This window comes from Populus nigra, chromosome 17 (assembly GCF_951802175.1).
Source record: "Populus nigra chromosome 17, ddPopNigr1.1, whole genome shotgun sequence".
Lineage (NCBI taxonomy): Eukaryota > Viridiplantae > Streptophyta > Magnoliopsida > Malpighiales > Salicaceae > Populus > Populus nigra.
In genome coordinates, this window is record NC_084868.1 from 9,620,798 (window position 1) to 9,738,325 (window position 117,528).

At 33.3% G+C, this 117,528-nt stretch overlaps 13 protein-coding genes across 26 annotated transcripts; 5 read left to right on the forward strand and 8 right to left on the reverse strand.

Moving 5' to 3' along the window:
* Positions 1–2,643: 2,643 nt before the first annotated feature.
* LOC133676694 (probable mannitol dehydrogenase) lies at positions 2,644–5,140 on the reverse strand. The gene is made up of 5 exons (XM_062098415.1): positions 4,793–5,140; positions 4,543–4,656; positions 3,373–3,886; positions 3,104–3,257; positions 2,644–3,008 (listed from the first exon to the last, which is right to left on the reverse strand). Exons 1-5 carry the CDS (start codon positions 4,891–4,893, stop codon positions 2,803–2,805), a joined length of 1,089 nt encoding a protein of 362 aa, XP_061954399.1. The 5' UTR covers positions 4,894–5,140; the 3' UTR covers positions 2,644–2,802.
* A 5,595-nt stretch (positions 5,141–10,735) lies between these two features.
* On the reverse strand, positions 10,736–14,532 carry LOC133677312 (myosin-binding protein 7). The gene is made up of 4 exons (XM_062099261.1): positions 14,148–14,532; positions 12,261–13,868; positions 11,658–11,704; positions 10,736–11,184 (listed from the first exon to the last, which is right to left on the reverse strand). The coding sequence occupies exons 2-4, from the start codon at positions 13,695–13,697 to the stop codon at positions 11,061–11,063; spliced, it is 1,608 nt and encodes a 535-aa protein (XP_061955245.1). The 5' UTR covers positions 13,698–13,868; positions 14,148–14,532; the 3' UTR covers positions 10,736–11,060.
* Positions 14,533–25,848: 11,316 nt separating this feature from the next.
* On the reverse strand, positions 25,849–29,880 carry LOC133676481 (carboxylesterase 15). The gene is made up of 2 exons (XM_062098149.1): positions 29,003–29,880; positions 25,849–26,316 (listed from the first exon to the last, which is right to left on the reverse strand). The coding sequence occupies exons 1-2, from the start codon at positions 29,671–29,673 to the stop codon at positions 26,010–26,012; spliced, it is 978 nt and encodes a 325-aa protein (XP_061954133.1). The 5' UTR covers positions 29,674–29,880; the 3' UTR covers positions 25,849–26,009.
* An 8,892-nt stretch (positions 29,881–38,772) lies between these two features.
* On the reverse strand, positions 38,773–48,942 carry LOC133677325 (D-lactate dehydrogenase [cytochrome], mitochondrial). Of its 2 annotated transcripts, XM_062099298.1 has the most exons (18): positions 48,610–48,941; positions 48,385–48,487; positions 48,189–48,289; positions 47,652–47,700; positions 47,353–47,445; positions 44,917–45,031; positions 44,600–44,660; positions 43,724–43,760; positions 43,588–43,649; positions 43,136–43,232; positions 42,688–42,762; positions 42,512–42,620; positions 41,491–41,600; positions 41,219–41,281; positions 40,531–40,610; positions 40,272–40,402; positions 39,958–40,001; positions 38,773–39,278 (listed from the first exon to the last, which is right to left on the reverse strand). In XM_062099298.1, the coding sequence occupies exons 1-18, from the start codon at positions 48,861–48,863 to the stop codon at positions 39,159–39,161; spliced, it is 1,704 nt and encodes a 567-aa protein (XP_061955282.1). In that variant the 5' UTR covers positions 48,864–48,941; the 3' UTR covers positions 38,773–39,158. The 2 variants fall into 2 exon arrangements, with proteins under 2 accessions (XP_061955282.1, XP_061955283.1); XM_062099299.1 differs by lacking the exon at positions 47,353–47,445 and having other exon boundaries at positions 48,610–48,942.
* Positions 48,943–50,789: 1,847 nt separating this feature from the next.
* Positions 50,790–55,628, reverse strand: LOC133676499 (probable E3 ubiquitin-protein ligase BAH1-like). Of its 3 annotated transcripts, XR_009835620.1 has the most exons (7): positions 55,138–55,628; positions 54,186–54,430; positions 53,846–54,094; positions 53,608–53,745; positions 51,571–52,219; positions 51,417–51,475; positions 51,268–51,349 (listed from the first exon to the last, which is right to left on the reverse strand). XR_009835620.1 is itself a non-coding variant. In XM_062098169.1 (6 exons), exons 1-6 carry the CDS (start codon positions 55,355–55,357, stop codon positions 51,244–51,246), a joined length of 1,017 nt encoding a protein of 338 aa, XP_061954153.1. In that variant the 5' UTR covers positions 55,358–55,615; the 3' UTR covers positions 50,790–51,243. The 3 variants fall into 3 exon arrangements, 2 of the variants coding, with proteins under 2 accessions (XP_061954153.1, XP_061954154.1); XM_062098169.1 differs by lacking the exon at positions 51,571–52,219 and having other exon boundaries at positions 50,790–51,349; positions 55,138–55,615; XM_062098170.1 differs by lacking the exons at positions 51,268–51,349; positions 51,417–51,475 and having other exon boundaries at positions 52,077–52,288; positions 55,138–55,627.
* A 4,301-nt stretch (positions 55,629–59,929) lies between these two features.
* LOC133677624 (amino acid transporter ANT1) lies at positions 59,930–62,964 on the forward strand. 2 transcript variants are annotated; one of them, XM_062099734.1, is made up of 4 exons: positions 59,930–60,473; positions 61,096–61,743; positions 62,337–62,454; positions 62,614–62,964. In XM_062099734.1, the coding sequence occupies exons 1-4, from the start codon at positions 60,258–60,260 to the stop codon at positions 62,739–62,741; spliced, it is 1,110 nt and encodes a 369-aa protein (XP_061955718.1). In that variant the 5' UTR covers positions 59,930–60,257; the 3' UTR covers positions 62,742–62,964. The 2 variants fall into 2 exon arrangements, with proteins under 2 accessions (XP_061955718.1, XP_061955717.1); XM_062099733.1 differs by having other exon boundaries at positions 59,935–60,473; positions 62,337–62,964.
* Positions 62,965–65,310: 2,346 nt separating this feature from the next.
* On the forward strand, positions 65,311–73,455 carry LOC133676601 (probable glutamate carboxypeptidase AMP1). Its single transcript, XM_062098299.1, has 10 exons — positions 65,311–66,641; positions 67,938–68,184; positions 68,965–69,113; positions 69,239–69,307; positions 70,231–70,318; positions 71,683–71,766; positions 71,867–71,955; positions 72,603–72,716; positions 72,844–72,978; positions 73,092–73,455. Exons 1-10 carry the CDS (start codon positions 65,685–65,687, stop codon positions 73,272–73,274), a joined length of 2,115 nt encoding a protein of 704 aa, XP_061954283.1. The 5' UTR covers positions 65,311–65,684; the 3' UTR covers positions 73,275–73,455.
* A 3,821-nt stretch (positions 73,456–77,276) lies between these two features.
* On the forward strand, positions 77,277–80,141 carry LOC133677646 (uncharacterized). 2 transcript variants are annotated; one of them, XM_062099762.1, is made up of 9 exons: positions 77,277–77,437; positions 77,523–77,726; positions 78,094–78,238; positions 78,453–78,523; positions 78,743–78,791; positions 78,874–78,944; positions 79,065–79,165; positions 79,593–79,698; positions 79,914–80,141. In XM_062099762.1, the coding sequence occupies exons 1-9, from the start codon at positions 77,326–77,328 to the stop codon at positions 80,006–80,008; spliced, it is 954 nt and encodes a 317-aa protein (XP_061955746.1). In that variant the 5' UTR covers positions 77,277–77,325; the 3' UTR covers positions 80,009–80,141. The 2 variants fall into 2 exon arrangements, with proteins under 2 accessions (XP_061955746.1, XP_061955747.1); XM_062099763.1 differs by having other exon boundaries at positions 78,097–78,238.
* A 1,456-nt stretch (positions 80,142–81,597) lies between these two features.
* LOC133677166 (ubiquitin C-terminal hydrolase 12-like) lies at positions 81,598–93,295 on the reverse strand. 8 transcript variants are annotated; one of them, XM_062099025.1, is made up of 32 exons: positions 93,056–93,286; positions 92,842–92,905; positions 92,539–92,689; positions 92,272–92,429; positions 91,222–91,487; positions 90,909–91,127; positions 90,727–90,835; positions 90,531–90,646; positions 89,829–89,927; positions 89,552–89,661; positions 88,640–88,714; positions 88,336–88,414; positions 88,099–88,245; positions 87,901–87,981; positions 87,669–87,788; positions 87,454–87,576; positions 86,970–87,047; positions 86,788–86,891; positions 86,577–86,685; positions 86,139–86,207; positions 85,961–86,068; positions 85,687–85,742; positions 85,413–85,590; positions 85,217–85,318; positions 85,056–85,127; positions 84,680–84,745; positions 84,373–84,438; positions 83,199–83,285; positions 82,954–83,061; positions 82,703–82,777; positions 82,479–82,565; positions 81,598–82,256 (listed from the first exon to the last, which is right to left on the reverse strand). In XM_062099025.1, exons 1-32 carry the CDS (start codon positions 93,083–93,085, stop codon positions 82,215–82,217), a joined length of 3,354 nt encoding a protein of 1,117 aa, XP_061955009.1. In that variant the 5' UTR covers positions 93,086–93,286; the 3' UTR covers positions 81,598–82,214. The 8 variants fall into 8 exon arrangements, 7 of the variants coding, with proteins under 7 accessions (XP_061955009.1, XP_061955007.1, XP_061955008.1 ...); XM_062099023.1 differs by having other exon boundaries at positions 82,954–83,070; positions 93,056–93,282; XM_062099024.1 differs by having other exon boundaries at positions 82,954–83,070; positions 92,539–92,686; positions 93,056–93,281.
* Positions 93,296–100,989: 7,694 nt separating this feature from the next.
* LOC133676537 (universal stress protein A-like protein) lies at positions 100,990–102,717 on the forward strand. 2 transcript variants are annotated; one of them, XM_062098214.1, is made up of 4 exons: positions 100,990–101,530; positions 101,647–101,753; positions 101,992–102,110; positions 102,292–102,717. In XM_062098214.1, the coding sequence occupies exons 1-4, from the start codon at positions 101,242–101,244 to the stop codon at positions 102,419–102,421; spliced, it is 645 nt and encodes a 214-aa protein (XP_061954198.1). In that variant the 5' UTR covers positions 100,990–101,241; the 3' UTR covers positions 102,422–102,717. The 2 variants fall into 2 exon arrangements, with proteins under 2 accessions (XP_061954198.1, XP_061954200.1); XM_062098216.1 differs by having other exon boundaries at positions 101,650–101,753.
* A 152-nt stretch (positions 102,718–102,869) lies between these two features.
* Positions 102,870–105,238, reverse strand: LOC133677564 (glycerol-3-phosphate acyltransferase RAM2-like). The gene is made up of 3 exons (XM_062099642.1): positions 105,178–105,238; positions 104,333–104,946; positions 102,870–104,226 (listed from the first exon to the last, which is right to left on the reverse strand). Exons 1-3 carry the CDS (start codon positions 105,236–105,238, stop codon positions 103,327–103,329), a joined length of 1,575 nt encoding a protein of 524 aa, XP_061955626.1. The 3' UTR covers positions 102,870–103,326.
* A 1,747-nt stretch (positions 105,239–106,985) lies between these two features.
* On the reverse strand, positions 106,986–107,756 carry LOC133677565 (uncharacterized). The gene is made up of 4 exons (XM_062099643.1): positions 107,553–107,756; positions 107,369–107,443; positions 107,162–107,257; positions 106,986–107,025 (listed from the first exon to the last, which is right to left on the reverse strand). The coding sequence occupies exons 1-4, from the start codon at positions 107,754–107,756 to the stop codon at positions 106,993–106,995; spliced, it is 408 nt and encodes a 135-aa protein (XP_061955627.1). The 3' UTR covers positions 106,986–106,992.
* A 5,103-nt stretch (positions 107,757–112,859) lies between these two features.
* LOC133677566 (exocyst complex component EXO84A) lies at positions 112,860–116,089 on the forward strand. Its single transcript, XM_062099645.1, has 7 exons — positions 112,860–113,000; positions 113,117–113,214; positions 113,325–114,372; positions 114,577–115,086; positions 115,325–115,513; positions 115,615–115,751; positions 115,915–116,089. Exons 1-7 carry the CDS (start codon positions 112,860–112,862, stop codon positions 116,087–116,089), a joined length of 2,298 nt encoding a protein of 765 aa, XP_061955629.1.
* The last annotated feature ends 1,439 nt before the right edge of the window (positions 116,090–117,528 follow it).

Below are 117,528 nucleotides of genomic sequence, written 5' to 3' on the forward strand. Positions count from 1 at the left end.
AAAATAAATTGTAAAAAATAATAAAAATAATTTGTATTTAAATAAAAAATATTTTTAAAATTATCGTCACCACAAAGTAACCGATGGCCGGTGACACAGACAACACAAGCGTGGGTATGGAATATGAATCTCTCTTCGAGATTAGATATTGAGGCCTCGCTGTTGTCATTGTCACCAAATTAAAGAGAGAAGGGAGGGAACATAGGAAGTGGCTGCAAATTTAAATCATATAAAATGTGTGGTAATAAGATAAATGGCTTTAAGGCATGGTTTGGGAACGAGTTTTTACTCTTTTTTTTTTATTTTGTCAAAACTTAAATTTGTTTTTACTTTAAATTAAGTTTTTTAGTGTTTTTAAATTGTTTTAATGTGTTGATATTAAAAATAAATTTTAAAAAATAAAAAAATATTATTTTGATGTTTTTCCAAGTGAAAAATATTTTGAAAAATAACCGCTATCATACTATTAAACACTATCTTAATGTGTTTGGTAATGTGGTTTAATATATTTTCTTAAAATGTTTTTTAATTTAAAATACTAAAAAATGGATTTTTTAAATATTAACACATAAAAAATATAGAATAATATAAAAAAAATCAATTATATATTTTTTTAAATAAAAAATAATTTTAAAAACTACATTTTATAGTATATTTTTCACCACTTGCTTATAATATTATTCTTTTGGGTCCAAATCCGTAAGTTGTCAATTGAACTGCTCCATAATGAGATTGGTTCATCCCGTGATGATTATGGGGTGAACTAGGATAAATTACTCTCTGAAAATTATCTGTTTGAAAATTCATATTAATTCAAATAAAAAAAAATTATTATTTAATTAAAATAAAATATATAATTTTAGTAAGATATTAAACCTAATTTTTTTTTAATTCAGTTTTATAATAAGTCCAAAAACATATAAATTTGACAAGGTGCTAGATTTAGAATGTGTTTGGGAACGCAGTGCAAACCGCGTTTCCAAAAAAATCATTTTTTTTGCTAAAATTTAATATGATTTATACGTTTTGGATCGTTTTAATGTGCTGCTATCAAAAATAATTTTTAAAAAATAAAAAAACATCATTGATATATATTTCAGCATAAAAAGTTATTTAAAAAGCAACCAGTGCCAAACATATTTTTTTAAGATGCTAAATATAGTTGGAATTATAACCATTCCAGGTCCAGTGAAGTATAATGCTGACATGTCTGAGCTGCTTGTGAGCATGGATGATCAAATCACAAAAGCCGAAGAGCAAGCTCTTTGTCGGAAGGATATATTGGACAAAGTAGAGAAATGGAAATTTGCATCTGAGGAAGAGCAGTGGCTTGATGACTATGAAAAGGTAATTTCCATCAAGTTAAATTATAATTTGACTTCGACGGATTGGGGATATGAGGTTTTTTCTTTTGTTGTCATTCTACTGCCCAGCACAGTATAGCAAACATTAATACACTACTTTGGGTCACATGCTAGGTTTCGTTTGTTTTCATGGTCCACCACTAGAGTTACAATTTTAAAAAGATTAATTTAAGTTTAAAAGATTTACCTGAGTTTATCTTGTTTTTAATATTATTAAATTAGTGTTATTTTTTATATTATTAAATCAATCAAACTTATTAAATTTACTTCCGAGTCTTGAATTTCTTTTACTTTTTTGTAAGTCCTAGCATCGTCTTAACTCTGTTCTTTTTATGTCTGAAAAAATTTAACCTGACTTGCGGCATTGCATTGACCTTTCTAATACTTTTTTTTAACCTAACAGAATATAATTTAATTTTAAGGCCCTGTTTGTTTGCTAGAAAGTAGTTTTTTTTTTGGAAAGTGAATTATTTTTTGATATTTGGTAGGGTAGTGAAAAATAAATTGGAAAACAATTTCCCGTATTTGGTTATGTCATGAAAAATGAGCTAAAAAATAACTTATTAATTTTTTATTTTTTTCAAGTTTATTAAAATAACGAGAAACAAATCTTACAAATTAAAAAGTTAAAAGAGAATGAAATTAAAAAAAAAAAATTATAAATTATGTCAAATAAAATAAATAATAAATAAATTAATAGAGATCAAATCTAACAAATAAAAAAATTAAAAGATGAAGAAATTAAAATAATAATAATTACCATTTATAACTAACAATTAAAAGAATGAGAATCAAATTTGATAGATAAAAAATTTCAATTAAAAAATAATAAGAGAAAAGCAAATAACAATTATAAAAATGAGAATTAAAGTTAATATAAAAATTAAATTCTAAGGGATAAAAAAAATATATTCAAATGTATATATATCACTCAAAAGTTTGAGAATCAAATTTGATATAATCAGTAAATAATATGATATTTTTAAATTTTTCACAACTTACAGAAAATATTTTCCGCCCAAAATAAAAGGAAAACACTTTTCTAAAAATCAAGTCAAATTTTTTTTGACTGGAAAGTGTTTTCCGTTGACTAATTTTTTTAATGGCAAACTAACGAGGCCTAAATATCATTAATATAGTTATGCATGTATTATAATAGATATTATTTTGTATATGAAAAAAATAATAAAGTTGTCGTACAACTTTATTATAAATATGAAAAACCATTTTGGAAAATTATTCACTTATTATATTGTATTTTGTTTTAATGGATGAAACATGATGCCGAAGTTTATTTTTATTATATTTCAAATATTTTTTATGCACAATCTTATTTGAAAAATATAATTTTCAGCAATTGTGCAGGCATATCCAATCGGCTTCATGTGCGAGTACACTGACAACAAAATCCAGAGAATACCCAAGTAGGTACGATGATTCAAACGGCAGGCTTCAGTGTCTTCCCAACGTCGATGACAAATCGGTATCTAACATCTGCTTTTAGCACGCGCTCCATGGCAGTGTTCACGTAGTCCATCGGAATAACCTCAATATCTGCTGTTATATTATGTTTGGCGGCGAAATCAATCATCTCTTGTGTCTCCTTGATTCCTCCAAAGCAACTACCTCCCACTGTCTTCCTCCCTGTTATTAATCCACAAAGGTAATAAATATATGCAGTCAGTTTCCTTGTTCCGATTGGCAAGATGAATTATTCCGGGAGACACGCATACACATACCGGTGATCAAAGGAAAGACGGGCAGTTCAAGAGGCTTCTCCGGAGCACCTACCAAAACTAGCTTTCCATGAGACTTCAATAGAGCAACTAAAGGCAACAGAGGGTGAACTGCGGACACTGTATCAATGATACCATCCAATGTTCCCATTGCAGCCTACACAAGAAAATAAAAAACCCTATGATCAGAAAAACTAGCACAGTATACAAAAACCCAGGTGATTATTAGTTGAGCTCACACTTGTAAATACTTGATCAGAAAACAATTGTACCTGCATCTGATCTTGGTCACGACTGACCAAAAACGAGTCAGCTCCAAGATTTTCTAGAGCCTCCTGCTTTTTATTAGGAGAGGTACTAATCACCGTCACCTTGACGCCCATAGCTCTTGCAAATTTCACTGCTACATGACCTAGACCACCGAGGCCAACAATGCCCACATGCATACCAGGTTTGTCAAGTCCAAAATATCTCAAGGGGCTATAGACTGTGATTCCAGCACACAAGAGAGGAGCACCAGCATCGAGAGGTAGGTTATTTGGAATACGAACGATGAAGTGTTCATCAGCAACCATACTATCTGAGTAGCCTCCATATGTGACGGTTCCGTCATAGTACCTGGCACCGTAAGTAAGTATCATTTTTGGACAGTAATTCTCGAGATTGTTCTGACAGCTATCGCAAGAGCGGCATGATCCAACCATGCACCCTACACCCACTTTGTCTCCAACCTTGAATTTTTCTACTTTGCTCCCCACCTCTGTCACTACTCCGACAATCTCATGCCTGCATTCAGACAGTTAATTAACTCGTTATTCTTAGATTTTCAATATTTATAGATTCTAAGAGCTATAGCGCTTTAACTTCATTGATGAATGAGCAGAAGGAGTTGATCTGATTCTAGAATCTTATGGAAATTCATTGGAATCATTAAATTTAGTAAGCATCTTCAACATATATTCTGTTAAATGCTTCTCTGTTTTCCTTCCTAGAAATCTAGCTTCTGGCTAATTGAACTTTTATGTTGTCTTGCTCGTTGTTTAACTGATTTAGCCACAGTTGTTGGCTTCTTGTTATATTTTAATATCATCAATAACAGTTTCTGATCTTAATCATTCACAAAAAGGAGACAAAAATTCATGACAGGAAATTCAAAGAGCCATTTTACAGTTGAAAAGGGTTGCTATAGCTAGATCCTGACAATTTATATGGGAACACAGCATTTTGGGAAGAACTAGACCTTGTTTTCTCTTTTTCCCCCCTTATCTCCAAACAATTACTCGCTTTCCAGATTAAATCTCTTCGAATATAATCAAATGAAATTAATTGTGTTCTTAAGGCTAAATCCCATCCTCTTCCATTCCAAATTAAGAACTACTAAGACATAGCAATCAATTCAAATGAAAACAAACACACAAGCTACTCAATATGGATATACGTACCCAGGGATAAGAGGGTATTGAGTAACGCCCCATTCATTCTTGACCATGTGAAGATCGGAGTGGCATATCCCACAATACAACACCTTGAATGCCACGTCCTTTTCCCCTGTTGCTCTGCAAGAAATTAGAAATAGCCCTTTTGTTTAAATTAATATATAAACCGATTTAAGGAACATGTAGAATGTACAAAGGAGATTAAAAAGCAAATAATACGAGACTAAAAGTAAGGTGATGGGGAATGAGGAAGAACCTCCTGGAGAATTTGAAGGGAGAGAGGACCCCAGACTGGTCTCTCGCTGCCCATCCAAATGCCGGTTTTGGATGCTCTTCCTCTGGCAATTTGTCTACCATTTTTCTCTATAGTATGTAAAACTGTAAGCCAAGATTTGCCCTCCTGATGCAGCGAACACCAATACAATTTTACAAGCTTGCATGCGTCTGTGTGTATCTATCTATCTATATATACAGTGAGGTGAGTGGTGTAACTCCGGGAGTTTTCTAGCATGATGTATCGGCTGACGTATAGGTGAACTCACCATGAGGGGGTTTCTCGAATGGTCGGTAGTTTGAAAGGTTTGAGGTGTAAGACTGTAGCAGATTTTGCTTCAAGGAGTCAAAATATTCAGAGTCACAGCACTGTAGTCCACATATTTTTCCTTCATCATTATGAATTTTTTTTTTTTTTTGCGGTTGACAATTTCTATTCGTAAATGGGTCTTTCAATCTCTCTCTCGACTCTCGGCCCTCAACCAATTATCCATTGTTAATTTTGTTTATCTTTTTTTCATTTTTTTTTGTTTACCCGAAAAATATATCTCTTTATATATATAGACCTTAAAAGAGAAAAATAGTTCCTCGTTTTTCAATGTTGGACAAAGGAAACTTCTATTTTTTCAATGTGGGAACAATTTTATGGTTGGATTTTGGTGTCTTATTTATTTATAATTAATTTTAGATATTTTAATATTTAATATTATATTATTTTTATTGAAGAATATTTTTCAACAAAGTTTTAATAAAAAAAAAGTATTTCATTTTTAATTAGATCTCAAATATGTCTAAAAACAAGTTTCCCAATAAAAAATATGTTTCTCTTTAGATTTTACCATGTCAATTAGTTTCGGCATTGCTTTCTTTTTTCTTTTGTTTTAATTGATTTCTTTAATACTCTTGAAGCAAGTTTTTTTAGTTATTAATGGGATATGCACGTAAGAATAGCAGAAGGAATGTCTTTTTTTTTTTTTTTTTTTATGAAAACGGTCTTAAAAAAATTATATGATCACTAAAAGCATTCCCGCGACTATATATTGTGTTCGCGGGTATGTTTGGCGCGGTGAAGATTGAATTGTTGTTTTATTAATTTTTTTATTTTAAATTTTTTTAATATATTAGTATTAAAAATAAATTTTAAAAAATAAAAAATATATATTATTTTAATATATTTTTAAATAAAAAATAATTCAATGAAAAGTTGTTATATGTAACATTACAGGACCTGCGCCAATCAGTCTCGATCCTTTTTTTCTTTAGCAATTGCAGGGAGCTATTCGTTGGTAACAGAGTGCCGAAAGCCTATTTATAAAAGAAAAAAAATATTGGCTAAGCTTTGTTGTAATATGTTCTTTGGGACTTTTTATTGGCTCTTTCCAATTTTTTTATTTTTTTTATTTTTTTTTCAATTCTATCATGTAAAGCTTTTATTTAATTTTAGTAATAGTATTGGGTTGATGATAAATTAATTTTTATATTTTTTATTATATAATAAAATAAAATAAAATCAATTCGATACAATAAAGTCCATAACTTAGATCATAAGTTTGGCATGTTGACTAAAATGAACTCGTCATTTTTTTTTGATTTTTTTTGGATTTTTTTAAACAATAAAATCACATAAAAACAACTCTCACGTAATTTAATTTAAAACTCAAACTAAATAAAAAGTCAAGTTGAGAGTTTTGAAGTTTAAATTATTATATTAAATTTAACAACAATGTCAAAAAAATATTTTCTATAATCTAGATATTATTTTTTGTATATTTTTTAAAAAATTAATCCAATCTATCACGATTACACAAGAAATAAACTAGGGCTGAGCATTTTCGGTCTGGTCTGGTTTTGGACCAAAATAAATAACCAAACCAATTTTATTTTTTTTAGTTTTGAAACCGAACTGAAAACCGGTTCAAACTGATTAATTTCGGTTCGGTTCGGTTTTTTTCCCTTCCAAACCGGTTCAAACCGAAATTATTCCGGTTGAGTATTTCTGGGCTTTTTATTAACCATATTTTTCAGCACTTTTGTTTCTGTACTTGCTTCTAAATCAGTAACATGTAATTTACAATCCTAATCCCAAAAAACAATAATGTGGACAGTCTGAAAATGGAAGGAACATTGAGCTAGAACTGGAAGTGTTGCAAAATTAAATCATAGACCAAAGAAAAGCAAATCTTCCCTGTAAAATGGCAGACAGTGACAAACATCTGTGCCATAACTGAGCATCGCAAGTATTGCAGGTTGTTCAACTGAATGTAACAGGTTCCATGTAACTGCATATTGTACCACTTTATCAAGAACACAACTCAACCCAGACAGAGCTCGAATATCATATTCCTTCAGTTGGATCTGTGATACCCAAAAACAGATTTGAGAGATGAGAGATGAGAGGCAGAGAGAATGGAGGAGAAGGCAGAGAGAATAGAGGAGAAGGCAGATTTAAGAGATAAAAGGCAGAGAGCATGGAGGAGAAGGCAGATTTGAGAGATGAGAGGCAGGGAGATGAGGCGGCTGAGAAAGTGAGAATACTTAGATAAGTTTAGGGTTAGAAAATATGCTATTTATACTTCTTTTTTTTTTTTTTCAAGAGATAGCTTAGTTGAACCGGGCCGGTTCGGTTTGGTTCAATCGGTTTCAGACTTTGAAAACCAAAACCGAACCGAACCGGAAATATTTTGTGATTTTCTAATCGGTTTAATCGGTTTTTTTTACGGTTCAATTTTTTCAATTATTTTTTTTTCAGTTTTTTTGATTTAATCAATTTTTCAGTTTTTTTACTCACCCCTAAAATAAACTAGTGTTGCGCTAAATTAAGACATCAAAAACTTTTATTGTAACAAATGTTATGACATGGATTGCACTATTCCACAAACAGTTTAACAGTTCAATCTAATATATAAGTTTTTTGAAATATATATGTTTTATCCTTGTAGTTTTAGATGTTTATATTTCGGTCCTTAATTTTTTTTCACGTTTTAGTCCTTAAATATTGAGATACATTTAATTTAGTTCTTCAAGTTTATGCAAAACTTCAGTTTAATTCATATTTTTTTTTAAAAAATTATTCCTTTCCGTTTAAGGAGTTCACTTTCCGCTCCTATAGCTTTATTTTCAATTTGATCCCTGGAGTTTTTAAATTTTCAAATTGGTCCCTAATTGTTTTAGCATTTTTTGTCCAAATAGTTTTATATATTAGTGTTTTGGTTTAAAAAAATCATTTTCCTCATGTGTAGTCCCTGGATATTTAGAAGATTTCAATTTAGTTCTTGTAGCTATCATAAAAGTTCAATTTGGTCCTCTAAAGTTTTTGGGTTTTACATTTTTGTCATTGTGGTTTTAGGTGTTTGCATTTTGTTCCTAAAACTTCATTTTCCTGGTGTGTTCAATCATTAAGTGATGACAATTAGGAAGAAAATCAATGGAAAAAAAAAAGATTTGGGCTTGCTATATTATAACTATACAAATATTGATTTGAGTATAACTACAGTCGTTTTAAAAAAAAAAGTTCATCAAATATGATTTTTATTTTTAATCATGTTAAAAAAATTAAATTAGATTTCATAAACCAACTTATAAAACGAACTAGAAAATTACTCAAATTTATCCCACAACATCAACAAATTATAGAAAATTATGGAGTGTGCTTCTATATATATTTCTAGTCGTTAGTCATAGTTCGATGATCTTATTGATTTACATTTTCAGTGATTAGCATGTAATCAGAATAGGAAAAACATCGATCAAGTGCCTGAATCATTATAGAGAAAAGTTAGAGAGTTTTTTTTTTCTTCCAGTTTCCAAAGATGTTCATCTTGACAGTTTTTTCTTCGTAGATTTATTGAGTTTTTTTTTTTCAATTGTTGTTGATTTTTTCTAAGAGTTTTTCTTCTATTCATTAATTATAGGAATTCATCTTTGTAAAAAGAGAATCGAGAGTTGAGAATCGAGCCCATGCCTGTTTTAGTGTGGTTACGGTTGTTTTTTAAAATATTTTTTATTTAAAAATACATCAAAATAATATATTTTTTTATTTTTTAAAAAATATTTTTGACATGAGTATATCAAAATGATTTGAAAATACAAAAAAAATATTTATTTAAAGCAAAAAAATTTTAATTTTTTTAAAAAGTGAATTTAAAATACAAAAACAAATAGAGTTAAAAATAAATACATGTTTTTAAGATGGTGTTGTTCAATTCCATAGAAGCAATTGCACTAAAACTGTTTGCACCAAATAATAGAAAATTATGTTTTAATAAAAGAGAATTCATTCCCTGACAACAATATTAAGTTTATTATTTTTATTTTATTTTTTATTGTCTTCAACAAGCAACTTTCCTGAATTTTTATTACGAGCATGTTTTTCAATTCAATAATTCATTTGATTGAGAAATTATTATGTTGCATTTTATTTATTTATTGATCATATAAATTATATATTTAATTATTTAAAGTTATATGCATGTTTATTTTTATATAAATAATTTTTCGTGTACCAAAGATTTACAAATTTACAAAACAATAATAGTTTCCAACACTTCGAAACCTTTCAGTACAAACTAGTGGGCCATTTCAATAGCCCATCTCCAGAACTCACCATAAATCCACAAGCCCATCCCGAACTCATGATGATGTTTCCCTTGAACTGTGACACGTGCCGGGGCCCATCAAAGAGGACATAGCAAGTGTCATGTCGAGCACGTAGACGACAGGTCGGGTATGGGTGGCCACGGTCCCATCACGTGTATCCTCCATTGGAAGGTAGCTTTTGCTGTTGCTATCTCTTGCTTTTTATCAGTCAATGAGGGTCGTTCATTTTATTATGAATATTCTATAAAATCTTTTCAAATAAAAAATTATTTTATTTCTTTTTCATATTGTCGCGTAAAAAATATTTAAACCGATAATTTTTTATTTAAAGACCTCGCTACCATTAAAAAAAAACAAGTTTTAGTCGAGAAAAAAGAAGTACATGAATAAAAATATATTTTTGAAATCATTAAGAATATTTATTTTAACTACCATAAAACACAACAAAAATAAATCTCGAACATGGCTTCACAGCATCTGGTGTGCGACTAGTTTGCTTTGGAGACATGCTTTATACCAACCAAAGGAGAAAATGACTGTGAACCAGTACTTTGCAGTGGAAGTTTCATCTCCTCTTTCGTTGCTCTTGGCTGGCATGGGCGAGGAAAGATCCCGGAATCCGACAAATCATCTACAATGTTATCTAAAAAGACAGTGGATGCGTGCGCAGGGCTGCTCTGCCCAGAGACCCATAACACCATTAAACTAATAAAAGTAATCTGAAGACTCTTCAAAGCAACTGAGTGCAAAAGGATGAGATTTGCATCGTGCGCTGGGCGATTACTCTATTATTATTATTATTATTATTTATTATTATTCAGTTAGAGAACAAAGCATTAGGTACAAAGAAGCAGTCATTACTGAACTGCCCGAAGTAGACTCTGACCTAGCTTCTCTAAGGAAAACGCCATCAAAGGAGAGCTTCCTAGTCTACTCCTCAAGTTCAGGCACACAGGAATTGAACAGGTCGTAGAAGGGAGGAGCCAAACACTTTTTCTTTTTTTTTTGGCAAGGCAAAGGACCGGACAATGAGAGGAAAAAAATAAAAAAAGGTCGCTTGCCGAAATAACAGGCTGAACAGCGTTTCCTGATTTTAGAGTATCCTATTTTCTGCATTCCATGACCGAGCAGTTGCTGGATTGGCAATCTTAAGGGATAAACCAGAGCTTACAGCTTAATAATGTCCGCGTAGCTGTCTAGCTTGTAATTATGCGAAAATAATCTGTCAGGAAACAAATTTTACAAACAGATAGCCCGCTATTTACAGCAATCAACCATGATTAAACAGCGTTTAAAATTAAAGAAGGAAATCATCAGAGTGCAGCTCAAATGAAAAAAAGAATAGCCATTGCGTATTTAAATGGGAAATCGTACAGGAATCTGTATTCTGAAATATACAGTAGAGGGCTGGCTGTCAGAAGACAGATACCTCAATTCAAGCTAAATTTCAACTACACAGGCAGGCATGCCCATTCTAAATCCATGCTTCCCTAATCACCCAGAAAAGAATATATTCAATCCAGATAATATGAAATCAAAAAACACTGCACAAAACACTGAATTTTGCAGAAGCAACGAATCCATGAAAAGAACATAACAAATCAGGGCAACAACATGACTGCGTGTTCACAATACGAGCATTGGCTTCAAATGGGTTAAGGAATTTTGACTGATGGTTTCACACTTGTGTTCATGAGACATCTCCATTGCCTTGTGCTGGGGCCTTTGTCTAGAAGCATTAGCAAACCGACATTGGTGGCGGAAAGCCCAAACATATACCTGCCATTACAAGATTTGATGAGATCAAACATCAATGCCAGATTTAGACCACAAATAATCCCACCAATGATAAAAATACGAATCTTAACCATTATTTCTCAAACTGAATTAACTGAGAAACTTAGAGTTCAAGAATACTGTAAACATGTGCATTTGCTTCTGTAAAAGAGTTGGTGAATCACAAATTCTGAAACTGGGAATGCCAGAACTATTACCCCTTGGATTCATTCCCCTCTCTTTCTCCAATTTCCATGCAATTCCTTTAAGAAATTACAAGGATTTTACCTTCAAATTTGGAAAAAAATTTCTACCCCTGGTTTATTTTTTATCTTGAAAAAAAACACAGCGAATAAACCCGGTGGAATTTTTCATTTCTGATTTGCATGTACTTAAAATAATTCTGCATATACAATTAAATGGGAGCCCTAAAAGAGAAACTATATTATGTCAATAGTTTATAGCAATACACTTACTTGCTTCGTTGAGCTTTCTTTCTCCAGAAAACAAAGGACACAACCCACTGAACAAACAAAATGAAGGAGTTATCTCCAGGTAGTCATTAATGCATACGAGAATTTAAAAGAGTAAGCAGCTAAGAGCTTTTGACATGTGGAAGTCAGGAGAATTTAGGACAGAGAAAATGACAATCCAAGAAAATAAAGAAAACATCAGAAACGCCCTTCAATAATTTTATCTTCTATGTGTTCAAGTACACAATTTACATCATACCTCAGATTTCAATAGACAGTCTTCTACAATGCAGTTCAGTTTATTCAAATTCAAAGTTATTATCCAAGTCTAGTTCAGCCATACCCACTATAACGAAGAATATAAGCTTTAAGTGAAAAACAAGGTCAGGGGGAGGAAGTGCAGGTCAAGGAGAGTTTGTAGTTAAGTATAGGACAAAAGAATAACGGATACAAATACTATAATGATTATGGAGCAGCATATTTGATGATATATTTTGAATACCAAAAAAGGCTGGGTCTCGGGATCGAAAGGCCTGACACTCAACTGAATGGAAATCTCTAATATACAGGAAAGCATATTCATTTACACAAAGCATAACGAACTACCTTAAAGATTGACATGAAGGAAAAGCTTCCAAGAAGAGATGGCTTCTTCACAGGCAATTTTCTTTCTGGAGACATTTCCTTGCACAGATGTTGAGCTATCTCTTTCAACAATACCATTTGCGCTTTATCAGTCCGCATTGAAATAATTGCTTGCCTCATAGATTCCCTGTCAGCCTCGAGTGCCTGAAGTCTCACGTAGAGCTTTTTTATGTCAGGATCACTAACATCAGGTCCATCCAATGCTTCTCTGGGAGTTGAAAGATACTCTTCATAAATCCCAATTCCAGCTTTTGGTTCCGTAACACCATTCTGTGAGGCCCCGTTATGGATAGAATCGATGGTATAAACTCTGTCAGTCGTGTCATCTCCAAATTCTGATGAATTATCCATCTTTCTTGAATCCGTGTAATCTTCCACTTGCAAAGCATAATCCGTCTTCTTAAAGCTATTGCTTAACTTGCATCTTGGAGATTCAGTGACAAAATCTGGACCAACTTCTCTAGACATCCCCATCAATGAACTTGAACTATCTGCAGAGAACCTCCTGCTGTGCCTTGATCGCCTAGGAGAGTGGCCAACTACCACCTTCTCAAGAATATTCTTCGTACCAGAAAAATCACCATCCTGCTGAATGTTACGTGGGCTTCTCTCCATCTGATAGATCCTATATTCCAAGTTCTTCAACTGCTCCCGACCATGTGGCGTCTCACTGAATGCATATTTCTCAACATCCACAATATCATCTTCACCCTCCGTGGGATTTGGATTTTCATTCATATTGCATTTCAGGGGTGGGTATTCATAAGCTGGAAACTCTAATTGAGCCGCATCCAAACTTTCATTCATGCTTGTGTTGCGGCTAAACCCACCCCTCTCACCCTTATCACCCTCTGCCTCTGCCTCTGTAAGGCCATAACTCATCATCCTATACTTATAAGCCTGAATTTCACAAGTAAGTGATTGAATAGCCTGCTCTCTCTTGTACAAAAGATCTTCCAGAGCCAAAATCTCCTGCTGATCATGCCCCATCTTTTCCTCAGCAAACCGCTTAAATTGTCTTGCCTCCATTTGGATCTCTGCCTTCTCCCTCTGCAACCTCAATATCATTGACATAGCTTCATTTGCGGCTGAAGAAGCAGCATTCCTTTCCTCTTCCAATTCCGTGTACAAATCCTGCACCGTCTGCTGTTGGCTAGAAACCATCTCACGCAAAGCAGCACATTCATTCTCAATCTGTACTCGTGGGTTCGAGAAGGAATCAAAGCCAGGTATATAAAACCGATTTCCCTCCTCAAACTCATCATGTTTTCTTTTAACAGACCTGATCCAAGACCCTGAAGATGAACCGGTTATTAAAGAACAACTGCAGTCACAATTACAACACTTCACCAAATCCCTCGACGGTGAAGCCTGGGTAGAAAGTACTTCCAAATCCATAGACCAGTTATCATTCAAAACTAAATACTTTCAACAAAAAACGATCCCAATTCACATAACAATCAAAGAGAGCCTTTTTCCCTTGAAGCTCTCAATTTCTCTTCTCTCAATTGAATCTACAGATCTTTTCAGTTAGCAAATCCTTTCCTTCCTCAATCACTCCTAAGACTCCTACAAATAACAAAAATTACACGAAAATTACAAAAAAGCACAAACGCTAACAATAAAAAACAATCACAAAATCACTTTCTTTTCTGCAATGTAAACATTTTGCAGCTTGAAATATGATCGAAAAAAACACAAATTAACACTCCTTTTGGTATTATTAATTAAAAAAAAAAGAGCATTGAAGGACACATTTTTATTTCCTAGACAGGTTGGAAAAACAATAATTCCAATCAAACCAAACAGAAGCTCACGCGCGATAGAGAGAGGGGGGTTGTGTGTTACCTGGGCTTTGAAAAACCGATGCGGGTAAATTTGAGGCGAAGTTTCCCGAGAGAAAAAACAAAAAAAAAACAATTTAACGAGAAAGTGAAGAGATCACCGGAGGCGGCAAAGAATGAGAATCCTAATCAAATTTTCCCGGGAAAAGAGTAAAAAACAGAAAACGGAGAAATAGCGTTTGGAGGGAAAGAAATTGGAAGAGAGAGAGAGAGAGAGAGGGAGAGACGGAGGGGGAGAGAGAATTGGAAACCCTAGATTGTTTTTTCGTTTTTCTGCTTATACAACCCGTTATTGACTGAGTAGTTTGTTTTATGCTTCTCGATTTCCGTGTCAGAGAGAAAGAGAGAGAGATTGATTTTTGGGGAGCAGAAAAGTGTACGGGGGGAAGAGAGATTTATGATAATTAAATAATGATTAAATAAAAAAGATTAGGTGGAACCATAGTTAGCAATTCTTTTTTTACTTTTTACAACTCATAACTATTTTTTATTTTATTTTGGTTTTTACTATTTTTTTAATTTTATCTGTGGTTTTGGGTAACAGAAACAGACAGGAAATGATGATTGATTAAAATATGTACTGGAATTAGGAAATTTCTACAGCTAATTCTGTAGACCAATTCTATTTATAAGATTGTATGATGGAGAAATTAATTAGATAAGACATCAATCAATCCCGAAATTCATTGACTGCCCAGCACGCATGATTACGCTAATTGTGTATTTGTTTTTGAAAATATAATTTAAAAAAATTTAAAAGATTTAAAATTATATTTTTTATGTTTTTTTATCGTTTTAATACGATATATTATACATTAAGTAATAACATTATAGTATACATTAATTAATAACATTATAGTATTGATAATAGATTTATGTTAACGACATTGTTATAGACTTTATGATAAAATCATATTAATATATCAATTTTTATATGTTGTTATGGTAATGGTCTTCTTTACCTTGTAATGTTTTATAAATGAGCATAGCTTAAACAGTTTCTAAGGATTCGTTTGGAAAAGTTGTGGTTGTAACTGTGATGATATTTATTGAAAAACTATAAATTATAATGTTTGAAAATAATACATGAAAAATGCTGTAATTACTAAATACTTAAAAGCAAGATCACAACTAAAAATCATAACCACAACTAAATTGATAGTTTCTAAAGAGGTAATAAGCTTATCTCATTAAGGCTAGGGCCTGTTTGGGAATGTAGTTGCAGTTGTTTTTTAAAGTGTTTTTCATTCTGAAATGTATCAAAATATTTTTTTTTATTTTTAAAAAATTATTTCTGAGATCAGCATATAAAAACGATTCAAAACATAAAAATAATAATTAATTTTTAACAAAAAAAATTTCAACGTACATTTTCAAACACTTTTTTAAAAGTGGCTAGTGAGATAGGCCCAAAGCTTTTTATTTTAAAAGTTACAAGTTAGCTTGGTTTATGAAAAATTAACAAGAAGAAACAACTTGCTTAGAGTTTCTAAAATAAGCTAATTTCATGTGAAATTAATATCATTCTTCTTATGAAATAACATTTAGAGATGAAATTAACAATTATGCATGTGTATAATATGAATGGCTAAAACAATGTAATTATAATTTGTTAAGAAATTCATGAGATATACAAACTTTATAAATCTTTTTATGACATCTTCACTAAACATTATTGTCTTATTAGTTTTATGCATGGTTTTAATGGACAACACTCCCTTTACCTACTTATAAGAGCAGGTTAAACATATATTTAACATACATGAAACAAACTTATTTGAGATTATAATTAATTGAGTTTCAGATTTTTAATACTACGTTTCTAAACATTCTCTTATAATTAGTCTAAAATATAATTACTTAAAGATTATTATTATTATTATTATTTTGTTAACTATAATGTTCGAGCCAGTTTACACGTATCTCAACTAATTACCGAAGGTTCTAAAATTAACAATCATATAAACCTCTAGTATCCCTGAGGTTTATGACACTCAAACTGATAATTTCTGGGGAGCAAATTCAGAATCTGATTAGTTAAACTACATTCTTTATATTTATATATTATTATTATTATTATTATTATTATTAGTTGCAACAATATTGAATTTTTGAGGATCTCATATTTTCAATGTCAAAAGGCATGAGGAATTTAAACGAGAATCAACTATAAGGCCACGGGTTGTGCATTTCTTCGCTTAGACACGGGTCCAAGCGAAGAAATGCAATGGAGAGGTCAAAATACAAGATAATATATATATATATATATATATATATATATATATATATATGGTTGGAAGTTGGAACCTCGACCATGAACTTTCTCTCTCTCTCTATCCAATAAAAAAACTAGTAAAATCTTGGGATTATATAACAATATTCAAGTCAGGATTTTAAATTTATATAACATGGAGAAATGATTAAAAGACTATAAATTTATATAATAGTGTTTCATTAATTTTTTTATATTTTCAGATTATTTTGATTTGTTGTTAAAAATTATTTTTTAAAAAAATTATTTTGATATATTTCTAAGCAAATTGTATTTTGAAAAGTAACCACTACCATGGTTGGATACAATGAATCATGTAATGTAATAGTTCATTACATTATTATATTTAATTGCATACTTTTTAAAAATTATAATATACATACTAGATTATTATAATTGTAATTACTAATTACATTACAAGTATTACATAAAAAACCTATATAATGAACTATTGCATGATTAATAGTGATCATGCAAGTATCTAATTGCAAAAAGTTTTTAATTATAAGAATCAAACCATAGTTTTTTTATAAAATAAAAGGATAAAAGATTCAAATAAGAACCAATTTGTAAATAAAAATAACATGTAGGAATTGCAATATGAATATTAATTGAGTTTATTTTTTCTAATTAATATTTGATATGACCTAATTTCATTTTATGATACAATTTGTAGAGTGTTTAATGCCATTGATTTCACCTCTCCAATAATTATGGGGTGTTATTTTACTCGCATAATTAATTTATTTATAATTAATACCTTACACTTTTATCTAGTTTATTGGCTTAACCTTCCTCGATCGCCTTCTAAAAATCTCAAATCTCTCTCTTACTGTTCAAGCAAGAAGATAGCAATGGAAAGCCATTCTATGTGTTTGATGTTATGATCGTGCAATTCCTTCTTTTATTTCTGATTTGTTTTAGTTGACGGAGCGCTCATTTTTGCTAGGGTTTTCTTTTTGGGGTTGATGGAGGTCGAAATAATCCGCTCGCCTCAGTCGTTTTCTAGATACAAAGAAGTAGTCTTGCATTGGTAGCTGAAAATAATCAACAGTAATTCTAGGTAATTGAAAAATGATTTTTTTTTTAATTTTGAGCTGAATTGATAAGTTTTTATAAAGTTAAAACTCTTAAAAATAAGAATATCATAGCTACAGATACTCTTAAAATACTTAATTTAATTTGTTCATGTTTTTACTTGTCAAAAGAATTTTATAACTTTTTATATAAAAAAAAACTAGAAAAACCTAGTAATAATGAATATAAAAAATAAATTAAAAAAACTAGAAAGTATAATAATACATTATGAGGACATAATAATAGGAAAACATAAAATTAACTACGAAAAATACATATTTTTCTAAAAAAAACTTATGCTTCAATCTTTTTGGGTTGGAAAGAACTCATCTTGAGTTCAGTTTTCAGGTATAAATTCAATTAAGAATATTCTTTTATGTGTGGGGGCCAACCCACAGTTGATCAATAATATTTTTGTTCGGATCACCTTATTATGAGTTCTTAACATTATATCTTTGTGCAGATTGTTTCATTATGAATTCTTAACACATCTTTATGCGCTTCGCTTAATCGTGAGTTCCACCACCAAGATTTTCAATAACAACAACTGACGCCAACGAAACCAACAAATTAAGTCATGAACATCTCTTTCTTGATAAGAAACCTCTGCATTCTCTCATACACGAGCATGTCATGTTCTCCAACCTTTTTCAGTTATGGTTGTTTTGCAGCACACAATAAGCTAGTAACCTGAGATTATTAGGCTCTAATACTAATAGACACAGACAAAAGCAAAAGATAATAAGTAATGGGGACATCAGTCCCAAGACATGATTCACATATTTGTATGATTTATGATGATGGAGGATAGTTCAGCCGTTATATTATTGAATTCTATTTAAGGTTAATATTTATTGGGTTTAAAATATTTATTGTTGGATATATTATTTAATGGACTATAAGTCTTGTTTGTTCTAATTAGAATTTTAATATTTATATGTTATTTTTCTAAATATTAAATAGTTTTTGATGAATTAAATAAAATTTATAGAGTTCCATTCCCTTTTCTTTCTTTTCTTCAACCTTTTCTTTTCTTTCTTTTGATTTGTTCTTCTTGGCTTTTTTTTTTGTAGCTTTAAATGTTTTCCCCCCGCATCACTTTTGATATCGTAGCATGATTTTTTTCTTGTTGTTGTTTAGATTATCTTCGAGAGCTTTTATCAACATGTGATTAAAAAAAGTGCATCGAGGTCAGCAGTCACGTGACCTGAAAAAAAACTAGCCTAGTCTTCTTCTCCACACCAACCAGCCACCACTAGTCGACCCTTTACGGAGCCAACAACCAACAGTCCAATAACCACACCAGCACCAGCCAACCCTCTTCCACTAGCCACCACGCATAGCCACTGCCTCACAACCATCAACCACCTTCCAGCCACCAAAACCAGCAACAACCGCCAGATCAACCACCCCAGGAACCAACCAGACAGCCTACGCCCCTCTGCCACTACGTCACCGACCAATCTCAGCCACCAAGCTGATGACCACAGCCCTCAAAATCGAACACCGAGCCACCCTACCACTGTCCAAAAAAACAGCCCAACACTCCACATCCATCCTCAACCACCATAGCCACCCTGCCCAAACACCACCGCAGACATAACCATTGCCCAAAACAACGACAGCACACCCACGCCATTGAACCCATCCGCCATTACAGCTACCACGCAGCCCATCTCAGCCGCTTAACATAGAAAATCATATTAATCAGTATAGAAAGACTCGGTTCAATCTCAGTCGAAAAAGCCACATCACTCGGCCAGCTACTCCAGATCACGGCAGCTCTAGTAACAGCAAATCAGACGTCAGAGATCAGCATCATGCTCCAGTCAATGAAATCCCTCACATAAGTCAGTCAAGGCAGCTCCATCATGCATGGGATTAGAAATCTTTTTTTTCTTTAGTTGCAACGACAACAACTAATTCACAGTAGCTTTTGTTTTTATTTTTGTTCTCATTTTTTTAATTTAATTTAATTTTTATATTTATTTATTAAAGAGAAAAAAAGTAAAAAAAAAAAAAAACAGTGACAGAAAATAAAAGTGACAGGTATAAAACTACGAGGTCCATTAATTTGCGATAGAATTTGATTAGAATCTTCATCAATAAATTACTCGCCTTTGAATTCTTTCAATTTTACTTTTCTAGTTTTTACACTTGCAATTAATATTATTTTTATGTCTAATATATATATATATATATATATATATATATATATTAATTTTGCTTAACAATCACTTTTTTCATTTATATTGAATCTCTAGTTCTGTTTGTTAATGGCAAAAATTGTAAAAAATAGTGAAATATTATAACTATTATTTGATTAATTGTTTACATTTAAAAGATCTAACATTATATACTTATAATTTTTTTGTTATACTCTATTTTTTTTATTTCCACATCAAGAAAAAATGAGATTCGTTTTATTTTTGTATCTTAATTTTACTTGTAAGAATAGTTTGTAATCACCATCAATATAACTATTATTTAGACTACTTTAGACATGATAAGACAATCATGACCCTAATAAAATAAAAGTCCTTATTTTTTATGGTCGTTATGATCCTTGGATCTTTGATAGGTGAATTAATTATATGAATAACTTCTTTGATTGATACAACTTGTATGATAATAAAAAGTTAGGTTTGCTAATATACAACTCATTGGTGAAGCCCAATTTTATTGAAAAGATGTTAAGGATTATCTAGAAATGAAAGGTAAACCTCTCATCACTTATTGTACTAAAATGAAAAAAAAAACTACAAGAGATGTACCTATCCCGGTCTTATAGGAATAAACTCTTAGACTAATGAAATAATTTTAGGCAAGTAAACATATCGGTCAATGATTATATAATATAATTTAATGATGACATGATGTGTTATAAGAGAAAATAAAGTCATGGCTTTGCCTAAGTTTTGTAAAGGTTTGAATGATAATTTTAGAAAGAAAGTCATGCTTCTAGGTGTTTTCACTCTTGATCAAGCATATAATATAGTGCATGACTATATATTTTTTTTATAAAGAGTCAATAAACAAAACATCAAGACCATCCTAGTACCACTTTTAAGTCTCAATTTAGGAATAATATTTATTTTTTGGTGCTCCACCTTATGACCTAATCTTATTAATGTCTAAATTTATAAAGAAGACAAGGGCAAACGAGTTGTTAATGAAATATGTAGGTTGAGTTTTAATGTTCAGTATGCTAAATGTCAAGGTTTCGGTCGTATGTTCTTCAACTGTATCTCTAAGCCCTTGATCATCCAAGAGTACAAGGATATAGGTGAAAAGGAAAAATTATTGTGTGTAAGTGTATGAACTTAATCTTAAGGATTTTTGTGACTTAGATAAAGAGAATGTGCAAGAACAACATGATACGTCCAAATGAGTCTGAGATGAAGATTAATAAAGAACATGATGAGTCTGCTTTAGTGGTAGAGAAAATTTTATGAGACTCTTTAATGAAACCCCTTAAAGAGATAGACGTAATGTTAGAAGATTTTCTAGATATTTCTCCACCTGAACTGCCTAATACTTATGTCCTATACTTGAGAATCAAAATGTAATAAATTTTGAAAGATATATTAAGCTCCCTGATCTTTTACCCCATACATGTGATAAGAAAAGATGAAGATAATCCTAATTTATTAAGTTGTGTTCAAACCATATCTACACAAGTTTTGAATATTGTTTGTTTCATTCCATACTCCTAATTATATAGTGTTCATAGTTACAAACCTAAAAACCTGTAGATGTTTTCGCCATATATCCTGATGCTACGATGTTTGAGTTAGCTGAGTCATTTTCATATAGAGTTCATAATTTGCATGTTGAGAGCATAAAATAAATTTAAACAAGTAATGAACAATATAAATTCTGAACTGATTTGCATAAGTATCATGTTATACTTAATGTTAAAGATTATTTCATGATACAAATTAGGCTTGACTGATATCCTTTGGAAACTATTCGTAAAATACTTTACTTTCCCTAATTTTTTTTTATAAAACTTAGGCAAAACAAATGTTCCTAAAAGTCAAATGACATATCTCTAATTTATCCATGTATTGCCTTTACACCTTGTTTGGAACCAAATCACATGTGAAACTAAATTCAATTGATAATCTATTACAATTATTATGTTTGGAATGAAATAGCAAACCATATAATTGAAATCAATTATACAATTTGGAATACATGTAGAAATGAACTAAATTATCAATCTTGACTACTTTGCTTTTAATTTAGGAATCATTTCTTTTTGTTGTGAAAAAGAAAAATCCTTTTGTTATAAGGACCCTTATATATATTTATTTAAAATGATCCTAATTTTCAAGCATCATTAATTATTTAATTAAGCTATTAACAAACAACCAATTGATTAAATGAATTTACGAATGAAGTAATAAAAAGAGTAGTAATGGGTGTTTTTTTCAGTAATTTTTACCTCTTGGACATGATAATACAAGTTTTTCTCTCGTGTTTAAGTTTGAGATTTCGCTCGTGCTCTCTCAACTTATTAAGAAGATGTTTCACTCTAATTTGCAAGAAGGTGTTAAAAAAGATAGTGTGGATTAGAAGAAGAGAAGGAAAGGGACAATAGAGATTTTAAAAAGTAGGGTTTATGCTCTTAAGGGTATTTTTGAAACATTGTTTTTAATATCATTTCCAAAGGAATTACTGTAGCAAATGAGCAAAAGGTCTATCATCTAATTTGATTTTACATATTTTTTTAGAAATTAAATTCCATTTAGAATCCAAATCTTTACCTTAAAAAAATAAAAATCAAAGCACAAGAATTAACTTAAACATGTGAATTGAATTGAATTCATATGTTTAAACGCCTTGTTAGTCTTCAAGTCCAAAACTAAAAACCTGTAGATCTTTTCCCCGTGTATTCTAATGCTAAGATGTTTGAGTTAGCTGAGTCATTTTCATATAGAGTTCATAATTTGCATATTGAGATTATAAAACAAATTCAAACAAGTAATGAACAATATAAATTTTGAACTGATTTGTATAAGTATTATGTTGTACTTAATATTGAAAATTATTTCATAATACAGATTAGACCCGAATGATGTTCTTTTGAAACTAGTCATAAAATATTTCATATTCTCTAATTTTTCTATAAAACTTGGGCAAAACAAACGTGTTTAAAAGTCAAATGACATACCTCTAATTTATTCATATATTGCCTTTACACCTTGTTTGTAACCAAATCACATGTGAAATTGAATTCAATTAATAACCTATTACAATTATTATGTTTGGAATAAAATATTAATCCATATAATTGAATTCAATTATACTATTTGGAAAACATGTAGAAATGAACTAAATTATCAATCTTCACTACTTTGCTTTTAATTCAGAAATCATTTCTTTTTATTGCAAAAAACATTTCTTTTTGTTACAAGAACCTTATATTTATTTAAAATGACCCTAATTTTCAAGCATAATTAATATTTAATTAAGCTATTAACAAATAACCAATTGATTAAATGAATTTATGAATGAAGTAATAAAAAAGGCAACAATGAGTGAATTTTTCAGTATTTTTCACCTCTTAGACACAACAATACAAGTTTTCCTCTCGTGGTTAAGTTTGAGATTTCACTCGTGCTCTCTCCATTTATCAAGAAGATGTTTCACTCTAATTTGCAAGAAGGTGTTAGAAGAGATAATGTGGGTTAGAAGAGGAGAAGAAAAGAGACAATGAGAATTGTAGAAATAGGGTTTGTGTTCTAAATAGTATTTTTAAAACATTGTTTTTAATGTCATTTCTAAAAGAAATTACTATAACAAATAAAAGGATTTATCATCTTATTTGCTTTTAAATATTTTTTATAAAAATTGAATTTTATTTAAAATCAAAGTCAACCATGTGAATTGAATTCACTTGTGTTCTAAATGCCCTGTTAGCCTTCAAGTCCGAAACTACTCCCAAGTAGAAAGCATAGTTATCATACCCGGTTTGGGGGTTAACCCGGCCAAGAGACTGGGTCCCGGGTTACACGAGTTGACCAGGGTACTCGAAAAAATTAAAAAAAAATATTTGTGGTTTTAATATTTCATATAAAAAAAATTAAAATGTAACAATGTGAATATAAGCTATACATGTTGTAAATAATAAAGTTTAAAAGAATATTTTAAAATTTTTTTTTATCTCATATTGGAAAGATACTATTTTATTCTTTTAAGTTGAAGTATTTAAACCAAAAATATTTTTTTTTATCCCACATTTAAAAGACATAACTTTTTTCTTGTGAACTTAGAGTATATATACTATAGGATTTCAAATCCTATTTTGAAAAAATAAAATATTCTTCTAATATTTATATAGTGAACTTTGAAATGGGTTAGTAATCAATTGAAAAAAAAAATAGGTCTCTGTCTAGAAGAAAAAATACATTTGAAAAAAAAAATCTCTACCGGGCTTTGCCGGGTCACCCGTGTTCCGGATTAACCCGGCAGGTCGACCGGTTTTCTCCGGACTATTTGCAATCCCAGATTTTTAATAAAACAGACCCGTTTAAGGCCCCGGGTCACCCGGATCCCGGGTTGACTGCCGGGCCGGGCCAAGTATGATATGATAGAGAGGCTTAATTTGATGACGTCATTGGTTTAATAGCTTTAAGGTTGTTAACGATTGAAGGGCCAGTGTGTGTCCGCGTAAGGCCCAAATCATTTTCAGTTCTCCCCGAGCTGTTGGATTATTAACTCGGGCCCTCAAAGGGGTCTTAACTATCCTATCCTAGGCTTAAGTGACGGGCAGGTGTGGCTATATACAGCCTAGCGTATACTATTTGATGGGACGAGGGCTCGTTTCTCTTTGACCTGGAAATGGACGAAGCAGCAGCATCTCCTTTTATTCTTTCATGACCAATCGACTCTTAACGTAAGAAATTTCATTAACTTGTTGGCAACAGTATCTGTGATAAAGCCACCATACAAGGGGTTCGAGGCCGGCGAGAAGAGAAAATCAAATCACTAAATTGTATTGTCTTGAAGAGACTCACCTTTTCTCCAAGCTTTAAAGAATCAATTAAGATGCCATTATAATTTGGTTTTAACTGTTGTTCAATAGAGGATAAGGATCACATCACTCGATTATCTGATCAATTACTACTAGTTCTACCACCTATAATGGATCTTGATAGGTCCACAGCCGATTTCGGACCCACCAGATCTCGTGGAAAGTTTAATCCAGAAAAACAAGAAAAGGGAAATCTTGTGGAAAGGTTTTGCATCATGTGGCGGCACTGCACAAACTTCTCAGATTTTATACGAAGAAGATTTTTGCCTCGAGAGGTCCAAAGCTGGAGATAAAGGGATCGAGTCCTAATTCATTTGCTCTAAAGTCGTCTGCTTGCGCCGGAGGCAACCAAGCACATGAATGTGTTGCCATATTGCTGATAGAGCAAAAACTGCTTTGTAAAGCTTCACATTAAGGAAATCATCATGCATGACCAGCCAGACTCTGTGGATAAATTAGAGGAAACATGCTAATCACTGCGTCATTCACTTGTCCGATATGATACAGTCACCTGATTAGTTAATTAGTGAGCAAATTAAGACTCTGTGGATTTTCTTGTATGATATTGTAGAGAAATCATCATGCATGACCAGCCAGACGTGCTATTCCTTCCCAGTTTAATTTTATGGCCTCTATCGCTTATAGTATAGTTTATTAATTAACAAGGGATAAATCACGTTTATTTGGGACTGCTACTGATCCTACTTGACTAGACAAGGTATTAACTAGCATGATGATGCAGCAATATATACATATCAATAATTGATTCGGGTCACGAGTGCATAGAGCCGATCTTGGACCCATCAAATCTTGTGAAAGGAAGTGAATCTGTATAATACGTGATGTTTAGCTGGCAATACATGTCAAAGTATGATTAATTAGGTAGCTAATTATAGTGAGAAAAAACGAACATGTGCGATCACATTTTGATTCATTTTTCTGCAAATATGATGGACTTGGCTTGTGGTTTCCAAATATCATGATTGGTGCCTTTTACTATATATCAGCATGGTGATCATGATAATGACTCCCCACAAGTCCCTTAAACCATGATTAGCTCAAGAATTTGCATTAATTTGGCATTGGTTTATTCGAAATTGAAATTAAGAAGATAATGATGCAAGTCCAAGAAAATGGATTATATAGAGCCCTAGGCGAAATATTACCCTAAATGTTTTGGTCACAAATTAAGGCACGCATTCTCTATATATAACTACAGAATTAGAATCATCAACCACTGTTTAAAATTGTAGAGGTCCCCTTTTCTCCTATCCACGAGAATTAATCACACAAAAGAAATCAAAGGGAAGAAGATTTACGAGCAAGCTTCTTATGCTATAATCCCATACATGAGTAATAAGTTTAATTAGAGGCCCATGCGATTATGAAAAAAGTAATTATTACCAATATCAAGCTAGCTAGCTAGATAGCTAGGCAGTAATGACTAGATCATGAAGACTTGAGGTATTATTCTTTTAACAAGAGTTCTGTATCATAAACCTCTTCATGCCTTGAATAACCTCTTCTGAAGCTTCTGAGTAAGGATCATTGGTGAAGAAACCGTGCTGCTTCCCCTCAAATTCAACATACTCAATTTTCTTCCCCATCTCTTTCAACCTCCTTGCATAATCCTCACCTCTATCTCTCAACAATTCACAGCTACCTACAATCACCAAGATTGGATCAAGAGCCACCAGTTCGATATTCAAGCTACCTGGTCCAAATGGGTTAGCCAAGGGGTGGTCCCTACTTGCTCCAGCAGGCATAGATAGCCTCCAAAAGCTGTACTCGTTTAGCTCAAATTAATTAGTCAAAAAACAAAAAGGAAGAAGCGGGAACATACATGCATATATACATACATAAAACTATATATATATATATATGTGAAATGGATTAATTTCTCTAAGAATTAGGGTTAAGTCTAACGAATTGCTATATATATATATAAAACAGACGAAAAGGAAAGAAATTAAGTGATGACATGAGAAACCAAAAGTTTTGCTTAGCACGTCACATGCTAGCTATGAGATACATAGTCGTAGTAGTGCCTAATCCAATATCAACAGAATCGCCTCCATATGTATTAGATAGTGCCTCCTCCAATATCTCTCTCTGATATCCTTATCTTGTGAAAAGCTCTCCACTAGACTTGAAGTTCCTTACATCAAATTAATATTGTATTTATTCTAATATTCCCTCGTTTATATATATATATATATATAAAGTCACTTCCCTTTCTTCTTATGTATATAGACAGGGAGATTCCAATTTAAAAAACGCTACTATAAAGGCGGCTATGTATATATAGACTCTTGGTACGTAGACCTCTTAAAATACTTCCATAAAATCTATCAATAATATTAAAAAATTAGAGTAGATTTACCACAAGAAACAGGAGATATGTAGAGCTACTAGCGACGAACATATAGCTAGGGCATCGAACTATATATATGGGACCAGGGTCCAAGTGAAATATCAGGTGGCGCGCGGGACTTGATAAAAGAAGCTGTGGAAACTTTTTGGCACCATGAAGATGAGACTGCACCGAGGACAATCTACCCCAAATGGTGTGTTTTACGATTGGAAAGAAAGCCAAGTGGTGTGTTTTAATTCCTTGAGCTTGACCTCTCTCATGCGCTCTAGTTCATTTTGGCCTTTGAAACAATAATTGTGGTTTTGAATTTGGTAACGTTTGACCTTCAAAAAGATTGAAATTAATTTGATTATTTGCGAATAAGACAATTTGATATTAATTTTGGCTGACCCATAATTCAAATTTCAAACAGAACTAGTGCACGTACGTCAAAGAAGAGAGACTGGCCATGACTCAACCGAAGCACACTCAAATAAATAACAGTAAAGCGGAGACATGGCTCTATCATGAACTTTTCAAAGAAGGAATTTTCCATAAAAGCTGGCCCTAATGTTCCCTTGTATTTGCCACGTAAAAATCAGTATCCAGCTGCTCAGTTAGATTTGATTGAAAGAATGTCTGTGAGTGTGGTAAAAATTGATTTTTAAAATATATTTTTGATATTAATATATTAAAATAATAAACAAAACACTAAAAAATAATTATTTTAACAAAAAAAAATGAAACACATGTTCCATACATGAATTGAACACCACCATCTGCTGCATAAGGTAGGTACTAAAAATATATATTAACATCGATCCTCATCCAGAAAGCCTGCCCACCTTTTCATTTGATCATGGCAGATATCCTAGCTTTTGATTTTTGTTGTGTGGAATATTTTAGATTATCCCACTTTTGCATCATCTATAGCTATCACTTTTAGATCTTCGGAATCATCGTCAAGCAATCAGATTCAAGGTAACAATTAGGAGAGCAGGAAATCAAGCAAGCAAGCAATTAATATTAATATTCTTCACCTATACACACTAGACATGTTAAGCTAGTGAACCTAGACAAATGATATGTTTCCAAATTGATATATTACTTAACTGCTCACCGTTTACCCCAGTTATATCTTACATTATTGCATGGGGTTTTCAGGTGGAAAAAGTACGATGAAATATGCTTTAGAAGGCACGATCGATGGAATAAAGGATCAATTTGAGGAAACTACTGCCACAAGAAGTGAGACGAGAAGAAAAGAATTGACCACAATAATTAACATCGCCAAGCCCCTCAGTACTTATTCCATATGGGTCACAGAGCCAGAGAGAGATGGGTGTGTGCCTTGCGTTTTCCTTTTCTTTGGTGTGGATCTTCGGGAGGGCAAGCACGTATATATATACACCATGCATCAATAGAAACCCTTTGTGAAATTGATGGTGTGGTCCAATTCTTACATGGGACTTTAATGATTTATATATATGGTAAGAAATGATGAGAATTGTGTAAAGCGCGTGTGTGTGTCTTCCTTTTACTCTTGCGGTTCAATTAATTTCAAACAATACTTATTACTTCATCTCTACAAAGACTAGTTGGCAGGCAAAAACAAGGTTGTCATTTGTGAAGAATATTAATGAAAAAGCCGTATCTTTTTGACTCCGACCTATGATATTACATTACTTTCCACAAATTTGATTCTATTGCCGTCCTTTTTCGTTCTATTTTCTCTTTTCAAATCAATTAGATATCACATTAAGGTTGACCAATTTCGTTTAGTCTAGTCTGGCATCACTCTGAAGGAGAAATTCAGGATGGAAGGCCCTAAGCAGAGAAAATACAGCACTTGTGTGTACACTACTTCTCATATTAACTGTAAGTGTGGCAATTAACTGTATAAGTGAAAGTAGATATAATTAAAATGAATTGCAGCCCAAAGATCCATCGATCATATGTTTGTAAATATGATAAATCAAGTATATATCATGTAATGTAAGGTACAAGAAATTGTTTTCTGCATCACATCAAAATAGTTTGATCTACGTACGTATACCATTAGAATTAACTGTGACAAGAGAGAGAGAGATTAATTGGAGTAGTATGTTAACGTACCGATCCAGTATTTCCAAGTTCAACAAGTGTTCACTGGGCCCTTCCTCTGATTTTGTCCTGGCAACCCCTCCAAAAAATGGTGCCATTAGGATATATCCTCTTACCCGAACTGGAGCCAACCCAGTCGAACCAGCCCCGATCTGAACGGCTAAGTGGTGTGCAATATTGCCACCAGACGAGTCACCCAAGATAAAAACCTGGTCATAGTCAACCTCACCACCATTGACCCATGCATCACCTTTGTCGCTCAAAACCTGAGCTTGGAGCCACTGCAAGGCACTATATCCATCCTCCATGGCCGCCGGGAGCCTATGTTCTGGGGCCAAACGATAGTCCGGGGCCACAACGAGGGCGTTGAGCCCAGAAGCTAGTTTAAGGCAGCAGTTGTGAAAGTTGGGCCAGTCACGCGTGCCTACACAAAAGCCACCTCCATGAAGGAAAAGAATGACAGGAAACTTGTTTGCAGGGGATGACGGTGACATTGAAGTGGGTTTGTAGAGACGGAGGTGGAGGTTGTTTATTTTGTCGAAGAGACAGTCCTTGAAGACGACGGACTGGTCATTGATGATTGGGATGGGGAACCCTATGTCTTTGGACCTATAAATGGTGCCATCACTGAAGAGTTGGACAACACCCCCGCAATCTTCTACTACATGAGGGAGGGAACCCATTTCTGCTATGGTTTCTCTTCTCTATAGGAGACGATGATGGTTGGCAATGGAGGTAATGGCCTAATATGGGAGGCATATATAGGCAGAATTAGAAAGGGGAAAAGGGAGGGGGGAGGATGGGTGAGTTGGAGTGGAGAAGGCAGAAGGTTTTTTCGAAATGTGAAGGGTGATTGTGTCATTTCAAGAGGGATATTATGGTGGAGGATGATTGCATATGCATTCACGGCCATTGGTTTATCTTATTGTTTTGAAGAAGGACCATATATAGATGAGGTTGGTGGCTGTGGAAATGTGCTTCCCCGTTTATGGTAAAATCCTCCCTCCCTTTAAGACTTGGAATTCTCTTTTTAAAATTAAATTAAAGTTGATGTTCTAAGAAAGATAGGTTGGGGGATTTTACGTATAAAGGCCGATCGAAACGTTTCCTTTATATAGTGAAAGACCAATGAATTATATTAAAAATAAATAAATAAATAAAATTCTTGTTCTTATATATATGTTGTTGAAGATAACACTCCTCCTCTCTCCCTCACATAACTTCTTGCTAAAATAATTGTTTTGTGTTAATATAACCTGAAAATAAAAATGGAACCATGCTTTAATTTAACCTGATCATGAAAATGTTTACTTTACTTCCCAAGATATATATATATATATATATATATATATATATATATATATATATATATATATATATATATATATGCTATATAAACCACTTGAAGATTTGTAATATTTTAATGTAAGATTAAAGTCTTGGGTTTAAAAATATTTTTGTTAACAATTTCTCATTCACCACAATTAGTTTTGGACTTATTAATAATATTCTAGGTTGAAATATTTATGTTGAAAACTACTTTTTAATAAAATCTTAATAAAAAAAATTGAGGTAGGGGTCAAAATTTCTTATAATTTGTATGTAATTTTCAAATGAAAGTAAAAGTAAAATTAAGTTTAATTTGATAAAATAATTATGTTATTAGAAAACCATTCTAAGTTTTAAGAAATTCTAAATTCTTTTTTTAATAAACTATAAATGAATATAAATTAGAATTCTATTCAAATAAAATGGAATAAAAAATTAAATGTATAAATATATTATATAAATTAAATGTATAAAATAATTCTAAATGTATTAAATGTAATCTATTAATTAAATATAATAGGAGTATATTAAATAAGTAACAAAAATATAATAGGAATGGTTTTGAAAAGAATATCTGATATATCTATGTATAAATAGAATCAAAGTATTGCGTGTCAATATCAAGAAAAAAAAATATAGATATAGCCGAACGGTAAAACTTCTCTTTGCGAAGGAGAAAACATGGGTTCAATTCCCGCTATCCGCTCAAGTTGATTTATTTAATGTATAAATGATTTCTGATAGTTGGGTCTAATAGTTTTGTTTTTTTACCCTTACCCTCTTTTCTTTCCACCCTCTAAAAAAATGGTAATTAATTATATACAGATTACCAAGGACAATCCTCTCTTTTTTTGTTAAGAAAATGTTGTGAGACAGGATTTGAACCCGTGACCTCTCTACCCCGTGTGATGAAGAAAACAAATGGGACCTAATGGACAAACAAGGATTGAATGCACTCCTCTATTCCCCCCCCCCAACAAACACACACACACACACACACATGTTAAAGAGGCTCCTCTATGATCAATGATCGTAGAAATGATTAGAAAAATAAAGAAAAAATTAGAATCTTTACCAACTTGATCTTATTGTCCTCGACAACAAACATGCATGAACCTTTGCATGAAGTATATGAACTGATAACCTAAAAGTATTGATAATTAGCTATTGTTCTTCCAATAAAAAAACAACATTAATGAAGATATATTGGTTTAACGATGGGGATTATAACTTTTCATTAATTTCTCATTTATCACTCGATGAAGGAACTTTGTTTTTTCTTTTGGTGATTGATGAATCAAATAATATTTTTGTTTCAACAATATTTATATATTCAATTAAATTATTTATATATTTTATGAATATATGGATTGTGTTAAAGATTCAAAACTCATTTTCATCTTCTTTATATTTAGAATAGATTTGGAAATAAAGAAATAAATCTATTGGATTTAAAATTTTTCTTTGGTAAATTAATTGTGACATGCTTTTCTATTTTTAGAATATCAAATGTATGTTTTATATCTTCTATGCAAAAATGTTTAATTTCCATAAGAACTTCTTGACTGTTCTCCAAAAGACCCCACAATGTATGTATATTCAACCTGTTTAGGCAATTATAAATCTTAGGAGTCAATCTGAATTGGTCAATAAGAATATATTTCAATGCTATTTTTTTTTATTTTTCTTTAATTTAGTTAATCTATCATGAAAAGCAAAAAAGGATAAAGTAATCTTGTGTTGGTTTTTTTCCTTAGTTTTCTTGTTCTGCATGTAGAAAAAGAATAAATAAATCAATCAATCAAATTTCAAGAGACTTCATGAAGTGCTATTTTAGGAGCTAAACATCTATTTGTCCATATTTCGAGAAAATGTATTTTTTACTTTTCATTTTCATTTCCATAAAAATAAACATTATAATTCGCATTTCAAATAGGCATGAATACATCATCTATGGAATAACTTCCATCTTTAAAGTATTTTGGCAGTTTCATACAATAGCCATGATCCCTCTAGATTTGTAATCCAATATGCAAATCAACTACTTCCCTTCAGCTATATGTTGTGTATTATCAATTATTTCCATAGACAATGGTAAAATGATGTCTTGAGCAGTTATACTTGTAGGATCCTTGACACAAATAGATGTGTCACAAGTTCCATATAAATTGCTTCTCTATATAATTTTTATCAAATTAAGTAAAATTTCATGTATTGGCTCTTGAATACCCATTATAGTAGAAAATTCATGTGGTATTTTCTTAGACTTTGCATGTGTGATACACATCTCTTCTATTTCTCCAAGCAAAGCTCTTCGCATCGCAATACCTATTGTGTCAGCTTGACCATTCATAAGTGGAGAAGGAATAAGTGAACCCTCATTTTAATTTGATATTAAATAAATTCATTAACCATGTCAATAATCTGTCTCTAACAAAAACTTATCTAAAAAAAAAGGAATGTGAAAGGTATAATTTCCTTTATATCAATGAAAACATAAACCAATTAATCATCAAACTCCATTATATGCACCCATATATAATGCATCATATAAATATACATTCCCTTAAACAAATATAACATTTATTAATTCCAAACTTACACTACAAGCAAAATATAAAACAGAGATGTAAATTTTGGTGGTAAATTATATTAATTCATTAGCTAAAAAAATTAAAATTTAATATTTGTGTTTCATGATATCATGTGTTATATATAAAATTATGATTAAAATCAATAATAAAAATGTATTTTTACATTTTAGTAATTTTATATTTTTAATAGCAAAACATGTATGCATTGTTTGGGTGTTTGAGCCTAAAAAAGTGTAAAAAAAATAATTTAAAAGACTAGGCGCTTAGGCCAAGTTGCCCTAGAGTGTTTGAGCCTAAAAAAAACCTAGGTGCGTTGATCTAAGGCAGTTGACAAGCCCGAGTTTGTTATATATATATATATATATATATATATATATATATATATATATATGTTTTAGAAGCAGATGATAAGTTGTCCACTCCATCTCATTTAAAAAAAAAAGAGGAGGCATGTTGCTTGTTGTCACGGATTCCAACCACCACATGTGGCCAAAAAGTCGAGCAATCGCTCTCTAAGGATAAAAACCCATTTTGATCAATTTTTTAGCGAAAGAAACCTAAGAAATACCATAGGGATCTCAAAAAACCTATTTTTAATATTAAATCATGATTTAATTGATTAAAAAATGAAAATTAAATTAAATTAAAAAAAATCTTGTATCTCAATTAACTTTTTTTGGGCAAGATAAATGAAAATGAAGACCTAAATAGAACTCCTTTAAGCAAATTTAACTCATTAATACCAAGAACAACGAGTTTTGTTATCAAAAAGTAAGTGTTTGTTAACTTTCTCTCTTCTTTCTATAATCCAGTGACTCTCTCTCTCTTAAACTCAGGGACTCAAATGGAGAAAAGTAAAGTTTTGGACTTAACTGTGTAATTTTCAAACTAAAGGGACTAAACATAATTTTTGACAAAACACAACGGCAATATTGTGAAAAAAACACATATACTTCAAAATAGGACCTTCAAATATTTCACTAATATAATTTAAGTCCTATCATTTTCAATCTTTCTCAAACAATCAAATTGGATTGTTTTTTTGTGAATCCAAGCTTGAAAAAAATGATGAGACAGGTTTGTAATCAAAATAATAATATAAAAAGTAAATCAAAATAAATTATTATTTTCAAGTCTCAATCAAACACAATATTAAAGGATTCAATTGAAAATTAAAAAAAAAACATTGATTAAAGGCTGCAAAAAGGAAAAAGGGCTAAAATTGAGACCTTCTTTCATAAGAAATAAAAGGCATGTTATTTTTCATTTCCTTCATTTTTTGTCCGCTTCCTTTTAAATTCTTGTAAGCAATTAAATCAAATCTTGTGAAACAAAGTGCCAATCTGATATCAAGTTGTTTTTCAAAGACCTCGATAACTATATAAAAGGAAAATAAAAATAATTTATCAATCTTAAATTTCAATTAAAACAACATTAAAAAATAAAATTGAAAATAAAAAAAAATCTATAACAAAAAGGACCAAAATAAAAAAAAAACATATAGAACACTCTTGTAATCTACCTCACATTACATAGTACTGAGCTCTTTTACTCTCTTTTTTTTTAAAAAAAAATAATAATTCAATTTTAATACTTATAGGAGGTTATCCGAAATCTTAGGAGTAATTAAATGCCAAAAAAATAAATCAGAATTCAGTGGTTTATCTTCATTTCAATGATCGAGTTTCAAATTTCGATAGTTGATGGTTCAGCAACTTGTGACTTGCTTCCATTTTCCATTAATTAAGTCGATAATCTGTTTCCCCATTTGCATATTTTAGTTTTTCCTTACTGTTGCAGCATACGTGAAGAATAAATCATTTGGAAAGACTGAAGTTTCTTTTCCTCCTACGTACTTTATCATGTAAAGAGGATGTATTTTTCTGATGTATCAATGAAATCTTTTATCCATCGTCGTCGTTGACGAAAGACAAAAAAAATGTTCTTAAAAAATATATATAAAAATATAAATCTAAAAAGGATTTTTTTAATGAAAATCTCCCCAGAAATCCACGGCGGAGCCGGCTTCCGTTGAGAAAATACAACACACAACAGATCATAATACGTTAAAAAGAAATGGCAAGAAGAACTAAGAAAATGAATAGAAAACATAATGTATGTCGTCCACAAAGTCAACTCTACAATTCATTAATGGACAAATGACCGGTCCATGCTACGCTATTGCCATATTTAGTCTAATGTAGAGCCTCCCGGAGGATGAAGAAGTCCTTATGCAAATAAATTTATCTTTTTCTTTGAGAATGCAGACGTTTGGATGTTGAGGTTTTACAAAAGTTATTGTGTCGGCAGCCATGTGAGTTTCAATTATAAAACACCAATTTTTTTTTTTATGTTATATATGGATATATGTGACTTAACTTGATCTTGCACAGAGGTGGACCTTTCACTGTCTTCCTTTCAACTTGTTGGTGGAGGAAAATAACCAGTAAAATCAGGGGAGGTATTAGTTTATATGTCTTGTTTTGGAACAAGGACCATAGATGAAGTTGGACGTGGAGATGTGTGCTTGTTTTTAGGGTTTTGTAATGGATGAGCGTCTGTCCTTGCTATGGCCATGTTTCTTGTCTCAAAATTACAGTTGCATTTAAATATCTGTCAAAGCAATAAACAATTGTTGTTCGCCAAATTAATGGTCTCATAATGCATGAGAAAACTTGTGATTAGCAGAGAATTGGATCTTGAGTCTACTGATCATTTGAAGAGGAGTTTACTAGACGTTCGTGCACTTTAAGGAGACATAAAAAATGCTGGCCAGAAATCCATGGGGTCCTTGGCCATGTGAGCTTCAGTTCTGAAACATACCTCCTCATTGTATATTATGAACAGACTTTGACTGTGCCTGCCCGTTGGACGCTATATTAAACTTGTTGGTAATTGAGGAAGCCAACAAGGGAAATAAGGGGAAATTTGGACTGCTATGAAGTGTGTATTTGCAGCCTCTTTGTACATAAATTATGCAGGGAAAAGAGGAGTTATCTGGGATAGAGTGTATCGTTCATATACGTGGATGATGATGGCATGATCCCCAATGCAGGTGATTGCCTCAAGTTTTGGCAGTTGTGACGAGGTAATTGGTTGTCGTGTCGGTGGTTGTAACAAGCTATTTCTGTAATTGTATATTACGGGTAGGGCTTGACTAGCTAGTTGCAGGTCTAACCCTATCTCGATTTTCAACAAGGGCAGGTAACTGGTGGTGAGAAGAGGAAGGATCCAAATCCAGGAATCATATGATGCATGGATCATCGAAAACAATCTTGAAGACATTAGCTTGGCCTGGGAAAAAACAAGAAACTTTATAAAAGCCTATTCATTCGAATCTTGAGTTGTAGCTTGTCCTGCTCTTATTTTGTCCTCCCACAACCATTGACTCGTCTCCATATTCCATGGAGATTTATCAATCAATTGGAAGCACTGGAGCCGACTTCCTTTCTTCCTTTCTTTCTTTTGTCCTTCAGCACAAGCCTCGGTACTGTCCTTATCTTCACTTCGCACAAGCCTCGTTACTGTCCTTATCTTCACTTCCATCATGCTCCACTCTTTTCATCTTTGAACCCATAGCTTAACGCGTACGATGTTTGAAACAGTGGGTGATGTCAAATAATGCTTGCACATGACATGCTTCCTGGTGATTTCTGTGCTAGCCCTGATGATTCATATCTGCAATGACTATGTATGTCTAGCTAGTTTCTAATCATAAATGCTTCCTGGTGATTTTGAGGACAACGGCTGATAGAGAGATCATCAGGGTCTTACAAACTGAACTGTGATGGATTTAACACCAACTAATTTCTGCTTTTGGCGATGTTTGCAGAGGAAGCAGAAGGTTTTAATGAAGCAGGCAAGTGCAAGCTGCAAGCTGCAAGCCCCATCCTTTTCACTTCTGTCTGGCTCTTGCACGATACTGATTCCTAACTTTAGCACCACCATTACCAATCGGATTCCTTCACCTTACGAAAGAATAAAGTTTCGATTGTTAAAACACTCCTGATGAAAGTAATTTAATCAAATATCCAGTAATTGTATAATTAAGACCTTTTCTTATTGTTAAAATAATTATTTTATTTTTTATTCGTTATTAAATTTGCCTAATTTAAACGTGCTTTTTGGAGGTTCCATGGCGAAGCTTAATTTTATCTCGTCTTTCAGACTGCCACAGAATACAACAGCTAACCTGATATAAAACTTGCCTAAATGCGAACTCCAATGATTCGCAGCCCCATAGATACATCAAAAACCTGGGTGACACTGAAAGGCAAGTTCTGCTGGGACAGGATGTAGAATAAACTAGTTGCTGCCTGTTAGATCTTTTTTTTTAACCTTATAAAAAATGTAAAAATAATAGGAAGTTAAAAGTTTGATGTATAATGGATGAAGGATTTTTAAAATATTAAGATTGTAACTCATTGGATAACATTTGTTTTGAAAAAAAAAATTATTGAGATGCTAACAGTCTAACAAATTAATTGGATTGATTAAAACCAACCATATTTATATTTAACTTGTGAAATTCTTGATTTAGGACATAAATCCGTAACAACACCATGAAATTCAAATTAAAATGAATAAGAAACATCAACTCAAATTAATCAAATATTAAAGGCTTGAAATGAAAAAAAAATTAATAAAAAAATTAAAAAATTAACTTGAGCAAACCTAGAACAGTGTTTTTTTTAAAATAAAAATTATAGACTCGAATAGTTTACCTGACTTATTAAGTCAAGTTAATTTAATAATATAATTAAAAAAAATAACAATAAACTATAAATAAAAATATTCAAGACAACTTATATCATTTTTAAAATTAGTAAAAATTCATATATATAGAAACCAAAAAACAAAAAAGGAGCTCAATCTTCGAATAAATAAAAAGCTGAAGGATAAAACCGCAAAAACATGAGCTTAAAAAGAAAAAAAATAATTTAATACCTTACACTAAGTTACAGGTTAATTCAAAAAAGATTATTTCAAAAGAAGCTAGTGTGTGTGTGTAAAGAGATTATTTTAAAAAGCTATGAAAAATCCTATACAAAGAACAAAAATACGAAACTCAATATCCGATTAAATCAAATGCTAAATGATAAAACTTTAAAACATAAGTTTTTTTTAAAAAAAACAAACAAGTCCTAGACGGGGTCAATAAAAAAACTCAATTTATGGTTGAAGGATCAAATGAAAAAAAAATCAATTTTAAAAACTTGTCAAGGTTAAAAAATTAAAAAAATAAAAATAAAATCTGATTTGTAAATATAATGAAGGGTAATAAAATTATAAAAAAAAATATAAATTCCAAAAATCATTCAAAATAAAAAAAAAATAAGGATTAAATCTGAAATGAAAAAAATCAATGAAGTATGAAATTGAAAAACAAATTCAATTCATTATACTAATTCAAATGAAAAAAATGGCAGTTAAAAAAGCAGGAACCAAATCTTATGGAAAACACTTGAAAGGTTGATGTGAAATATTATAAGGGTATGCACGAGAACTCAGAAAGAAAGAGAAAATAAAAAAATATCAATCACCACCAAACTATTAGGAATTAAGTTATACACGTTGAGGTTGCTCTTGCTGTTGTGAATCAAGAAACATCGAGGAAGCTAGTTTTTAAGAAACTTAACAAACTTAACAAAAAATACTATTTTACCCTTAAAAACCAATCTCCAATTCACTATTATAATCCAATTCGAGGTCATACACAGTGAATTAAGGACAATGCTCAGTAGCTTTCCCACATGAAATAGATTATGTTAATATTAAAAGAACAAAAAGAAAAGAACTACGTATTCAACCTCTAATCAACATTGCCAATCTTTGGTAAGCAATAGAAACTAAAAACTATGTTTCCAAATTACAAATTATTCATTTCTCATGATCATCTCTTGTCGGCACAAACATAATTATTACAGTCTAAGGTTCCCTAGAATAGTTTACATACGAGAATGGAAAGGAACAAACAAAACAAAACGAGCATGAAACGAATATTCGTGTCTCGCATGTGAGGCGGACGAAAAAGACATCAAATATAGGCAATTTGAGAACCTATTAACCCCAGCACGCTGCCTATTTAAACCTTCTGTATATAAAAAGATTCTAATATGCGCAGGACCAGATACTCTAAGATGGTCCAGATGGGCACATAAATAAGAAACTGTCTTTTTGATAGGCAAAACAGCTCCTATAGAGAATGACAGCATGGGACAGCCCTAATCTCCGCATGAGCGGTCCTAAAAGCAAACATGGGGTGGAATAAGCTTTCCTGGGTTCATTATATTGTTGGGATCTAAAGCATTTTTAATTCTTTTCATTGTCTTCAGGGCCTCCACTCCAAGTTCTTTCTCGAGATACTGGAAACACAAGGAATTCCACGGTATTGATTACGGTACATATAAAAGTGAATCCCATAGTAGAAATTAGTACATTTCAACAAACTTGAATAAGTTCCATTGTGCTAATGTGCTCCAGCTCAGTTTTGGGAAACTAATATGCCAAATGAAAAGTTCCATTGTGCTAATGTGCTCCAGCTCAGTTATGGGAAACTAATATGCCAAATGAAACTAGTGGTACATTGAATTTGATGGTGCAGCGGCCCTATATTGTGCTATTTTTTATCCAAACAATGATGATAGATAAAGGCATCTCTAACAATGAGGTCACCCCATGAGTCACCATGTGGTAATCTATGCGCGTTGCAGTGCCAAATGAAATGTCCTTTTGGTTTTCAGGAACTCTATCATAAGTATCTCATGAAACGAATCATGCAAGAATGAAGAAATGGCATGGCTGTAATTACACGCTACTGTTTTGGTTAATCTGTCGTGTGTGTGCTCATGATGTCACAATTTCATGTCATATGTCCTTTCCTTTGAATTTATATGCTGCATACTGTTGGACAGGCATTGTGCATGATGACATTAAGTTCCAAAATGGTTGATGAAAATCCTTTGTTACAATAGTCAAAGCACCAAATGAGTACGTGTCAAACTTCATGAAATGCATTGCAGGTTCAAACAATGGATAAGATACCTTCATTTTCCCTGTTCCTACTCCATGTTCTCCGGTACATGTTCCTGCTCGGAAAGAAACAGGGAAATGTTTTAGCACCAGAAATTTTTCAGCATTTTGTTAGAATGTGTCCAAATGGTCAAAGATCTGCAACCCTAAGACAGGGGGGCTTTTATCCTTAGAAGTCAGCATCTTACACGCGGATGAAAAGTAGATAAACATATAGGAGAAAGAATTGACTATGTGAAGCATGACTAACTAAAAAGCATCCTAAGAATTCCATAATATTTTTCCAACTAAAACAGAAATAGCAGACACCAGAAAGGAGCGTGCACCTTCCATAGACAAAGCACTATGGACCATAAAATGATTCAATCTTTCTGCCTCCCGCCGGTGATCTTCTTGGTTCGGGTCAAAAAGAATTACAGTGTGAAAGTTACCATCACCAGCATGAGCAATAACTGTGCTGTTATTTGACAAGACAAGAAAATAATTTTCATCACTAGCCTAATTCAATTGAGCGCATATACAGGAAAAGAAAACAATATGCCTTTTGCATACTGTCTCTAGTAGATGTCCTTCAGAAATAAATACCAAATCAATGGCGATGCATCCAGCTCTTTCTTGGACCTCGATATCAATTCTGCAAGATGTGATAGAGGAACACATACGTCCTGCATGAAATAAGTGGGGAAGGTGACATTAGCAAGAAGCAGGGATAAACATCGTCACAAAAGAACAAGAAAAACCTTCTATGCTTGTCTCAGCAGAAGAAAAAAATATGATGAAGTCATTCATATAATAATGTGGTTCGTTGAAAAGAAGATGATCTCTTCATTCATCAATTTTCACTTTGCATTTGCTTATCCTTTCTTTCATTCTTTCTGGAAACTAACAAGTTCTTTCCATTAAAAAGGGATGGGATTACATTTTAAAAAGTCTAGTTAAAGGTAGCAAGCAAGGGTTGGTATGGACTTACCATTGAATAATGTGGATGTCATAAGATACAATGCAAGTGCATCAATGCAAAAAAAAAGACAGCAATTATACGAGCAATGTATAAGAGAACTCAACAAAGATGAAAAATGTCCCAGAGCACATGGAAAATAAGTCATATAATGATCTCCATTAGTCAGTTACTGCATTACCTACATGTGTTTTTCAAAATAATCAGAGAAAGTGAGCATAAAGCTGAAATAAAATGTTCCATCAAGCATGTCTCCACTAAAACAGAAGACGTGTGAAACTTGGGTATATATACAAGCTTGGCAAAGTGACTCACTGAAATCATCGCCTCATATTTTGGTTCCATTGCAAAGCAAGCCCATAGAGCCTCCTTCCTTATCTGCAACACACCAAAAATTTAAAATATTATGCATATAAGCTAATCATTTGACAAATAACTGATTTCAAAACAAAATAATTTTCCATGCTAACATTAGGAATCAGGGGGATAGCATCCCCAGAAAAGGAAAAGGTTGCAAAACTAAATCCAAGCACTACCCACAACTAGTATGGGAAAGAGCAGGAGCGCAACAATCCATATGACTTTACCTTCCAAAGTTCTTTTTTAGCTTCAGGGTCTTCTGCAAAAACAAAATCTGAACCCCTGTGCTCAGAAATGATCTTCTGAACAATTAGTGTTTGTTCACGTGCATATGCCTCTAATAACAATAAGCAGGAGATGAGTGGGGTAACAATGAATAAAGTAAGAAGACAAGGCTTAAGAAATCTTTTTTAATAGGAAAAGCGATGCAATCATTTAGATGAATTGGCATCCAAACAACAATTCAGCCTGGTTGATATGGAAGTCCCTGAAATATTAATCGCATTTGCTTATGAAAAGTGTGGTAATATACTTCAAAATATCAATATTGCTTTTTTACTATAGATAGTATTGAAAGCAGCTCATAAGATATAAAAGTGTCCGTAGTTCATAAAAAACTAAGAGAAACACGCACTACCAGATATTTGAACCTCAAACAACAAATCTAGCCAGATATTTAAATTCAACCAGACAGGAACAGATAGATGAACCATGTTGGAATTATTATCTTTTTTTTTTTTTAACTCCAATTTGAGCATCGTTTATCAGGACCTCATGATATCATGATGCTGCCTAAGTCAGCCATTAATTAGACAATGACTGAAATATAAGCCATAATCTGTCTGGAAAAAGAAAAACAAAATTGCACAGACAATTGATTGTACAAGATAATTCAATTGTTGACTATGTTTTACCCAGTAAAATCTCAATCAACCAGTAGCTGTCCGTGTGTTGGTAGTTTTCATGAGGAACAACATTGATACATTGAGATTCAAAGAAATACCAATTAAACTCAAAATAGATCAAGTAACATGGAGCTCGTTTTTTTTTTTTGCATTGCCAGCAGAACTGAATCATTCACATAAAGAATATCCGTAATTCCATCAGATATTACAAAAATTTCAAATAACTATTAGCAATTACCATGATACCGAATGGGTTCAATTACTAAATCTCATCCATTAAAATCCTGGATTTTATCCAATACACATAAATAAGCAAGTCACTTGAAAAGACATCCTGCCTTACCTGTGCCTATGAATTCAAACATCAAAGTTGGAAATTCAGGTAAATTCTTGTCATTAGCAATATTGATAGCTCTCACTTGAACCTCGTCCATTAGCTCCACTCTTGACACCTAATGATAGAGAATGGATAATCCATAAAACGGTGAACGCAAGAACACAATTTGCATTAAGTCCTACCTGTATACCAGACAGCATAGTGGCAATGGCAACATCAGCTGCATCCTTAATTGTAGGGAAATTGCACATTGCAACCTGTAATGTTGTGAAACTCAATTAACGAACGCAACTAAATTTGACATCTGATAGAAACATGTAGTTGAGAATTAATACAGAGAGCAAGACTCTATCAATTGCCAAAAGAAAATAATAGAGACTTTAAAAGGTGGTTAAAGTAAGATTTTGATGTTTCATTGAACAAAACTTCTCATATTTTCAGATGAATAATGGATGTCAGAGAATTCAGCAAGATGAACTTCAGGCACCTAAAATAACAAGAAACCACCAGAACTGTCACTCTCGCTTGTCTACTGCCATCATTAATCTATGTTTTTAATATTCACCCAAAAAAAAATGAAAGGAAAAGGCTGGGTTGGTGGGCCTCAAAACAGAGAGAGGGCGAAGGTACCACTGAATGCTGAGGAATTTTCTGAAGTCGTAAAGTGACCTCTGTTATTACACCGAGGGTCCCTTCACTTCCGATCACCAGGCGAGTCAAATCATACCTAAGGTAATAGATCCAATATGATTAAGAGTTGACTCATCCAAAAATGCAATAAAACAGAAATCCTCTAAAGCAATTGAAATCAGAAAGAGTTGAAGGCATCCTCTGCAAATGCACGATGGCCAACCATTTTGAAAGCTTCAGAAACATGAGTCTAGTATAACAAAGCACCATTTAACAAACAAAATCTGTAAGCTAACTCCACCAGCAATTATTTGGTCTGTGATTTTCCAGAACACTCCCCTTAATACGAGGATCAAAAATTTCAGAGATTTATCTTCCCAGGTTATTCTAAAAAAAAAAAAAAAAACAGAGATAAAAATGACCAGTAAATATAGAAAAGGACAATAACACACCCTGCAGCACTCTTTCGAGCACGAGAAGCTGTTTTGACCACATCTCCATTGGGAAGAACTACCTGGAGCACAAATAGTATAAGAATTACATTGTCACAAAAATGAACTCGATGCATCCAGAGGTCAGAGAGCAAACCTTGAGACTAATGACATTATCTCGCATGGTTCCATACCTACACGCTAAAAACCAGATCATTAAGTCAAATAAGAAATAAGACCATTGATTCTTGAACAAGTTTCTTACTTTTGAGGATTAAAAGAATTTCAGGAACAGGAAGATAAGTGCTAAAGGCAATAGCTTCAATGTCAAAGCAAGCAATTGAAGGCAAACATAGAATTTAATAAAGATAAACCTTTGGGGGCTTCTAGTCTAATCATTTGGGTGTTGCAAAATTGTCCATCTCCATACTATATGGATGAGTTGAAGTGGTAGCATTTTCATGTTTCAAGAATTCAAGAATAATGGTGCAAATCATCCGAACTTTTAAGCATTAAAAATGTCTCATTGCCAAAGCATAAGCAATTTGAATTTTAAACATAAGCCCTAGTATAGGGAAAAGTAATGCAATATTTTAACATTTCCACAAAAAAGTAATGCAACGTTAATCCTTGTTCTAGTGCAGAAGATCGCTTCTCAAAGTAGCTAAATCAGCATATGTTTATTATGGTGTGTTTCTAGTGTTATGAGCAATCCCAGTGACAGAAGACGAACCGGTTGCCTACACCACTCTATAATCAAGTAGTCAATGGAAATGCAGACAGAAACTTACAGCCACTTGTCAAATTCAAATGGGATTAATATGGATAAGAAAACTGATAAAATATAGAGGGAGGAAAGCGTATAAAAGAATGGGAGGAAATTCACCTTTATCTTGATTTAGCTGAAGCAGTTCAATCAAAACATGAAACTTGAGTTTTATTACTTGTTTTGACTTTCGAGCAACTAATTTATATCATGAGTACTATAACCATCAGAAAGAAACAAAGGCAACTGATAAAGCAGCGCAAATACCTCACAGCTAAAGATCCCGAGCAACGTGTAGCACACATTCCCCCTATTGTTGCACCAGGCCCTGAATGTCAACATAATGCAAAGATGCTAATCTCAATTGCCAAATGGACCAACAAATAATTGCCAAAACTGCAACAAACATAAGTAATGACCAAGATCATGCATCATGCAAGCCAGTATATACACAATCGAAGTAATTTCAGCCTTACATTAAAACACACAAAAATTGAAACTTCATAGTTCATGTATGAAGGAACCAAAATATAACACATCCCAAGAACATGTTTCATCACTGGGAGAACTTGTAACAAATTTACCTGGGTCAAGAGGAAAGAATAGACCATGAGGCTCTAGATATTCATTAAGCTCCATCCACCCAATTCCAGGCTCCACAACCACATCCATGTCCTCAACATGTAATGCTTTTACATTCTAAAAATTGAAGAAGCAGTTACAAACATGAAACATGAGTTTGAAACATGAGTTTTCAAGTGTTGAAAAGATGAGAGAACTGGCAATAGGCTTCAAATTTTGGGTTATCTAAGAAAATTGCTCACAGACTTCTGGCTAAAATCAAGTGCAACATCTACTTTTCGTAAGTTTTTCAGTAACTGAAAAAATACTTCGTTTACTTCTTCTCTTCGTCTCGAGTACTTTAAACAGGAATATAAAAAGCAAAAAATCAAAAGAAGATACTGGCAGTTTTCATCCTTTTAATAGCCAAAATAAAAAAGATAAGATACCTCTATCTTAGTTCCCCATCACAATTTTTGGACAGGTTGCTTGCACAATATCGAAACTAGAGATTTGAAAGTTAATACAAATGACAGAAAACATTTGTTTCAACACAACAAATATACTAAAAAAGAAGGTGATTTTCTTGTAGCTATCAACACACTTCACTATTCACTATAATAGTGGAGTGATGTCTATGGCCTTGGCTAAAAAAATTGATTGCCTTCGAACTAGGGGTGTTTTGGTATTTTCACATGGTTTATTTGTCATTATTGATTTGTTTAGGATGTTTCCGTCTATTCATCATTTTAATGAATAGTAAAATAACTAAAATATCCCCAAGAATAAAAAAAATCAATTGTTCCGAATAGAGGTATTTAGGTTTTTTTTTTTTTTAATACACAATGCAATGATACATGTACCCTTAAATCAAAGAGATTTAATTCATAGGGGTCGGGGTCAAGGGTATTAGAGTCTTTTGGTCTCCGGTTTTTTGTTAAGTGTTGGTTTAGTTGAGGGCAATTTTGTAATTTAACATTAAAATAATATTTTTTTTAATTGGAAAAAAGTTGATGGCGCGTTCACATCACGCGCAAGCATATGGGAGCCGCTGTGCATTTTGAGCGGCGTGTGCGACGGCTCTCGGTGGTAAAAAAAAAGCTTTCGCAATATCATTTTATTCCTCGTCGTCTCCTCTTCCATAATAGGTGGCGCGTGTAGTCAAAATGTGGTCGGTTTATCGCCGGTGACCCTTTTTTTTCCATTTATTTCTCTCTCCTACCACCAGAAAAGCACTATGGTCCTCATTTTTATTGATATTTCAAATTCAGTCCTTTTAGTTTTGATTTTAGTATTTTTATCATTTTTTTCTTTTGTTAAAGTTTTATTTGTTTTCAATTTAACCCTTGGTTTCTAATTTGTATATACAATATGTTTCAATTCGTTCCTTTTACTTTGAATTTCTTTTTCTTAGTACTTTTGTCAAAGTTTTCATTGCTTTCAATTTTATCCTTCAAATCAAGTTTATGATTTTTTTTTTCAATGAGAATAATAATGATTTCAATTTGATCCATCATCTTTTAATTTCTTATTGTTTTCCTTGGTTTTTTTGTCAAAGTTTTTATAGTTTTCAATTATATCCTTCAATGAAGATGATGATATTATTGATAGTAATAATAATAATAATAATAATAATAAAGAATTAGTAATGATAATAATGATGATGATATCATTAATGATAGTAGTAATAATAATAATAATTAAGTTACTAATGATAATAATAATAATAGTAATGGTGATAGTGGTAGTAACAATGATGATACTACTACTACTACTACTACTACTACTACTACTACTACTAATAATAATAATAATAATGGTGATAATGATAATGATAATATTTATGATATTAATAGCTGTGATGATAGTAAGAATTGTCGTAATAATAGTAACAATATTAATAATAATAGTTATAGCAATAACAATAATAGCAATAATAAAAGTATTAATTTTAATAATAATAGAAATAATATTAATGATATTAATGATAGTAGTAGTAATGATTTTGATCATCATTTTTCGGATTGCTATTTTTTTTCAATCTTTTTGTATGATTAAAAAGAAAATTCAATTTCATCTTTTAATATTTATTTTTTTGGAAATTAGATTTCATGATTTTTCTAGATTGAGGTCTGATGACTTTGATTATAAATTTAAAAAGCTAACATTTTTTTTTAAAAAAAAAAGAGCTTTATGATTCCCTTTATGTTTTTATCAGGTTGTTTCAGTCACATAATATGGGTTGTATGTTTGATAGGATATCCTGTGTTGACTTAGTTTTAATTAGCATTGATATACATTTGTCATGACAATTTTTCATGTTATTTTTTAACCTCATTTCCATACCTAAACATTATCTTTTTTGCAAAAAAATAGTTCAACCTCGTGGCGAAGCCTAGTCACCAAAAATATTATGAACTAAAGCTCGTGTTTCAAAGTTTGTGAAAGCATTGGTATACCTGCATTAGTGACATGTCAATGCAAACACCACCATGAGGTGATAAGGTGTGCCCCTCTATTGATGTAGCTCCACCATATGGTACAATTGGAACCTGCTTAAATAAAACTAATCCAGCTTAGGACCACTTAAATGGTTACACGAGCGGAGTAGAGCAAGAAAATGTAAAAGGCACCAAACTTGAGAAGTAAACATGAAGCAAAACCAATTATAATAGAAATACAAGTTCTTGATAGCAAAAACGTTCCAAAAATCTAAAAGGATACAAAAAACACACACACACACAAAATGAGCTCAGACCTTATGTTTGTCGCAAGATTTCATAATGTTGGAAACTTCCTCTTCTGACCTGCATGCGTGAAATATGAATTGCAGAGCATTTTGAGTTTCAGTAGAAGGTGATGTAATAAAGCAAGTCATCCAGATGATCTCAAAGAATAAGTGCAAACAAGGACTTTACACACAACTCCATGATCTATCAACTCTCTTTTCTTGTATATGATATGCTTATTCAGATCAATGTTATGCATCTTACGCACTCAAACAGACGAAGCATATGCACTTGTTTACTTAAAAAGTCACACAAAGGGAGGCATTCTCTCCACTGAATACTTCATAGATTCTCCAACTATACCATTTTGTTGCGACTGGATGCAGACCTAACTTAACAGGGGTGTATTTCAGAGCTCATTTATAACATTATCGACATTCTACTCTCTTTAATCCTCATCCTTTTGGACTAAATCATAATTTCACGAGGCACGTTACCGCGAGCATGAATGACCAAAATTATCAAGAACACAACACGGCGAACATAAGATCAATAATCAAGCTCACCTTGGGAAAACAACGACGTCCGGAATATTTACAGCTTTATGAAAACTGTGTTGCGGTTTTCCATGGAAATACCTCTCATCATAATCCATACTCATGTTATCCTACAAGATATTAATTACAAAGCTCAAATTATCTATTTAATGACACCTATGTCATTGCATCTCTAAAGTAAAATTGAAAAATAAAAATAAAATACTTGACAAATAGCTTTTAATTCTTCAATAAGCTCTTGTGGTAAATGCTTGTGCGATCCTTTTACCACAAACTCCGTGCTTCCTTTTCCTCCAATTCCTTTGCTTCTTAAAAACAGCAGGAAAAGGAAAAAAAAAAAAACATTACTCTTAATATTTAAAATTGAAGAGGTAATGATTATCCACTAAATTACAAAAGAAAAAAAAGAGAGAGAGAGAAATGAACTGACGGGGAATCGAGAGAAGCATCGCAGAGAGGAGGCGGAGATTGGAAGTGAATAGCGAGCGATCCAGCGAGAGTGATAGGGAGGAGAGAGTTTGAGCAGGTGAAACGGAACGGATTCTGTTTAGAGAAATGATATGGAGGGGTGATTGCTGTAGTGTTTGCTCCTCGAGTTCGGAGATGTTGGAAGAATGAGGTGCGGAGGTTGGTGATGGTTTTTGAATAGGAGCGTAGGCGAGAAAGCCAGCAAGTGAAAGCCATTTGATTTCAGTGAGAGACACTGGATACTGGAAAGAGAGATGGATCTTGTAAATAGGAGGAGGATATTTTTTGAAAATAATGTAAATGGCGTGATGCTTCTTTTTTTTTTCATTTTTTCACTTACTTGGAATTTAATTATATACCAGTCACTGTATTTTATCAAAACTAATTAATTAATCTATTTAATATCAACAACAATTAACATAATTTTTCATCTTATTTTTATATTTTTAAAAAAAAAATTTCCATATTATTATTTTTTAGTATTTTTAAATTATTTTAATGTGTTGAGATTAAAAATAATTTTAAAAAATAAAAAAAATTTAGTATATTTTCAAATAAAAATATTTCAAAAAACAATCTTAATTATAAAAAAATATTTTAAAAAACAACTAAAATTGCATTCCAAACACTATTAATATTGATCATCTTCGATTTAATAGTTTTTTTATTCTGAAATTGCCACGCTTCCTATCAAACTTTCCCATCTTATCTACTCTTCTTTTTCTTTTTCAAGATAAACAAATGGGAAAAAAAATACAGAATTAACAAAAAGGCTAAGTTAATAAATAGAAGAAAACAAATAATTGACTATATGGTTTTTACTTCTTATAATAATAATAATAATAATAATAATAATAATTATTATTATTATTATGGACCCTACATCCAATAAATAGTGTTTAACTAATTAAAGAATTATATTGTGATTAAATATTAGACACGAAAGCTTTCCCTTTATAACCACGTCTAGATACATGGACAAGTCCCATCGCACTTCCTTGTCGAAAAGGACTCCAGAGTGGGCATCCATTATCCAAGCTTGTGGAAAATGGCCATATGGATGGAGAAACGTTTTTGTTTAATAGTGCTCTGTATTTTATTATCTATCATCTTTTTTGTCTTTTTTTTTTTCTCACTTAATTTCTTTCTTCTTCGCACTTGCTCTCTCTCCCAATGTTATTCCATCCCTCTCTCTCTCTCTCTCTCTCTTCACATGTCTATCTAGTTTAATGATGCTATGCTACCAAAAATCTACTACTAAATATTTTAATGATATTTAATTTATTTTAATGATATTTAAATTTGATTTTTAACTTCTATTGCTATTTTTAAAATATTTTTTAATACATAAATAGTATTTTTTATTGTTTAAAATATTAATTTTAACACTAATATATTAAAATAATTTAAAAATATTAAAATAATACTTTTTTCAAAAAAATTAAAACAAAGGATATTCATTTGGAACTTGGCAGCTGATTATACTAGCAATTTTTCTATGTATTTTAAAGTTTTTTATTTAAAAATATATTAAAATAATATTTTTTTATTTTTTAAATATTATTTTTAATATCAACATATTAAAAATATCTGAAAATTAAAAAAATATTAATTTAAAATTAAAATATAAATATTTAAAACACAAAAACAAACCACCTCGAAACTTTTCACTGTCTTTTATGAGTAGGTTTATGTAACATCACTTGTCCAAGGATACTAAAACATATTATGAGCTTGTTTGGGAACGCCAGTTGTGACTGTGTTTTCAAAAAATTAAATTTTTTTAAAAAAAAAATTAATATGATTTATATGTTTTGGATCGTTTTGATGTACTGATGTTAAAAATAATTTTTAAAAAATAAATAAATATCATTAACATGTATTTTAACATGAAAAGTTATTTGAAAAACACCTACTACCACACTGTCAAACAGAAACATGTTGTTTTGAAACATGCGAGGACAAGGATGTGTAATGGCTACATTATCGGCATTGCTGTGTTTCTAAAAACAAATTTAATTTTTTTACTATTTTTGTTTTGTTTTAATTGCAAAAATAAATTTTAAAATATAAAAAAATAATATTTTAAAATATTCATAAGATAAAAAATATTATAAAAAAGCAAACACCACCACATAAAAATAATAAAAAGAGAAATACGAAAACATTAACAAGATGAAACAACAGGGGAAAGTGAAAAGCTGTTCAGACTGAGACATGGAAGGAGTTAAGCGGGGGATCTTCAAAATTCATAAAAAGAAATCCCAAGTAATTCGATAGAAATTACTTGGTGCTGACCAAATCGAGGTTCTCTGGCAAAAATTACTTGGTGCTGATAAATATTCACTGTCTTATTTTCTAGTATTCCTTTCCTTTTCTCCATTGTAATCTCGAATTACAATGGAGGTAGCTAAACAGGCTGCTCTCTTGGAAACATTCCAAAATGATCTTTAATTGGGTCTAGCTCAAAACCACCAAGAAATCCACAACCTGCACTTAGTAATGCTTGAATTATGATTTTCATCTCATGCAACTCTGAGCTCAACCACTTGAAGTATACTTCCAGAATTCCCTCCTCCATTCAAGCCTTCCACAATCAATAGCCAATCGCATATTTGGTCTGTAAATCCCAATACTCCCTGGTTTGCTTTACGGTCTCAGCACGTTCAGCAACCATCCTCTCCTTCCAGTGCTCTTTGCACCTGAAAGAGTTTGACAATCAGAAATTGTAAAATCTTAAACAAGGGAGTGGAATATTAGTTTCTTCACCTTCTTTTCACAAGCAGATCAAGTTCCAACATGTGCACTGCGTTAGCGTATACCCCAGCCTGCATAGGATGGTAAGCAAACTTGAGATCAATTCGTGCAGAAAATTCATTTTCTTTAGAAACAAAACAACCTGGACAGCAAACAAGCATGCTACCTATATTAAGCAGTGTTCACTCCAACAAAGTAAAATAGCAGATCTCTTCAGGTTGATTAGTTAATCTTATGAGACAGAAACATAAATGTTAGAAAGAAAAGAAGGATAATTTTTTCAGACTCAATCCACTCCCTGAAAGGTAAGGTCTTTCATTACTGCACTAGTTAGAACAATCCATGCTTCCAAGGAAGATTCACCACCTGCAAACCTCTCATGGCAAACAAGAAAGACAACTAGCAACATTGAAGATCCCAAGATAGTTGAACTTACTGAAACCTTTTTTCTTTGTACACACCAAGATATTATAACCATTGCACCCAATGTAAGAAACCAACCATGCATGGTGTATGACTACTTCCTTTCTGCCGTTGAAACAAAAGAGGCCCTAGAAGAGCACAAGATACCTCTAGTAATGCACATTGTCTCAGGTGATACAACAAAAGCACCTTCAGAGTAAGTAGCTGCTTCAAGTTCCTACTTAGAATATGCCTTGAACAATCTTATACACCAGGGAATCAATCTGCGTGGGGCATAACTTTGCCGTTGAAAAAAAAGAGGGCCTTGAAGAGCACAGGGTAGCTCTAGTAATATACAGTGTCTCGGGTGATACACCAAAAGCACCTTCAGAGTAGGTAGTTGCCTCAAGTTCCTACTTAGCATATACATCAGGGAATCAATCTGAGTGGGGCATAATTGTTTTTATCCAAATAATAATTATCTGCAACCAGGGATTAGAAGGTGGGACGGTCACCATTATACTATCTCCTAAAGTATCAAAAAATTACAATTTTTACACACGATCAGAACAACAGTATTGTAATCTATTGAGAGAGGACAACGAATTTATAATGATTTCATCATCCTGTACCTAGTTTAGCACCAAGGAGTCTAGATAAATTGTTTTATCAGCCAGGAGTGATAGGCTATATTACTGTTCTACGGTATTCAAATCCTGAAACATCATGTATCATGAAATTGTCTAATCAGTGGGGAAACGATTAACAACAATTGTTAGTATACGAGTATGGCATGACTTCTGAAATCGTGTATCCTGCTGCCTGAGACGTTGTAGGAAGTTATGAACATAAAAGCAGCTCGGTAAGGGAATGGCATAAGAGTATTCATATCCAGATCAGTATGAGAACAAAAACAGGAATAAGATAGACCATAAGAATGGAGTCATCTCTCAATGATCTAATCCTTGGATGTGGCTGTACTCCACTTAAGAAATGAAAAAGGAGAAACATTAAATGGTATTGGTAGGTGGTCCAAGGAGTGAGCTGGCAGTGACATTCATGGCAACCCACGACCCAATACAGCCTTGAGCAACCGCACATCTCAAAAGGGTACCGACTCAATAAGAAACAATGCATCTTTCCATATTCCGATAGGAGAGACTATCATGCAAAACATCAGATGTCAAAAGTGGAGATCCCAAGACAAGTGTTTTAAAAACTCTCAAGTAACAACATACCTGTGACTTAATTTCCATCTAATGAAAAGAACACATTGTTTCGGACTCAAAGATGAGAAAAAAGAATGACTCTCTCTCTAAGGCTCTGACGGGATTAAGAAAGTTGCTGTGCTGCTGTTGCAGAAGTTTGGTGTTTAAGTGTATTGAGGTTTCAAAATTAGGTTTTGAGAAGATCATAAACCAGCTTTATCACTCATGATCTACTTTTGTAAAGTCAACCAGAAAGTCAAACACACACTTAATGCAAAAGACATGATTTCCATATTCCATTTAGATAGATTCTCATTTCCCCTAGGCATGTAAGGACCAAATATGAATTCTGAATCACTCACAATCGAGGTGACTTGTTAATATAAATCCTGTGTAAGTCAGGCAGAATCTTGGATGGTATTTCCTTTCCTGACTAAATGAAAGTTCATTTCTCTGGGGGCACAAAAATTCAAAACATATAAATATGCATAGACAAGTTTTCACATACACACAAGCAACTATACTACATATATACATAAGGTGGTCTAGTGGAGCATATTATAAACATCAGTTTGCTTTAAAGACGTACAAACCTCTCTACAGACAGGGCACTTTGCATTTGAACTTGCAGATTTAAGGCCTTCAACCATCAGCACAGAAGCAGCTAAGCAAGCACACAACTTGCAGAAAAGATGACCACAACTCAAAGCATATGGATTAAAAACCATCTCCTGAGAGATAACGATTAAAAAAACAAAATAAGAAAAGACCAGCAGAAAAAATGTTACTTTATTTTTTGTACCTTGGATTGCACCAGAACTGATATCTTACCAAGCAAATGGCACAAGTCAGGCCGTATTCTAATTTTGTATAATTTGGAAGCATCAGTGTCATAACAGGTTCTGTAGCACTGAGATCACAGGAAAACCGACTGCAAAACTCACTAAACTCCCCTCCATCTATTCCATCAAAATTCAAATAAAAGGCTCCCAACTCTATTAGCCAAGGTGATTGCAAAAGCTCTATATGTTCAGACCGCATCTTGGATTTGAAATTCTTCCCGTTTATAGAGCAATGTACCTAAAATTGAAAAAAGATGCCTTTAATGTAAAGATAACATAAACCTACTCAGAAAGATCAAATGATGAAAATGGACTAAATTGCTGCATACTTTATCATATTTCTTTAGAATTTTACGGATAGCAATTGCATTCATGGTAACATATTCAATCAGCATGCGCCCTTCTTCAACCATGATCTGCTGATCATTTATGAAACATTGACGTAGACGAAGTTTATATCTTTGCATTCCCCTGGCAACATGAAGATGGAGGAGATGTCTAACTCTGGAACTAAAGCACCCAGCTATATCTGAAGCTTCCCTCATCAATTCGGAAAAGAACATCTGATCACACACTACAAAATAAAAAAGCTATTGTGATTATAACACTGATACCAATTACAAACATTCAGCTGTCAAATTATTCTGTTTTAAGTCGAACCTGTAAAAGTAAGTTAAATTTAGTGACCTATATAGTGAATTGTAGCGAACATTAAAACCAAAAGAAATTGAACATACAAGACCTTGCCGGAACCCATGCGGCTCATCACATTTATTATAAATCAGAAGACATGAATGATTAATCGCAAGAACATCAAGTAAAGCTAAATTGTCTCGAGAAGGCAATCAACTAAGATCTTAAATTGACATAGCAATTTTGAAAATACATCAAAACAGAACAAGAAAGCATACGAAATCTCTTTCAAATATTTTCAAACACGAAATCAATGAATAAACTAAAACCCTGGTTAGAACTGAATATAAGCAGTATGGTTGTGGCGAAGAGACACAACTAATTACTCCACTCTTCTTTTTATTGCCTTAATTTCTTTTATTTTTTTTCACCAACCCGTCTGATAACTCCTCCTATCCTTTCCTGACTTCCAACTCTTTCAATTCAGAGACTAAATCAAATGTTTTTACAAACTAAACTAGGTATCAAGAAACATAATCAGCCAAAAGCGTAACTGACAACTATCAGCCAGAAGTTTTCAAATTTGACAGAAATCCCATATCAAGATTCCATCTTTCCAACAAAAACATGAAAGGAAAGAGAACTTACAAGCGCAAGATTGGCAATGGCAGAATTGAGACAAGCTGTGATTCTGTTCACTGTCTCTTTCTTGTTGCTGCTCGTCGTTGCAAGAAGTGGATGGTGGACCTTGGCTTCTGCATTTCTTTAACACTTTTTTGAGTCGTTTGTACTCAACATGAGCACATTTGTCCAAACACCCTTCTTGTTCTCCGTGTAAATACTCCATGAATGTCTCTCCAAACTTCATCTTCTTCTTTGTTTCGATGAAGAGAAACGAAGGATTAAATAATATTTATTTTAAGGTTAACTAATTGGGATTTGGAAACGAGTTTCTTTTCTATAGAAAGACACAAGCAAGAGGATGTTGCGTGCAATTTGTTTCGATAAAAAACGAAACCCGCGCTTCTCTTGGACTTTGCACCATTAACGTTAAATAAATAGGAAGTACAGTTTGACCTGAACAAGCAAAGTAAAAAACAATCCAGATGCATTTATGAGAAAATTGGACTCCACCCACACAGCCCACTAACGTAATGATGGGATGTGATATGATATGATCCTCCTCTGGTCGTGGGGATTCCTGTTGCCGTATTAAGGACCATTGAAAGTGTTTTTTCAAATAAAAACATTAATTATTTTTTGTAATAATTTTTTTATATTTTTAAGTATTTTTAGATGCATTTTATCTTAAGAAATATTAAATTTATTTGTTTTTAATATTATTTAAATTTTTTAATGAAATAATATTAAAAAACATCTAAAAAATTATTTTAATATATTTTTAGACAAAATATGTTTTTAAAAAACAACATAAGTCACACTTCATTTATTTTAAAAATAGATTTAACTTGAAAAAATATGAAAGTAATTTATTTTTAATGTTCTTTGATGATTATAATATACTAATATAAAAAAATATTTTAATATATTTTTAAATAAATTTAGAACAAAAATAAAAATACATTATAGAAGACAATATCAAATCACTCACGTCACTTATTTACAAATTTAATTTTAGACCTCTGATGTATCAAATTCTCATCATTGAATATCTGCTTTAAATAATATTAAAAATTTAATATTTCTTAAGATAAAATCTATTTCTTAAGATAAAATTTTAAATAATATTAAAAACAAATAAATTTAATATTTCTTAAGATAAAATGCATCTAAAAATACTTAAAAATATAAAAAACATCTAAAAAATTATTTTAATATATTTTTAGACAAAATATGTTTTTAAAAAACAACATAAGTCACACTTCATTTATTTTAAAAATAGATTTAACTTGAAAAAATATGAAAGTAATTTATTTTTAATGTTCTTTGATGATTATAATATACTAATATAAAAAAATATTTTAATATATTTTTAAATAAATTTAGAACAAAAATAAAAATACATTATAGAAGACAATATCAAATCACTCACGTCACTTATTTACAAATTTAATTTTAGACCTCTGATGTATCAAATTCTCATCATTGAATATCTGCTTTAAAAAATCATAAATTTTTCAAACAAAGCAATGATCCCATATGGGAAAGGCTATCGCCGCCCTTCTTCCATTATTTTTATTTTCCTTGCTAAACCATGATGACACCGTGACACTTCATCTTCACAAAACCACGTTAATGAGCTCATTAGTCCCTTTATTTTCATAATATTATTAACGTGGTCCGACATTAATTAATTTTCTTAAAGTAGACCTTCTATTTATCCTTTATTGTTTAAATAAGTCCTTCCATCAAATTTAAATGTTAAATAATGAGTTGACTTGAAAGTATAATTCATTAGATTCTTGACTTATAATGAGTTGGAATGTTGGATCAATACTTTCTAATATAAAAGAAGACATTTAAGCATTAATAATTTTTTCTAGTAGAAAACAAAAATTAAACTATGTTGGAGTTGACTCAATCTACTCGATGAGTTTATAGATAATTTAAACTATCTATAAAAATATAGTTTGATTCACAAAAATTAAAGACGATATTAAAAAAATATTGAGACGGTAATATATTAAATTGACTACGTTTAACTTATCAAACCCACACCCCAAGGTATGCGAATATGATAATCTTATATAAAGCAAATCGAAATAAATTATGAAACTAAAATCACAATCAACCCAATATTAAATGAATGATTTAAAAAATAATTAAAAAAAGATCAAAAAAATTAACCAAATTAACCTGCTAAACCTACAACTCGAATCATGAGATCAGGATAACCTCATGGAAAGTAAATTAAAACAAATTATGAAACATAATTTTTAATCAACCAAATATTGAAAGGTAAAATTTATAAAAAGAAAATAAACTAAAAAAAAGATTAAAAAAAAACAACTCAAGTTAACTTTAGATTAACCCTCAAACCCCTAAATCATGAGATTAAAATAACCTCATATAAAGAAAACCAAAAAATTACTCAAGTTAACATGCCAAACTCACAATTCATATGATGAAACTGAGATAATTTCGTATAAAGAAAATTAAAATAAATTTCAAAGCTCATTTCCCAATAAACTGATTATCAAATGATGAATTCATAAAAAAAAATCAATTTAAAAAAAAAAGATAATAAAATGATCTGAGTCCATCAAGTTTAACTAGCAAAACTTGTGACCTAGCTTATGAAACCAGAATAGCTTCATAGAAAGCAAATCAAAATGAACCATGAAACTTAATTCATAATCAATCCAATGTTAAAGGTTAAAACTGAAAAAAATTAAGTCAATCAGGTTAACATGTCAAACTCACGACATGAGTTGTGATATCAAAATAACCACATAAAAAGTAAAATGCAATAAATCATGAAGCTCAATCTCCAACAAATCAAATATTATACAATAAAATTTGAAAAAGAAATATAATTTTTTTAAAAAAAATAAGAGCAAAAAACATATGACTGCAATGAATATTGTTTTGTGAGTACACCGTCTCTTTAAATTTTTTTGTTAATTAACTGTTCACTCAATAAAGTTGCATTAGTTTATCATAATCCATGTTTATAATTATTTTATATTTGAGCAGTAGCATGGATAATTGAGATGGATAGAACATTTTAATCAAATTAATATTAAATTAAAACACATAAATAGATGAAATATAGATCCCCACTTATTATGCCAACTTAACATGTATTGTTTTGGTTTAGAAGATAAGTAGGAGGGATATTCGATCATATTAACCTTAATGTCAGCCACAAAATCAGAATTTGTTTTTTTTTCTCTATCTTTTATTATATTTTATTTTTATTAAAGTTTCAGTTTAATTCTTTACACTTTTAATTCTTTAAACGCACATCAGTAAAAAAGAAAAAGTCATAGAATTCTATTTAAATTTTACAAAAAAAAATTGTATTTATAAAAAACATTTGTTTATGTTAAAGTCACATTAAAATGTAGCACTTTGTATGTTTAAAAGAAGCCCTTTGACAATATGTATAAAAAGTAGATATTGATACACTATGATATATAGTTTATGATACAAGTTGGGTTTTTTTTTAATATAACAAAAAGTATATCAATTGTAGAGAATTATTTGATATTTTTATTAAATTTGACCCTCTAAATTAATGTTGAAACCTTTAAATTTGATTTCTTATCTAAATAACTTGAGTTTAAATCAAATTGCTACATTATAATATATAGTTTTAACTAGTTTAAATCAAACCTTTATTAAGAGAATATTTTGTTTTATTATTATTAAATTCTTGTGTTTCCACCAATCAATTAGTACAGGGCCGGCAAATTACAACACCTCTCCGGTATGCTAATTTTTATTTGTGAAAGCTTCTTGAATGATGCTTATAATTTTAATGATACCTTAGAAAATAATACACTCAATATTGACGTTTCATCAATTAAATTAAAACTTGTAATTATTGAACAAAATGATGATTGGTTAAAAGCATGAAATATATTTATTTTGTTGTGAAATTGTCACATGACACGCTGTGTTATTGAATCTGAGAAACTTTTATAATACTGAAGAAGTAATATGTGACTTATTATAGCTAGTTTATAGTTTCTATTTTGAAGAAAAACATAGACATAAAAGGCAGAAAATATAAAATTCATGGTCCATCAAGAATGATAAAAAATATCCACACCTAAATAATTTTTTTTTCTCGGTTATATTTCTTTATATTTTTTTAAAGTAGGTTATAGAAAATAACTACTAAAAATCACTAATTATTCTCCAAACATCATAAAATACTCATTAAACACAATGCGAATAAGGAGTCAATCCGGTGACTCGATAACTTGGTTTTTAACTCCAGTTAAATTTCAAAGAAATAAATTGAAGTTGATTAAATTTGACCCAATTGACTCGATGAGTCAACCGTAATCTAGTCAAACTCTTATTTAACTTATTTTTTTCTTTAAAATAATATCATTTTTAATTTTTTTTAAAATAATATAATTTTAAATTGACCTGACTTAACGCATTCAACTCATAGCCCGATCCTTAGCCTATGTCACGAGTCGAGATGACATTATACCATATTTAGCATGACGGTCTAATTATGCTTTTGAAAAATCTTGATTATTTTAGCTTTAAATTAAATTTTTTATATATTTTTAAATTATTTTGATATACTAATGTTAAAATTAAAATTTTAAAAATAAAAAATATTAATTTAATATATTTCTAAATAAAAATATTTTTTTAAAAATAATTTATATTTCACTCTTAAATATTACTTAATAAGTATGATGATGTTCACCTTCATCTGGTGCCAACCAATAGAAACAGACAGGAATGCCATAACTAGCAAGCACATGGTATGACCTATTTGGTTAATAACTATTTAACTTTCTTTACAATTCTTGAACATGTGAATTTCTAGATCTCCAAAACAAAAATAGGAACACCACAGCAAGTTTTACAGATAGGATTCATAGCACATAACAGCCGTTTCCAAAAAAAAATAAAAAAAATACAGAAAATCCTGAATTTAGCAGTCACAATCCAAGACATAGATTCACCTCCACAACTTACCCAAGTTGCTGGCAGAAAGACATCCACCACCATCGTAACTCCTAAACCCTCCGAACCTTTTGTCTCTGAACAAAAAGAGTAAAAGTCCAGAGAAATATAGAAGACGTTCAGGCAATCAAGAAAAAGGAAAAAAAGAAATGGGAGATGAATTGAAGATTTCTACAATTCCTCTACTTGAATCTTCATCAACAGGAACAGCTTCTAAAATTCAAACACTAGGGAATATAATTGTTTCCGTGGTTGGCACTGGTATTTTAGGCCTGCCTTTCGCTTTTCGAATTGCTGGCTGGCTCGCTGGCTCTCTCGGTGTCCTCGCCGCTGGAGTTGCCACTTATTATTGCATGCTTCTCCTTGTCAGTCAGTTTTCTCTTCTCCTTTTCTTTTCTTAATCCTCATCCATATAGTTCTTGTTGCCCAGATGCAGTTTTTATACCAGCAACATATATCTAATCCAGGGATAAAATTTATTATTTGTTTCTTTAGAGGAATTAACAATATTTGTTTTTGGGGTTTAATATTCGCTACAATTTTCAAAATTTCCTTTTTTAAAACTTTGTTTCTTTTTTGGTTCCTTGCTTTTCTTGTTTTCATTTATCTTTAATTTTGGGATCTGCTGTACTTATTTTATGTGGCCCAAAAATTCATTAACAGCAAGTACTTCAGAAAATTCTTTAAGGAACTTGAAATGGTCACAATAATAAGATCAGCAGAGTCTGACTTGGGTTACTAACTCAATTAATCGCATCTATCAATCTTTTGTGCCATTTTTTTTTCCTGTTGTTTAATTTGTCATTAGTCATCACTTACTGATTTGATTATATATATATATATATGTATAAAATTCAAGCTCACGATCCTAAAGATGTAAGATCGAGTCTCGAAGTCAGTTGTTTTATTTGTGGTAAAAATGTTAGAAGAATTCCGTTTCCCTCAATGACAGATTTATACTATTCTTTTCTTGGCCCACTGCTGCAGGTTCAATGCAAAGAAAAGCTAGCATCACAAGAATTAACACCAGAAACAGAAACATATGGTGACTTGGGTTACAAATGTATGGGCAACACAGGACGTTACCTGACAGAATTTCTCATTTTCATATCCCAGTGTGGAGGAGCAGTGGCATACCTAGTCTTTATTGGCCAAAATCTATCATCCGTATTCAAGGGCCATGGACTTTCTCTCTCATCCTTCATATTCTTGTTAGTCCCTATCGAGATCGCACTATCCTGGATCCATTCGTTATCTTCTTTAGCACCTTTTAGCATTTTTGCCGACATATGCAATGTGTTAGCGATGGCAGTCGTGGTGAAAGAGGATTTAGATAAGGTAATAAGCGGTGAATTCAGGTTTGGTGATAGAAAGGCAATTACATCTAGTATAGGAGGATTGCCATTTGCTGCAGGGATGGCAGTGTTCTGTTTTGAAGGGTTTGGGATGACATTGTCGTTGGAGGCTTCAATGAAAGAGAGGGGCGGTTTTGCTAGCTTGCTGGCAAAGGCATTCTCTGGGATTACTCTTTTGTATGTTCTGTTTGGTTTTTCTGGTTATATGGCTTATGGTGATGAAACTAAAGATATTATAACTCTCAATTTGCCCAACAATTGGTCCACAATTGCTGTTCAGGTAATGTGCTCCAGCTTTTTGCAATATCAATATGTCACTTATAACGTGTAACATCCTTCTTTTCATCTTTACATACCGCACTAGTACTTGCTCAAGGATTCCCTTTCCTTTCTTTGTTGGTATTAAATTTAGAAATGAATAACTTCAGTTGTTTATTACAAGAAATCTTAATTTATCCCAACACAGCTTTTGGAATTAATAAAATAAAGGTTAGCTTTAGAACTTGGAACCAGTTCTTTATATCCATTGCCTTGGATGCATTAACAGATGCCTTGCCTGCCTGTCTACTCTGTCGTTGTCTAGTATTATTGTTATTCACTGTCATCCTCCATTTGGAACTGATTGTCTTTTTGCATATAATTTTTATCTAAAAGCATAAAAAACCAGATGCGTAGGCACTTATTTTTATACTGCATGTAAGACTTTTGTAATTTTCTTGCATGTATGCCTACCATAAGACTTTAATAATTGCAAAGGTAATAGTGGAATTGGCATGGTAATCTTATCACTGCAATATTGCAAATCCTACTATACTATATTATTACTATATTATGCAGCAGGATGATGCTAATCTTTGTGCTAATTGGCAACAGGTTGGATTGTGCTTGGGACTAGCATTCACGTTTCCCATCATGGCACACCCAATCCACGAGATTGTGGAGGGGAAGCTGAGAAACAGTGAATGGCTTCGAAAGGTCTGCTATAAAGATGGTGAGAATCCAACATTAGTTGGAAAGTTTGGAACATATCTGAGTCGTGCTATATTGATTGTTGTTTTGGCACTCTTGGCATCATTTGTGCCTGGTTTTGGTGAATTTGCATCGCTTGTGGGGAGTACTGTATGTGCACTAATCTCATTTGTTTTGCCAGCCGCATTTCACCTAAAATTATTTGGTTCATCGTTACGATTCTGGGAGAAAGCCTTGGATTATATCTTCTTGATAGGTGGACTGCTCTTTGCTGCTCATGGTACTTACAATTCCATCATTGGTTTCTGAAGGAATTTTGGCTTGAATTATGTTTTTATTCTTTCCTTTTCAGTAGCCTAGATTGTCACATAGAGAAATGTAGTTTCATGTAAGTGACATTATTAGCAACAGGTAGAAGGGGATGTATCTCTAGAGATCATGTACTTGGGGACTGAAGATACAGCAACTTGCTTTGTATACTGCTGCTGGCCCTGCCTTTATCCAATCGAATGGAAAGTTCAACTTTCATGAATTTAGATTGCCTCATTCACCCAATTGACTCTTGATGTCTGTAAGGAAACAAATTGGCTCTCTTTTGGTTGCATTAATGTGCTCCTGCATCTTTTCGAACATGCGGCTTCCACGCTGGTAATAGAAAATTTTGAAACTAATTAAAACTACATATTTTTGCCAAGGTTTTAAACAGCTTCATGCACTGCCTCCATCGCAAATACCAGAATTATGTTGGGTACACTATACAAGTACGGTACACCCAACTTCATGCTTTAACAATCGCACCACAATTCTGTTAGGTAGGCCTAATTTCACAGATTAGAAATCTAACTCCAGTCTGGTAAGCCTAAACCCTGTCATCTTTTGCTGCTTGCAACTTTGCATACCACTTAAAAGGTATCTTTTCTGCTTCCCAAGAAAAGGAATGCAGATAGCTCTGATGTGAAATTCTGGAAGAGGCTTAAAGCCAGGTGCTGACATTGGACAAGACTTGGGGCCAGGATGTCAGAGAATGAGCAAAGATGGCAACAGAGATTCTAATTTTTTGTTGGGAAAACATTGCGAATGACCTGTAACAAAATGCAACCCATGAACAGATTGGAATATGTAATAATATATCAGAAATTTAAATATCTACTACATGTGGAATATTACAGTACTGGACCTTCAAAATCTTTCCGGGGCCTGCTGTCTTCCCAGTAGTGTTTTCTCCTTTAGAATAAAGCATCTTTGATGATTTGCATTATTTGTTGGTATATATGTCATCCTTTTCAGGTGAGGGACATTTTAGATGCATCAAAGCTAATGATATCCCCACTCAGTCCAGCATTAGCAGTGAGCATCCACTCCATTTGTAGAGAGAGGGCCAGCTTTTGGCGAAGATGACGAAGTGAGAGTGAAAATGAAACGGGGGCAAAAAGACATGGATTCTCATTGCTCCAGAACAACATATTAAAAGATGAAAGAAGATCATGAAAAAGCTTCACGTCCTTTTCCAAAATAAAATCCATGACAACTCCTTTTGTTTTCATTTGTAGCCACAATTTTGGTATTCTTAGTATCCATTAAAGATATGTCACTCAGAATAAAGATATTCATGTGGGGAGAGCAGTACTTGCTGATAGAGATGGGAATGGCTTCTCTTATAATGACACCCTCACTGCTTAGCGTGGATACCCAATTCCCATGTGGCCTCCCATCACATCCTTTTCTTCCCAATCCCAATTAGAAGATTTGTAATCAAACTTTGTTTTCGTAAGAAAGAAGAGATCAGACTTTGATAAAATTTTCAGGCAATGATTTCAAGGATGCATCTCATGATGATCACAGCAATTGATCAACTTGTAACCATGCTAAAGCAACCATAAAGCTACTTTGAACCAGTCACATAGAAGGGGCTCGACTTTCTCCTTAGGCATAACCCTTACCTAAGTACTTTAGCAAGTGTTCCAAGTGTTAGGACAACTTGTCGGCCATTTTGATCTTTCGCGGGTGTTATAGATATTAAATTTGGTGCAGTTAAACAAGTTCGCTCGGTGATTCATTGATTTAAAATTTATTATAGCAGTTCAATTTGAAGATTTATCGCTTTGAAATTTAGTCTAAATCAAGTTTTATTTTGAATTATTTTGGTTGAATCACTGATTTGCTAATTATTTTATTTTATTTTATTTTTATTTTTTAATGTTTTTAAATTATTTATATACTAGTATTAAAAATAAAAGAATATTTATATTTTAAAAAATAATTTTTACTACGGTACAAACACCTAGTTATTCAAAACCAAATACTTGGAGAAATAGTAGTTAGTTGTAATCCAATGAATTTATATCTAAAATCTGATAATTAATTTTGAACATTTTGCCCACTTTATGATGCAAATTTTAAAATTACAAATTACATTATGGAGATTGCCAAAAAAATGAAAATTTAAAGAAAGAGATCTCTTCAATTTGAGACCAGAATTCACAATGTTTTAATGAAATCCTTAAAGCTCTTGATACTATTAGACGAATAAGAGCCAATTACTCTGTCCCTGTGCAAAAGTTATCAACATTAAAAGTTAAAAAAAGAAAAAAGAAAAAAGATGAACTTGGCCTCGTACAGAGAATTTGATGAGAAAAAAAACATAAAAGAAGGAGAATTTGATACAATAATCCACAAAACAACAGCTGGGAGACTTGATTATTAACAGGAACGAAGCCAGCTTCCATGTAGGACCCTCCTTCCACTTAAGAAACATGGACCCAGTTTGAGGTTGTACTGTGCTTACTGTGCACCAACATTCTCTCCCCCACCCCTTCTCTGCCCTTCTCCTTGAGTATATATATTTGTCTGCACAAATAAATCCCACGGGACCACTCCCCACCCACTTCCTCCCCTCAGAAAATGACAGTTTCAGGGCCTTTTTCCACGGACACTCTCTTTTTCTTCAGTTCCCAGGTCCTGAAGACTTCTTCGTCCTCACCTCCCATGCATCATTACATTATAGTACAACACCACATCCCATGTTAATGTTACCATCCCTACAAGTAGCATTAATAAATCAAATAAAATAACAGTTTCCTGTTCCACCAATCATAACTTCTCTTGCTAGTATATAAAACAACTCTGTAACCAGTCACAGCAAACTACTAAAGCACACCAAAGAAACCCAACACCGCCACCGCCACCGCCACCATCAACAACAACAGCAACCCTGAAAAAGGAAAACAAGAAACCCTTTCTTGGTTTCTAACAATGTCTCCACCGCTCACAAAACCAACAACAACAAGCTCGATCTTTTTTCCATCAAAACCGCCACCGCCACTCTGCACTTTCCTTCTCTTGACAGCCCTTTGCTTTATTGGTTTCTTTTACACTCTCCACCACTCTCAAAATCCCAAGACTACCCTCCAGCACACCGCCACCCTCTTCCTCTCTTACTCCTCTAACTCCACCATCTCCTCCTACCTTCACTCCCTCACTCTCCACCCTCACCTCGCTGGCACCAAACCTTCTCTTGACACCGTCAACTATGTCTTCTCCCATTTCAAGAACCTCAAGTTAGAAACACACAAGAAAGAATACCAAGTTTTGCTCTCTTACCCTATAAAATCTTCACTCTCCGCGCATTTTAGCAACGGGAGTGTTGTGGATTTTAATATGAGTGAGTTTGTTGATCTTGCTGAATCAGATAAAATTGTTTCCCCGTACCATGCGTATTCGCCGTCTGGTACGGTGCACGCTAAGGTTGTCTTTGTGAATTATGGCCGTGAAGTGGACTATAATGCGCTTGGGGCTTTAGGGGTGAACGTTAGTGGATGTGTTGTTTTGGTAAGGAAAGGTGAGGGTTTAAGTAGGGGTGGAGTGGTTAAAATAGCTGAATCTAAAGGTGCTTTGGCTGTTCTGTTGTACGCCGAGGAGGGTAGGGTAAGTGGGGGTGTGGAGAGAGGGACTGTGATGAGGGGTGTAGGAGACCCACTTAGTCCAGGGTGGGCTGGGGTTGAAGGAGGGGAGAGACTGGGGTTAGAGGACAGTGAAGTACTTGAGAGGTTTCCTAAAATTCCATCTCTGCCCTTGTCTTTTGGGAATGCTGACGTCATCTTGGGGTCGCTTGGTGGCCGTACCGTGCCTCCGGAGTGGAGGGATTCTGGTGGAAGGTCTAGGGTCTTACGGGTCGGCCCAGGGCCGGCTAAGGTCAACTTCACTTACCAGGTTGGTTGTTTTGTTTGTTTGTTTAATGAATGTTTCGAGTGTTTTATGCTCGAATGTTGTACTGATAGAATGCTATAGAAGACAAAAAAGAGAATTTTGAAAGGCCCACAAACGTTGGTCCAAAATTATGGTATCTATGAATATTTGTAGTTGGCTAATTGTTGATTTTGCTATTTAAAGGTTGGTCAAACTGGTATTTGGTTCGGTATATGAGGATTGAATAGTAGTAAATTTGGATGAGTGTTGAAGTTCTTGTTTACGCTTTCTATTTCCTGGGCTATGATTCTAGTTGAATTTGCAAAATCTGGAGTTGAATTCGAAGTTTTGGAAGAGCTAGAAATGCTTTTGTTTGGCCTAGAGCGGCCATGACAACAAGGACTCGCTTCCCTGAAACATGTGAACTTAATAACATGCTAGTGTGCAATGGCATAGTAACATGATTATTGTAGGCAAAACTCAAGATGATTCACTTAAGCTTTTCAGTTTTGTGATTGGGTTTTCTTGGTTTGGAGAATATGTGCCTGCCACCTGCAAGCTCTTTTTTTTTCCTTGGTGGAGAAGTCCTGACATAATAAATTTTAGTAAATATGACCTGTATTGATGTGACTGTTATTTTTGTGTTTCCTAATTACCCAACTATGATTGGCATCTTACTATGTGATCTTGCTTATTTCACACAACTAAGATGTTGGGAAAATATCAATATCTATCCACAAGATGATCGATGGAGGGCGACTGTTAAAGATGGTGAAGTCGAGCTGAGTTTTGACAACTTAATCTACTGTATGAGATTCAGCAGATTAAGATTTTCCTTTCTCTGCTATTTGATATGGAGAGTTGTGATTGGTTTTTTAAGTCCAATCACCCTTTTTTTTTCTTCTGGTTTGGGCTTGCGATTTATCAGGGAATTCATTTCCCATAGCCGCACTCTATGATTTGTGTTATGTTGGAAGAGGGATATGTCTGTTTTGCTAAGTGCTTTGAAAGAGCTTGTTTTCCTGCAGCTCAATATTAATTCTGGATACTATGATTTGATTTGGACGGATTTTTTTCCAACCTATTAATTTTTAACGCATTGAAGTGAATATCATCTGACGTGCTTCTTTATGTATGAGAATTTCAGCTCTCTGCAATTTTGTAATGCTCTCTCTTTGTTATAAATGTATTTGGCTGCTTATTATTAATGAGGAAACGCGGAAAGAAACACAAAAAGCATATTAAAAGCTATTTATTTGACAAGCTCATTCTGCTTTTCACACTTTTTTCTTGATTATTGATTTTTCTTCTGTTCTTTAGGGGGAGAAAAAGGTGGTGACAATCCACAATGTTTTTGCTGTCATAAGGGGGTCAGAAGAGCCTGATCGTTATGTGATCCTTGGTAATCACAGAGATGCATGGACATATGGAGCTGTTGATCCCAATAGTGGTACTGCTGCATTACTAGACATTGCTCGGCGATATGCTCATTTGATGCAGAAGGGGTGGAACCCTCGAAGAACTATAATCCTTGGTAGTTGGGATGCAGAAGAGTTCGGGATGGTAGGTAATTCTCCATCTTTGTTTTCATTTATGTGCAATGGGTGTGAAGTGGATCAAGATGTTAACCTCAGGATTGTTGAATTATAGTTTCTCACATTTACTGTGCTGTCTCTGATTCTACAATCTTCTTGCATAGAACAGGATGGAAGGGTACTGGATCAAGTTTGATCCTCATCCATTGATTACTTTGTTGAAAACTGAAGAACCTGTTTGACATGACTCGTTATGCATTATTGATAAAGAATACATTTGACAAAATTATTTTGCTTCATTATTCTGCATTGCAGCTTCTATTGATGCAATGACAATTCAATTGTCCATGGAAGTGATCACTTTGGAATGAGGGAGACTGATACTTCTATCATCTCCTTATAAAATGGATGGACCTCTCAGCAATTTCATGTGTTTGACTTTATGGTCGATTGCTGATCCTCCCATCCAAGTCTGTACATGGATCTCTGTTCTGATTTCCCAAAGTCTGGCAACCGTAACAGTTCTATATAAACAGAATACCAAATTTGCTTGGAGAGGGGTGGGGGATTTCAGGACTGCTATTTATTACCGTATCTAAACATGAATGCAGTAAATTGATAGGTTCCTTGAGAAAAAGAATCTTTCCTTGCTCTCTAAATGTTGTTGTCAAGCCTCATAGTTTTTCTTTTAATAGTTTTATCTGAATATGTATCTGTGATAATCTTTGGATGCTGAACCTAACAAGATTGTATACTGGAGTGCTTTTGTGTATTGCAATAATCCAAATTAATGTGTAACTATGATATTGTAGGGTCTACCGAGTGGGTTGAACAAAACCTTGTCAATTTGGGTGCGAAAGCAGTGGCGTATCTTAATGTAGATTGTGCAGTTCAAGGCCCAGGATTTTTTGCCAGTGCAACTCCCCAGCTAGATAATCTTCTTATTGAGGTTACAAAAAAGGTAAATTAGAGGAACAGTATGTTGTTACTTTTAAGGCAGTTTTGATTAGTCTCTTTGGATGTTGCTTGGTTTCAAAACGTGACATTTTAACCAGTTATTTCAACTAATAGTAAAAATGATTTCAGGTCAAGGATCCTGAAGCAGAGGGTGCAACTGTATATGAGAAATGGGCAGCCAGAAACCAAGTCAATGCAGTAAGACTGAACAGTATCTTTTATCAAATGCCAGTATTTGAACTGCTCAAAGACGCTACTTCTTCAATTAGTAAATGCTAATATTTGAAATGCTGAAAGATTCATAAATATTCACACACATGTATGTGTCTGTGTTTGTGTTTGCACATACATGTCCTTCACTTAAACTATTGTGTAGCAGCATACCACTTTGGTATCTACAAAAGAATAGGTCCTATGTGCAGTGCACTGATGACCATCTCAAATATCTTCTTGCTTTGAAGCTACAAATGGAAATGGTGCCTTTTTTTTTCACAATTAGAAGTTATAACCACCCTAGTGGTGCTCAAATCGGGTCAGGGAAGGTTTTTTGCAGGATTATCTAAATCCGTAACCCACCTCTGCATGGAGGATTTTCTCCACGTAGCGGTACCCGACCTAATATGTTTTTTTGAAGATCAATTTTACAAAAATAAAATCTAAGCTTAAAACAAACTACATCTATATTCATGAATCATAAAACCATAAAATAGTGTATCAATTTTCCATGTACAAAATAATAAAAATCATTTATGAATCATAAGATATAAAATTCAAGCGTCACATTAAAATATAAAATCACAACTCCAAAAAAAAAAGTGTTGACACCCTAAGCTTGGGGAAGGGGCCTGATGCATAACTGAAACTAGGTAAGGGGCAGGTTGGGTGATGGGACGAGGGAATGTGCCCACCCCTGATCAAACCAGATCAGATTTTATCCCTCTTCAGTTTGGCTGAGGTCAAACTGGATAAAAGTCCAATCCAATTGGATCCATGCATGGCAGATCAAGTGAAATTACCATCCATACATGTAGTCATACTTCAACGAATGATATGTTTTGGCCTCCTGGAGATAATTTTTTTTATCAGGCTCTTATTCGGGGACTATCATGTTTGGTTTGCAGATTCAAAGACTCGGTGGAGTGGATTCTGATTTTGCTCCATTTCTGCAACATGCAGGGATTCCTTCTATTGATATCTATTATGGAAGAGGTATGTTTCTCCAACCTTTGCAGTGATTATTTACTGGCAGTAATGTGCTATTTAGGTTTGTGGTCATGCATATGTGAGATATGAAGGTATTTATTTATCAGGCGCTCAAATGGAATCATTTCAGGAATTTGAATAGCTTTAGCTGCGTTTTTTCCCCTCAGCCTTGCAAATATTATTGCAGCTAAAGGATCAGAAATAAGGATAATTTTTAGGATTTTTGTTTTTGAACATTGTATCATAGGAGTAACACCACCATTTGCTTTCATCATCCCCACTTTCAAGTCATGCCTCTCTCCATGTTTTGGCATTATGACACGCATTACTGTCTCTGTTCTTAAAGTTTAAGAGGAACCAAATTGGAACAATAAACGTTCCCTGGATTTTCAAACATGATTGTGGCTTGACAGTAAGAGACTATTTTATTTTGTCGCGGGGAATGTCTGAGATGTTCTTTTCATAACTTGTTGGTATTAATGCCAGAAACAGTATTGTAATTTGATGAATTTTATTTATCTTTGGAGAAGCACGTGAGAATTTTCATTCTCTTGAATCATGGGTACAAAGCCACAACAATTAGAAAACTATCTAGAGAACTCGCCAGGTAGATAAAATCCAAACTAAGAGACAGATAATGATAAATCACTGGATTTTCATCTCCTTGACCAACTTTGACTCTGGTAGCACAGCTACACACTGGGAATTCTGATTCCTGTGAACCTCATAGATGAATGGAGCAGGGCTTTGGTATGCCATAAACCAAGGAACAAAGCTTTCTCAATCACAGCAAAACATTGAACAAACAGCCCAGATGATGGGCACCAAGGACTGTATTGGTGGTCGCACAACAAATGGATGGATTTAGCATCATGTAAAACAACAAGGCAGGTCTAGCTAAAAACCTTCTAGATCGGAAGAAAACACATTGAAAAGGATAAAAGAAAAGAGAATTGAAAAGGAAGAGAAAAGGGCATGCTGCTGGCAAAAGTCAAGCAGTGGTAACCCAATTCTTATGGGTGGGAGGGAGGGAGCGCAGTAGTGAGAGGTTGGGTAGGATTACTAGTGCTGGGTGGTACTTTTCTAAGGTTGGCAGCTACTGTCTTTGTTGAGTTAAGCATTTTATTATGTGACTTTGATGGTACAAGAACTTGAGAGTCTGGTGACATGGTTGAAGCCAAAGAAGAAACTGGCAGAAAACCTTGCATCGCCTAAGTTAAACCCCAGTTGCAAGAAACATTATTGGTGCAATTGAACAGATAATAGCAGAAAATGATTTGAAGTACATAGCTTTCATTTCTTTTCTAACTCGCGAGAATTCTTTGCTAGGGATACTAACTGAAAGCTGGAAATTTATACTTATTGTTCAGATTTCCCTGTCTATCACACTGCTTTTGACTCCTATGGGTGGATGAAAAAATATGCAGACCCGTTATTTCATCGTCATGTGGCTGGTTAGTGTCCTTTTCTGTCAACTTGTGTGCCTACTGTCAGATAAATTACAAGGGCATTCATAACTACTTTCAATGGCCTTTCTGTTTTTTATTGTTTCAGTTGCTGGAATTTGGGGACTTCTAGCCCTTCACCTGGCTGATGAGTCTATTCTCCCATTTGATTACATCTCTTACGTGGAGCAGTTACAGGTGTGCATCTGATTAAAATTTCTCCAACATGTATTTGTTAGTTAAACAAACGATGTTTTAGACTAGCTGTTCACAAATAAGTGACCAAAATGGTTGGAAACTTGCCAATAGAGATGATTGCATTTCTATGGGAAACCTAGGGTGCTTCCTTCAAATTCCTTATGTAACTATTCATATTGTGAGTAAAAATAATTTTTTAGAAAATAGGATCTAACAAGAGGAAAAGACAGGAAAATAACATGGGAAGATGCATCATTCTAACAATTAGCATGGTTGGAAATCATGTGTTATGTTTGACTGCAAAGCTGTTCCATGATGGCTGTACGGCTAACAAGAGGAAAAGACAGGAAAATAACGTGGGAAGATGCATCTTTCTAAGAATTAGCATGGTTGGGAATCATGTGTTATGTTTCACTGCAAAGCTGTCCTACTTAAATATGATGGCTGTATAATATGCATTTGTGAGATTCACCCACCCAACTCCACAACCTGTGGCTCTCGAGAAATGAAACTGGCTATTCAATTTTGAAGGTTGAAGAAATATGGTTACGGAAATCACATTGCACCATTATTGAACATTTTCTATGAATATATCGTGAATTTTGTCATTTTCAATCTCAGACTGACATTTTCCCTTTCCTTGGCAGGGGCATACAGGTGTCTTGGGCAAACTATTGGACAGGAACGTATCTCTTCATCCTTTAGTTGCTTCAATTCAAGAACTTGCCTCTGCTGCCAAAGAAGTGGAGTATGAAGTAAAGGTGAGCTCTTGAAGTAATTATTGGACTTCCTACATCTTAGTGGAGATGATGAAAACCTACATTTTATGGTCATTTATTCTGGCTCTCTCCCGAGTACTTAAGGGGCATGTATTGTTTTTTAATGCAGCAATTGAGAGAACAAGAGAGGAGGGGGGATTTTATAGATCTGAAGTTGCGAGCATTGAATGATCGGCTGATGCTTGCTGAAAGAGGCTTCCTGGATGTAGAAGGGCTTCAAGGGAGGCAATGGTTTAAGCATCTTGTAAGTGTTCTCCTCGTCTCCAGCTCAAGAGCATTAACTTGGATTTAAACAGTATTGTGAAGAACCTCAACAGCAATTTATGTGTAGAACTGACGTTTTAATCATCCCTGTAGATTTATGGGCCTCCGAGTAACTATGAAAGCAAACTGGATTTCTTCCCTGGAATAGCAGATGCTCTCTCTCAATCCACCAGCAAAAGCCAACAAAATAGACAAGCAGCAGTTCAGCATGAGATATGGAGAGTTGGCAGAGCCATTGAAAGGGCTGCTAGTGCTCTTAAAGGGAATCTCACCTGAATCTAGCAGAAAACATGCATGAACGTGAGGCCGTCAACAACTTGTATATAAGAGTAGTCAACTTGTCATAGATTTTAACTTTACTCAAGGGATGCATAAGGTTTACTCTTGTAAATGCGAATTTAAAATCCATGCTGTAAAATTTTGCCTCATCCACAGCAAGCAAAGCAGTTATCAAGAACATTGCCTCCCATGATTACTGATTTGCTGGAAAGATACAAAGACTAGATCGGAAATTGCAGACATCTGAAGGTGTTCCGCTCTTGCTTGATCTTAAAACAGAATATATTGATGCCCTCGTGAATCTTCATAAAAAAAAAAAGTTCTAAAAATATACAGATTGGAAAATGACAGGAAGTCAGTTAAAAAGCATGGGATTAGTAGGTTGCATTAATTCGGTCTGAAAATGAGATGGTGGCTAAATAAATTTGAGCGACACAACACAATATAACAGAGTTGCCTTACTGGCATCAACTTGCATGGTAAAAACATGGCAGGTTTATTTCCTCTTTTCCAAGTGGCAAAATTGAAGGCATTGTGCTCTAAAAAAACAATCTTGCCTTAGTCCGAATGTCCTCTCTCTTGCATCTTATAGTTCTATCTCCAACATGGCAATATATACTGTTCATTTTGATTTAGTGTAATAAATTAGTTAACTCGTCTGATCTTCGCTACGACGTGGATCGATTTTTTTTTTATACCAAAAAAAGTTGTTCATGTAGAATAAAATAATTTTGGTTGTGAATTCAAAATTTGAAGCAAAAGTTTAATAAAATTGATTGAGATTTTTATTCATAGATAAATATTAAAAACAAATATTAACACCAACTAAAGACAAGTTAAGAATCTGAAAAACATAAATATTAATAAAATTGAATGAGATTTTTATTCATGGATAAATATTAAAAACAAATGTTAACACCAACAAATATTGTGATTAAGAATTTAAAGTATATAACCATCTAGTAGGCGGTTCAATAGTAAAAGTTTGAGACTAAGGGGTTTACTCCCCCCTGTGGTCTCAGGTTCGAGTCATGTAGTTGCTAATATGATAGCCACTGGAAGCTTACATGGTCGTTAACTTCAAAGCTCTTAGAATTAGTCAAGGTACTTGCAAGCTGGTCCAAACACCCACGTTAATAAAAATTAAAAGAATTTAAAGCATGCGTTTAATATTAAGGTTTCTATGTGCCAATAAAGGTTAAAATAAAATATTAGTGACAACTAAAGATCAGGTCACGAACTATTTAGTAAAATTATTAAACTTGGCTCGACTTGATAGGTTAACTTAGAGGCCCCTTAATCCAAGTCCTTGTTTGGTTTGGCCTTGGTTTCAAATCATATCATGTGAGAGTTGATTTAAAAAACACCTAGTTGATTTTATGAGTTCACCCGCAACTCAAGCAAAACCTAGTTTGATTAAAAAGAATCCTAGATATTGTCTTTTTATTTTTTTTAAAAAATTATTAATATAACAATGTTATGGGTTAACTCAGATCTTTACGTGTGGCTTCACAACTTTGTCAACTTAGCCAAAACCCAGTTTGCCTTTTAAAAAAAAATAAAAACAATTTTCATATAATATTTCTTTTATAAAAAAAAATTATAACAATAATATTTTGGATAGACTCGGGTTATTGATAAGCACCTCAAATGCCTAAGGTTGAGTGCCTAGGTTTTTTTTTTTTTGTATGAAGATAAATGACATGTTGTCTATTTTTTTTTAATTTTAAGAAAGTTGAGAATGCGTCTTCTTGAAATCAATTTTTCAACCACCTTTATGGAGGTTAAAAAATAGAGGTCCAAGTTTTTTTCACATAAAAAACTTATTTTCAACTTATTTTTACATGAAAATACATAAAAAATACCTTAAAAATGTTGATAAACTTTTGCCAACCTCAAAACACCCTAAATCACTCTAAAAAATAAAAATCAACGGATTAAAAAAAAGCTAAACAAATCCCAATTTAATTTTTTTAACATGTTTATAAGAAAACACCATCCATATTGAACTCCTCTTGTAAACTCTTGTAAAATTCATAAAATTAATAAGGTAAATACTATGGTAAGTGAATATATGAATTTAAAAGTAACTTTAGATTGTGAGAATTTCAAATAAAATATTTATGTATTAGTTTAAAAATAAAAATATGAAAAATAGAGGGAAAAACAAAGAAAAGCATATAAAAATCAAATAAAGAGATAAAAGAGGAAATCAATGTTTTAGGATATAATATAATAAAATTTGATGTAATCAGTTAAAACTCGGCTTTAAAAATACATTTGAATCTCAGAAATATGACTTGACAAACATAAAAGATACAATGTAAACTTATAATTTGAAAATTGATAAACAAGTGATAATACAGAGAATTTTCATAAATTTGAACCGCAAATATTTAAAAAAATATTTTGAAATTTTGAAATAAATTAATACATGGTTTTATGCGCAAATGATTCGAACCAGTGATATAAACCCTGCGCAAAATTACGTAGCTTTTTCAATTCAGAAAGGAACAAAATTTGAGGAAAACTTGTATTATAAATAGGTATGGAATTTCCCAATGAATTAGTAAAAGATCTAGAAAATTTAAGTAGATAAAACAGTACAATTTTTTGGTGTAAAAATTACATGTTATCTAATTTTATGTTATCAAGCATAACTCTTAATTAAACCATTAGATCAAGTTGAAATGTTATGATTAACCTTCTAAAACATAACTCTACCTTGATTTAAAACTAGATGTTGGAAAGATTTTTTGATAATATAAATATCAAGTAATAATATAGAAAACTAGCACTTGAGCTCATTAACGACAAAACTATAAACACACCTAAAATCTCCTCCCTCACTAAAAGACCTGAGAGTGTAGCTGGTTCATGAGGGAAAGGCTGAATGTTCTTGAAGGAAGTGTTAACACTAGAGTGGTAGGAAGCTTTTTCATCAGCTCATGAAAGCTTTCTTCACACTCCTTTGATCATTTCAACACTATTTCGACCTTCTTAGAATCTACAAATATTTCTTTTGTGGATATGATATGTCTTAAAAAAACACTTTTTTTAGCTGAAATTCATATTTTTCAAGCTTGGCATACAATTTATAATTCTTTAGCGTCTACAATACATGTCTTATATGTTATTTTTTCTACATTTTCTCATAGCTACTGAAAATTTTATATGGTCTTTTCCGAACTTTGATTGATTTAAAATTTTAACCCAAAATAAAAAAATATGTTAGGAGATCACGTAAAATTTCAACCTTATTTGATGGTCGTATTGAGAGTTATACTTGATAGAGTAAAATTGGTCAATTGGTGATTTTACACCAAAAATCTAAATTTCTGTTTTCCATCCTTACATGGATTATATCAATTATCCCATTAAATCCCCGAGATCATTTTCTTATTTCAAAATATATTTAGTTTGCCTATTTATCATTTATTTCGTTAACAGATTTATTATTATTTCACGATAACGTTATCGATTTTTAACCAGGATTTACATCAATGCTTTTCCATCTAATTCTTTCTTAATTATTATTCCTTATTTTCTTTATGATTTCTCAGAATTATCTCCTCGTTCTCAAAACACATTTATTTAAAAATTTTCTAATTCTTTTATCTATCAAAACTTGTTACTAGTCTCACCAATGTTTTGAATTTTAAAATAAATTTCTTAGTTCTCATTTTCACTTTATCATTGCCTTTAAATTTACTTACAAGGGTCATCCTCTCTATTTATACATCACATGTATTTTTATTTTCATCATTTATTTATCTTTTCTCATCATGAGTTTTCATTATTTATAGAAGTCTTATTATCTTCGACTCCATGTTTACACGTTTACACGAGGTTTTATAAACAAAATTTCTTATTTAAATAATAAAATCCTTTTTCTAAAACAAAATAGTAAAACCAACAAAAAAAAAACCCAACCCAAACATTTTCAACCCGATAGACCCGGTTTATTGGGCTTTATTTTGAATGAAACAAAAGCGGGAAAGCAAATGCTAGTAAAGAAGAAAATCGAAAGAGAGAGTGTGAGAGAGAAATGGAAGAAACGATATCTGAATTTAGCAAAAGCGTAGGCAGCTTCTGCAACCACCTCCAGTCTAGCTGCGACGCTCTCAAACAATCCATCGACCGCCGCCCCATCCCTCTCGGTAAACACCACCCCACCCTTCCCCTTCCGCCCCCCTTCTTTTTCCTTCAACAATTTAAACAGTACATTATCTTCTTCTTTTCCAGATTCGGCTTCATCTACATATATCCAGTGCTTAAACAGAAGAGTAGCGAGCGCAAGCAGCGATCTCAACTTACTAGAATCGATGTCATTTGGTACCGTTTCTTTTGAGGAATTATTAGGTCATTGCAATGAAGTTTACAAGAACAGTGATAATCGTATTCTTGATATTCAAGATCGTCTCAGGAGCTTTGGTTATGTTCCTGCTGGTACTTTCATTTTTTACTCTGTTTATTATTTGTGTTTGAGCCTTTAGGAAATTACGAAAAATAAGTTCTTTTTCTTAAAAAAAATTGGGTTTTTTTTTAAATAATTTAAAACTGATAAAATTGATAATGAATAGTCATGTAATTGGAAATGATGCAGAGAAATCAAGGATGGTAGAAAGTAGTGTTTTTGGGTTTTGGATTTTGTTTCATGATTTTTTATCAAATTAAGAAATGTAAGTAAAAGGCCGCATGTTGGATTGAGATATGCGCATTTGTAACTGTAAATGCTGTTTCTGTCTGAAATTTTATGCACATCTATGACTTGTGTTGATTGCTTTTTTTCTTTTATTAATTGTTTTGCTTTTAGAAGTTGAGATTGATGATGAAGCGGATTTGAGTGTATCGATGGCGCTAGGTTTAAACTTGAAGGATGAAATGGACCCTTCTGCAGCTTATAATGAACCGGTGTCTGTGGCAAGTTCAATCATGAAGAGTTTGGAAGAGGATCCTTTGTATCCTTGTTTTATACTATCGCTGTTTCATTACTTCTCTCCTTGTTTCTTTAACATGGAGGATTGGAACTTTTTTTCTATTCTTTTCCATGTTCCTGGCAAAGAGTGAACTGATAAGAAGGGTTTGTTAGGATTTGATTGAAGAAATTCTGGGTCATTTTCATTATCGCATTAAAGTGGATGAGAATTTTGTTTGCCTTGATCTTTTTTTTAGAATGGACGAGACGTTGAGCTTAAAGAGTCTTGGGCTTTCAGATGTCTGTCTTGCCACTTTAGCAGCTGAAGGTAGTCTCTTGCCACTGCCCCATAGATGTGGTTGATGCTCTAGCACTGTTATAATTCAATTTCAGATTGAATGAATTGCAAAATCATATACTGATTTTGCTCTATGTGTGGTGGCTAGATGGATTTCTTGCTGTAATTACTTAAGAGTACATTGTACAAGTCTGCCTACTACATCGCTGATTTGTGCTTTCTACTAATTTCACCTTTCATTCTCTGCAGCTAACAGTAAGATAAATGATCCCGATATATCTATGAGAGACACAAAGAAGTAAGTTGTTGAACTTGTATTTTGTGCTTCGCAAGGAACTTTCAGTCTTTCCTTTGCACATTCTAAATTGTTCATGTTTTAGGTATTATGGTGACAAATTACACAACGTGAAGAGTCTGGACCAAAATACTGCAAACATGGGAGTAATTGAAGGTAGAAAGCTGTCATTGAGATTTAGCTATTAAAGGTTTTTCATGTCATTCCATGCAATTTTCCAATGAAACAATACAAAGCACCAATGGGTATGTGGTTTTCCTTCGTTGTAAAATCCAGGTGAACTGGAACCAGCTGAAGCTCTTAGGGCTGTTGTGAAGGCTTCAAAGGATGATTATGAAAGTCTTCCTTCCTACATGAAAAGTCTAACATCATGGGAGGTATGGATGACTAGTTTCCGTCCTTAAGATTGAGCTGATGTTGTTCGATCTGTCCATTCCAACTGAATATATTCAAGATAGCCTTTCTTTGAATCTTGACTGTAAAGGTTGCTTCATGACAATTGTACTGAATGCTGAGGAGCTAGTTTCCATGTAGCACTTCATTTTTCCTAATGGTCTTATAGTTGAAACTTGAAATAATATCAGTAGGCTTTTTGAAATGCTTCTGCTTTTCTGTCCTTAGTAAGCTGGAGTTGGTACAAAATTTCTCGAAGTATAATTGGACGGCAATGAGGTTTCCTTGTATTGGTTTGGAGACAGCATTTTACACAATTATACCAATACATAGGATTGATAACCAGCTCAGTTAACGTTGGGTTTTCCCATTTATGACGTTCTTGATATTTTGCTGTGCTTGAACTTGCAGGATCTGCTTACTGCCGTTGAGAAAATTAACTCCAGCCTGAAGAAGAAGGATAAAACAAAGGGAAATAATTATTTCCGCCAAAATGAAATCACATCAATGGATTTAGGTATGTATTGTCATCTCGCTGTTATATACATTTCATTACTGGTTTGCCAGACATTTTTTTCCATTTCGATGTTAGAGATTGATCAACAAAGGTGGGACTCAAACTTGAGATCTCACCCATAGAAATATAGAGGGTAAGCATTTGAAGTTGTCGTTTTTCTAGCTGCAGTCCATTGACGACTCACGTTTTGCTTTGGTGTTTTTTGCTTGTTTTAGGGCCTAAAGCAAGAACTTATTTGCTGCTGCTCACACGCATGAATCAGCTGGCTGTTGAAACTGTTGATGGTTTGATATCCTATAAAGTTCTATAGACGGGATATGATCCATTTCGCATACAACTGGTTTAGTCTATTAAACCAACTGTGCCTTCAATTTTTATGAAAATTTTCTGCAATTTGAGAATGTTATAAACCAAATAAATAATGGGGTGTGTATTTAAAATTATGATAATCCTATTAATATCAAATCAAAACAAGTTTTATTATCTAGAAAAAATCAACAAAAAATGATGAATAATGAATTTTTTTTTTAAAAAAAAACAAGAAAAATCAACAAAGATTTAAAATACTAGAGATAAGCTCCAAGCATGCAGGCTTCCAAAAAATACTAAAGATATCTCGAGTTATTTTTAAAATTAGTTAAAAATCTTATAAAAAAATAATAGAATTTAATCTTCAATTAAATAAATACTGAAAGTTAAAATAAAAAAAAACATGAATTTAAAAAAAAAAACAAACTTAAATAAATTTTTTAAACTTGGATTAATTTTTTAAACTTATAACTATTAAAATCATAGAGTTGTGCTAGAAACTCAATTTTTAATAAATTTAATGTTAAAAGATAAAATTGAAAAAAAAATTAATTTAAAAAATTAACCAAAAAAAAATAAGAATAAAATCTTATAGAAAAAACTAAAAAAAAAGATAAATTCACCAAAAAAATCTATTTTAAAAATTAACTTGAATAAAATAAATAAAAAATAAAAAAATATGGATTAAATCTAACTAATAAAAAAATTAAAGGATGAAATTGCAAATAAATTTTAATTTTATAATTTATTTCAAATAAAATAAATAATAATAAAAATATATAAACCAAATCTAAAAAAAATAAAATTAAAGGGTTGTATTGAAACTTTACAAGATCAACCATAGAAATTAAAGAGAGAGAAATCAGCACCAAACCGAAGGTTATCAAGCCACACGCACTGTTCGGGGAAGGAGGAGTTGCCAATACAATTCAAATACTACCATGAAAACTATCGTTTGGACACCTAAATCCCCTTCACGCTCCCGCCCGAATGGAGCGGGAAGAGACCATACACTTATACATGTTTTTTTAATATTAATTATATTTTTTAAATTACTAAAATGCCCTAAAATCAACCTAATTATAACAAACGAACAAAAAATTTCATCATTAAAAGACCAAAACACTCTGGGATGTAAAATTTATTTTTTATTTTAAGAGTTTTAATTATTTCACAGCAGCTAAGGAAAGGTGGTCTAAGAAATTGGAAGCTGGGTGCATCTTAAAAATCCAATCACCAGGGACGAGGAAGGCTAGATTAGTTGACATACCAAATCCTATTTCACTTGGCAAACCAACCCACAACATTCCCTTTGAATTCAGGCTGAGGTTTCAAAGGTGTTAAATATCTAATTATCACACAAATCATCTATGTCGACGAAATTATCACACGAATCTGGCGACTCACCATGCACGCACGCACTAGGATAAAATATTTGGAAACGATTGGGTTTGAGATCCACCACATAGGCCGCAGTCAGCATAAAGCGACGTCCCATTGCCACCCAGCGGAAGTGCCATTATCTTGGATGGTGAATGCCCCAAACTGAAGTGATAGGGCTTTCACATGTGACCTGGATCGAGAGAGAAATACGAAACAAAAACTCAACAATATAAGGATTTTGTCAAAAACAAGTGCGCCAGCAAACACCCTTTGGAAACAAATGAGAACCACCACCACTATATTAGGTGATGAAGGTGGTGCTGTAAAACCACCCTGAACCACCACTACACTATCTAAACTCGGAACCGTAAGCCAATCATTTTACATGCCCATCCCCCAAGACAGGGAAAAACAAAGAATCAATGTCAAAAGCAGCCACCTATACCCCGGTATACAATCCCTAGTCAAAATCTTCTTATGTACTGCTGCTAAATTACCCTGGAGCTGTATATCACACCAAACTCTTGAAACAAGGAGGTGTCTGCATTAGGAGAAAGGCAAGAACGGACCAGGAGCTCAAGCAGGGTGTGTCTCAACCATAATAACACACTACATAAGGGGGGCCTCCTTCCACCTCCCCCCCATCACATCAGAGAAACATATATGGCCTACAAAACCAATTATCAAATCCTACAGAAATCACTTTAATTCGCGCTTCATTGTCTTCTTCCTTCAGATGTACCATCCATTCTCATCCCCTACATTGTAGCATGAAAGATGTCCGACTCAGCTTTACGTGCCGGTGGAGTGTAATCTGCTCATCCCTAATTGTATATTTTAACAGGCTTCTCAAATGTGTGACGGTTCTGCAACATTTTCAGACCAATCAATGAAAACTCCATGGTTTCACAAGATGAAAAGAAAGAACTAGGGTAATGCTAACACCAACATTTATTGACAAACAAAATGACTCAGTTTCCATGAGAGTAATAACTGATCTCACAGTCCTGGCTAAGAATATGATCAGTTATGGAGCTAGTCTCAGAAACCACATGCACTTCATTTGTAGTTGAATGAGTGATGCAAACCTGATTTACTGCATAAGACCTTTTAGGAGTATTATCAGAGTGCTCCAACCCAAGGTACTGCTCCCAAGCACCATATACATCTCTTCTCTGAAAGACAAGGTAAAAATACTAAATGCAAATACCCACAAAAAAGAGAGCCAGTAATGGACGCATATGCTAGGAAATGCTGAAATAAAAGGAGGTTCAAGGGAGGAAAAAAAAAGAAAAAAGCCTTGTAACAGCACCTGAAAGCGGGTGAACACAACATCAGAATCCTGCAAGTACTCTGGACGACCCAGTGACAGAAATGCAAATTTCCACTAAGCAACCAAAAGAAAGAGGGTTGATGAGGAATAGTATTCATATTCTGATATAAAACCACATTACTGAAGGAAGCAAAAGCTAAACTTCGCAATCCAATGCAAGATAACTGGTAAGTGTCAAGCAGGGTGGTTTATTTGCTCGTTTCCTTAACCAAACAGTGCAAAGAAAATACCTTAGCAAACTCCTCATCAGGAACCTGCAGCTTCTTTTGTATACGCATTTTAACTTCGGCTAAGGTTTCACCTTCATGGATGGCCAAGAAAAAGGGTTCACCAAAATTCTGTACTTGCTATTGAGGACACAAATATAAAAGTATGTAAGAACCTGGAAATTTCCCTATTCAATAACAGCCATAAGATAGAAGCCAAAAATATAAAACCAAGTAAAATCTGTGGTTGAAGTATCTAAAAATCATACCATTTGATTCTGTCCAGACTCTTTTGTGAAGTGATAAACGTGAATCAGGCGATCTTGGGGACCAAGATTTTTTTCTTCCTCGGGAATCTGCAGAATTTGAGAGCGAGGGGGAGAGAGAGTGAGAGAGCGAGAATGGGGTGTCAAAACATTATCTCATTTCTGAAGGAGTGTCCAGGATTGTTAATCAACTGAAAGTAAACTTTCTGTTTGTTGGCCTGAGTTATCATAACATTTACTAATTACGGAAAGGTAATCACAATCATGCCACAGGCTGTTTGCAAAAGTAGCCAGTCAACAACCTTCAAATATTCTACTAAATAACATTTGATAAATTATGTTTCATTAACATAAACTGAATAAGTCAAGATAATATATTCATAATAACCTGGAAGTTACAAGTTCAACAGAAATTTAAGATCTTAGTTTTCATTTTTATTAATAAACTTGAGACAGTTTCTAGAAACATACCATGTAAGAATAGAACACTGATTAATATCTGCCATTTGACACATACTCGGTGGAAATTTTGGCATGGCAATGGTTTATTATTAATGGAAGCTTATAATTTTATTTGGCACACACCTATAATAGTTCATATTAGCACTCTCCCAAAACTCCAAACCCAAAGTCACGCATGCTTACACATTCATGCCCTATGCCTTCACATTTCAAATAGTACTTCACCATTGATTGTGAAATATCAGAACCTATGAATTGTGTGAAAATAGGACACTTCAAATTCAGGTATAAGATATAAGATGAGATATAAACCTTGATTTATAATATTTGATATTTGAACGAAATCAATTAAATTAAAATAATTAGATTGTGCTTCATGCATATAAAAATTAATAAAAAGAAAATAATTAATTCATAAAAAGACAAAAAAAGAGTATGCTGATTGTATCAAAATTATGAAGAAACAAAAATTTTAGTTTATCAAGACTTGCTCATTTTTCTACATAAATTACATGATAATCCACTTGTTTGTTATTCTTATTTTATTATCTTTTTATTGTCTTATAATTTGAATTTAATAAAGAGTTTCTCCCGCTAAGGGCCATGTCCAACTTCATCCCCAGCTTAACTATGATACGTCAAGTTTATCCACAAAATCATAGGCGAAAGGCAGATGAGATATTTCCTAGAAAAGACAAGGAGAAAACGGACTTGCCTCCTCCACCCGCAGCGTCCAATACTGGTCATTTATATTCTCAATTTTTTCATTGGGTGGAAAGATCTGCGATGGCAAGATGGCAAACTGAGTCAGAAGACACCACCCATAAGCGCTGCCAGCAAAACATCTAAAAAATCCAATGCATTAGAATAAAAAAATCTGAAACTCATAGATCAGGTTTCATACACTTTGTTGAACACATTATCATTGCTATTTAACCAGGAAGGATAATTATTGATTAGCAGTAAACAAAATTGAGTGATGAAGTCATTATCTTATATATGCTAACTAAACCAGTTAGTACCTTATAAATCTTGTGATAAAATACTTCAAGCAGTCGAAGTTCAGCATTTGGGTGAGACAATTCTACCTGTTTCAGCATGAGCCAAGCATTAGAAAATTTATCACATGCAGTGACAAGATATGGTGTGAGGAAAAGGGAAAATATAGCAAAAAATATGGACTAACAGTAAAATCTATTCAACGGAATAGATTATGAAGAAAATAATTATAAAAAAACTATCTAAAACGAAAAATTGGTGAAACTTGAGAATTAAAATGTTTTGTTTCGGTATTATAAATAACTGTCCAGATCAAGCAGGCACATTGAAAATATGCTTCAGGAACAACCACTTCAGTACATATCTTCAGCTAAGAGGTTAGAGCTTAAAAGTTCTTACCTTAGTTTTAAGTTCATTAATCACATCCCCCACGGTGCTTTGTTTAGGCAATCTAATGTTATGAATTACCACCTGTTAATAGTTGCAATAAGATTAGAAGAAAGACATGAAGATGATCAATTAAATAAGGCATGAAATTAACATAGCCATAGATTTCATACTTCATCTTTGGTAGCGTGATGGAAAGCAACTTTCAAATTTTTTAGACCTTGCAACTCTGGAAGAGGAATATCTAGAACTTCGTAATACAAGATATCGGAAGTCTGTCGAAAGAAGAGAACAAATAAATTATTAGCCATGTTATATAGTTTCATTAACAGTATATCAACCAATGACTGCAATTCATGTAGCAAATACCTGATTGTAGTGAACTAACATATCTGATAGATGCTCCACTCCTCGATATTTAATTGGCTGTGGCTTAGGCTGCTGAGAGTAGCAGTTGTGGGATGTTAACCTGATTTTGGATGGATCGTCCAAACCAATCTGGCGAGCTACTCTTTCGACAACATCATCATAAGTGTGTAATTTTGACCTACAGAAACATCAAGAGTATAAATGAGTGTCTATACGACAGCACCGGAGATTTCTCAACCGAGCATACAACATTACTTGGGATGTGATTACTTACAACTCTAGACAAAAATCATCCTCTTTTGCCTTCTCTAGAGATCGGAAATGAACTATCTATAGAGAATCAAATAACACAAAAGAATTGACTATAACATTGACAAATCAGGAGAGATGTTTGATGAAATTGAATAATTCAGTATAATCTAACTACTATATAAAAAGTTGAGGAATACAAAAGGTGCCCCTCTTGAACCTAATCTGCCCCCATTTCTAAAATTCTTTTATAAAAGTAAAATGAGATGCCTGGAAAATCTCATTCAAGAAGCAGGTACCTGCCGATTGTGCACGTATTCCAAATATGAAGGCACATCTGGATTTCGACAGTCTTCTTCATTTTCAGGAGGAGATTTCTGAAAGCATATTATGTCCCCATCTTCAATCTGAGGATAAAGCACCTAAAGGTCAGTGGCTGATCTGATAACATTCTAGCATAAGTAAAAAAACACATACCTGACTTGTTCGAAATGAGGCTCTCTTATCAAGGTGTTCACACATGACACAAGGCTCAAACTTGATTTCCTGAACAGCACACAACAAATATAATCTTTCTGTTAGGGCAATATCTGCTTATGAATATTGAATTAACTTGCGCTCTTGATTTGGTTTTATAGTTAAGAGAGTGTTTAAGAGTGATAATTGTTACTTTTCAAGATGCTTTTTACTTGGAAAAACATCAAAATAATATTTTTCTTATTTTTTCAAATTCATTTTTGACATCAACACGTCAAAACTATCCAAAAACACTAAAAAAAATTAATTTGAAGCAAAATTTTTTTTTTTTACAAAAAGCAGGTTAAAACTCACTCCCAAACACCCCCTAGTCAACTTCCTTGATTGAATAGTTATGTTAGCCAGCTATGATACAAAGTATACTTGATATAGACAAACCTCATAAAGTTCAATCTCTTCCTCAGACACAAAGCCAGCCATTTGATTAAGCTTTGCTAGAATTTCTATCGGTTTACTAGAATTCTTCACAAAAAGCCTACCAACATATCTGGGATCATGGAGTAATTTGTCATGTCAGAGGCATCGAGATTCAAGAGAACACAATGGACAAAGATTGGACAGCAAACAGGAGCCAAAGATTATTAAGTACCGTAATTCTTGTTTTTCAGGGTCATAAAGCTTGAAGAAAAGCAGAATATCTTCTTTAGTTTTTTCAGGTGGAGCAATGGGACGTAAATCCTGAGATATTGCAAACTTCAGTAGAAGCATGACATTTTCTGGATAGAAATATAAGTGCAAATGTTAAATTTGATCATTTAAAAAAAAAAATACCAGCCCAAGCTCAACTTCCAAGAACAACTTTAATTCAGCATTATGTGTCTTATTTGACACCTCTCTCAGTTGTCCAACCTACAAACATTAAATGGCTATCATTAAAATTAGGTGACACAAGATATCTCCAGAAACATTTTAAACCACCATAGTGCAAATTGTTATTAAAAAAACACTTCAATGTGATCAAAACAATTGTATCATTCCATTCCATAGTCAATGGCCACAAAGTTTCACCACTAGTAGTTACAAAAAAAAAGGCCTGATGTTGGGATTGCAAACCAAAAAGTGTGTTATTTGAAAGCACATGGCCAGAAGGCATCGCCCATCACAGTCTAAAAATCCCGAAACCTGATCCCAAGTCTGTTCTTACTTGAAGCAGAAATAATCATGCAAATATCTAACAGAAATACAAGTCACTCCACAACAATGCAATCACAACTTTGATAAATTAACTTTGAACAAGAAAACAATAGCTAGTTACTGATTGTGCTTCCTCCTGGGGAGTCAATGGCCGATTGGGTCTATATGTGTGGTTTTGGCGCTTTGCCCATATCCAAAATCTCTGAAATTGTACTGGTATACCAAGCTCTTTAGCAACCTCCTCCTGTAATCCAGCTCAACATTAGACATAGAAATCTACAGGCTATCTCATCATCCACAATGTCAAAATGCTTAAAAATCACACCCGTTTAATACCTTAAACAGACTAAACTGCGTCTGTTTCTGAATACGGAAGTTACGGACTTTGTCATGATCCACGAGGTCAAAATAAATATCCTTTCCAATTTGCTCTTTAAGGTCCTCATCTCGCGCAACCTAGATGACATACTAAATAGCTTTATTTATGACTTACAAGCATCCCTTGAGGTAGATGCAGGTCATCGCTAACAATTTACCATCATAAAAAAATAAAGCTGGGAAAGAAAACCTTTATAATTGTGTAAAGGTGAGCTTGTGCTTTATATCTTCTCTTGTCTTCCTTTTCTTCTTGTTCTTTCTTCAGCCTTATCTGGAACAAGATGTTGAATGAATCAATAATCAGTCTTCATTGCGATGTGGAAACTCTTAAATAACATAGTTATATTTACAGAACTTATTGCAATTATAAGTAAAGAAAGTAATTTACCCTCAAGTGTTCAGCAATGTCTTTCTCATCAACATTACAGATTATCTTGTCCTTGTCACTTTCCCGTATATACACAAGCATGTATGCATTTGAGTATTTTGTGAATTTAAATGGAGTATTGTTAAAGCCAGGATTGGTCTGAGGTAGCTGGCAGACATAGCAGAACAAGAGCGCATCATTCACCATCAATCACATGTACCATTCACAGGATTTACAGCTAAGTTTGAGAACCGTTACCTCTTCCTCACCACCATACTGTTCTTCTAAGGCCCTCTTCACATCTTCCTTTGTCACGCGTTCATCATCAAATTTGAACCTAAAACAAGAAAATCAAACATCAAATGGTGTGAAAAACTATCGAGTTCTCAACATAAGTACAACTATTCAGACACGGGTAAAAATGTGAAGGTTCTGACTAAGGACTAGTATACTCATAAATGAGTGTATACGTTGTTATGGGTTTCATTTTCCTAGCATTGATATTATGAGGAGTGAGCATATTATGTGTGCCTATGACCAAGCTTAAGGTTAACAAGCACACCATTGATCAGAGAGGGTAGGCCTGATAAAAGCATAATAATGTCCACCATGCACACCTCCACTGTGAACCAAAACACTGCAAGGGAAAACAAGCATATATAGGAGATGTCAGCACATTATCAGACATTCCAAAAAACATAACTTCTGAACTGTGGAAAGAGAACTATGTGCAACTTATATTAGGTGCATGCAGTTCATGTTTCTCCAACATGTCTATCCTTCATCCACTAAAGCTCATAGAGTTTTCTTTCATTCCTATGCTACTCTAGCAAGTCATGCACATCCCATGTTGCTATTACATTAACAGCAATGACTATTTACAGGGAGATAGGGGAAAAGGAGATAAAAAATCTCAAGAAAATGGCTTAAACAATGCAACATTTCTTTTCTTTTAAAACTTGTAAAGATTTATGATAGTGATAATTATAATATTACTTTAGTTTACCACAAGTTAGAAGCATGCTTCGGTTTGAAGGTAGTTTGCATTTCACTTAGTTGCTCTAGCTGCTGCAACCAGTTGTCACACTATTAGGAGTTTCTTGAGTAGTTTTAGTTCATGTCATGCTAGCCCTTTTATATGTTGTAACAAACAATACTATCAGCTGGAATAGATAGACTATCTGATATCCCATTAAGGCTACAACTCTTCATGTAAAGTGTATATGACCGATTCAGTAGCAAAACACTGAGTTTTTCCTCCCACTTCATTGCTTTAACTCCAAAAAAAGTTAATAGTTTGATTTTACTTTACAAAGAACCATGCAGCCTTGAGAAGCGAGGAAGATAAGCTCCAGTCAGTTAAATGCAGCCATACAAGCACAGAAAAAAAAACCATGAATCAAGACAGTCATGATAAAAACTATGGCAATGGAAAGTGAATTTCTAGGGGCCAAAAACACCATGCGACTGTTACCTGTGAAGTGTGTATAGATTTCGCACACTCCTGTCAGATTCAGGTGATAAATATTTCCCATTCTCCCTGTCCAGGTCAAGTTGAAGAGGAAATTCATAGCGATCATTAATCTACAAAAGCAAAGAGAAATCAGTAAGTGGAAACATATTTGGCTTAAGTAGCAATTTGTCCATCAGCCAATCCACTACAGTTGTTTAACATATTCTAGCTTATAATGGGCACAAAGCAACAGTCCCACAAAACATATTTACCAGAGCAATCGGTTACACCTACTGACCTTCACCATAGTATCACGCATAAAATCATATTCAAACCGCTTTAATTGGAGTTGAAGAACAGGGGGGAAGTCGATAAATAAGACACCCTTCTTTGCATCCTGAAACAAATACAAGTTCAAGCACATGCCACCAAAAGAATGACGTTAGGAACCGATCTAAAATAAATGGTTCTAGTAGAAAAGAAACATGGAGGATAACCCAAAAATATGCCCATACCATTTCTCAATGGCCTCATCTTAACTGACAGTTTAAAAAGATGCTTGGACAAATTTCATCACTTCTATGGGCAACTCCTCATACTACCTAAAATATAATATACAGGGTCTAACCAGGAACCACACAATTTGTCTGGGAATTACCAGAACCATCTCTTTTAATGACAAATTGAACTTGCAGTTTTCAGAATGAAACCGTAAAATTCAGCATAGTTATGACACGACAAAAAAAAGTTAGCACCAGATATGATTGAACGCACAGGATGTAAGACATATAATTGGTCTTCATGCAATTTACCATGGCCTTATAATTGAGCTTCTTGTTTTTGTATGAGGCACCGTGAGATGCTAACTAGTACTGGCTTCCACATTTTTATGAGTGTATGTGTGTGAGACAAGAATTGTTCAAGGGTGAATGAATATATTTCAAACTGCTTAAATAAATCATATAGTCTGGCTCCCATCTATTCACAAGCATTCACTGACCTGCAAACCATGTTCTTCGGCATGATATTTGTTATCACCCTCAAGTCGTTCAACTTCCACATATTTGTCAAAAGAAGCATAAACATCTCGACAACCTTTCACATCAAGCTGGAGATCTGCCATGTAACATCTACACATCAGTGTCTTATGAAGACATCATTACACAGAACTTTTAAATGCTGACTAAATATAATACCATAAAATGACTCCTTTCTTGTAGATTTGTATTCCACATTGATGCACTCAATGTAGTTCATATGGTGACCCTCAAACAACTGCTGTATAGTGCCCTCCACAACAGTCCCCTGGATCAGCAGAAAAGAAGTTGAAAACTTTAAGTTAATGAAAGTATATCCCAAATCGCCGAATGTTCAATACCTTCATTTTATCCTCTAGCTTCTCACACAGGACCCTGTTAAGCTCTTGCACGTCATGTTGCATGAAGGAATCATACGTATCCCAGCCAAAAGATTTGGTCAGTTCCTTTGTTGCAACACTGGTATCATTATATTGAAGCTTAAAGAATAAACTCTGCAGGGCCAATGGAATGCTTCCTGTGGGCATGTCATTCTCAGTTGTTGGCATGTGGTACACCGCCTGGAAAAATAATTTTCAGAATGAGGCAATTCCATTTGAAAAATTTGTTCATACAAGTCATGATGAGCTTTTTTAAACCTGAGAATGTGCTGACCTTTCGGAAGTAGGAAATATGGTATAGAGTCTGTAGGAGAGAGTTCATGTAACATGTTGCTCCTTGGTTTTTCAGTCCTACATAGCCCGTCTCCTTCTTTGAGTCATAGGACCAATAATCTAAAACCTTGCAAACAGCAACTTCAGCTTCAATAACAACTGTATCATTCACTAAGTATCCTCTGCTAGGATCATAAAGTTCACTCAGAGGCATGAAAGATGTAAAGCCCCAGTCACTCTCTCTTGCATTGAACTGATGATGTGTGTCTGCGAATGTATTTTTAAAAGAGAACGCAGTATTAAATAATATCAAAGTCCACAATAAACTTCAATAAGAGAACACCAAAAAGAAGTTGACTGTGGTGCTGACATCTTCCTTACACGACATATTGTTTCCATACATTTAACAAAACTAACCAAGATCCAAGCTCAACCAACCTCCATTATGATAATTTCTGAATTACCTAGTTCAAGATATCCAGAACCTGCTATTTTCCAGGACCAAATTACTGGAATTCGTTTGACAGCTTTTATAGATCACAATCTGTAGAAGTTGCTGCTTTCAGCATAGTGATACAATAATTTAACAAGCATCCCAAACCCTCAAATACCAAGATAGTCGAGTCTGTAATTGATCATATTATTGGAAAACGCTCACAATGACAAGGATTCCAAACTCCGTCGGGTGTTTATTGTGGTGTGCAAACTGAATTCTAATCTAACCTTGTATATGGATTGCACCACCTTGGTGCATTTACTTTTCTTTCAATTCACTTTGGAAATAAACAATCATTGGCAACTTCTCTAGAAGTCATAAGATTATAAAATAGCCAATTATTGATAACATATCTATTGCGGTCATAAAAGGTTACAAAGAACAAGTGCTCTACAGGAAAAATAATAATGTACTCAGGCAAGCAATCTAAATATAAGAAATGATCCAATGTATAGACATAAGTAATAAATTAACAACAAACAGAAAATGCCCAACTTGAAAATAAAATTACAATAACAGAAAGAACCATTAAATAGGAGACACAAAAGAAGATACCCTTTCTAATCGAGTATTTGTTATGAATTTGATTGACCACAGCCAAACTGAATTGCGCATATCTACTCCATCCATATGGCAAAGCTGTCGAATCTGCAACATCCAAATACATCGACAGGTGGTCCACGTTGTTTCCTTTAGGGAATATCAGTACTCTCCTGTTAATAACACACTAAAAGAAATCAACCACAAAATGATACAAACTCCGACAAATGCAACTCATAAGCAACTCCAACTAGTAAGAAGCTACATTGTTTATCCACCTACCATTTGTAACTGCCAACAATAAATATATCAGAATAATGCTTCTTCGTGTTCAACCTAGTAAAATTCTCAATAGTCCAAGAAAATTTCATCGATGGAGGATCCTCCACAGGCTGATTCTCCACTGTACTAGTTTGCTCCACTTGTGCCACTACTACCACATCAAAAAATTACAATCACCACCAAAATGACCAACCCTAACATATTAATCAAAACGTACAATACACTCTAGCAGAAGATCCGTTCGATCACATAAAACGAATTATTAAAAAAAAAAACAAGAAGAAGAAGATTGAACTCTCTAACCTTCCATTGGCTGAGGACCTTCAACTAAATCTGAATGCGGTACGAGCATCTCCTCGTCTTCTTGCTTTAAATTAGTAAAAAAACTAATAATTAATAAACCCAAGCCTTAAAAAACCAAATACAAAAATCAAACTCTATCGTAAAATCGAGAAATTAACAGAAACCCTGGTCGATCCAAAAAAAAATACAAAATAAGGAGAGAGAAAGAGATTACGTCTAACGGTGAAGGAGTCATCATAGTCATGGGTGGATATGGACCGTTCGATCGAGCGAATCAGAGGGACAAGAACGAAAACGAGAGCAGGGACTGAGAATAAGAGAAGAGAAGCGAAAGCGGGATTTTTCTGTGTAGCCAGAAGAGACACTCGCAAAAGCACTGGCTAGAGAGAGAAAGAAAAGAAGGGGGCTTTTGGTGTCCGAAGGCTATTTATGTGATTATAAGAAACAAGCGGGGGTAGTGTGGGAAAGAGAGGATCGATATTGTGCCTCGTGGATACATTGAGAAGAATGACCAATAGAAGTGTGAAACGCAGAGAATGAGTTTGGTGATGGACGGAGTTGGTGACGTGGCTGTTTGGATCCTGGGGGTCACGTGCGTTTCAGGTGGGTGACCTAATCTTTCTTTGTACTAAAAGTAGTAAGGACTGGCTGCTTCTTTATTGCTTTTCCCTTTTTCATTTAAGCATTTTTAAAGAAAAAATCGCAGCTTAATTAATTAGCCGATAATTCTTAACTTATATAGCAAACTCGAATTTGAGTTTGATTAAGAAGAATGATAACATGCAAAGATAATTAACCTCCTTAAAATCATAGAAATAAGATATATTTTGGATCTTCAATTTTTTATAAAAAATATCCTTTTATGCTTTTTTATCATGATTTATATCAAAAAACCATGAGTTTAATTGAGAAAAAGCAAATAGTATATTAATTAAAAATATCGAGTGTTTGTTTTTGCATTACAACATATTTTTAAAAAATTAAATTTTTTTTCATTTGAAAAATCATTAAATTGATATTTTTAGATATTTTTTAATAATTTTAATATACTGATATTAAAAATAAATGAAAAATAAAACAATATTATTTTAATATATTTTTAATTAAAAATCATCCTACGAAATAATAATAAACACACACCCTAAATAGTGGACATTCAAATTTGTTTTTTCAAAATTAATTTTGAATTGAAACTATTATGTAGTGATTGATATATACTTTTTTCCCTATGAATGAACGATTTTACAATAAGTGTTTATTATATTATAGAACTAGTTTATTGATCTCGCTCTCCTCTCATCTAAGATTAAAAAATAAAACTTGAATGTAAAAATATAATATTTAAATTGTTGGAAATTTTTTGATATTATTATCAAACTTAGTATAACAATTTAAACTTAAAAAATCTTGATTTAACTATTTTGTTTGTTAAAATTTTAAATTAAAATATAAAAGAATTATCTTAGATAACCTTGCTCACTGGTATGTCTAGAGAAAAAAAACAATACCTAAAGATAAAATTAAATAAAAATTTTATATTAAATAATAAAATTAGAAGAAAAAAAGACAAAAAAGAGATTAAAAAACCTAAAGGAATTTAAAAAAAAATTATATTAAAAGAAGGAATTGGAAAAACAAAAATAAAGGATAAAAAAGGGGCTAAAAAACTTTTATTATATGATAAAAAAATAAAAATTGATTCACCATTAATTCAATATGAAGAATAAAATAAATAAAAGTCTTATATTAAAGAATAAATTAAAAAAGAAAAAAAAGGGCTAAAACCCCATATTAATTAAGTATAAACTATAAAAACTAAAAAAATTAGAGTTCCATGATTAAGATTGTGTTTGGAAATGTGATAACGGTTGTGGTTTAAAGTATTTTTTACTTAAAAATATATCAAAAAAATATTTTTTAAAAATTATTTTTAATATTAACATATTAAAACAATCCGAAAACAAAAAAAAAATCAAATTTTAAAATAACACGTAGGCACTCCTCTTACTACAGGATAATTATCTAGCCAATATTTGAATCTAATTCCGTCTAAACTTTTTTAGTTCATCTCAATATTTTTTTTTGCTGAGCAGTTTTTGAATATTAAACAAACTTTTTTAAAAAATAATTGTAATGTGTTTAATTTCTCCTCTTTTACAATCAATGTCCGCAACTCTAGCTAATTGTCTGCCCCTTTCAAATATAATTTCTATGTTATATATAGCAATGATTAAGGGCATATCGATTGAAATAGATTCACCATATTAAATAAATATTCGGACCCGTGACCTCCATTAAGTTAATTCAACGCATTAACCATTTACCTATGACATTTAGTTAGTAATAAAACAGTTAAACAAATACTTTGTAACTTTTGTCCTCTAAACACGAAATATTTTACTTCAATGGAGATTCAAACACGTGATCTCTGTTCTTCCACACGTTAACAACTAAGCTACAACACACATGGCTGATAACAAAATGATTAAAAATATATTTTAACTTGGTTAATTGTTTTTAGTATACTAATAGATGTTTAATTAAGAAAGGAATCCAGGTCAACTGATTTGTTCACGAGTAACAACGAGTTTTCAAATTAACCAACTCGGAGAGGCAGTCGAGGAGGGTTTTTTATTATTATTATTTTTATGGAAACATGGTTTTGCTAATATTTAATGGTTTGTGATGATGTGATATTGTGTGTGTGGGTGTTATATGATGCTGAGAGTTCACGGTGTCAGGGGCGAGTCAAAAATTAAAAAACTAATTAAAAAAAAAATAATAATTAAAAAAATCGAATCGTGAAAAAAACCGCTTTAAATTTTAAAAAAATTAATTGGTTTGATTTTGGTTTTATAAGCATGAAACCAAAAAAATCAAACTAAACCCAAACCAAACAGAAAAAAATCAGAAAAAACCAAGGCAAACCTAAAAAACCGAGCCAAACAAGAAAAAATCGAGCCAAGCTTATTTGAACTGATTTTTATTCTAAAAAGACCAAACCAGAAAAAACCAAACCAAACTAGTTTGAATTGGTTTTTATTCTAAAATGATCAAACCGGACTAAAACTGGTTTTGATTTTTTTAAAAAAAATTAATTTAATTACTTTTATTTTTATAAAAAAATCCCTACCTCCACCTCTAGTGCCAAGAGATAATGAGTACCCAGCACAAGGTAAGAGAGTACTTTTTTTTGTGTTCCGATGCCATGACAGTCAGGCCGGCAAGGATTGTTTGGGTGATGGAACCGGAAGGCTTTGTTGATGGAAAGGTTTTTTTTTTTTTTGGTCTACGATGTTTGATAAATTAAGAATAAGAATAAGAATTGAGATTATTATCGAGGAAAAAACTAAATGGTGTGGTCGAAACATTGTGAGCTAAAACATAGACTATCGTGGGTTTGCACATTGTCTATATGTTTTTTCATCTATTAAAAATATTTCTAGTCCAGTTATATAATAATATGTTTTCAATTTAGATCTTTTATATTGTATTGATGGAAAATTAAACTTTTTAATTTATTTTTTATAAGATTATTAAAGTATCAAAATAACATCTCAACATTATTATATTGATACTTAATTTCAAGAAAAAAAAAATAGCTCTTGTTGCTTGCATATCAATTAACTTTCCCAAACCAAATTGACTTGGAGGCAACATTGCAAGGTTTTTTTTGTTCTTTTTTTACTATGAAAAAACGCCTTCTAACATATTTTTACCTCAAGAATTTTGTCATATTCATTTTTTTATCATTTTAATTTTTTAAATTAACATTTTAAAAATAAGTGTGTTGACGAAACAGAGACAAAGTGGTTTTAGTTAGGGAGATATCATTTTTATTTTTATTTTTATTTTAAATTATCTATTTTTTTACATGTTTTTTAATTGATTTTGATTAAATAAATGAGATGGAACAAAATGTTAATATTAATAAGAAAAGGAAAACTTATACTATCAAATTAGTTTGTTTCAATAAAAATTAAATTCTTGCTCTTTTTATAAATATAAGAAAGTAAGAAAGTGGTGTCGTGTAATTAAATAAAAATAAATAAAAGATTCTTCACAATACTAGATTGAATATTAATTTGTATATATTTCTCAACTTCATGGCTTAATCTTTAGTTAGCATTAGGATATCTTCATCTATGTATATAATCCTTATTTATTTCATTAAAGTATTCATCATATTTTAAGTTCATAATAAAACTTTTTCTTGATGCTAGAACTTGTTAGCAACATTGGCATATTTTTTTTTAATATTAAAAAAATTATCTTATTGTGGCCATGTAGTTAGCTTGAGTTATATAATGAAGATAAAGTTTTCTTTAAAATTAAAAAAAGAAAGAAAGAAACTAAGAGGCATCAATAAAGTGTCGTAGCTTTTGATGCAAAACACTATAAATTTACATAGTGTTTTGCTTTATTTTTTTATTTTGATCCCTCAATTTAATTTTTCTTTTTATTTGATCATTTAACATTATATTAATTTAGAATTAATTTTAATGATTTTTATTATGCTTGCGTATAGAAATCTCATGGAGTCAGGGTAATATTTTGCTGTTTAATTAATGCTAGATTTAGCAATATAAAACTCAATTTCATTAATTTAAAAGAATTAAAAGTTCAAGAATCAAATTTGCATCTTAAACAAATGTTTAGTCCCTCTTTTCTAACATTAGGGGTTGGTCTGCACAGGGAAAGAGTTTTTTTGTTCTTTTTTCTTGTCACACAAATCTTTTTTTATTTGATCTTTTCACATTGTTTTTATTTAGAATTTGATTTGGTATTTTATTTCGATTGCCTAGATATCAGGTTCATTAAGGAAAAATTGATTGCCTAGATATCAGGTTTATTAGGAAAAATTTCAACACTCAATTAATGCTCAGGTTGGCAAAATAAAAATAAAATAATATTGATGTAAAACAGTTAGTAGTTAAGAAACTAAAATTGACACTAAAACAAATATAGTGGGCTAGGGTGGATGGGTGGAGACAAACTATATGGTGAGTGCAGCCCATGTGTCATCATATTAAGGAAGTCATCGTTTTTCAAACGACGCATGTTGCTTATTTTGGCAGCCTAACATCGCTTTCCTTCGTGGTGATGGAAGTAATGTGGCGATACCTTTATGGTGAGGTTACGTTTATCGATAGTGGTCTTCGTGATTTTATTTTGATAGGGTGATCCTAGTCTCATGACATAATCACGAGTTTGAAAAATTAACTTAAGTTGACATCAATTTTTTTTAGATCTTTTTTTTTACACTGATTTTTTTTCAATTTCATCCTTCAACATCAAGTTTGTTGAAAGTTGGGCTTCGTGATTTTCTTTGCTTTCCTTCTATAGGATTATCTTGGTCTCATCATCTAGTTCGCAAATTTGACGAGTCGACTCAAGTTTTTTTAGGTTGTTTTTTTTTTTGTTTCGAGCAAGCACGTGTGGCTTAAAATTAAAACCACTCTACTAAGGCTTATTTATGAAAGATTTTTTTTTAAAAAAAATTCGACCCATCTATTGGTTTTGTTTTTTTATTTTATAATTATATAATCCAGTTAGTCTCTCATCTGGATTACAAGTTTTTCACTCTCTAAGGCATGCTAGTGGTACCTAATTTTTTTTTTAATATTCAAATATTTTTTCGGTTCAGCTTATAATATAACACCGATCACCTATCTAGTCCTTCCCCAAATTGCATCCATTTTATTTTAAAACACAAGATTATTTTTTTTTCCGGTTTCGAAGACAAGTTAATAGGAATTTGAAGCTATTCCCTCCTCCACATTTTGAACATGATCACCAGGGACTTGGTAAAGATTAGAGATCATCATGACAAAGAGAGGCGAAATTAATGTGGTGTGAAAGCATACAAGTTTAACGTTGAATTTTCAGGGATCTTGAATATCAAGATGAGGTTGAAATCTAGCTGTCAATTATATCGGAGAAAAATAAAAATCTCAACTTCAAATTATCTGATTTTCTGTCGACCGACGGAGAAGACTGCTATACATACTTTTGCAAATCTGCTCATCCAAGTGGGAAATGCCTTAACATTTAGTTTACAGCTCCTAAATTGCCCAGAGTTCTAAAAAATAAGATGAGAACACCCACGTGTCAATGTCAAGCAATTTAAGGGAAAATTATGAGAAACAATTAACAAATCCCTAAATATAAGAAGGAAAATTAATATGCAACAGGATACAAAATAATAAATAAAATACTATTTATTATAATAATATAATGATAAAATTACTCTTGGGACATAAAAGCTTTGGACTATTAATCCGGGTTTACTTGGTTATGAGTTAATTTGAAATATTAGTCCGGGGTTACTTGGTTCTTTTTTGTTTCTTTTTAAAGCTTATAATTTTTTTATTTCATAATTCATCATTTATATTACTAGCGATTAGACTATGTTCTTTTTTTATTTGTTTTTTATAGGATTTTTTTTATAAAATCTTAAACTCAATTGAGTTATCTCGGGTCTTTTCATTTGTTGTTTTTTTAATTATTTTAGATTTTTTTTAAAATTAATATTTTTTTATTTCATACTTTAATATTATGTCGTTTGGTACTTAATTCTCTTTTCCCCCATCCTTCAAGGTTAAGGTTTCTTAATATTGGAGATGGTGATTTTCTTCGAATTCTTTTTTATTCATCTATCCCAATCTCATCACATAGAATATAGGCTTGGTGGGTTGGCGTTGTTTGTGTTCCATCTTCCAGCATTAAGGTTATCGTTTTAGAATTGAATTTTGTAATGTTTTGAAAATCAAAATCATTCTAAGATGAGAAAATCAGCATTAAGGCTTTTTTTAGATTTGATTTTTTTTTCAAGTGTGTTTGGATAGGGGATGTGGTGACTTTTTTTCAAAGATACAACCCTTTTAAAATATAAATCACACCTTCAAAAGCTAAAAATATATGTTTTTTTTGTGTGGGTTCCACCAAAAAAAGCTAAAGTCACTTCAAACTAGTACTTAATTCTCTTTTCCCCCATCCTTCAAGGTTAAGGTTTCTTAATATTGGACATGGTGATTTTCTTTGAGTTCTTTTCTATTCATTTATCCCAATCCTATCACATAGAATTTAGGCTTGATGGGCTGGCGTTGTTTGTGTTCCATCCTCCAACATTAAGGGTTTTTTTTTAGAATTAGATTTTGTAATGTTTTGAAAATCAAAATCATTTTGAGATGAGAAAACCAGCATTAAGGCTTTTTTTAGATTTGATTTTTTTTTTTCAAGTGTGTTTGGGTAGGGGATGTGGTGATTTTTTTTCAAAGATACAACCCTTTTAAAATATAAACCACACCTTGAAAAGCTAAAAATATATGTTTTTTTGTGTGGGTTCCACCAAAAAAAGCTAAAGTCACTCCAAACTAGTACTTAATTCTCTTTTCCCTCATCCTTCAAGGTTAAGGTTTCTTAATATTGGACATGGTGATTTTCTTTGAGTTATTTTCTATTCATTTATCCCAATCCTATCACATAGAATTTATGCTTGGTGGGCTGGCGTTGTTTGTGTTCCATCCTCCAACATTAAGGTTTTTTTTTTAGAATTAGATTTTGTAATGTTTTGAAAATCAAAATCATTATGAGATGAGAAAACCAGCATTAAGGTTTTTTTTAGATTTGATTTTTTTTTTCAAGTGTGTTTGGGTAGGGGATGTTGTGACTTTTTTTCAAAGATACAACCCTTTGAAAATATAAACCACATCTTCAAAAACTAAAAATATATGTTTTTTTGTGTGGGTTCCACCAAAAAAAGCTAAAATCACCTCCAAACTAGTACTTAATTCTCTTTTCCCCCATCATTCGAGGTTAACGTTTCTTAATATTGGACATGGTGATTTTCTTTGAGTTTTTTTTTCTATTCATTTATCTTGATCCCATCACTTAAAATATATGCTTGGTGGGCATGGCTTTTTTAGACTTGCTTTTTAAAAAAATTTAATATTGCTTGTGTTCCATCCTCTAGCATTAAGGTTTTTTTTTTAAGAATTGAGTTTTGTAATATTTTTAAAATCAAAATCACACCGAGATAAGAAAACAAGCATTAAAGCTTTTTTAGATTTGAAATTTTTTTAGATTATCTAATTTACATTATTTGGGTCCCAGAATTTGGTTGGTTTGGTGGGTATATTTTTTATATTGACATTTTTTTAGATTTCATTTTCAATAGACACACCGAAAGGTCCAAAATATATTTGCTCATGGGTCATGCATGAAAAACTGTCTTGTTTGCTATGCATAATAAATCTGGAACTCTCTGCCTGCATGAACACCATGTGTCCAAATGCTTGCAGTCAAAGTACCACGCAACACCCTTAACGTTTGACAATTGTTTCATATGATATAGTAATGAAGATGTTGTTATAAATAGAAGAAGATGTTGGGACAGGAATGATAATGGAGACAGGTGCGAATTTAGATTTAGAAAGGGTACTAATGCAAGAGCAGCTAGTGCAGCAGCCGTTGAAGGAAGTGCAAATCAGAAAGAGAATGAGGATTATGGTGGCTATTGATGAGAGTGATGGGAGCTTCTATGCTCTCAAATGGGCTCTTGATCATCTTGTCGATGGCATCACGCCAACAAATGTACCGAGCCAGGAAGAATCTAGCCTGATCACACTGGTTCATGTTCAACAGCCCTTCCAGCACTACGTAATCCCTGCTGGTCCAGGTGGAGCAGGTTTAAGATCCCTTATATAAGATCTTTATGCTTGATGAGTACTGTTATTTGCTAAGTTAATTATGAATTGGTGATTATTTATAGTTAAGCACAGATTGATTACTTTCAAATTACAGCAGCTTTTTATGCTACACCTTCAATCGTAGAATCTGTGAGGAAAGCACAGACAGAAAATGATGCGGCCTTACTGTCCCGTGCTCTACAGATGTGCAAAGATAAGATGGTAAGCCAAAAAACAAATAAATATTGCAGTAAACTGTTATTTTAACTAGCTTTATGTATAAACGTTTCAAAGCCGTATGGAAATGCAATTAATCATATGGTATAGAAGTTTAGGGTTCATAGTTTCCTTTCTCTTGTCCTTAATGTTACTGCCAATAAAAATATAATTATTTCTTACTCCTATACGTCAAGGCCATTTAAGGCCCTTCTTCTAAATCATGATGTTAAATGTTGTGCAGATCAAAGCAGAAAGTCTTATTCTTGAAGGGGAGCCGAAAGACAAAATCTGTCAAGCTACAGAACAAATGCAGGTTGATCTCCTTGTTCTAGGTAGCCGTGGTCTGGGCAAGATTAAAAGGTGATCGTTGTTAATTAATTTCCCAACTTGAATATCAGGTCACTGCAAGCAAGTACAATTCTATAGCCGATCACATCAATTTCTAATGCTTCACAATGACCAAATAATCACTACTAGTAGTACATTACATAGCTGCTATCTATTTACTTGTCTGATAGTAATAGAATTTTGCTTGTTGCAGAGCATTCCTAGGAAGTGTAAGTGACTACTGCGCCCACCATGCAAAATGCCCCGTTCTTATTGTCAAGCCGCCAAAGGAGATCACTAAGGAGACCAGTAGTAAGAGCAAAGAATGGAACGCTGATAAATGATAAGCGCTGCCATTTCAGAGATCTCCGAGCAGCTATGATTGTGTGATTGTGCGTGCTTGTTGTGTTACGCAGTGTCCTTGTAACCGAGTCAGAAAAACCTCCTTGTGCCTCGTACTTTCGTGTGCGCTGTTATGTGTTTTTCTGATCAAGTTTGTTTTATGCAACTGCTAAGTTTATCAACTCGCACGTCAACATGTTAGAGACATAATCCGCAGAATCTATCGCTGATGATTCCATATCTTGGCATGGATAAATAGTATGTGTGTGTGGGTAATATGGTGCAGGTTTACATCAAAACTAAGTGAAAGAGTCTAAAGCAGCATCAATTTTGTTGTTTTATCCAAAGTACTTTCAAACGATTTAATGCAAAACAAGGTATTATATGGGATTAATAATTAAATGGAATAACCTTCTGAAGATCCTTAACACTGCACCTAGTGGAGCTGACAGCAATGTTTTTGTTCACATCCATATATTTGCCTGCATTCGTCTCAGGTCTGAATTATCTGCGCCTAGTGAAATTCGTAACACAATTAGCCATCCATAAGCCTCCGGATCTCTTGTTAGCATCCTCTGGTGATATACTGATCGTTTATTGTCCGAGTTAGCTCATTTTGAAAGGCTGACACTCAACTTCAGTGACGACATTAAAACCAGAGGTAGCTATATTTGGAACACATCTTCCCTGAATAAGCTATTTAGCTTGATTTTGCTCATTTATTATTTGCAAATATCATTTCTACCAGACATGACATTAGTTTGAAACATGAAGGGAAATATATGGAAATATCCCTTTCTCCCCCAACTTGAAAACTGAAACAGGTTGTGACCCCAAATGGCGCAGGACACTTGGTGATTGACTCACGGAGGTGTATAATTGAACTCAAATTGTGGAACAAATATAATCAACACCCCATTACTTTGTTGGCTTGGAGCTTCGTTTTTTCAACCACAGTACCATCATTCCCAGCAAGTGCCCTGTACTTATCTCTCCTAGTAAAGGAAGTGCATTCATAGGACAGGGTGGCAGCAATCACTCTTTGTATGTAGTTTGCCACCTCATGACTAGATTTCCCACCAGTGCAGGTTAGCTCCTGTGGTAACCTGTTCAAGAAAGTTACTTCATATGCTGGGCTAGGGTTCATGAAGAAGTAAAACGGATCCATCCCTTTCCACCCTCTTGCTGTTGTCCCATGAAACATACTCATGCGATTCACCACAGCCACTGGAACAAGTTGGTCTGTTAATTCAGCAAACAAAGCTGAGAACCTTAAAAGAAAGGGTTCGCGGCAAGTAGTTCCCTCAGGGCATATAGCTAGGTCACCTTCTTCTAACAACTTCTTGATCATGGATGCGTCTGTAGCACGGTCACGGCTGAGTCTGACAGTTTTGATGGGTGAGATAATTTCAGAGAGACGAGAAACTGAGTACGTGACTGCTGGGATAGGACGGCCGAGGGCAGTGGAGAGAAATATTGGATCAAGCAAGGTTCGGTGAGAGCAAATAAAGAGGACACCAGATTGACCGATTGATTTCTTGGCCGGGGGAGGTGGGGTTCCCTTTATGGTGACACGGACACCAAGTGCCCAGAAAGCATAGTAGACCATTGGCATAGGCAGGAGTGACCCGGCTGCAATTCTCAAGCAGGCTAAAATGAAGCCTATGGGGATCCAGAGAATTGTGAGTAGTGCTGATAATGGTGTTGGTTTTTGGACTAGCCGGCCATCATGGAAGATGATTGGTTTTGGGAGCTTGTCCGTTGTCACTGCTTTAACGTCTGGCTTGGGTGGCACTATGTAGCCATCCTGTAGTTTTTCTTATCAAGTCAATCTCTCGGCTACTGCCCCAGTGATATATGAAGGGAAAACAGTTAAGGAAAAAAAAGAAAGACCAGTAGACTAATTGACTAACCTTGCATAAAGCCATGAAGGGTGCATCTGTATGACGATCTCCAAGTCCAATCTCTGGCTGTGCCTCTCCAAAAGCCTTTTTGAGGGCATCTGCCTTGTTCTTCCCCACAAGTACTCCTGGGCTAAGAACAAACCCTGTTGCTCTGCCTTTATAAGTAGACATCTCTGTCCCCAAAACCAAATCAGCTCCCAAGAAATCTTTCAAAAATGCTTCCACCATAATTCTTGGATTTGCAGTAAGAACACATCGTTTTCCACAAGAAGAAAACACACGCCACGACTCAGAATGAAGATCGCTAGAGTAAAACTTAGGCAGCACAGCACGAGCCACAGACTCAATATCGGAAACCTTCATTCCGGCACATGTAGCAAATATAAGAACCTTAATACCAGCAGACTCGGACACGAAGTAATATAGAAGTCCTGCTAGCGGTGAGGCCAATAGCAAGAAAATCAGCCTAAAAATCCCACCAGCTTCAAAGGCAAGTAGAGCAAAGTAAGGGAATGAGCTACGACCTCTAAGCAGGGTTCCATCCATGTCAGCTACCACAGTGTGCTTTTCTCTACCTATGGATGCACATTTGTCAATAGTTGGAAAGCTATCCATTGTTGCAACTATATATGATTGGTTTCTAGTGCCTAAGCTTTTGAATGAGCAACTTGGAAGTTGGTGGTGCTTTTATAGAGACGATGAAAAAATAAACTGAAGGACATGAACAAAAAGTGAGATATATACGAGAAAAATGGATCGTTGGGATCTAAGAGCCAGGGTGACATGGGAGATATCTGGCGCCGATATTCCAAAATGCGCTTCAGTATGCTATGGTATAATCGATGGTCAGGTACAATTTTGAGGATAAACAATGCCAAGTTTGTGATCAAATGACTTTGTGTTCATCGCTGCCATGGTTGTCGTGTGTGTGTAATAAGCTTTGCAATACATGTCACTTTAATGTCCAATGCTAGTTTCTGGAAAATGGGCGATGATAGAGATGTGGCAATATTTAACATTTAAAAAACTCACGATTCTTATGGTGTGTTGATTTTGATGATTCCAATTTCTGAGACTTGGAACTTTTTAAGCATTAATCAATTATGTGGATCTGGAGGAAGATTTGAACACTTGAGAGAGAAACTTGGAGCTGGGGATATAAAAAGAAAAATATTAGTGACTGATAGAGAGTTTGATGTGACAGAGCAGCAAAAAGGTTTTTTATGGAAAATTAAAAACCAGCAAGGATTAGAGAGCAATTTGGAGTGTAGTAATCATCTTTCATAATTTTAAAGGAAAGGTAGTGGAGTTCGAAGGCATTAGTTCTGGCACATACTGTTAGGTTGGTTGCCATTAATGTGCAACAATCATTGACAATTGCAGCAACCATCATTGTCAAAGAAGATGGCTGTAATGGTGGGTTATTGGTGGCAGCCAACAACCATTGTCTAATGTCAAAGTTTGGTAAGTTTGACAGCCACCATTATTGACAAAAGAACAAGTGGAGCAACACTATGAAATGCCTATAAATAGAGGCATTATGTGAGAGCAAAATGTGAGAGTTGTGAGAGTTGTGAGAGTGAGGGAAAACGTGAAGTGAAGAGAAAGAGGAGCTGCTGCCATATGCAGCAGAGTGTGTGAGCTGAGAGTTGAGTGATCCTCCTCCATGTATTTATTGTATCCTTTCTCTATCCCTAAATAATATGGACTCTCTCCCGTGGATGTAGGCGTTTTGCCGAACCACGTAAAATATTGTGTCACAGTGTGCTTCCCCTCCCTATGAGCAACTATCAGTACATCACCGGTCCGCGCATGGGGTGCCGGAATTCCCCAACAACTGGTATCAGAGCACATGGTTTAAAGGGGTGTTTGATTTTGCTCAAAAATGAAAGTTGTCAAAATTGTGTTTTGACCATACCACTATGTAGAGGAGGAAGAGACGAAGCCACTGCTGAAAACCGCGTCGAAATCGAACGTCGGAAACCTCTGCACGCGCCTTCACGCGCCGGCGAGGACACTGCCCACGCGCACAGACGCGCGCCACACGTCACACGCGTCTTCTTCACCTGGATGAGCCGACCCGACCCGAATACCAGTTGACCCGACCCATGAGCCTGACCCGGATAAGGATGACGCCAGCATGATGTAACGATGACGTCAGCATGCACAGTCAGCATGCCATGATAACGTCCAGTCAGCAGACACGTCAGCACAGTGGGACCCACCAGCCACGTCACCAGCCACGAGCCGAGCCGAGTGAGCCGAGCTGAATTGAAGCCGAGCCGAGGGACAGGATCCAGTGTAGCTGATCCTACGTGCAACCGGATCTGAGATTGAATCTGAGCCGTTGATCAGGCCAGAATTGTTTTGATCAAATCTTAGCTGTCTGAAATGCGATTTGGACGATTTAAAACTTGTTTCCAGCTAATTTGATCATTCCGGATGCAATGGTACGGTCCGATCGTTGATATTTGAGACCGAAAGTGGTGGTGGTGAATTATTAAAGAGAGATTACCCGATCAGGAGGCATCTGAAGGTCATCATGGTGGTCGTTGAAGAGAAGAAGAAGAAGGTGCACATGTTTACCCAATTACATGTGCTAAACTGCTAAGTGGGGAGAATTTTAATTGCCTTGAGGGAAGGCAAAATTGGGACACTCTAGACAGAAGCTAATTGCTCGCTTGTTCTCTTCCCTGTCCACCCTGAAGCATACAAGCAAAGGAAGGTTTGCGTGACAGTTAAATCATAAAAATAATGCGTGCTATATGTGTGTTGTATGTGCATGACAGAGAGAGATTTTCTTAGACAAAAGCAAGCAACTAGAGGCAAGAAACTAACCTTCCCTTGCTTACTGCAATTTCCTGCAAAATGACCTTCCTCTCCACATTTGTAGCATGTAGTATAGGATTTTGCGCTGCCAGTTGCTCCACATGACTTTGTGCATCAAATGTAGAAAAACAACCATTTGATTAGTCATTTTTCTCATTACAGAAAACCAATTATTATACTCGTATGATCTCAATTTCCACAGTTATAACAATAAACCTCTCTTGGATCTATATCTGGAAAGTCAGCATAGCAGAGATGACCGAAGCTTCTGCAAACATAACACTGAATTTCCTGCATTATAAGAAAATAACACTTGCACTGAGCAGGATGCCAGAACCATTTTTATTTTGATAAAAAAAGAAAGGTAAGGCATGAACAAGCATCAGGATTGTACACGGACCTTGAGATCACTGGGTAAATAGTCAGCTGTACATGAAAACATATCATGCCTTGAATTTCCGCATTTTAAGCAAATACCATGACTTGATCTTTCTTGTTCCCTTTCTGGACAGTATCTGGCTTGGTGACCTCTTCCTTTGCAAACAGAGCGGTATCGATTCTGTGATAGGATATCACAGAGTATATAAACTGTGTGATAAACCATGTCGACAAGGATTTGCATAAACTTTGCACAAACTAACGTATTATTGGCAATTTATACTTCAATGGAGAAGTTTTGAAAAGAAACTGATGAAGTGTGCTAAAACAGTAAACAAACATGACAGACCTTCATTGCAGTTTCCCCCAAATTTATGAAAGAAATTGCCACTAAGACTTTCATCTAGATTAGAGACATTGCAAATTACCCAGAAAAAAACACGGCTACTATCGCCTGGCACTTTTTACAAGGTAGTTACTTTTGGATTTACTTTTCCAGTAAAATGTGTAAGATGAGAATGCATAAACTATGATCTCTAGAATACATCTGTACTCTACCTTTCTACAATGCCTCCCAACGTGATCTAAACTCCCACAAAGGAAGCATAGTTTCTTCCTTTTCCACTTCCGCATCGTGCATTGGCATACCATATAACCTTCTTGGCCACAATTGGAGCACATCTCCCAACTATTGTATGAAGGACCATCAAAGTACCTTGGTCTCCGCTAAAGGAGGGGGGATGAGCTTATAATAAGATTGAACATTTCAAAATTTTAATAAGAGAACAGAAATTTCAACTCGCGAGAAGCTGACGAAGCACAATATTGTCTGTAAACTCAACTTGTTCTCTTTCCATGCCTTTTGCTGTATCTTCCTGCATTTCTTTGCTTGCCCTATCAACCTATAGAAGAGAAATCTCATCTCTATCTTTCTAAAAAAACACTAAAACTTACAATTACTTCCCTGTCCAAATAAAGGGTGGATAACAACTTAGAAGTATCAACTATTCAAAATAAGAAATGATGCAAGATGTAAATCTAGAGGAATGGACTATGACATAAGAAACTCAACGACCCCCATTTCCACTTCCAGTTATAACACTAGCGAAGAGGATATTACCTGGAAAACTCCCATTGCAAGCAGAAACCACATGATAATGCATGAGGGATCTGTACTGGAACAAGAACTATTTGATCAAGCATACTCTACATGGGGCTATTTGGATTATAGTTCTTATAGGCTTTGGTAAGACTTAGAAGTCTGGACTGTGGCAAACTATCAATAGACTTCCACAAAAGGCTTTGTCATGGGGTATGTTTAATCTCCATTCAATGTGTGAAACGGTGGGGGGGACTTTGATGCAACATCATAGCATTTAAAAACAGTCAAATATGTGTGTAAAAAAACGTCACTACCTATCTAAGACCAGGACAATGGTATAAGCCATAAGGGTACATATATTGAAAAGGAGGTGAAATCAAATTACATTTACCTTCCTCTTCTGCTTCATCGCATTCACCATGAATGTCTCTGCTGGTACTGTTTCAGCAACACCCCTACAAAAACTAATATTACCTTGCAAAGAAGACAAAGAGACACCAATCGCAATGGAGGAGTTGACCCCATTTATAGTTGTTGATGCTTGTGTCATTTCCACCATTGTATCCACCTGTTTATGTCCCGAAAAAAAGGTCATTGTATATATGAGTTCTAGTATGGGAAAGAATCTTGTATGCAATGTCACTAGACAAGTAAAAAGGCATAATACCGGTATCCACTCCATCTCTGTCTTGTACTTGAAACAATCTTAGATGCAATATCATAGTTTTAGTAAGAGTGTGAAAAATCAATAACTATGAGAGTGGAAATTATCTAGTCTAGGATACAAGCAAAGGTTTAAGGAGTGAATGAGTACAAAACCTAGCTAGAACTATAATTACATTTGCTTTCTCTATCCTTTTCTGCTCTGTTTCCTTTGTTACAGAACACTCCACCTGCACCATTTCTGCTGTACTGCTGCAAGAAATCGCTAACCCAGCAGAGTTGACCGTACAATCAACTGTTAATGCCTTTTCCCCTTCCACCACTGTAGCTTCTCGTCCTTTTGCTTTTGCAACATTAACCTAAAATCCAGAAAAAGGGAGATGATTTTAGGGCAATAGCCCTCAATACAGGAAGAACCATTTCTAGGAGTTGGGATTGCTGTAATTCATCTGTTTACCTAAAGAACAGAAAACCATCAAGTGAGTGTTTATATTTGATTAATAAGAAAGACTACTAGGAGAGATCGCGATTCACAAGCAGATATGGAACTTAATCACTTCTTCAACTTCTTTCATCTAGATGCAACTACTAACCGTTTTATGCTTCCAATCCAGCTCAATGCGATTAATAATAGCCATTGAAACTGTATCTAGGAAGCTCAAGGGGAATACTCGCAGTGTGTTTTCAGCAAAGCAGAGCAGTTTCCAAAAGGCAAAAGCATAAATATAAGAAATTTAACATTTTCAATCTAAAACCCGAGCAAAGGTTTAAGGGGTGAACGAATATAAGAGCCAAGTCAAATACCTAATTACATTTTCTATCTCTATCTCTATCAACTTCAACTCCGTTTCCTTCCCTATAAAACTATCTGCTGGTAACATTTATGCCGCACTGCTGCAAGAATTCATATTTGAAATCACCCCATCACCTTCTAGCAATGGTAAAAAAAGATCTATCACTTCACCATGATTTAATCCATCAACAACTGTTAATGCTTTAGTCATTTCCACTATTGTCGCTCCTTATTCCTTTTCTTTTACAGCATCAACATAAAGCCAAGCAGGAAAGGAAACTGATATAACTTCAGGTAACAGATTTTAATATAACAAGTCAAGAATCCTTTCATGGATTCATCACAGACAAGATTTATTTTCTAAACTAATTGCAAATGGCAGTGCTCACTTTCCAAAAAGAACAGAGAACCATCAAATGCATAAGCTAATCAATTTCCAGCAACTTTTGGCATCATTGGTAAAACACTAATCTATGCCTCCAACCCAGCTCGATATTGAAAGATAAATAAAAGGTAATAAAGAAAGTGTTTTGCCTTTTTAATTCTTAAACAGTATATTATTGATGTTAATATATATTGTAACTTTACAACTGATAGTCAGATTCTCTAGGAGTACAAGGTTCATAAGCAGAGAAGAAGTAGGTGTTTGTGCTATACAGAATCATTACAACCTAAGACTTTGTCAGCAGAGACAACAATACCATATGCAACACAGGTGCCAGATATGATTAGCAACTACTCTACTCATCATTCCATTTATTACACAAAAAGAAGCTGATTATTAAAAAATAATAATTAAAGATTCGAATTCAAGGTTGTGAAGAACAGTTGTAATAAAATCTAACTAAGAAAATCAAGATTCCAGTAGTAAATAATTCAGCAATAATAAAAGAGAGGGAGAGAGGTGGCACATACATGCATATCCTCTTGAGCTTGAAACTGAAAATAACCGTAGCTCTTCCTCTTCTTTGTCTTCAGTGTTCCTTTCCTTCTCCTTATGTTATCCTCTGCCCCCAACATGGCTTTCAAGTTATCAAAGTCAGTCAAATCAGCTATAATTCTATGTTCTTCTTGTTTGGATCTAAGCCATTCACATCCCACATTTCTTACAGTATTCTCCATTTCTTTCTAGCTCTGTCACTTCCCTCTCTTCTTGGCTTCTTGGAAAAAAGTGAGAGGAGACAAACAAGGAGGTGATTTTGTCGGTAGTTAATGTACAGGTTATGTCAGTTAAAGTACTAGGATTGTGCCTACTTTTCTTTTTCACCCTTACAATTGGAATGAGGGATTTTCCCTTTACAGAAAAAAAAGATTGGGTGGTCAGTTGTGATTTGTTGCTAGCTGGTTTGGCAATTTATTATCATAATTAGGGCGAACCTCAAATTAGTCTTACAAGTTTGAAGTCATCCCTAAACCTAAACCTTTTCCAATTGGGTTTCCCAAATGTCACTTTCTTTGATTAGGGCATGGAAAGTCGTTTTCTAAAATTTATTTTCTTAACTTTTTGTATTTATTTACCATTATAAAAATTAATTATTGAAAAATATTTTTCAATTAAAAAAAAAATTAACTTGGTTTCCATAAAATTATTTTCTTTTTATTTTGGATGGAAATTTTTTTTTGGAAGTTATGAAAATTCAAAAATATTTTGTTATATTGATTATATCAAATTAGTTCTCGATCTTTTGATTGCTATATATTTTGTTTTTATTTTTTTCTTCAATTTTATCTTTTAGAATTTGATTTAATTTGATTTTTATATCACTTTGGTCATCATTCTTTTGATTGTTATTTTTTTTCTTATTCTTTTCTTAATTTAAATTCTTTGTCTATCATATTTGGTCCACATTCTTTTGATTGCTATTTATTCTAATTAAAATAATTTATGAAATTGAATTTTTTTTAATTTCATTCTCTTTCAACTTTTTTATTTGTTAGATTCAGTCTTCATTCTTTTGATTGCTATTGTTTTACTTGAAATGATTTATGAAATTAGATTTTTTTTTCAATTTCCTTCTTCTTCAACTTTTTTATCTGCTAGATTTAATCCTCATTCTTTTAATAAACTTGAAAAAAATTAAAACATTAATAAGTTGTTTTTTAACTTATTTTTCATGACATAAACTCATTTTTCATTATACCACCAAACATTAAAAAATAATTTACTTTTTAAGAATTTACTTTCCATGAAAATCACTTCCTAAAAAGATATTATTTTCTAGCAAACAAACGGGACATCGATCTTTGGTCTAAAATACTTCACTTATTTAAGAAAAAAAAGTACAATTTTCTCGACATCACTTTATCTTATTACATAATTTATACAATTTAAATAGAAAATATATTAAACATGAATGTAAATCTTTTATTATTATCCTCCAATGGTAAGAGATGTTTTTTTAATTGCCTTGTGATTAATAAAGATTTCATTTTTTTATATATAATCTTAAAAGCGCATCTTCATATCAATGTGTTGCATTTAGGAATATAAATTCTCCTGGCTCTAAAGCTCAAACATAAGAAATTAATGGAGAGAGTAAGCATCTTTAATCATCAACATATAAGGGACCCAATTGAGGAAACTGGTAACTTGGAGACTTTGTTAAGGATTAATGAATAAAGAGAGAAGTGACTGGTTATTTGACCTTCCAGCTAAAATGAAGAGAGAGCGAGTCATGCGTGTTCGTTGAAGGCGGAAACAAAGACAAAATATGCCCGCAATAAAAACCAGCGAAATAAGATGATTGTGATCAAGAATAAAATTAAGAATAATGTCGAGAACGTCGAGCATAGGAGACTCAGCGGAGCTGGAAGGAAATCTAACGCTAAGTGATCGCTTAAAGGTCTTCAAGAACTCTCATTTTGATCCCAATGCCTTTGTCACCTCCAAATGCCAGACTATGAATGAGAAGGTCTCCTCTTATTCTTCATGCTTTATGTTTTTATGTATGTATTTACAGGCTATTTCATCACTTGGGAAATAGAATGTGAAGGATTTTGATGATTGCGTTGTTGGTTAAATATGTAGGAAATAAGGCACCTGTGTTCATACCTCGTGGACCTGAAAAGGGCTTCTGCTGAGGAAATGAGAAAAAGTGTTTATGCTAACTATGCAGCCTTTATACGGTTGGTTAGACCACCCTGTCTATATATATAGATTCTTCTGCTTGCGTTTTTACATCGGAAAAAAACAACGTTATTGCTGTCATTTGTTGTTTTTTATTTCCTTTACGTAGGACATCAAGGGAGATTTCAGATCTTGAGGGGCAGCTTATTTCTATGAGAAATTTCCTGTCGACTCAAGCAGCTCTAGTTCACGGTTTGAGCGAACATGCTCGCATTGATTCTTTGTGGGCTGCTTCTGAAGACTCTATAGCAGATGACTTGTCCAATTTCGACGATGGGGAGCTTTCTGAGTCAGAAGATTGGTTGATTGAGTTCTTGGACACCTTTGAAGTTCTATTGGCAGAAAGGAGAGTGGACGAAGCTATGCAAGCCCTTGAGAAAGGAGAAGGATTAGCTAACGAATCCAGGAAGAAGCACTCTTTGAGCCCAACTGCACTCATTACTTTGGAGACAGCTATTAGAGATCAGCGACAGAAACTAGCTTATCAGCTTGCAGATACCATTAGCCAACCTTCGACTCGTGGACAAGAGCTTCGTTCAGCTGTTTTAGCTCTAAAAAATCTCGGAGATGCTCCCCGTGCCCATACATTGTTGCTCAGTTCTCACCACCAGAAGTTGAAGTCTAGTTTGCCGAGTCTTCGCTCATCCAACAATTCATGTGGACGAGCATATACCGTTGCACTTTCACAAGTTGTCTTTTCCACCATTGCACAAGCAGCAAGTGATTCTTTGGCAGTTTACGGGGAGGAACCTGCATATACATCTGAACTTGTAACTTGGGCTGTCAAAGAGACTGAGGCTTTTGCTTTTCTTCTAAAGAGGCATGTCCTCGCTTCATCAGCTGCTTCAGGAGGTCTACGGGTTGCTGCTGAGTGCATTCATATATGCTTGGGTCATTGTTCTTTGTTGGAAGCTCGTGGATTGTCCCTTGCTACCGTCTTATTGAGACTTTTTAAGCCTATTATTGAGCAGGCATTGAATGCCAATTTAAAGAAAATTGAAGAGATCAGTGCTGCACTTGCTGCTGCAGATGACTGGTTGCTCTCTTATCCACCAGCAGGCGGACGTCCTTTCTCTTCAAGTGCATCTCTTGGTAGTGCAATGGCATCACAGCCAAAGCTTTCAAGCAGTGCTAATAGGTTCAATTCCATGATTCAGGTGACTAATAGTGCTTTCCTCTATAAGATCTTTTCCTTCACAAATGGAAAGCTTTTAGAATCTTTCTTGGCTTCTTTTTTTTTTCTTCTCCATAATCCTGATGATTGTTGTCATATTCGCTATTAAAATTGGCTTTAATTTGCCCTTTCCTTCGTGTATTACTCAACAAGTTTTCACTTCACCAATCATGTATTGTCAATTCAGGATTTTCTTGAGGATGCGGGACCCCTTGAGAGCCTTCAGCTGGATGGTTCTGCACTGGGAGGCGTTCTTCAAGTGTTCAACTCCTATGTCAATTTGTTAATGCGTGCATTACCGAGTTCAGCAGAGACTGAAGAGAGCTTGGAAGGTTCAGGAAGTAAAATTGTCAGGATAGCAGAAACTGAATCCCAGCAACTAGCTTTACTAGCTAATGCATCATTGTTAGCAGATGAACTGCTCCCATATGCTGCCATGAAGCTCTTGCCATTGCCTCCTAGAATGGACGAGCAACCTAAAAGATCTTCTGAAAGGCAATCCCGTCTTCCGGAACAAAGAGAGTGGAAGAAGAAGCTTCAACGTTCAGTTGATCGCTTGCGAGATAGCTTCTGCAGACAGCATGCTCTTGATCTCATCTTCACAGAAGATGGTGACACTCATCTCAATGCATACATTTACACAAGTCTGGATGACAACGTAGAGGAGCCTGAATGGTTCCCGTCTCTAATTTTCCAGGTAGTTAGACTGAGTTGCAGGTCTGTTTTGGAGTGATTATAGGTTGTGCTCTATCCATCAAAGACACTTGGTTTAGTCCTCGTGTCTCAACACACATATAGAGAATACAAGTAATAGTAACCTGGATACATATTTGATGATTATTTCTGGTTTATTTTATTAACTTCATGTGGAAATGCTTTTCTTAGAAATGAATGCATCAAGATATGCAGATTTACTTGACTGCAATTTCTTCCAGGAACTTTTCATGAAATTGACCCGGATGGCAAGCATAGCAACCGATATGTTCATAGGCCGGGAAAGATTTGCGACCGTTCTATTAATGAGGCTCACAGAGACAGTGATCCTTTGGCTTTCTGATGATCAAACCTTTTGGGAAGAGATAGAGGAGGGACCAAAACCTCTGGGTCCTCTTGGCCTTCAACAGGTACGTATATTCAAGAGGATGATCGTTTGCCAATATTTGATGTAGATTTTTCGCGGTAGATTATGCAGTTCAGCCATAATTAATTGTTCAATTCTATGCAGTTATATTTGGATATGGAATTTGTGTTGCTCTTCTCGTCTCAAGGACGTTACCTGTCTAGAAATCTACATCAAGTTATTAAGAACATCATAGCAAGAGCGATCGATGCTGTAGCTGCTACTGGAGTAGATCCTTACAGGTACTACTACATCTTGTTCGCAGTAAACATAATACTATTTTGTATGTTACGGCTGATATGCCTATTTTCCAAATAAAAAAATATCCTTTCAATTTACTTTACAAACGTTATCGACAAATCAACCTCAGAGAAATGTGTACCATGATAAAAACTGTCTTGCCAGTACGTTGCCGGAGGATGACTGGTTTGCCGAAGTTGCTCAAATAGCTATTAAAATGTTGACCGGGAAAGCAAATTTTGGAAATGTGGAACGAGATGTTACTAGCCCTACTGCTTCTGTGTCGGCAAAATCTGTATCTTCAATCGTATCTCATGGGAGTAACGAATTCAGCCATTGATCAGTACTGAAAGCTCATCTTCAAGAAGAGACTAGTTATTCATCATCCGTCCTTTATTATTATTTATTAATTAATAAAAAAACAAAATAGTTAAAATTTTAGTATGTATAAGTATATTAAACGATAAATGATATATATATATATATATATATATATATATATATATATGTTTTATGTCGTGTGTAGTTATTATATTATATTAAAAATTAATATTTTGCAAATATGTTTATATAATATAAATATATATTTTGAGTTGATTTCAAGTGTTAATTTTAATAATATTCATACTTTACTTATTATCTATTATTCATCTATTTAAATTAGATCATTGTTCATTAATTAATTAAAAGGTTATATCTCAATCACTTATATGTTCAACTAATCAAAGTGGATTACACTTGAGGTCATGGCATAGCAAAGAAAGAAAATAACTTTTTTTTTATATTCGGGTTCGATTCTTTATGTGTATACTTGTTATCCCCGTGGTGTTTTACATGTTCACTGAGCTTGCAGGGTGTTTAATGGACCCGGAAATTAGTCATAATACGCGTAAGTTGGCCTGAACACCTCAGATTATCTAAAAAAAAAAGGGAACTAATCAAAGTGGATTAATGATATGTTTTGCCCTTATATTCCTTTTTAGTTTTCATAGAAAATTCACCCTTATATAATTTGTTTTATATAGATTCTCTCTTCTGGTATGTTTTTCATTGAGTTTTTTTCTCCTCTTTTGTCCGGTTCCTTTAGGTGTCAAAAATAAGTGCATTGATCGATATGATCATTATAAAATATAAAATTATAAATATTCTGCTTTATCAAATACTTAATATTATTTTAGGAAATACCAATAAGAAATATTAACGTCTAATGAAGGATTAATTTGTTACCAATAAAATTATAAATGAGAAATTTAGCCCTTTATGGTTAATTGTGTGTTTGAGATAATTTGGCTTTATAGAAAAAAAATATGTTTTAATATTTTCTATAAATAATATTGTTTGTTAGTTTATTTATTTTTTCTTCTTTGTTTTTTGGTTATTGCATAATTATTTTTCTTTAATTTAATTTTTTTATGTATAATTTTTTTAGTATTTGTAACTAAATTTTCATTTTTTATAATTTGATGTTAAATTTTCATTGGTTGGGATTTTAATTTAAATATTATTAATATATATATATTAAATAATGATTAATTATCAGTAATTAATGAACATATTGTTGACATGTTACTTTATAAAAAAATCTAGTTATGGTTTTTTTTTTTTGGAGTTTCATTAACCAGCTTGATTTCTCTTGCTCGATCCAATTTGTCCATAGAATAAATCAAACTAGATTTTTTTTGCATGTATTATATCGAGGGTTAGGTCAAACGTCTCCCATTAACCAAAAAGATGTTGATGATAATCTAAGTCAACATAAATTAACTTGATTAACACGTG

Coding starts and splice junctions, on each gene's coding strand:
- LOC133677565 (XM_062099643.1), bottom strand. CDS start 107,756: ATGGTTTATCACACAGTTTATATACTCTGTGATATCCTATCACAGAAT. Junction 107,444..107,552: donor ATTTACCCAGTGATCTCAAG/GTCCGTGTACAA, acceptor CTTATAATGCAG/GAAATTCAGTGTTATGTTTG. Junction 107,258..107,368: donor CAGATATAGATCCAAGAGAG/GTTTATTGTTAT, acceptor TGATGCACAAAG/TCATGTGGAGCAACTGGCAG.
- LOC133676537 (XM_062098214.1), top strand. CDS start 101,242: ATGATAATGGAGACAGGTGCGAATTTAGATTTAGAAAGGGTACTAATG. Junction 101,531..101,646: donor TGCTGGTCCAGGTGGAGCAG/GTTTAAGATCCC, acceptor TTCAAATTACAG/CAGCTTTTTATGCTACACCT. Junction 101,754..101,991: donor AGATGTGCAAAGATAAGATG/GTAAGCCAAAAA, acceptor AATGTTGTGCAG/ATCAAAGCAGAAAGTCTTAT.
- LOC133676601 (XM_062098299.1), top strand. CDS start 65,685: ATGTCTCCACCGCTCACAAAACCAACAACAACAAGCTCGATCTTTTTT. Junction 70,319..71,682: donor TGATATCTATTATGGAAGAG/GTATGTTTCTCC, acceptor CTTATTGTTCAG/ATTTCCCTGTCTATCACACT. Junction 71,767..71,866: donor ATTTCATCGTCATGTGGCTG/GTTAGTGTCCTT, acceptor TTATTGTTTCAG/TTGCTGGAATTTGGGGACTT.
- LOC133676694 (XM_062098415.1), bottom strand. CDS start 4,893: ATGGTAGACAAATTGCCAGAGGAAGAGCATCCAAAACCGGCATTTGGA. Junction 3,887..4,542: donor CAATACCCTCTTATCCCTGG/GTACGTATATCC, acceptor GTCTGAATGCAG/GCATGAGATTGTCGGAGTAG. Junction 3,009..3,103: donor CGTCTTTCCTTTGATCACCG/GTATGTGTATGC, acceptor GATTAATAACAG/GGAGGAAGACAGTGGGAGGT.
- LOC133677566 (XM_062099645.1), top strand. CDS start 112,860: ATGTCGAGAACGTCGAGCATAGGAGACTCAGCGGAGCTGGAAGGAAAT. Junction 113,001..113,116: donor GCCAGACTATGAATGAGAAG/GTCTCCTCTTAT, acceptor TTAAATATGTAG/GAAATAAGGCACCTGTGTTC. Junction 115,514..115,614: donor GTCCTCTTGGCCTTCAACAG/GTACGTATATTC, acceptor AATTCTATGCAG/TTATATTTGGATATGGAATT.
- LOC133676481 (XM_062098149.1), bottom strand. CDS start 29,673: ATGGGTTCCCTCCCTCATGTAGTAGAAGATTGCGGGGGTGTTGTCCAA. Junction 26,317..29,002: donor AACTTGGAAATACTGGATCG/GTACGTTAACAT, acceptor AAACGAGTACAG/CTTTTGGAGGCTATCTATGC.
- LOC133677646 (XM_062099762.1), top strand. CDS start 77,326: ATGGAAGAAACGATATCTGAATTTAGCAAAAGCGTAGGCAGCTTCTGC. Junction 78,945..79,064: donor AAACATGGGAGTAATTGAAG/GTAGAAAGCTGT, acceptor TGTAAAATCCAG/GTGAACTGGAACCAGCTGAA. Junction 79,166..79,592: donor AAAGTCTAACATCATGGGAG/GTATGGATGACT, acceptor TTGAACTTGCAG/GATCTGCTTACTGCCGTTGA.
- LOC133677325 (XM_062099298.1), bottom strand. CDS start 48,863: ATGGCTTTCACTTGCTGGCTTTCTCGCCTACGCTCCTATTCAAAAACC. Junction 45,032..47,352: donor TTGACATGTCACTAATGCAG/GTATACCAATGC, acceptor TTCAATTTTTAG/AATGTAAAAGCATTACATGT. Junction 41,282..41,490: donor CTAAAAAAGAACTTTGGAAG/GTAAAGTCATAT, acceptor GGTGTGTTGCAG/ATAAGGAAGGAGGCTCTATG.
- LOC133676499 (XM_062098169.1), bottom strand. CDS start 55,357: ATGAAGTTTGGAGAGACATTCATGGAGTATTTACACGGAGAACAAGAA. Junction 54,095..54,185: donor TTCTAAAGAAATATGATAAA/GTATGCAGCAAT, acceptor TTTCAATTTTAG/GTACATTGCTCTATAAACGG. Junction 51,476..53,607: donor AGTGCCCTGTCTGTAGAGAG/GTTTGTACGTCT, acceptor CATCCTATGCAG/GCTGGGGTATACGCTAACGC.
- LOC133677166 (XM_062099023.1), bottom strand. CDS start 93,085: ATGACTATGATGACTCCTTCACCGTTAGAC. Junction 84,746..85,055: donor TTAATGAACTTAAAACTAAG/GTAAGAACTTTT, acceptor ATGCTGAAACAG/GTAGAATTGTCTCACCCAAA. Junction 82,566..82,702: donor TTGTGTTCACCCGCTTTCAG/GTGCTGTTACAA, acceptor CTTGTCTTTCAG/AGAAGAGATGTATATGGTGC.
- LOC133677312 (XM_062099261.1), bottom strand. CDS start 13,697: ATGGATTTGGAAGTACTTTCTACCCAGGCTTCACCGTCGAGGGATTTG. Junction 11,705..12,260: donor CCTTCATGTCAATCTTTAAG/GTAGTTCGTTAT, acceptor TTGTTTGTTCAG/TGGGTTGTGTCCTTTGTTTT. Junction 11,185..11,657: donor AAGAAAGCTCAACGAAGCAA/GTAAGTGTATTG, acceptor TTGTAATGGCAG/GTATATGTTTGGGCTTTCCG.
- LOC133677624 (XM_062099733.1), top strand. CDS start 60,258: ATGGGAGATGAATTGAAGATTTCTACAATTCCTCTACTTGAATCTTCA. Junction 60,474..61,095: donor ATTATTGCATGCTTCTCCTT/GTCAGTCAGTTT, acceptor CCACTGCTGCAG/GTTCAATGCAAAGAAAAGCT. Junction 61,744..62,336: donor GGTCCACAATTGCTGTTCAG/GTAATGTGCTCC, acceptor AATTGGCAACAG/GTTGGATTGTGCTTGGGACT.
- LOC133677564 (XM_062099642.1), bottom strand. CDS start 105,238: ATGGCAGCGATGAACACAAAGTCATTTGATCACAAACTTGGCATTGTT. Junction 104,947..105,177: donor CATTGTTTATCCTCAAAATT/GTACCTGACCAT, acceptor AATCATATATAG/TTGCAACAATGGATAGCTTT. Junction 104,227..104,332: donor CCTTCATGGCTTTATGCAAG/GTTAGTCAATTA, acceptor GAAAAACTACAG/GATGGCTACATAGTGCCACC.